This window comes from Solanum lycopersicum, chromosome 9 (genome assembly GCF_036512215.1).
Source record: "Solanum lycopersicum chromosome 9, SLM_r2.1".
Taxonomy (NCBI): Eukaryota; Viridiplantae; Streptophyta; class Magnoliopsida; order Solanales; family Solanaceae; genus Solanum; species Solanum lycopersicum.
Window position 1 is genome coordinate 64,564,581 of NC_090808.1, and position 144,179 is coordinate 64,708,759.

General features: G+C 30.2%; 20 protein-coding genes, 2 long non-coding RNA genes and 1 pseudogene across 28 annotated transcripts in view; 5 read left to right on the forward strand and 18 right to left on the reverse strand.

Moving 5' to 3' along the window:
- Nucleotides 1-3,262: 3,262 nt before the first annotated feature.
- On the reverse strand, nt 3,263-5,257 carry LOC101262558 (probable galacturonosyltransferase-like 7). Its single transcript, XM_010328262.4, has one exon. It carries the CDS (start codon nt 4,604-4,606, stop codon nt 3,503-3,505), a length of 1,104 nt encoding a protein of 367 aa, XP_010326564.1. The 5' UTR covers nt 4,607-5,257; the 3' UTR covers nt 3,263-3,502.
- A 13,884-nt stretch (nt 5,258-19,141) lies between these two features.
- On the reverse strand, nt 19,142-19,945 carry LOC101262251 (uncharacterized). The gene has a single exon (XM_010328261.4). It carries the CDS (start codon nt 19,720-19,722, stop codon nt 19,294-19,296), a length of 429 nt encoding a protein of 142 aa, XP_010326563.1. The 5' UTR covers nt 19,723-19,945; the 3' UTR covers nt 19,142-19,293.
- A 5,561-nt stretch (nt 19,946-25,506) lies between these two features.
- Nucleotides 25,507-25,911, forward strand: LOC104649365 (leucine-rich repeat extensin-like protein 3). Its single transcript, XM_010328352.2, has one exon. It carries the CDS (start codon nt 25,507-25,509, stop codon nt 25,909-25,911), a length of 405 nt encoding a protein of 134 aa, XP_010326654.2.
- Nucleotides 25,912-27,712: 1,801 nt separating this feature from the next.
- Nucleotides 27,713-30,285, reverse strand: LOC104649338 (uncharacterized). Its single transcript, XM_010328259.4, has 2 exons — nt 28,930-30,285; nt 27,713-28,009 (listed from the first exon to the last, which is right to left on the reverse strand). The coding sequence occupies exon 1, from the start codon at nt 29,477-29,479 to the stop codon at nt 29,009-29,011; it is 471 nt and encodes a 156-aa protein (XP_010326561.1). The 5' UTR covers nt 29,480-30,285; the 3' UTR covers nt 27,713-28,009; nt 28,930-29,008.
- Nucleotides 30,286-30,415: 130 nt separating this feature from the next.
- LOC101261956 (uncharacterized) lies at nt 30,416-38,381 on the reverse strand. The gene is made up of 2 exons (XM_004247336.5): nt 38,133-38,381; nt 30,416-31,082 (listed from the first exon to the last, which is right to left on the reverse strand). Exons 1-2 carry the CDS (start codon nt 38,268-38,270, stop codon nt 30,507-30,509), a joined length of 714 nt encoding a protein of 237 aa, XP_004247384.2. The 5' UTR covers nt 38,271-38,381; the 3' UTR covers nt 30,416-30,506.
- Nucleotides 38,382-39,764: 1,383 nt separating this feature from the next.
- On the reverse strand, nt 39,765-40,641 carry LOC101261657 (uncharacterized). The gene is made up of 3 exons (XR_011211725.1): nt 40,395-40,641; nt 40,217-40,306; nt 39,765-40,131 (listed from the first exon to the last, which is right to left on the reverse strand). It is a non-coding gene; the product is annotated as an uncharacterized lncRNA (long non-coding RNA).
- Nucleotides 40,642-42,120: 1,479 nt separating this feature from the next.
- On the reverse strand, nt 42,121-44,555 carry LOC101256518 (uncharacterized). Its single transcript, XM_004247483.4, has 3 exons — nt 44,049-44,555; nt 43,139-43,519; nt 42,121-42,643 (listed from the first exon to the last, which is right to left on the reverse strand). The coding sequence occupies exons 1-3, from the start codon at nt 44,452-44,454 to the stop codon at nt 42,276-42,278; spliced, it is 1,155 nt and encodes a 384-aa protein (XP_004247531.2). The 5' UTR covers nt 44,455-44,555; the 3' UTR covers nt 42,121-42,275.
- Nucleotides 44,556-47,899: 3,344 nt separating this feature from the next.
- On the reverse strand, nt 47,900-53,573 carry LOC101261361 (protein FAR1-RELATED SEQUENCE 11-like). 3 transcript variants are annotated; one of them, XM_010328258.4, is made up of 5 exons: nt 53,359-53,506; nt 51,025-52,076; nt 49,549-49,992; nt 48,551-49,450; nt 47,900-48,390 (listed from the first exon to the last, which is right to left on the reverse strand). In XM_010328258.4, the coding sequence occupies exons 2-4, from the start codon at nt 51,991-51,993 to the stop codon at nt 48,590-48,592; spliced, it is 2,274 nt and encodes a 757-aa protein (XP_010326560.2). In that variant the 5' UTR covers nt 51,994-52,076; nt 53,359-53,506; the 3' UTR covers nt 47,900-48,390; nt 48,551-48,589. The 3 variants fall into 3 exon arrangements, with proteins under 3 accessions (XP_010326560.2, XP_069144833.1, XP_004247382.2); XM_069288732.1 differs by having other exon boundaries at nt 51,025-52,155; nt 53,359-53,473; XM_004247334.5 differs by having other exon boundaries at nt 47,900-49,450; nt 53,359-53,573.
- Nucleotides 53,574-56,863: 3,290 nt separating this feature from the next.
- Nucleotides 56,864-57,883, forward strand: LOC101261064 (uncharacterized). The gene is made up of 2 exons (XM_004247333.5): nt 56,864-57,198; nt 57,503-57,883. The coding sequence occupies exons 1-2, from the start codon at nt 57,115-57,117 to the stop codon at nt 57,740-57,742; spliced, it is 324 nt and encodes a 107-aa protein (XP_004247381.3). The 5' UTR covers nt 56,864-57,114; the 3' UTR covers nt 57,743-57,883.
- Nucleotides 57,884-58,193: 310 nt separating this feature from the next.
- LOC101260761 (uncharacterized) lies at nt 58,194-59,343 on the reverse strand. The gene is made up of 2 exons (XM_004247332.5): nt 59,042-59,343; nt 58,194-58,958 (listed from the first exon to the last, which is right to left on the reverse strand). Exons 1-2 carry the CDS (start codon nt 59,216-59,218, stop codon nt 58,572-58,574), a joined length of 564 nt encoding a protein of 187 aa, XP_004247380.1. The 5' UTR covers nt 59,219-59,343; the 3' UTR covers nt 58,194-58,571.
- Nucleotides 59,344-60,392: 1,049 nt separating this feature from the next.
- On the reverse strand, nt 60,393-63,585 carry LOC138338645 (hydrolase 3-like; annotated as a pseudogene).
- A 660-nt stretch (nt 63,586-64,245) lies between these two features.
- On the reverse strand, nt 64,246-65,022 carry LOC138338150 (uncharacterized). The gene is made up of 2 exons (XR_011211514.1): nt 64,760-65,022; nt 64,246-64,464 (listed from the first exon to the last, which is right to left on the reverse strand). It is a non-coding gene; the product is annotated as an uncharacterized lncRNA (long non-coding RNA).
- A 1,178-nt stretch (nt 65,023-66,200) lies between these two features.
- LOC101260268 (2-hydroxyisoflavanone dehydratase) lies at nt 66,201-67,473 on the reverse strand. Its single transcript, XM_004247330.5, has one exon. The coding sequence runs from the start codon at nt 67,267-67,269 to the stop codon at nt 66,319-66,321; it is 951 nt and encodes a 316-aa protein (XP_004247378.2). The 5' UTR covers nt 67,270-67,473; the 3' UTR covers nt 66,201-66,318.
- Nucleotides 67,474-68,483: 1,010 nt separating this feature from the next.
- On the reverse strand, nt 68,484-69,979 carry LOC101259977 (2-hydroxyisoflavanone dehydratase-like). Its single transcript, XM_004247329.5, has one exon. It carries the CDS (start codon nt 69,639-69,641, stop codon nt 68,652-68,654), a length of 990 nt encoding a protein of 329 aa, XP_004247377.2. The 5' UTR covers nt 69,642-69,979; the 3' UTR covers nt 68,484-68,651.
- Nucleotides 69,980-73,754: 3,775 nt separating this feature from the next.
- LOC101256216 (2-hydroxyisoflavanone dehydratase-like) lies at nt 73,755-74,735 on the reverse strand. Its single transcript, XM_004247482.4, has one exon. The coding sequence runs from the start codon at nt 74,733-74,735 to the stop codon at nt 73,755-73,757; it is 981 nt and encodes a 326-aa protein (XP_004247530.2).
- A 2,127-nt stretch (nt 74,736-76,862) lies between these two features.
- LOC101255920 (2-hydroxyisoflavanone dehydratase-like) lies at nt 76,863-78,308 on the reverse strand. The gene has a single exon (XM_004247481.5). The coding sequence runs from the start codon at nt 78,041-78,043 to the stop codon at nt 77,057-77,059; it is 987 nt and encodes a 328-aa protein (XP_004247529.3). The 5' UTR covers nt 78,044-78,308; the 3' UTR covers nt 76,863-77,056.
- A 5,731-nt stretch (nt 78,309-84,039) lies between these two features.
- On the reverse strand, nt 84,040-85,246 carry ASH3 (acylsugar acylhydrolase 3). The gene is given in 1 exon segment (NM_001329405.1): nt 84,040-85,246. A coding segment is annotated over 1 exon segment (984 nt). The 5' UTR covers nt 85,184-85,246; the 3' UTR covers nt 84,040-84,199.
- A 5,734-nt stretch (nt 85,247-90,980) lies between these two features.
- Nucleotides 90,981-93,343, reverse strand: LOC101259366 (serine/threonine-protein kinase PCRK1-like). The gene is made up of 5 exons (XM_004247327.5): nt 93,157-93,343; nt 92,416-92,768; nt 92,073-92,333; nt 91,871-91,993; nt 90,981-91,727 (listed from the first exon to the last, which is right to left on the reverse strand). Exons 1-5 carry the CDS (start codon nt 93,326-93,328, stop codon nt 91,200-91,202), a joined length of 1,437 nt encoding a protein of 478 aa, XP_004247375.2. The 5' UTR covers nt 93,329-93,343; the 3' UTR covers nt 90,981-91,199.
- A 3,162-nt stretch (nt 93,344-96,505) lies between these two features.
- Nucleotides 96,506-101,363, forward strand: LOC101259075 (probable LRR receptor-like serine/threonine-protein kinase At1g67720). Its single transcript, XM_004247326.5, has 9 exons — nt 96,506-96,911; nt 97,005-97,551; nt 98,099-98,553; nt 98,691-98,826; nt 98,994-99,065; nt 99,145-99,213; nt 99,370-99,441; nt 100,745-100,816; nt 100,913-101,363. Exons 1-9 carry the CDS (start codon nt 96,842-96,844, stop codon nt 100,953-100,955), a joined length of 1,536 nt encoding a protein of 511 aa, XP_004247374.1. The 5' UTR covers nt 96,506-96,841; the 3' UTR covers nt 100,956-101,363.
- A 441-nt stretch (nt 101,364-101,804) lies between these two features.
- On the reverse strand, nt 101,805-102,527 carry LOC101255626 (uncharacterized). The gene has a single exon (XM_004247480.5). It carries the CDS (start codon nt 102,525-102,527, stop codon nt 101,805-101,807), a length of 723 nt encoding a protein of 240 aa, XP_004247528.4.
- Nucleotides 102,528-115,685: 13,158 nt separating this feature from the next.
- LOC101258780 (probable membrane-associated kinase regulator 1) lies at nt 115,686-117,356 on the reverse strand. The gene has a single exon (XM_004247325.5). The coding sequence runs from the start codon at nt 117,018-117,020 to the stop codon at nt 116,019-116,021; it is 1,002 nt and encodes a 333-aa protein (XP_004247373.2). The 5' UTR covers nt 117,021-117,356; the 3' UTR covers nt 115,686-116,018.
- Nucleotides 117,357-128,090: 10,734 nt separating this feature from the next.
- On the forward strand, nt 128,091-135,082 carry LOC101258485 (putative cyclin-T1-1). Of its 2 annotated transcripts, XR_003248082.2 has the most exons (8): nt 128,091-128,498; nt 129,334-129,961; nt 130,152-130,233; nt 130,346-130,480; nt 130,596-130,771; nt 131,076-133,618; nt 133,894-134,039; nt 134,763-135,082. XR_003248082.2 is itself a non-coding variant. In XM_004247324.5 (7 exons), exons 2-7 carry the CDS (start codon nt 129,339-129,341, stop codon nt 134,792-134,794), a joined length of 1,194 nt encoding a protein of 397 aa, XP_004247372.1. In that variant the 5' UTR covers nt 128,218-128,498; nt 129,334-129,338; the 3' UTR covers nt 134,795-135,082. The 2 variants fall into 2 exon arrangements, 1 of the variants encoding a protein (XP_004247372.1); XM_004247324.5 differs by lacking the exon at nt 131,076-133,618 and having other exon boundaries at nt 128,218-128,498.
- Nucleotides 135,083-137,807: 2,725 nt separating this feature from the next.
- Nucleotides 137,808-144,179, forward strand: part of LOC101255334 (long chain acyl-CoA synthetase 6, peroxisomal) — a 7,189-nt gene continuing 817 nt past the window's right edge. The window contains exons 1-20 of one of the 4 annotated variants that reach the window (XM_026032965.2): nt 137,808-138,143; nt 138,277-138,346; nt 138,410-138,487; nt 138,588-138,659; nt 138,744-138,825; nt 138,969-139,074; nt 139,157-139,233; nt 139,655-139,699; nt 139,799-139,885; nt 140,139-140,228; nt 140,316-140,395; nt 140,537-140,630; nt 141,080-141,168; nt 141,265-141,353; nt 142,415-142,544; nt 142,656-142,774; nt 142,855-142,978; nt 143,078-143,164; nt 143,383-143,483; nt 143,559-143,644. In XM_026032965.2, coding sequence (XP_025888750.2) covers nt 138,020-138,143; nt 138,277-138,346; nt 138,410-138,487; nt 138,588-138,659; nt 138,744-138,825; nt 138,969-139,074; nt 139,157-139,233; nt 139,655-139,699; nt 139,799-139,885; nt 140,139-140,228; nt 140,316-140,395; nt 140,537-140,630; nt 141,080-141,168; nt 141,265-141,353; nt 142,415-142,544; nt 142,656-142,774; nt 142,855-142,978; nt 143,078-143,164; nt 143,383-143,483; nt 143,559-143,644 — 1,830 coding nt within the window. In that variant the 5' untranslated portion in view covers nt 137,808-138,019. The remainder of the gene's footprint in view (nt 138,144-138,276; nt 138,347-138,409; nt 138,488-138,587; nt 138,660-138,743; nt 138,826-138,968; nt 139,075-139,156; nt 139,234-139,654; nt 139,700-139,798; nt 139,886-140,138; nt 140,229-140,315; nt 140,396-140,536; nt 140,631-141,079; nt 141,169-141,264; nt 141,354-142,414; nt 142,545-142,655; nt 142,775-142,854; nt 142,979-143,077; nt 143,165-143,382; nt 143,484-143,558; nt 143,645-144,179) is intronic. The other 3 variants (XM_026032966.2, XM_069288988.1, XM_069288989.1) reach the window with 3 other exon arrangements.

Genomic DNA, 144,179 nt, shown 5'->3' on the forward strand with positions numbered 1-144,179 from the left:
ACACGATTACTTTACTAATTCAATTGTAGGCCTTTTTCTTTAAATAAAATAAAATTAGAAGTTGAAAAAGAAACCTTCAAAATAATGAGGTAAATTTAGACAAGGACATCTGAGCTACGTCGAACCAACAAATTTCAACTATACAGTAAAATAATAGAGCCGCAAAGAAGTCAGAAGTTCTTTACATTTATATTTCATAAAATAAAAATAATCTTCAGTGCTCATTATTGAAAGCAATATACTAAAACAACTAGCAATGATTCGACTCCTCATTACACTAACAATTATTAAAGATAGGTATTTAGGATCGTTTCGTAGAATATATAAAGTTAATATCTAATATAATGTATCAGTAATATAAATATTAGTTATATATATATTAGTAGAGGTGCGTTTTGATTTTCAATAATGAGGTTCAAAATTAATAAGATATACACATGAAGTAGCCGAATGAGGTTTGATATTACTATATATACATACAAAATTATTTTAATCATGTATAAATAATACTATAATTTTTCATCGAAGTTCGTACAAGGTAGATCCACCCCTGTGTATTTGTTATACATAGATTATTTCTTATGTATTGTTTGATTTAGTGTATTAAAAATAGTATGCATTCTATATATTAATACATATTTATGGAAAAAAAGATGTAAAAGTACTTTGAGAAGGTAATTAGGTCTTTAACCATATTAATACATGTATTAAATTATTTATGTTAATAATATTTAGAAATTCATGTTATCACTCCTCAATATACAATAAAGTATCATATTAATTATACATAGCATGAAAAAAACGCATCAAACAAGAAATTACTAAGACATACATATAATTAATTCATTTATTATGTTTTTAATATACTTTATCAAACGACTCTTTAATTTAAACACGCCAACAAAGTTGGCCACGTGTGATGCCAGGGGAAAAGGTGTGGGTCCCATGCATTGGACACTTCACACGCAACAATGTTAGATGCCACATCAATGTCACAGCTCATATCCTTTTTTCCTTTTATCTCTCAAATATTTTTGACAAATAAACCGCTGGTTGTATCATATATGCTAAATATAGTTATAACTATTGCTTAATATTTATCAGAAACATATGGTCAACAGCTCAGACATACGTATAAAACAAAAATCCAAATTTAAAGAAATTCCAATCATGTTTCTATAAATCATAAAACTTTGCAAATTTTTCAATTGATAATCATGTCTATAACTAAAAAAATATAAAGTGAGATATGTCAAGTGATTAACTTATTTACGCAATAAATACACAAAGATTCACTAAAAGCTTATTAAAATCTTTTGAGTTGTAAGTAAGTGCTTAGTAGCAATATTTTATCATGTATTTAAATATTCAATTAAAACAAGTTATAAACGAAATTTAAAAACAAATTTAAGAAGTGTTCAAGGCATTTCGCTTTTATTTTAGGATTTCTTCCGTTATTGTTTAAAGTTATGAAAAGTGAGTTGAGAATTACAATATTTCATGTGAAAATTTCAATCGAGACCAAAATATTAAGTAATTTCTTCTTATATATTCAAATTTTAATAGACAAAATTACCTGATACAAGGTAAAAAGTTATACCATAACATTAATCAAAATGTGTGCGAAGTTAATGCAAACTATATTTCAAACATATCACAGAAAACTCATTTAGCCCATCCGTCAAAAGTTTAGATGGTCTATATCATTGTCATGCCATTATTCGTAAATAATTTCAATCTTGCAAAAATCATTTTTTATGTGTGGTTAAATATGAAGATGGAGGAAATAAAAGGGGGTTTCAATGAAAAGAAATCCACCAAACAAAGTAAACATGAGGGGGGGTTCTCCTTGGATTCTAGGACTGCAAAGATATCTGGCAAAGGGTTTGGATTTATATGTGAATGACAACCCTTTTTTACACTACTTTACTACTATTTTCATAGTCCTCACCCTATTTTGATGTGAAATGACAACCTGGCAATGAAAACAAATACATCATTTTCTATTACATTTAATTGAATCACTTTCTCCACTACTGTCCATCCAACAACTCACTAATATTATGCACATTTTTAGTCCTTATTTTATTTATTCATCTCATATAATATAATGTATTGTATAGATATTCTTTCTTCTTCTTAAGAAGAAGAATCAAATTCCACCAAAGTGGACCTTATAACTCGCTGGCCAGCAACACTAATTATTTCCCATCCCCATGTGCCACAATCTTTCAACCATATTGCTATTTCCACTATCTTTTACAATAATCCAAAAAGTTGAGTCCCTCCCCCCCTTGTCCTTTTATTTTTATCTTAGCTTATCGTCCGAGCAATTTTCTCTTGATCAGTTTTTCGTACCTTGATTAAGTCCATAAGGGGAGACATCGTAAATATATGTTCTTTTATATTTATGATTGTAGTGTCTGACTAGCTTTTACACACCTCAGTTTCATTAATGGCACACCTCAAGTATATGTTCTTTTTTGTTATTGCGATTGTAGTGTCTGAACAACTTTCGCACACCTTGATTGAACCTGATAACTATATCCATCAAGAGTAGAACATACGAAAAGTTAATCTAACAAATGCAAAGAAATCACTATATTTTGTCTTGGTTAGGATTGAACTATGATGTCCTCCCTCCTTTGTTCAATCTTGGTTCATTGAATATCTAATCTATCTTAGATCACACTTTTGGGTGATACTGCTTTCCTTTTTCCCTTCATATATTATTACTTCAAAACCCCATTTCTCCTAATACAAAAACTCATGTTATGTTGGTCTTTTGCTAATAAAAAAACAAGAATTATTGATCCCTACTACATTCACAATCTTTAAGTAAGCACATGTCCATGTTCCAAGTAAAGTAGTACTAATACATAGCCCCCAAATAAAATAGAACAACGATTCATTAACAAACACTTAAATACAATTTATTAATGTGAAAGCTACAACCTACAACCTAACATTCATTTAATCTCACACTTTTCAAAGGGGTTCACATAAGTACACAATTATTTATTATTAGCATATACTTCAAAAGAAAGCATTTTCTAGATAAGAGCTACTACTATACACTAGCATTATCAATCACTTAATTAATTACAAGATAACACTGTATAGTATAGTATTCCTCTCATTTTTAATTATTTATAGGCTACTCATTAAGTGTCGGTTACAATTTATCTCAATCGTAAAAATGTTGTGTCGGAGATATGAACGAGTGAAATAAAAATGAGTACGGCTTGATTACAACTAATAATTATCTGTAATTCTTTTTTTTATTTCAAGCTGCACGAATAATAGAATAGAATACAAATGTCTCTGGTGATGCATTAATGTTCATATGTTAAAATAAAAATGAAGAAACAAAATTTGAACGAAATAAATTGAGAAGAAAAAAAAAATTTAGAGAAGTTAAAAATCCCCAATAATAAAATGAACAGAAAAAAAGAAAAAAAAGAAGTTACTGAGAGGAATTTACCGGCGAGAAATGAGAAATTCACGACGAGAATCCGTACAAATCGTAAGGTGCCCAAAGGGAATCGAGCGGACACGGCTCTTTTGAGTCAAGCCGAAGCCACGGCTTGCCGGAGCCGCTCCAGTGGAGGAGGCTTACCGGACCGGAATGTAAATCACGGCAACTTCCCTTTACATTATCACCGCCTAAACCGTGCTGGTTCCATCTGTGCTCAATGGGTGCCACGTGTCCGGCGAAGACCAAGAGGTACGGCGGTAATGAACCCAGTTCATAGATCCGATTGGTTTTCTGGATATCCATCCATTTTTCTATCCGCTTAGTGTACCCGACCCGTCTCCATTTCTTCAGATCTATAACCATAACGCCTGTGTTGAAGTAACAAGGTTTCCGGCTGGAAAACGTGCCGGAAAATCTCGGTTCTGACCAGAACGACGTCGTGAAGTATTTTGTGAAATTGGCATGACAATACTCCGGAGCTCCAATGGTTTTTGAACCCAAACTTGTACTCCATAGCTTAGAGATGTCGTCAACCACGACAAGATCCGAATCCAAGTAGATAACTCTATTAACACAGGGCTCCAGAAGATCAGCCAAGTAATTTCTGGCGTAGTTCAAGGGCTGTTCAAGCGCTTGCCTAACGGAAGTGGAGATAATATTTCGAACTCGTTCAGGATCGAAGTAATATACCTTGAATTTCAATTGAGGGAAGGTGGATCGAACTAGGGTTTCGAGATTGGTTTGGGATACCAGAAAATGGAAGAATACACTCTCAGGACATCTTGAATGGTGTAAAATTGAATGTACAGCGGCTATTGAACCACGCAGATACTCAACATCAAGAGTAATCGCAACATGAACAAGCGAAGGATCGCAAACCCCAGTTTTCCCCAATTTTCTTCTTTCATTAGAAGTGCATTCACCGGCATTTCGGAATACAGGGGCTTTACGAAATGAGAAACGATTAAGGCGTACATTCGGGGTAATTTGACTGGGAAATCGGAGGTAGGATTCAAGGTGAGACGATCTTATAGCTTCAGCAGGTGGAAATGATTGTAAAGATGGTGAAAGAACAATCACCACCATTGCCGCAGCGAAAATACCTGAAAACTTAGTAACCCAGAACATTTTTACAGCATAAAATCCCTTTTTCCTCTTCTTCTTCGTTGATATGAAATTATAACGACGTACCCTCCGCCCAGAAATTGAAGAAAAGAGAAATGCTAGGGTTCTTCTAAAATCCGCCACACCTTAAAATCTATGAAGATGGACTTTTCCCTTTTGGGGTTCTTTTCTTGTTTTCTCTAATGGTATGCCGTGAAAACGAAGCAACCTTGGATTGGTGGAACAGTAGAGAGCGAAGAATCCATGGCGACGTGCGTTGCAGTACTCTTTTCTCTTTCTCTCTCTCTAAATCTTTGGGAGAGAAAGTCACACAGTTGTAGTAGAGAGAGAGAGAGAAAGAAAAGGAAGAAATTTAGGTTTTATGAAGCCTTTTTCCCCAACTATTTTGGGCTAAAACATATTTAAGAAAGAAGAGGATTTGATTTTAAGTTTTCTCTATTTAGTCATTACATATTGTATTTATCTAAAAATTCAAAATTTTGTAGTGATTATATCTAATCATGTTACTTAAACAATCATTAACTATAAAATGAGTAAGTAATTTTTATAATTTGAAGGAGATTGTTGGTTATCTCGTGAAACGGAATGTGTAAGATTCTTCACATTTCCAAAATGTAAATTTAAGATATTTAGGTCTAATTTTTAATAGACAAAATGAAATAATAATTCAACGTGCTATTCGTAAGATTGAAATCAAACGATTGTTAGCTTTCATTTTATTCTAATGTGTTAATATAATATGTGATATCACCATCGATCTTATCATTTCTTGAATTATAGACCTAAGATACTTGAGACAATTCATATCTTTACTTGTTTGTCAATCCTCACTTTCTATGATGCGATTTTGAATTTTCATTATGTACACTCTATTTACTATTTAGATCTGCTTAGTCTAAAATTTGTCACCATATATCAAGTGTTAATTTTATCACGTGTATTTTAAATTAATTGTACATCATTTTTAAATAACATATACCAAAGTATGTTCTTAAAAATATATCGTGTCAATTTATCCATTGTTAAGATAAATATAAACATTGGAAAGTGGATCCCTAATGCAATCCCATTCCATCTTGAAATCGATGCATAAATAAATTGACTTAACTTTCTATTATAAAAGAAAAATGGTTGTTACAACTTTTCCAAAATTTACTATAAGACTTTTAGATGTGCGAGACTAATAAAATTATTCAAAAAGTTTTTCATAGAAAGTTATATGTAAATCATTTTGCGCATATTACTTACAAGTTATCTGCTTGATTGTAAGTTTTTTGAAGAAGTTATAGAATTACTTAAATGAAATAACAATACAAAATGCATTTATAATAGAACAAGATTAAATTATCCACAATAAATTTACAAGAAAATTTAGCAAATCAGCCAAAAGAAAAATAATTGTTTTTTCTCATCATCAACATGAAGAAGCAATCGTGTGATCGTTGAGGGAACAAGTCATAACACTTTCTTATTTGATATTTTTCTCTAACAATAGCTCTATTTCATGATCTTATAATGATGAATTTAGCAATTGATAGATAAGTATATTACGTCTTAAAAATCAATGCGTGAAAAATTATAGAAATCAAAAGGGTATTCATCTGAACATAGTTTTAGATCATGAGGTAAATTAGTAATTCTTGATTTATTATAATCAGATTGATTTGTAATTAAAATTTAACAAAATTTTGAACTTTTTAAGTTCTATTTTTCTTTCAAATGTACACCCTCCCCCGGTAATTTATGAAAATTATCTTTAACTTTTCATTGTTTTCTTTTAGAATAAAAAAATATTTATGATGGTAAGGAATTACAATTTTTTTAATATACATATAATTTTACAAAGATTCATTAGTTCAATAAATCAATATTAGTAATGATTAGTTGTTCTTTGATAAAATCTACTCATATAGTATACAAACAATATACTTGCATCAAACGAGAGTCTTTTTTTTTATAGCAAAAATAGATATTATAGGTCTTTTTCTTTTATCGATCAAGTTTATAATTTCAAATAATTGAAATTTCAAACTACTTTTTTTTTTAGATTTCAAATCATATGATTTGAAGAAAAAGTTTGAATTGTGCGTAAATTTTATAAGCAAACACTAATTTAAAGGCAAATTCAAATTCAGGTTCTCAAATTCTAGATCAAAAACCATTAGAGTTGCAGAGAGGTAAATAACAATCTCTGTGTGTGAGAGTAGGGAAGAAAGTTCATCCCACGCGAGGTGGATCTAGGTACACCCTAGGGGCAGTGGCGGAGCCACTATATATCTAGGGGTTCATCCGAACCACCCTCGATAAAAAATTACTCTATTTGATATAATTATTTATAAAAAATTATTTTGAACACATTTTTTAACTAAATATATACTAGTGAACTTTTTCTCTAAAAATTTTTTTAGTATCGAACGTAAAATGTATTTTCATTTAGAAATTTCCCTATATAGCATCATATTATTTTATTTATTATCTTTCATCTTTAAAAAAATTCTACGTGCGTCATTAATCTCGCCATACCCTACTTCACCTTTTAAATTCTGATAAGTTCTAGGGTTACTTATTCGATGTAAACGTAAATTATATAAATACATTAATTGTTGTTGAATGGCATTAGTAGAGCACCATAACTTAATTTTCACGTAAGATATGTTAAAAAGGACGTTACTTACCATAAGTGTTACTCCTTTTTATCTAATCCACTTTACAATATTATAAAATGTAAGTGGACTTGGAGTGATCCAATAAAAATATTATAAAATGTAATTGGGCGTGTGTTCCGTAAGGAAAAAAATATCTTGATGAAAAATATATTTTTTGTAAGTTATTTTTCAGGAAAATTAAATAAACACAACATATAATTTTTTTTAAAAAAAAACAATATTTATTCATAATGTAAAAATTCTTATACCAAAATAATTAGTAGTGACATGAATAAAAAATAAAAGAAGAATGATATAGTGAATTGCTTTTTTTTTTAAATGTTTTTTGGTTTTTCACCCATCACTCCATGTCCGGAGCTCATATTGAAATTTCGATTAAATTTGAATCACCCACTATAAAGCTTATTCAGAAGTGATGCTCCCAATAATATTTTTTCCGTACCTAGTACTCGAATCCGAGAATTTAACAGCGCCCTGCGACTCCAAAATAATTAGTAGTGACATGAATAAAAAATAAAAGAAGAATGATATATTGAATTGCCATTTTCTTAATGTTTTTTGGGTTTTCACTCACCACTCGATGTCTGGAGCTCACTTTAAAGCTTCGATTAAATTTGAATTACGCACTACAGGGCTTATTCAAGAGTGGCACTCCCAATAATGTTTTCTTCATACTAGTACTCGAACTCGAGAATTTAACAGCGCCCTGCAAGCTCAATTCAAGAGTGACGATCTCAAAAGTTTCATTCTATATTCATGATTCGTACTCAAAACTTTTAATTAAAGGTGAAATATTTTAATTAGTGCACCACAACCCACGTTGATTTGAATCGCCATTATTAGCAATGTAAGTGAGAGCATTGAATCTGCTGTTGAATTTCAGAGTAGAGCATGAGAAATGACATGTCCCCTTCTTACCCGTACTTAGCCGTTGGCATAATTGGTATTAGTAGTTTCAGCTACCACTCTTCTACTATAAAATATAAACACCTTTGACTATTTCCAATATTTAATAAAAAACACAATTAATTACTCCCAATAAGGATTACTTGATTCTATCTATCTATTTTATTTTATGTGTCATGCCATCAACTTACAAAAAGAATATTATTTTACTTTGAAGTATTCGGAAATAGTTTCTCTATATCGAGTGATTTTTAATATATTTTCGCTTTCAATATTATTTTTAGTTCATCCTGATTCTACCAATATGACGACATAAACAACTCTATTAAAAAATGCACGTTTTAAATTCATTATATTTTTTAAGAATTTATCACCTATATTATTAAGGGAAAATGGCATGATATGTCTCTTAACTTTGTGATTTACAGTTGATATATTTTTTGTTAAGAAAGTGGTTCATATATACCTCTATTGGTGTAGAAATAACTCACATATATCTTTTTCTCTAATGAAAGTGAAAAAATTAATTTTAATTTAATTTTTTAATAATATTTTTAATTAAAATATAATCCCATGTGAATATACTTAATCTTCCTCAAAGATATATTTTTTTGACTTTTTTTGTTTTAATGACTAATTTAGATTTACTATTTTGATGGTTAAATTTATTTATGTTTCACTAATATTCTTGTAAAATTTATAATAGATGACCTAATTCTTTTTCTAGATACGAAAATTTATTTACAATATAGCCAAAAATAGGTCTAAATTATAATATAGCAAAAAAAAATTGTTTTAAATTTTTTACTTACATTAAGGAATAAAAGAAAAATAAAATGAGAATAAGAAACTCAAATAATGATAATCAACTTAGTTAAAAAAATAATTTATGTATGAAAAAAGATTAAAATATACCTTGAACTTTGCTAGAAGGATTATATATACGCCTAAATGATTTTTATAAAAAAACTAAAAGTTAAATATATAAATTTTAGACTAACTTTGTCACTCTCATTAAATAAAGTGTATATGCGAGCTCATTTTATAACGGTAAAGACATATATATAAACCGTTTATATTACGTTAAGGACATATATAAGTCACTTTCATAACGAGGAACATATCAGAATATTTTATCAAAAAAAAATTTGCTAATCAAGCAAAGAGGAGAAGACAAGAAATGATGTATTATATAGCCGTTGAGTGGTCATTGTCTTTGGTGTCGTAGTACTTTATATATTTTGTGTATATTAGTGGACATAATTAAGTATATGACCAGATGGAAGAAGAAGAATACATGATTATGAAACAAAGCTTAATTAATTAAATAAATTACTATAAAAGTGTCATTAGGGGTCTTTTTCATGCTTCAATTAGAGAACCTATTAGCCACTCTATTTTGTCGGACCTTTTCTACACTTTACATGTGTAATTTAGTAAATCTATTAAAGTTTTATATTTTTATTTAAAAAAGGGCAACATTCACGTATAACAAATAAAAAATTTATATTTGTATGTTATAGCAAAGTTTGCATAACTGCGCTCCATAGCAAACATATAAACCGTATAATTCGCTATACATATACAGTTGAAGCAAATTGTATAAAACGAAGTGTATAAAATAAGAGAGAGAAAGACACTCGCACAGAGAACTGTATAAAAATGAAGTGTATAAAACGAATTGTATTATTATAAGTGTACAGAACGATTATATACAATTTGAATTTGTATAAAATGAGAAAGAGAGAAAGGCAAAAGAGACTTGACAAGGAATATACAATTGAATCGAATTTGTATAAAATGAGAAAGAGAGAAAGGCAAAAGATACTTGACAAGGAATATACAATTGAATCGAATTGTATAAAACGAGAAAGAGAGAAATTAGATACAATTTGAAAATTGTATAAAACGAAAAAGAGAGAAAGACAAAAGAAATTGGGCAGGGGGTATTTTTATTGTATAATTATAAGTGTATAGGACGAAAATATATATACTTGCATGTGTACATTCAATTTTCTCGCGCTTTATACAAACAGAAACGCAACTTATACATTTCGCTTCTGTTTGTATAAGTGAGAAAGACGAGGGTGGAGAGCGATATTTGGGAGAGTGGCGAGCGAGATCTGGAAGAGGTGAGAGAGGGGAACAAAAATATATGTATTTATACAATTAGAAACAATTTTTATACACTTGTGTTTGTATAAAAAACGAGAAAGCGAGCGAGAGATTGGAGGAAAGTGGCGAGCGAGATATTTGGAAGAGAGACGCATGACAATTTTTTGCAAACGTTTGCTATGGAGCACAATTAAATCAAACCCTAGCTATTCCATTTATTTTTTATTATTTATTTGCTATTATATACAATTTTCCCTTTAAAAAATTACTAAATATAAATAAATAGTTAATTTTTAACGGAGATTTGATTCTAAATTTATAAATTTTAAGTCTTTAAACTAATAAAAGTTTATCCTATCCTAATCCCTAGTATGTCGAACGTTTGTTGCTTAGGTCCATAGGGATTTCTATCATTAGTACGTGTCGTATTAACAATATTCACTAACAAAATCAGTAATTATAATAAAAAAATTTAGAAAAATACAAGAATGATATATTTAAGATTTACTTACAATCGTACGCAATGTTTTAGCCACTTTTACTGGTACACAATCACACACTAACTCAAAAATAAAATATTACATGTTTTTATTATCTTTTTTACTCAATTTAAAAATATTCTATTAAACCCCTCCAAAAAGCTTAGCTATAACACTAAGGGCCCGTTTGGATGGGCTTAATAAAAGCAGCTTTAAAAAAGTACTTTTAAAAGTGCTGAAACTTATTTTTAAAATAAGCAGTTATGTGTTTGGATAAAAGTGCTGAAGTTGTTATGTCAAACGTGAAAAGGGATAAATGGAAGAAAGAAATGTTAGGGTTATATAGGTAATTTGGAGATTGTATAAAAATATTAAGCACAAAAAGATAAAAATGTGGTCAACTTAAAACAGCTTATAAACTAAAAATAAAAAAGCACCCCTACCCCAGCTTTTAACTTTTGGCTTAAAATAAGTTTTTTTTAACTTAAAATAAGCTGTTTTGAGTATTGCCAAACAGCTAAATAAGTCAAAAATCAGATTTTAAGTCAGTTTGACCAGCGTTTAAGCTGAGCCAAACAGGCTCTAAATCATTTCCATATCGATTTTCGTGTGATATTTTTTGTGCAACTAATTATGTTATTTTAAAATAATATCATTTACTTGCTCTATTTAGTTAATGTAATTTGAAATATTTCATATGTATTTATAGAACATATAGAACTTCTATTTCAAATGATCGAAGACATAAAAGAATTGTTTGGCCTCGAAATTTGCTTTAAAAATTTCTAAGTCCGTGTTTGAAATTTCAAACATAAAGTTTTAATTTCTTTTCCGAAGTAAAATATATATGTCCACGTATAATTTTTCAAATTTCAAAAATCACAACTTTAAAAATTCAAATTGTTAAAATTTAGTTCAACTTCATATATCTACGGTTAAACGAGAGATAAATAATAAGTCTCTATTGTCCATCTTGTATTCCTAAGATACTGAGAATAAAAATTTACACAACATAGTTTAAGAATATTTTCATAACTAGAAATTAAAACTAGTAGAGAAACTAGAATCAGAAACAGATTAGAAAAAATATAGGAAATATTTTTTTTAAAGAAGAACTGTTGTCAAACTGTATTTAAAGAATCTTATTGATTTCAACAAACTTTGCAGATAAACAAAGTTTAATGAACTAGTGAAGAATAGAAGAACAGAAATGAATTCACAAATCTAAAATTTGTAACACATACTAGAATTTGGAAAAACATAAAGAAGATCAAGCCCACTGAATGAACAGTGTACCCTTAAGGAAATTATTCCCCTCTAGTATCCGAGGTTTGATTTGGAATATGTCCTCCCAGGATAGTATGATCTCAATAACCAGTGTATTGATACCCTAAACGGTGGTGTCAGTGAGCTACTCAACGGCAGCAATATACACTTAGAATACTAGATTTAGTAGTACTAGAAGAAGTCCAGAATCTATATTCTATATATATTTAAAATGAGAGAAAATCCTTCAATTTATAGAACAAAGGTTGGTGCGAAAAGGTTCTTATTGTGTCTTACTGGAAATGTCACAAATCTTTGGAAAAGTCACAATCTTTCAGAAAGGTTTTCACCTTTCATATAAGTCTCAACTTTTCATAAAAGTCGCCAGGAGCGAAACTACATTTCGCTAAGGGAGTTCATGCGAACCTCGTTCGGCGAAAAATTATATTATTTTTATATGATTAAAATAAGTTTATATATATATATATATATATATATATATATATATATATATATATAATAGATGTCGAAACCCCTTATTGAAAATTCTGGCTCCGCCTCTGAAAGTCGCAACATTTCATAAAAGTCGCAACTCTTCATAAAAGTAGCAACTCTTCATTTTTCATTCACACCTTTTAAAATCCAACAACTTCTTTGTGATAGTCTTTTACAAAATTAATTTGAGATTTCCTTTTAGACAAATGTAGTCTTCATCATTAATCAACCTAGTAAATGTGACTATCAAGGATCATGGTAGAGCGGTAAGTACTCATTCGTTTTTAACCAGATATCTTGAGTTTAAATTCTTTTGAATACATAATCATCATTATTAAGAAACATTACATCCTGATATAGAATCTTTCGATGTGAATTTATATGTGCGAAAAAACGAATCGTAATAAATGTGAAAAACAATTTTTTAAAGCATAAATGGCCAAATATTGTGGATGGAGGATGGGAGGAGGGAGACTTGTGAAAAGACCAATTTTGTAGGTAAAATTTAAATAGTAGAGAACCAATAATTGGTTGCCATTTTCTTTACAAACGTTGGAAATACACTATCTTTTTGTAAAGATCTTGTTGGTAGATTTTTTTTTTCAGTTGATTTATAAACATTAATGAAAACGACTTTTAAACAAAAGTTTTATTTATTTTTTATTTTTTGATTTTTCATTCAGTATTTGGAGCTCATGTTGATTTTCAACTAAATCCGAATTACGAATTGTAAAGTTCATTCGAAGTGACGTTTTCAAAATAATTTTTCAATATCCAGAACTCGAATTTAATATCCATTACTCACGTCAATATTTATTTATTATTAGAATAATTTTGCATTTATATCCAATGCTTTACGTTGGTGAAATGACCCCAATTTGGAAATTATTCTTTTCATTTGGCAAAAATATGATAACGACTTGATTTTTGCTAAACTTGAGGGTTAGTGTTTGGAACTCATAAAAGAAAATTTTGTATTGCAATTTAGTTATTTTATGGAAATATATTGGACATTATATTTGTAATTATATTACTCTTTATAATTGTGAATAAAATTAAATCTACCTTGGTTAGAATGTAACAAACATTGTATACTTCACATATTTTTGTTACATGTTGGGACGGCAGCCGATTGCTACCCAAATTTGAGTGGCCATTAGCGATAGTTTGATAATATATCAAACGTAACTATAGTTTACTTTAAAGAAAATCTCGGAATATAGTATATTGATTAATTTTATGTCAATTCGTGATGGTCAAATCGAATAAATATAGAGTGAATTAATACTCTGATATAAAGCAAATTAAAATAGCTTATAGGCGAGCAAGAACAAAGCAAAATAGGTAAAATTCAAACTTAAGCTATTTTGGAAGTTCACATATTTTACATAGCAAATATATGTCTTATGTTATAATTTTATGTGCCACTTCTAAATAACAAGAAAAGATAAAGAAATGAGGTTGAAAGATGTCAAACAGATGAGTGAATTTTGACAAAAATTTTACTTATATATTTTAAAAATTAAAGTTGTTAGTTACATTAAATTTTTATGGGATAATTTTTTTAGATATTGTTTTTTAATTTGTACTCATTTTTCTACACACTTTGATTGAATATACGATATTAAAGATAGATTTTCCATAAAATCTATAGTTTAAATAATAATAACTAGCTAGAATTAACCATTTGAAATTTTAAAAATTATATGTATGAAGTTATTCGTAGACTTATAAATTCTTACGCATTATAAATATAATTTATCATGATTCTAAAAAAAAATGTAAATTACCTAACTTATATGGCAAAATATAATCAAAACCTTACATTACAAATACTTAGCCCAAAATACAATTTGATGTACAAAATATTATACATCCAACATACAACAATATACAAAACTCTCATATTTTATTTTTACAAAAAAAAAAAAAAAAAAAAAAAGTTTTAACCCTTGATATACAATATTATCCAGTTAATAAATAATATTATACAAAATTAAACAAACATTTGTTCATTCATATACAATATTATTCTAAAAATGAACTCGTAATTTTCACTTGAATTCAAATACCAGATTCCCTTGAAAACACCTCAAAACTTACATCAAACACCCAAAAATTCAAATTTAAACTCCTCAATGCCTAATCAATCAAAACTCTCTCAAAACAAAGCTTCTTTATTTTTTTGCGAAAAATTAAATTTTGAAGTGTTCGATACAGTAATGATCGTCTATGAAGTTACCGTACAAATTGGAAACTTCTAAAAGTCTAAAAGTTTTTAGAAATTCAGATATATTTAACTCTTAAATTCTCCACCGACTTAGAAAACGAATAAGCATCGACGAATTTTAGATGAAATTTGGAAGTACACCATTGATATTGTTGTTGGTTGTTGAGTAGATAAATATGTTATGGTCACTTGACTACAGTACAACCTAAAATGTGAATTTGTGGTATAAATTGTTATGTAGTGCAATGCTATGTGGGTTGGGGTAGCATTGATCAGTGCTACTCTTTGATAATATCAAATCACAGGATACCAATTTCATTAGTAAAAAATAAAATAATTGCTGTCTTTGAGTTGCTAGGATAATAAATAAAAAAATAAATTTCAATTTATATAGAAATTGTGTCAAATTAAATAAGAAAATAAAACCTTGATCAACTTTAATAGGATTATGCACAATGCTAGTTAGTTTTTCCATTTCCTTAAACTAAATAAAGGACAAATATTTATAATATTTATCAGTTTTTTCTATAGTTTAAAATAATTGCATATCGTTTTCATGCCAAATTTCAAATCAGATACATGTATTTCTGCTATCAGATAAATTAAAAGGGAGAGAGGCAAGAGAAGTGAGCGAGGTCTACTAATACATACAAATAACACTAGATATATGTATCTGAGCTTCCAGATAAGAGAGTTAGATACATGTGAATTTGCTTGGATACAATGTATCTAGAATAAATTATACCTAGTTTTGACCCCATGATATCCGAGATACATGTATTTTGACGTATTTAAACACGCCAAATGCATATATCCAAAGTTAGAATTATGATAAGACTCGTAATATTATAATTCACAAACTAACATAAATTTAAGTAATTAACTTGTAACTACTTGGTTTTTTGTAATTACCCTAAACTAAAACTTATACTAATATTTTAGGCTTTGTATACTTTTACTACTTTTTACTTTAGTAGGAAGTCAGCCCACAACCAATATAAAGGTATTAAGGAAGGAACAGAAGAAATGAAAAAAGTGCACAATAGCCTAATTTAAGGCCCATTATAGAATCGGATTCTGGTGACCAATAAAGTGGTATCTAATCTTCCAAATAACTTGAGAAAACTTCTTTAGATTCTATTTTGAAACTTTTTTTCTTTTTTTAAAAATATTTTTTTCTTTTTAGAAGTTACCTACTTTTAATTAGATAATTTCAATAAATTACTGTAATTCAGGCTCATAGAAAGATAAAAACAAGAGAACAAATTAGAATATAGAGTCGTCAATATGGATTAAGTCCGTTGGGCTGGTCTGGTCTAATATATAATTTAACTAGATCAGACTAAATTATTTTGAGTTTATTCAAGAAAAATGTCTTTTAGCTCGATCCAGATTAGCATGTTGATTTATAGGACTTGAGCAATATGAGTTGGGCCGGTCTATACTCAAAGTTTATTCAAAAGTTATATTAAAATTTAGAATCGTCAAATGTGACTTAGCATTATGAATGTGTTCTCACCAAGTATAAAAGTTGTGTCTATTATGAAAATATTCAAACACTTGTTTCTACTCGAAATTGGTTCCATGGTATATACACACACATTATTGTGAAAATTGAAAAATAATTATATTATTATTTCTATTTAGATAGTTATATTTTTATTTGATGTCAAACTTAATAAGTATTACACTCCCTGTCCCAATTTATGTGACTTATTTTCCTTTTTAGTCAGTTTCAAAATGAATTATACATTTCTATATTAAGTAATAATTTATCTATAAAATATATATTTTACCCTTAATGAAATGATTTACGACCACACAAAATTCTATCATTTATTTTGGATTGCAGGTTCTAAAAGTCTTCTTTTCTTTTTTAAATTTCGTGCCGAATCAAACTACCTCACATAAAATGAGAAGGATGGAGTATAAAGATTATTTATTTGTGATTTTTTCGTTAGCAAGTAGTATCCTAACGCCATGTAATATTATCTTGTCAATATTTATGTTAACATTTTAAAATAATAATTGAATCTAAAAAAATTAATTAAAAAAATAATTTTTTTAAAAATAGGCTGACTCGCCACGGTCTGTAGCTCACATACAGATGGATTAGGTTAGTTGTTTTCTGGCCCACAAAGAAATGAGACAATCCAACTCGATCCATCAAATTTCAAAGCTTGTATAAGCTATTTCGTATGGAATGAGTTAGCCATATTAATAGCTCTAATACAAATACTGAAAAGATTTTGCTTTGACTATATATCTTAATTATAAACTTGTTATAGCATATAAATAGATGTGATACAAGATATATATACCAGAAGAAATAAGAATATGTCATCTCTTTCTATATATAATTGTTGAAAAATAATATATAAATATTTTTTTTCCATAACAAAATATATATTTATAAACTTAAAAATAAATACTATAAATCACGGATTATACTATTAAAAAATAATTGGCCTTTGGAAAAAGAAAAGAAGTTCAACTCTTGTTGGTTTTGAGATGAATGAAATGTTGCTTTCAGTATTTGCCTATTTTTACCAGATTTTTGTTAGGTTACGAAGCACCGTGAACATTATGGTGACACGTCACCATACAATAACACAAAAATATAGAATAAATGAGCTCACAAATAATACAAACTCTAGATAAATTTAGATATATCGCTCAATGTTAAAGTATAGTTCAAAAGTACTTGTGTTTTATGCTCTTTTTGTTTCTTCTAATTATTCTTTTGTCAATTTTAAATTTTAACTCTTGTATTTAAATTACTTGATTTTAAAAATATTACATACTCGATACAATCTTATCAGTTATCATATAAGATTTTGAAAGGATAAAATATATATAAATTTTATTTCGAGATAGCGAGGTTAAGATAAAACTTACTTTGATAAAGCAATAATTATTATTTTTTTAACTAATAGTATCAAGTTCATAATCATGCCCTCATCTCACCAACCATCATTATGAACTACCAAATTGTCAACTTAGAGAATGATGTATTTTGTATGTATTATTGCTTCCCATCATTCTCAAATGGAATTTTAGAAAGCATGTTACTTCGTCTTTTTAATTTACACAATTTTATTTTCTCCACTAACATAGAATTTTATTATTTGATGTCATCACTATTGTTATTGATAAGGATGGTAGTCAAATTAATTGATTCACTTATATAATGCTTTAATGCCATTAATTCTTCCACCAATTAGTAATCAATAGCTTTACCTAAAGTAGCGGCGTATCATGAATTATTCCCTACATTTTGCCAATTTTTTTATGGTACTCTTCTCATCTTCCGATTTCAATTAGTGTCGTGTTTTTTCTTATACGTCTTTTAATAAATAAAATTAAAAAAAATTAATCTTTTTATCATTTAAATAATTTTTTCTTTCATATTATTTTTGTTGAGAGTTATAAAAAGAGAAAATGTACAAAGTACTCCTTAGGCCTCAACCTATGCTCGATATTCAGAGATACACTTATACTATACTAAGATCTTATTATATCCGAACTTCTTTTATAAGTAATTTTTTATTTTTTTCGATCTACGTGACACTAGCTTGAAAAAAATCAATTAATATTGAGCTTATAAGATAGAGTCACGTAAATCGAGTAAGAATGAAAAATTACTAATAAAATAAGTTCAAGGGAGTAATAGGACTTTAACATAATAAAAATGTATTTCTGAAATTTCAAACATAAATTATGGGAGATTTTAAACATAGATTAAGGAGTACTTGTGCATTATCTCTAATAAAATATTAACAACAAACTTTTTTTACATACACATCATTTTTATCATTCTTGATTATTTGTGAAACTATACTTGATATGTCATTATTGTTATTATTATTATTATAAGACTCACTTATTACTAAATTATGATGTTCATACACTTGAAGATAATAACTTACTAAGAATAAATTGAGAAAGAAATAATCAGTAGCGTAGTATACGGTGGTTAAAGTGTCCAATCGAATATTTCTTATCAAAATAAAATATTATATTCTAATAAAATAATATACAAAATGATTATACAACATATTTTATATTTTAGACACTTTACCTCGACAAATTATTGCAATCTAAAAACTAATAATCCAATAATTTTATACAATACGTTCACCCAATAGCCCTAATTAATATATTACTTAAGAAATATTTAATTAAAATAATTTTTATTTATAATATTTTTGAAAGTTCTAATGGGCTATTGTCGTTTTAATGGGAGTAAGAAGAATAGTATGAGAAAACTTCCATTTTACTGAAACAAATACGTAATACGAAATAGAGGGATACATAAACAGCATGTTTATGATGGTAGGTGGTAGATCTTATCGTAAAATTAATCGAGATACGTATGAGCTAATCGAAGAGGTGACAAAATCATTTGGAGCAACATAGCGTTACAATTTACAACAAATTTTTTTCCGGTCTGCAAGATTCACCATCATTTTTTTTGTAAAATTAAGTAACAGAATCTCAAAAAGAAGAAGATGAATACTCATGATTCGTTGATTAATTACCGTTTACATTAATCTCAGGTCCAATTTTAGCAGCAGCACGAGTACCTAATTTTCCCTGAGCAATTATCATAGACTTATAGATCTCCACCAGCATTTTCTCATCGTACTCCTTAACTCGCCGCATCCCAAATCCGTCGATTCCGCCGCCGTACTCGCCGCCGAATCCTCGAGTATTCGCAACCCTCAGCATCGCGTTCACATAAGCATCACGCAGTCCAATAAGAAGCTTCTTCAGCGAAAATCGTTTGAAATTGATTTTCAGCTTCAATTTGGGGGTTAACTTTATCTTCCAGAACTTTCGTTTTCGGGTCGAACCTTCTGTTGATAAGTCGACCCGGTTGTTTCGATTCAACTTCTGATAACCTCTTCTTCTCCAGTAACCCTTTAATCCTCTGTAAACCCGGGTTGATACTCCCTCCATTTCTTTGTCTGCTTGAGAAAAAGGATCGGATCGGATCAAATGGTAATATACATTAAAGAAGAATGATAGAGAGAGAAATATAGGTTGGAATTTGGAGGATGAAGTGCAATTAGCTTTGAATGTGAGTATAAAGAAATAATGGAAATTGGTGAGAGAGAAGATAAGAGTAATTAATATCTGTCGCAACTTTACCTGTATTTCACTCGGGATATTAATACCTTCTGACTCATGGTTGACGCAAAACTACTCCTTTTTATGTACCTATCGACCGTGGCGACGTGATAAATATTTTTCGTTTTTAATAACAGTTTTTAAATTTTATTTCTTTTGCTAAAAAATTACTTTTACTAGGTAAGAATTGTGTTTGTATTTGTACAAAGCGAAAGAAAATTATACATATATATATTTGTGTTTCCTTCTCTATCGTGTCAAGATCTCGCTCGCTACTCTGACTCACCTCTCCAACTTTATACAAACACAAATGTATACATTGCATTTGTGTTTGTATAAAGCGAGACAAAATTGTATATACAAATACATATATTTTCATCTTATATATTTATAATTAAACAAATACGGATATTCTCCTATCCAGTTTTCTTTTGTCTCTCTTTTCTCGTTTTATACGAAGTGCATATTATATAATTGATTCTTTTGTATATACCGAACAGATTATACAACTGCTTCTTTTGTAAACATAGTATATTATTGATTTTTTGATTAAGCATTTTCTTTACATCATTATTTTTTATTTGTATTATTTCTCTACATACTTTTAATTTTTTTTAAAAAAATATATCATGAATATCAGAATAATTATTATGTATTAAAAAAAGTTAAAGGTTAAGATAATATTTTTTTAAATTCTAATCATCTAGCGATCTTAATATTTTACATTAAATACAAAATTAAAAATATTTTTGTATGCTTCAATTGGTTCAAATCTATTTTGAAGTAAAATAGAGTAGTTTGAACTACTCTACATATACATAAAGTAATCAATTCTAAGCTAGCGTTTGACCATAGATTTCCAAATATTCTTAGCAAATATTATTTGGGTGAAAATTTGGCTGAAATTTCACTATGTGTTTGACCATATTATTTGGGCAATATGTTTCACTTTTTAAGAAAAATATTATTTGTACCGATAAGTTTTAAAAAACTATAAAAACTAACAATAAATTTATAGTACAAGTCAATTGGATCTTCGTTATAACAAATAATAAGTAGTGTCCATGACACTAGAGTCGTGAAATAGAAAAAGCACATTTTATCACCTTGAGTCGATTGTTCATCATTTTCGTCAATCACCATATCATCACTTTCATATTCAATGTCTATTTCGTCAAGTGTTCACATAAAAAAAATATGTAATACAACAAACTATTATAAAGGGTTTTTTTTTGTAAAAATATAAAAATTTGATTTTAAATTTCAACTTTCAAAAGATCTCAAATAATGAGGATTTAGCCCAAATACTAACAAAAACTACTAGTATTTGGGATATTTGCCATTCAAATTTATATTCATCTCATGTGCAATATCCTTAGTAAAAATCATTGCACTCGTAATGCATATTTATTTTTAAAAAAACAAATTAACATATACAAGTAATTGTTTTTTAAAAATGAAAACCCCAAAAATATGAGGTCCCAAGCGATGACTTTAGTGGTCTAGAAATTACGACGACCCTCGAATACAGAGCGGGAAAACAAAAACATAAACTCCTTAAATGATGCTAAGGGAAGAAATTAGAGTTTTTATGTCTTAATTTATGTGATGTCTTTTAAATTTTAAAATTTAAATAACTTATTTTGTTCTAATATTTGTATATGTTTTAAGAAATATTTTTTTAAAAAATTTATGAATTAAAATATTTAAAAATTATATAAATTAATTTTTTTTATATTAATATGATAAAAATATACTCTCAAATTAGCCTATCTTAGCTTTAGTAAAACCAATAATGACAAATAATTTAAGAGGGGGTGATTACTACTAAATAACTGAAAGGGAAGGAGGAGTAGAAAAACTTAACTTTATTAGCTGCTATAATGTATGGTCCCCATCTTCTTAATTAATAAACTATATACCAATAATTCCAAATTTTAAGTGATAATAATTGAGTAGGCACTGTAGATTGATTTGGAAATGGATGATGTAATGTTAAACTAACTTTATACTAAAATTAGTAGCATTGGTATGACTATATATATAACGACGCATGTAATATTATCTGTTATTTATATATTTATAACATTATCCCTTTCGTGTAGAAGGAAAATGACATTAATTGTAACTTTAAATTTATTGGGGGAAATCATAAATAGTTAAGAGTCGTATTAGGAAAAAACTTCCCTCTTATTCATGTTTATGTAAAATAAATACTTTCTCTTAGTTTATTATTTTGTTTTATATACATATTAAAAATTTTTATAAGAAAGAAATATAATTTTATTAATTTACCTCTTGAAATACTAGTTGAAAAATTTATAAATAAATGTGAACATTTTAAAAAAGGAATTAATTGCAAGAGTTATATAAAGAAAATTTAATTAATGTTTTCTTGATTTAGTAAGGTGAACAACTAATACGGGACATACTAACAAATTATATTAGTATGATGATTAAACTATATATTATGAGATAGGGTAGTAGATAATTTGATACTCATTTGTACATAAAATTCTATATTTAATTGTGTTTAACAAACTATATTAGTATGATGATCAACCATATATATTATGAGATGGGGGAGTAGATAATTTGATACGTATTTGTACATAAAATTCTATCTCTTGTGTTTGATTAGTACTAGCTTTGTTAGTTAAAATTTTAAAATTTGTATATTCTAAAAATATTTTTTATCAAAAGTATTTCACTCTCTGTCTAGGTGGATATCTTCTAAAAATAGTTATTATATATTACATGATCAATTACTAAATCAGAATAGAATTAATTAAGTTTTTCCATTTAACCCTTTAGAATTAATAGCCTTTGAAACATGAACAATTCTCAAAACTAGCTATTGTTATATTCCATGTATATTTTTGTAAACTTATTTTTATGTGCATTGATAGGAATAAAAGACTAAATAGTAAAGCTAATTAATATATTAATAGTTTCTTAATTATTGATTTACGTAAAATAAAAAGTATCCATAGTATAATATTTGACATAGACGTTTTAAGTTTGAAATTCCTTGCCAGTAAAAGTAAGGAGTTAGCCTTTTCAGTCGAGTTCGTCGCATCAAACTTGACTAGAGTGAGTTACCTCTATATGTGATTTGCAAGCTATTGACATCCTCACGTCATTTACTATTATTTAATCATTATAATCTGATTTATCTTGGTGTGTAAGTTGAATGCTAATAAATATTTTTCACAAAGCAAATTTCTTTATGATATATTTAATTTGATTCGGTTATTGCTAGAATTAATAGATCTAATCTCTTTTTTAATGTCAAATTATAGTGTAACGTGTATCTTTCCTTGTTTCAGATTAATAAGCATTATGAATTTTACATTGATTTATCAATTATATGAGGTTCATGAATTTGGGCCATCAACCTTGCATATACATGTAGTGGCTCGTTAACAATTAATGGCCCAATTGAATTTGATTGACAAATGAACAATTTCTATATTTCATCATATTTCTTCTATTATTATATGCAAATTAAGAAAAAATTGAAAAATATTCATGTGAAGAAGTACAAGTGCAAATATGGAAGATTTTTTTTTTTTTTTTGAAAATTTCGTGAAAAGCCTATAATTACTATCCTTTTAATACGTATTGTGTAAATTATTTATGTGTAATAATTTTTAAATCACATGAATATTAACTGCAATAGGCAAATCTGTAGAAAGGATCATGTTATAGAATACTTTTGTTATACTATATCAGCAACCCTTTCGAGTTAAATAAAGAATTGAAGATTCATATTTCATTTCGTAAACAAGTTAAAATTTTTAATTTGTGACTTTTTACTTATAAGTCATAAGTTATAAGCCTATTCATACCGACAATCAAAAGTAATTGTAGAAGTTACTCTTAACTTTCACAAATTTCCTATATTGTTTATTCGCTTGCTTCATGATCCAATTAAGTACAATATATGTAGTTTGTTCGATATACTTTATCAATCATCAAAACTCATTAATTCGTGCAAATTAATTCGAGTACATCCTTTTATATATATATATATATTGGTACACCTCTCCATACATTTGTCATTTGGATCCACACATCTACTCTGCCCTTTATTTTGTGCATGTTCCCTGCCGACAATATACCATGAAATCCTTTCAATTCTCACTTGTACTAATATTCTTTTCTTTTGAGTTCTTGGAAGTTTCTCCCACCCATACTCCCAAACTATATAGGCAAATTAGTACACCCCGTTTATTTTTATTTGTTCATTCTATTATTTTAATATGTATAATAATATTCATTCAGTTTATAAAATTAATAAATAACTTATTATTCTATTTTTTTTAATTTTTGCTATCAAATATTATATTCATTCTTCAATATTTAGATGACTTATAATTAACGAGAGTTATATAATAAAAAATATTTTTTTATTTTTATTAATTGTTGAATTTGTCAAATTAAAAATGTTGAGAGAATCCCAATGGGTCAACTTTCATGCCAACCTGTATAGTATAAAGCATCTTTTGAGATAATAAAATCGATCCTATAAAGGGATTCCCAAACATTTTCATTACTACAATTTTGCAATTACAACTTTTTATTTCACAAATCTTAACATAAAATTAGTTCTTTTTTGTCATGATAAACACGAATGCTGAAAGGGCTCCAAATAGGGTAACCACTAAACCTGATACAATATGAAAAGTTTCGATTCGATAGTTTTTATTTATAAGAATATTATATCAAATTAATTTGTTATAGTCAGTATACTATCCGTGAACCAATGAAAAATTAGTGTTATAAAATATAATTGTATCTATTCCTCCACCTAATCACTTCACTGGAAAATCGCATGATAAAAATAACTTTTTACCGAAATATTAAAAAACTTCGTAGTTTTTTCATTGTGAAAACACAATATTTGAAACTAGGACGGTGATTTACAAAATTGAGTGCCCCTCAAGAGCGCCGTGCCTGCTGGAAATTCCACAAAAATTATATATATATATATATATACACACACCTTAATTCACTACTAATTATATGTTAAAAATTGCAAATTCCCTCCGCCCTAATTTATATAATGTATGTAAATCATATTTTTAATCTAAAATAAGTTATATAAGTTAATGTGTTTATAAATGTTCTTAATAGATTTACATATTATGTCTGTCATTCAGCCATGAGCTCGTCGCATAGATTTGTCTAAAGCGATTTACATCTTATGTATAGTTTGTAAGCTATTACATATTAAGCGATAAAGTACTCATTCGAAAAATAGAAATTCAAAATTTATTTACTCCGCGTCTATAAATGACTTATCACATAAAACTTATCTAATATAATTTACATGTTGTTCGATGCAATTATTTTTCATATAAATTTTGTAGGTAGCGTATAAGATGCAACACTAGAAATAGTGCGGTCTTCAATAACATGCACTAGTCCATCAACCCCACACATGCACCCATTCTCTTCATATATATCCCCTACCTTTTCCATCAACTTATTGTATTTGTTACATTTCAACTACAACTTCTCAAAATGTTTGCTCCAAATTCTCAATTCCAATTTTTTCTTCTTCTTGTTTTCTCATTTTCACTAAACAATGTCCAAATTACTCAAGCCATGTCAACAATCACAGCAATTTCCAAAGACCAAATTGCTTGTGAAATGTGCACCACTTGTGAAAACCCTTGTCAACCAATTTTCCCTCCACCACCACCACCACCATCACCGTTACCTCCGCTTTTATGCCCTCCTCCACCATCACCACCACCACCACCACCACCACCGTCACCGCCTCCTCTACCACCGGTCAATTATTGTCCACCGCCACCTCCACCACCGGCACGACGTTCATGCCCGGAAGATTGCTCTCTACAACCTCGTTCACCACCTTATTCCATATATCCTTATTTTTCACCACCTTCAACTTACCCTAATAAATCCACTCGATACAAAAATCAACCTATCGTTACTTATCTTATTATTGCCATAGCATGTCTTTTTAAAACTTTTGGGCTAATGTAGTGTCATATCGTTAGTTTTAGGTCAAGTCTGCATAATTTTTCTTAAAATGTCTTGTTGTATTCCCATGATTATTTCTAATTGATTTTTAACATCAGACTTTGTTCGTACACTCAACATAAGTGAAAAAGAATCATAGTGATATGTATGACATTTAATGTTTGTTTACTTATAAATAATTATATGTAAGTTTCATGTTTAGACAATGTGAAGAGATCTAGCAAGAAGAAATTGAAGGGCAAGAAGTGGTGCATATAAAAAATGGTGTACCAAAATTGCCAAAAAACAAAGAATTAATGTGGATTCGAAGGACATCTCATATGCTTCTACAAGGGAAAGTAGGAATAGCCTTCTTTTGCACTTTAGGTAGTGGAATTCAATAAAGTGGCTCTAGTGTAATACAAGGGTCACATGCTTAGTTTTTATATCATTTATAATATTTTACTTAAAATTTACTTATTGTTGGATACTAATGTACTCATCTATTCTATAATGAAACATAAAATTGGTTTTATTTTCTTTTAAGTTCTTTTGGTTTCTTGTGATATATTTTTTATAGTTCGACTAATTCAGATTCGAGCAAAATCTCTCACTTTAAATATAGTACTTGTCATTGCATGCATTTTAACTTTTTGGATTGATCATTGATAATAAATATAATGTTCATGTTTCGAAAGCTTCAATATTATTTATCATCACATTGGTTGCCAATCACACAAGAAGAAAAAAGTGGGAATATTATAATTCCAATAGTTTCTTCCACATTAAAATCAAATGATTATACAGATTATAGGGGTAATATTTTTGGTGTGATCTCGGAAAGTTGGAATAAAGACCATTTTTTAAAGGGTGACAAAAAAGCATCGTAGAATAATAGTAAAGTGACTAATATGCAATAAACATTTTAGATTTTCATCCTGATTTATTTTTATTTTGAATCTCGATTAATTTAAATTTGCATTGTATAAGATTTATTAAAAGGAGAGACTTTTCCTACTTAATTCTTTCCATTCTTAGGGCTCGTTTTATAGGCACCCCATTAAAAATACATAAATCATACTCATTTCATCACAATCTTTGATGGTAGTAGATTTTCCTTGTTTTTCTATGTTCTTTTAAACATCTTTTTAATATGAATTTGGTGAACTTTTATGAATGAATTATTTCTTATACCACAATATAATAGACTTGATTGGAAGTTACTAAATGTAGAATAAAATGTTCGAATGGATTGTTGACTTTGGTAATAAGACTTATTCAATATATTGAGTTAATTGTGAACGTCCTGATTAATTCAAATTCACGTCTAAAATAAAACCGCGAGAAGGGAATTCATTGAAGGTAAGTAACAAAGAAAAAATATTAATGGTTTTTAATTTAAAAAAAGTAGGAGTATATTTTTTGAACAAAATAGAAAGAAAAACGATAGAAATCATATTCGAGTTGCCCCTTTATTCTTATTCCCATTTCATGGCAGTCAGTCTGAGAATGCTGATAAAAAGAAGGTGAAAAAGCTAACATTTTAGTGCTCTTTGATTAACACAGTTCAACTGACTTTAGTTATGCTGCTGTATTTAATATAGAAAATTTCGATATAATAGACATAATAAGGATCTACGATTAAAATTTCAATAATTATAACTATAATTTTATTCTACTATGGATGTCGTGATTTATATATTTTGTTTGTTTGTTTCGCTTGATATACAAATATGACAAGTATATAAAAATTTTGTTAAAATCTATTTGTATAGTTCGCTTGTCAATATATAAATAGAGCAATTTATTATGAATAGGATAAACATACACAAAATTCTGAATTTATACAATCAGAAATCAAATTATACAAATTTTAAATTTATACAAATCAAGCGAACAACGAATTGAAAAAACCGAAACCGTAAATTACAATTTTCAAGTTGTAGCTATAATACCTAATACAGGGCAAATATTTGCTATTTCGCAGAATTTTCCCGATTTAATAAGTAGTTTGGGAATTAATTAAATATTACTACAATACAGTGAAGAATAACACCATCCAAACAAGGTGTTAGGGGATTAGCTAATTGGACCATATCAATTTTGGGCCTGCCTTACCAGTCTTACTCAACACTTCCACACCTCAACCCAACAAAAATGTTAAATTTTGATAGATTCCAAGACATAATACACTTAGTTTTAAGGATTTCAAACGATATTTCAAAAAGGAAAATACTACCTTATTAGACCATATATCTATATTTTCAAACTTAGCTCAATGATCGAAAGTGAAGTATTTACCATCTAAGTAACTTTCTGTTATTAAGCTTGAGTTTCTTATACACCGCCTATGAGTTTTCACGATTTAACTTCCTTAGTGATTCGAACTCACAATTAAAAAGTGTATGCATATTGAGTTATATATATATATATATATATATACACACACGCATACACTACAACAAAAATAATCATTAGCGACAATTAATTTTCAATTATCGCTAAATATGTATTTTTAGCGGCAATTGTCACGCTTCGTATATGTTCCTAAAGACTTTAGCGACGTTGACTCTAATCACACTTAACTAGTATCAATAAAGACTTTAGCACTCTATATTAATGTCAATATTTAAATCCGCTAAAAGTCATTTTTGTTGTAGTGATACTTAGACCAAACATGACATATTCATTAGAGAAATTGTTTTGTACACAATTTTTAATGCTATCTTGACGTACATTGTAGGATAATCAAGAATATTAAAAGAGAACAGAAAACTTAATATGTATACAACAAGAAAAAACCGTGTACTACCAACAATAATACATGTAATAAGTAAGACGTACGTACTATATAGTATTATTCTACATACCAAATCTGCAAAAGTAGAATAGGGTGTCCTCAAATCAAACATCCTGAAAATTTTCCATTTTTTAGTCGACTACTAGCTTCTCAACTTTGTAAATCCATTATTGATGGATGTAACAGATACCTTGTGAAATTAGCCGTAACGTACGTAACAGATTAATTGAATTGTACCTAACCTTGTCCAAACACCACAATTATTAATGCTTCTGAACCTGATATACATATTCTGATTGGTTCATATGGATAAATTTGTGGTTACAAAAACAATAAAATGGGCAGGACAAGAATGAGACAAGTGATGTAAGGGTTGTTCTTGAACTGAACAGATTTGGAGTCGATTGTATAAGGTGAAGGAGGGTTGTGAAAATAGAAAGGGAAATACGGTAAAATGGGGTTTGGAGGTGGTGGGATAGGGTATACAGAAGGGTCAGTCGGAGGATTGTAGTAATCACCATCACCAATGCCACCATCTCCGCCATTGTAAGGCGGTGATGGAGGCTGCGGGGAGTAACCCCCCGGAAAATAATGTGGTGGTGGAAAATTATAGTTAGATGATGGTGGTGGCAGTGACGGCGGAGAGAAGATAGGCTGACATGGGTTGTCACAGGAAGAACACATTGTGCAGGATATTCGGTCTGCCGTTGTCGACGTGGCGTGAGTTGATTGGACATTGCGAAGCAAAATAAGGGTACTGAAGACTAGAAATTGAAAATGCAGGGGAGCCATTTGTATGAAAACAGAGGAGATATGAAACAGGGGAAAATCAGGTTATGCACAAAAAGAAGAGTTGTTTATGGTTAGTATACACAATAGAAGAGGACAATAATAGTAAGAGGCTAAGAAAAGGGGTAAGATAGATAATGGGTGTGTATTGATGACCGCACCATTCCTAGAGTTTTATCTTCAAAGCCAGACCAGGTTAACCCTTTTCGTCGAAAAATTATGTTATATATAATAATCAAATTTTAATTTTATAAATATAAATACATAAATTAACATTTTATAAAATAAGCAGAAGGATTAGTCTAACCGTACTTAGAAGCACTATATGAGATGGTGTGTCCCAGCCTCTTAAAACAAATTAAAAGCTTAATCTATTGGCTAGACACTCACAAACTCTATATGAGGTGGTTTGTTCAAACCTGCTAAGCCTATTTATAAAATTTTTACTATATGTGAAATTGTGTGTTCAAGCTTACTACCCTATTTATAAATCTTTTAGTATTATTGACACCCTTCCCCGACACCCCCTTAATGAAAATGAAAATCATCCCCTGACAACCTTTAATGAAAATTGTCCCCTACCCAAACCTAAAGAAAGCAAAACTTTTAGCACAAATCTAAATTTAATCAAACTAAAATGAAAATACTGAATATCAAATGATCGAAAAGAACAATATATCCTTAACATACTCGAGTCTCTAACATCTCAAAAAAGAAAAACGCTCATGTGTTCAAGCTTTGCTAGCCTATTTATAATTTTTTTTCACACTATTAACATCCTTAATGAAAATCCTCCCCGACACCCCCTTAATGAAAATGAAGATCATCCCCTGAAGCCTTTTAATAAAAATCGTCCCCTACCCAAAACTAAAGAATCGCGAGACTTTTTAGCACAAATCTAAATTTAATCAAATTAAAATGAAAATACGAAATACCAAATGATCGGAAAAAAACAATATATCCTTAACACCCTTGAGTCTTTGACATTTCAAAAAAGAAAACAAGACGAAATCATCATATAAAGCATAAATCACCAGTTTTCACCACGAAGCTTTCTAAGAATCCTACCTTGAGGTGAATCTGGATCACCTCTCATAGCATTCATTTTCCATATCTCCATAGCTCTCAAAAGAGCTTCTTCAGCCGTATCCAATTGTTCCGGCCTCCACACCATCATCCCGCCCCAAGGGGCGGGATACAGAGGAATGCCATCATCCGGAGGCGCATCAGTCGCTTTCGTGATTGGCTTTCTCGTATCAGCCATCTCCATTTCCGCTAATGGAGATGGCTTATGATGACTAAAATACTCTCTGTCATCTTCAAATTGATCTCCCCTGCTTTTCGATTCGTCAGGCCACGGGGAACCATCCAATCCAGCACAGCTAGCATTTTCTAATGAAGTTTTTTCGGTAGCATTACTAGATATCTGGCGTTTTTGTTGAGTTAAAGGGTCTATAGGTTGATTCACGCCTGTGCTTTCGATCTTTTGAGATGACCCGATTGGAGATTTGGGTGGCACAAATGCATCCTTGGCTTTACCAGACTTAATATTGGGTTGTTTCTTTTCATTTTCTGAAAATTTAACGGATTCCTCCAAGTCATCTCCCTGTAAATACAATATGGTAACTCCATTATTCACACACGCGACATTGTAAAATATAATCCGCGACATTGTAAAATATAATCTGAATCTAACTCTCGCATATACTTCAAATTTATTGTTTATTTAAATAATCGTTTTCTTATATGCCATAACTGCTTGAATAAATTCAAAAGATATTCAGATTTTAAAATTTGAATTGTGGCAGGCCGAGAAATTCGGAACGGACAATTCGGCTGGCGGTTTCAGGTAAACATTACGTTGTTATACGTTTCTTCTTCATTCAGAATTTGAAGTGATAAATTGCTCTTTGGCTGTGAGAGCCATAACTCCATTATTTTTCTGAGTTCATTTCATCTTCTATATGATTGTTGTTTTTACGTGTGTTTAGATGTAGAGAAAAGTGTTTCTGTTTATCTATTTTTTTTTTATCGTTGATTTCTCAATTTTCTTATTGGAGCAGTGAAAATTTCAAGCGAATTGATCACCGGAATCCACCTAGTGAGCATTGCGGAGACTCGGAAGATATGGAGTCATCATCCACGACAACTAAAAAATCATCTTCGTCTGCCAGGAAAAAGACGTCTGCGTCGAAGGTTCTGTTGTATTTTAAAAAAAGGTGCGAATGGAAAATGAAGAGTTGCGACTTTTATGAAATGTTGCGACTTTGATGAAAAGTTGTGACTTTTATGAAAAGTTGCAATTTTTATGAAAAGTTGTGACTTTTATGGAAAGTTGTGACTTTTATGAAAGGTGACGACCATTCTGAAAGATTGTGACTTTTCCAAAGGTTTGTGACCTTTCCGGTAAGGCACAATAAGAACCTTTTCTTACCACCCTTTGTCTTCTATAAATTGAGAAATTTCCTCGCATTTTAATATAGAATTCATTGACTTCTTCTTCAACTACTAAATCTAGTATTCTAAGTGTACTTTACTGCCGTTGTGTGGTTCGCTGACACCGGAGTTTTTGGTATCTATACTCTGGTGATTGAGATCATTTTACCCTGGGAGGTCATATTCCAAATCAAACCTCGGATACTAGAGGGGAATAATTTCCTTAAGGGGACACTGTGAATTCAGTGGACTTGATCTTTTTCCTATTAAATTTTTTTCAGATTCTGGTACGTGTTTTACAAAATTTAGATTTGTAAATTAATTTCAGTTCTTCTATTCTTTTGTTCTTCACTGGTTCATTAAACTTGATAACTTCGTGTTTCTGCAAAGTTTGTTGGAATCAGTAAGATTCTTTAGACACATATTAAACAACAATTCTTCTTTAAGAAAAATATTTCGTATATTTTTTTTAAAAAAATATGTTTCTGATTCTAGTTTCGCTACTAGTTTTAATTTTCTAGATGTGAAAATGTTCTTAAACTTTGTTTTCTTACAAAGATATTCAAAGTTTTGTTCTAAGTTTGTCTGGAATACAAGATGAACAACAGTCTTAAGGAAATTATTATACTGTTAGTATTTTTTGTATTCTACTGATTCAGAGAATTTGATCATGGAAGTAGAAGATAAATGCATTACTTCTCCATAATTCGTTGCTTTGTTTAGCAAGTCGAAGTGAGAATGTAAACAGAAAATTTTTATTGTATTCTGTTTAAAGATTACCAGGTAACCTTCTTATTAAATTATCAAAGGAGGAAATAGTTTCTAAGAGTTATCATCTTCGTTTTTTTTATTATGTGTATCTTTGGAAAAAGATCTGCAAACCATATGTTGTGGAATGAATTTTACTTCGCAAATATTGTTGCTTTTAAAATTCTTTAGTTTGCAAAAATGCGAGATGCATATTTTTGTTTGATAAAATAGTATGTCAAAAAGTTATAGTTGGAAGACTATTTGATAAGAAAAACATTTCTATGTGATAAAGAATATGTGTTATTCTGTTTGGAGGAGAAAAAAAAACTTTTGTAGTTTTGTACTCCGTAAGAAATGTTAGTGTGTGATTTTTGTAGACTAATAACTTTTGTGGTTTTATACTCTGGATAAATTGGACTATGCAAGTGGTTTGAAGAATATGAAAACTTCACATAATAAGTCAATGTTGTACTTTTGAGTTTCTATAAACTTCAATGTATTATAGAAATAAATTGTATAATTTTTTTCCTTATTGTTAGTATTTAAAATACTAAGTGGTATGTCTATTTATGATAGAGGAAAAATACCAGTGAATTAGAATTTGTGATTTTATATTTCTATGGAATGAACTTTGACATTGTGTAAACATTGTCAAAAAGAATTGCAGCACTATAATTCTTTCGTAGAATAATGTTTCCAACATTAAAATATGTGGAAAAATTATTTTCAAATACTTGAAAAATATTTTGGAGATCACATTTGAAACGTGGGGGTTATTTGATTATGATTAGACTTGGTGTCTAATTTAACTTTGGAGCAAAATATATGAAATTTAATGATACTTTTGTATTATGTTATACCCACAAAATTCTTGGAGTATATTTGGTATTGTGGTTGTTGAGTTTCTCTATTACTAGTATATAGTGTGACTAGTATGAAACATCCAAATTATATATATACTTGTTCAAAATAATTGTGTTCTTTTATGAGAAAAAAAAAACTTAAAATATTGTGATTTTTCATGAAAAGATATGTCTATTATAATAAAAATATTTGCATAGACATGAATATTGGTGAATAGTCATTTGTTATGTTTTTGTAAATAACATTTGGACTATATTGTCTTTATTGAACCCGATGAAACTTTGTTCATGGATAGTTCTATAACAATCATATTGAAAGTTATGGAAATTTCCTTCTAAAAAGGACATTTGACAATCTAAACAATATTTGTATCACACAAAATTGTAAGAAATATGAACAAAATATTAGTGAGGAAAAAGCTACCTCGCGAAGAGATTTTCAAACTCAATATTTTTATTTGTTCTTACTTGCTTGAGTCAATGTTTGTGACATGAATACTTGGGTCATGTCAATTACAAAATCTTGTAACGAAAACTGATCAACTTAGAAGTTTTGCCTAACTTTTAGTGCAATAAATAAAAATGTCAGGGTTTTGTGAAATCTAAGTATGTTGAGCATTCTTATAAATCCATTGAAAGGAATTCTAATCTCTTAGAATTGATTTACACTGACATTTATGATATGAAGTTAACACCATCTCATGGTGGGAAAAAGTATTTGTTACTTTTATTGAGAATTGCATTAGAAATGACTATGTCTATTTGCTAAATGGTAAGGATGAAGCAATAGAAATGTCTAGATAATATAATATCGAAGTTGAAAATCAGTGTGAAAAAATATATAAGAAGTGATTAGAATAGAGAGTATAAATATCATTGTGCAGAAATATGTTTGTAAAATGAAAAAATCAAACGTTGAAAGAAATGATGGATGCATTATTTATAAGTTTGGGTTTACACAAAACTTGTGTGGAGGAACTATCCTTACTGCAAAAGGGATCAACAAAAAGTTTTGTCCTTTTAGAAAGAAAGCGATTTTGTTTGATCAGAATACAATCTTTTCCATATGAAAAATGGAAAGAAAGGAAATCCAACTTGAAATATTTCAAAGTGTGGAGATATCTAGTCAAAGTCCAAGATCCTATTCCTAAAAGAATTAAAATAGGACCTATGACTGTGAACTGTAAAATTAGACTTGAGTAGTCTAGAGAAGGGTCTAAAAGGTCTAGGAAATGAAAAGGATAATTTACTTAATAAAGTGATTCAGAGGCTTAGTAAAATGTTAAAGGACGTTTACTTTCTTCGAATATGATTTTGTAATATTTTATGTGTCTTCTGTAGACTCATCCTTTGGAAAGATGGTGTCAATAAACAATATTGAAAGTTAATTGATCTTCTTCAAGAAAATAAATCTTTGGGTTCAAAATGAATCTTTAGAAGGAAAAATAACAGTTGATGGAACTGTTGAAAAATATAAAGCAAGATTTTGTGTCAAAGGCTTTAGAAGAAAAAAAATAAGATTTTGATCTTATCGATATATATATACTCGTTAGTAATCAGAATTACATCCATTCGGATGCAAAAATTATTACTGTGGTATATGACCTCCAAATTCATCAAATGAATGTTAAAAGAACTTTCTTAAATGTAGAATTGGAGGAAGAAATTTACATGAAACAACCCAAGAATTTTGTGGTACCTTGTAAATAAAAGAAAGTATGTGAACTTGTTAAGTCACATTATGGAAGCACCAAAACAATGACATAATTCAATCAAACCATGTTGGCAAATGGATTGAAGTATGATGGAAGTGATAAATGTGTTCACATTAAAATCATAAGGTCACTGTTTGTTTGTATATTGGTGATATGTTGATCATCAATAGAGACACCAATGACATAAATACTACTAAACGTATGCTACTTAACTAGTTCAAATATTTGAATATCAATATTGTCAAGTGTCCAATAAATGTGAACTTTGCATTTCAAAAGAGTGAAAACAAAAGTGACTCACAATTGGATTGTACAAGATTTTTGGGAAGCATGATGTATATCATATAGTGTGTGCGACCAGATATAGCATTTGCTATTTTAAACTGAGTCCATTCAGAAGTGATCTCAAATAAATTTATAAGATGACAATAAATAGAGTTTTGGAGTATTTAAAATAATACTTAAAACTATGTCTTGCATTTTAACAATATCCAACAATATTGAAAGATATAGTGATGCAAATTGTATCATCGAAAGAATGAAGTAAAATTCACGAGTGGATATGTATTTACTATTGTTAGAGGAGCAGTCTCTTAAAAATATTTTAAAAGAGACATGTATCGCTAGCTCTACACTGATCTTTGAGCTAGGTGCTCTAAATAAGGCCGGTGAATAAGTTAAAGGACTCCGGAATTTCTTGATAGATATTCTATTTTGGCCCAAATCATTGGCATTAGTATGCATACACTTTCACAGTCAAGATGCAATAGGTAGGGCATGGAGCATGACGTATAACAGAAAGTCTCGTCATATACGACATAGACATGATACTGTTAGAAAACTACTCTCTAGTGGAATTATCAGAATTGACTATGTAAAGTCAAAGGATAATGTGTCGGATCCACTTACAAAAAGGCCTAACTAGAGAGAAAGTTAAAAGATCATCTAAGGGAATGAATTTACGACTTAGGACAAGTCATCATGGCGGTAACTCTATCTAGCAGACTGGAGATCCCAAGAGCTAGATTCAAGGAGAAAAACAAAGTTGTGAATGACGATTCGGCATTGTCAATAAACTCAATTCATTCTCATGATGAAGACAATGCTCAGGGACAAGGATACAACATTAAGGCTTGTTAATGAGTTAATAAAGCTTAATGGTTTTTAATGATTTTCTAAGTTTGGCAGAGTTGACCAAATAGTGTATCTACGCGATAACACGATTAGAAATCACCTATTTGAGTGTGAAATGTAAGCCGCTTCAAAGAAGATGATTGTCAAAAGCCCATCTCTCTATACACTCATGAAACCAGGAGGTCCATGGCTAAAACGAACACAACCGTAAGAACCATAAATGGTAAAGGATTAATTGTGTGACATATGGTTGTCTAGGTATACACCAAAGTTCGACGGTTCAAAGATATCGCATCTACCAATTGACCGAGTATATCCGACATATGTTCACTACGAAAAGTCCAAGGGAAAACCTACTTATCCAGATGCAATTAATTCTTGCTTGTAAAGTACACATACTTGTCCGTTTCTTTGTCTTCAAGTCATTCCCCATTCATGCGGGGGATTGTTGTATTTTAAAAAAAGGTGTGAATGGAAAATGAAGAGTTGCGACTTTTATGAAGAGTTGCGACTTTTATGAAGAGTTGCGACTTTTATGAAATGTTGCGACTTTGATGAAAAGTTGTCTTTTATGAAAAGTTGCAATTTTTATGAAAAGTTATGACTTTTATGGAAAGTTGTGACTTTTATGAAAGGTGACGACCATTCTGAAAGATTGTGACTTTTCCAAAGGTTTGTGACCTTTTCGGTAAGGCACAATAAGAACCTTTTCGTACCACCCTTTGTCTTCTATAAATTGAGGGATTTCCTCTCATTTTAATATAGAATTCATTGACTTCTTCTTCAACTACTAAATCTAGTATTCTAAGTGTACTTTACTGCCATTGTGTTGTGTAGTTTGCTGACACCGGAGTTTTTGATATCTATACTCTGGTGATTGAGATCATTTTACCTTGGGAGCTCATATTCCAAATCAAACCTCGGATACTAGAGGGGAATAATTTCCTTAAGGGGACACTGTGAATTCAGTGGACTTGATCTTTTTCCTATTAAATTTTTTTCAGATTCTGGTACATGTTTTACAAAATTTAGATTTGTAAATTAATTTCAGTTCTTCTATTCTTTTGTTCTTCACTGATTCATTAAACTTGGTAACTTCGTGTTTCTGCAAAGTTTGTTAGAATCAGTAAGATTCTTTAGACACATATTAAACAACAATTCTTTTTTAAGAAAAATATTTCGTATATTTTTTTTAAAAAAATATGTTTCTGATTCTAGTTTCGCTACTAGTTTTAATTTTCTAGATATGAAAATGTTCTTAAACTTTGTTTTGATATTCAAAGTTTGTCTGGAATACAAGATGAACAACAGGTTCCACCAGAAGCGGAGATGGAAGAATTCTTTTCAGCAGCGGAAAAGCGCGAACAAAAAAGATTCGCAGAAAAGCAAGTGCTAAAATCTTGCCTGCGCAGGATAAGTAAACATACACTGCACAGGCTCATTTTAGTGTGACCCAAAAAAAGGAAATATGCTAGTAATGATTTCCTTGTAATGGTGGTTGCAGGTACAATTACGATATCGTGAAGGACGCCCCGTTTGAAGAATAAATGAATGAAGAAAAATAGAGATTTGCTGAAGGGGCGGACTCTGATCCTCTTAAATTCTTTCCATTTCTAGTTAAAAATAGTGCCAATGATCATTTTAAGTGGATTGATTTATGCCTTAGGCAAACTGAATCGTAATTATTTAATAACTTTAACCTATATTAATTGCCAGATTCAACAAATATATTAGATAGACCAAAAAAAAATTACTTACTTCAAGAGGTCCAGAATGGATGGCAGGATCAGCTGTTCGACCTCCAGTAGAAGAGGAAAATGATTTGTATTTTTGAGATTGTGCCAATAACAGTCGATGAAGTTTTGTAGATGAAGAAATTGCCAATCTTGTTTGCATTTTTGAGCTTTCTTTTTATAATATACTTACGCAAACGTTACAAATTTGGTTAATAATTGCATTACAAATTTGGTGAGGTTATTATATAAAAGCAACACTAGAAGAACTTGTCACTTGTGGGCATTTAGATAACGTGTCAATTTATGTATACGTGGCTAGAGTTTTCTAGTGACTCCTCCACCCTTCTCTTTCGTGTCAAATTCTACACTTTTTCTCATCCAGAATTGCCTAGAAACGATTTTTATTTTTTATTTTTGGGTCAAATAGTTGTAGTTACAATATTATGATTTTACTACTTTTATTAATTAAGGATTTGTCAAGGTACTCCCTTCGATAAAATTTAATAGTATCAATGTTTAATCGTAAATTTTTAAATATTTTTTGTAATTACAAGTTGTGTTTGGCAAAAATATAGTATTTGGAAAAAGAATAAGATTTATGTCCGTAGATTTTAAATTTTTTTATAAAGCTAATTAAATTTATATTACAAGTCAATTGGATTTTCGTTACAACAAATAACTAGTAATGTTTATAACGTTGGAGTAATGTGGTAGTTTAGAATGAGTGCAACAAACATTATTTTATGATTTTATTATCATGAGCCGATTGTTCATCGTTTTCATCAACAATCATATTATCACTTTCATATTCATTAAATATTTCATTACTATTTTGGTGTTCACGTAAAAATTATGTAATACAACGCAAACAACTATTATATGGAATGTTTTTACAAAAGACAAAAGTATGATATAAAATTACAATTTTTGAAAGATCCCAAATAATGAAATTTAGTTCAATATCTAAAAAAACTAGTACTTAAAAATTTAAAATATTTATCAAATAACAAATTATATAGAAGAACACTATTTATAAAAAAGAAATTCAAATATTATTTAAAGAATCATGACCAAACGGCTCTTAATAGTAATATTTTCGACTCTTTATCATTAAACTTTTTTATTTCATTCGAGTTAAATTATAACAGATTATTATTATTATTATATTGCTACATTATTAAGCTTCTCAACACAATTTCAATGACCATAAGCTATAGACGATCATAATCACCAATTACTATCGATCATTAGTTTAAGATTCTCTATAAATTATCATCTTTGAACTTTTTAAGTGCAATTCATAAAAAACTAGTTAAACAATCAATCCCAATATTAGAAAGGAGTAAAAGTAAAATTCTTCACACTTTTCCACCATCCAAAAAGCCATGCAACTTTTTTTCTTCATTATTTCTTCATCTCTTCTCTTAATTTATTAATTATTAATTATTATATTTATCCCTTTAGTTTTGCCTATACCCCCAAACAAAATATGCTGACAATGACAATAAATGTGATGATAGTAACGAAAATTAATGTTTCTTGGCACCCTCTTACGGCTGCCAACTCACAATTGACACCGACCAAAAATTATATGCTCCATATATTTTTTTTTAAAAATAAATTAATTTAATTTAAAATGAATTTTTCCCTCGAGTCGAGAAATTAATGGAGTCTGCATAGATCCTCCTCAAAATTCAAAACATTACTACATTAGCAATTACAACTCAAATTGAAAAAAGAAAAAACTCTTGGATCAAAATGGGTCAATTAATTAGTAAAAAAGTTACAATGAGTTTCTGCAGCAATTAGAAATCAAAGGGTTAACATAGTAATTTTCCAACAGATCCACAAGAAAGAGCCATCAATAATATCGCCGCTTGTTCTTCTTCTCTTAATTTTCCTCCAAATCCCATCAATTTACCAATTTCTATACTCTTTTTCTCTATTCTCCTCTTCTTCTCAACACCCAAAATCTGTCTCCTCTTCTTATTATACTTTATCCCACATGCGTTACACAATGACTAAAACACAATAAATAAAAATAAATTAAATTTATGTCCCCCGTTCATCGAAATAATAATCGATTGATCTAAGTTTATTTTTTACCTTGGGACCTGATGGACCACTTCTCCAAAGAGGCGTTGTTGTGGTATGACAATAACTACATGATTTCATTGCTTCTGCTTCTTTTGATCTCTATATATCAAAAAAAAAAAAAAGATTGAGATCAGTGTAAATTAGAAAGTAGAAATAAATAAAAGTAAGGCTTTCATTAGCGATTCACCTTTACTTCCTTCAGATCCATCACTATAAATGTTAATTAAAATCACAGAGTTTGTTTGGTAGTAACTTTTAAACGTGCTAAATTGCAAGGCGGGAGAAAGAGTTTTAGTGTTGATGTGGCTAAAAGAGATGCACAATTTGAACTAGGAATAATAATAGGGTGAAATGAATAGAGAAAATAAGGGGATAGGGAAGCTAAAACGGCGATATAGAGTGTGTTTGATAAGATGGAAAGTATTTTTTACATTAACTCATTGTTTTAATTTTTTTTTTTCAAAAATTAAGAAAAATATTTTTTAAAACTCTCCTCTAATTTTAAATTAAATTTTTCTTAGAAAAATAATATTTTTTTTAAAAAAAAATTTAACTTTAATTTTTTTTTTTACCTGATCCCTTACCTCCACCCATCCATCACTGGCCAGCCCCCCACTCCACCTCAACCCCCCCTTCTCAAAAAATAATTTTATTTTATAAAATACTATAAAATTCAAATTTTTATTTTTTCACTCCTACCCCTTTCCTCCTGCCCCACCACACCAACCTTAATAAAAATTGGTTTTAAAAAATATTTTCTATTTCATAAATTATTTTCTATTCTAGTAAAAATAAAAGACCTCTCTCAAAAACATTTTTCATCAACCAAACATGAGAAGATAAGTGTAAATCTACTTCTTTTTTCAGAAAAAACATTTTTCATGGAAAAATATTTTCTTCGTACCAAACACACCCATGAATATTTTGTGGACACGATATCATACTTAAATTTAGATTACTGATTTGTAGAAAATTACATTAATACCCTTGTGATTCAAATAGTTTTCAGATGAGTCAGAATAATCTCCAGCCGTTGATATTCTTATGATATGATTTTTAAGGGTTGTGATGGGATTCCAACAAAAAGCAAAACCATGGGCGTGTATTACTATAAGTTCGAAAGTTTCTGGGTGTCGCTATCGAATGGAAAGTGGCAGGGCTAAAAGTGTAAGATTTTTTTGGGTAAACGACATTTATTGAGTTGAAGTGAATTTTTATTTAGTTTTTAATTTAATTATATTTGTTTTTGTTAAAGCCCGATCTGATCTCATTAACTTTTAGGATTTGCATGTAGCTTTTCTTTAAATTGAGAGAAAATTCAATGACGCCCATTGTTTTAAATAAAGAACAGTGAAAAATGCATTTTTGAGCTTTGAATTTTCATATTAGAGTCTTATGTTCGGAATCTCTTGATAATATAAGTAAGAGATTTGTCTTTTGGGTCGAGCTTGTCGCATCGAATTTGCCTAATGTTGGTTACCTCTATTCTATGTGAATTGTAATTTATTGCATAGGAACTAAGGTTTTACCTTGTGCGCAATCAAGAAATAGCGACTACAAGTTTCCCTTGTCATTAAAAAAAAAAAAGCACCAACTAATTAGCGCGAGTTGAATCGTTCTCTTATATAGATTGGAGAAGCCAAAAAAAAAATCAAATTTGTAGGAGTAATTTAATTAACACCGAAATTTGTAAAAAAAAGATTAAAGGGAAAACGGATAAATTTGATGTGAATACTTAATTGGGATGTTCATTTTTATAAAGAGGAAGAAAAGAAATTCAATTAATAAGCTCAAAAGTCGAAAGTTTCAAAATAATTATCTCAATTAATGTATAATTGATCTTAGATTTCGATATTTTTAATTCTAAATTCTTAAATAAGAAAATCAATCTGAATTGTCGAAATATCCGCCCCTAATAACAACAATAGACAATATTATCAAAGCAAACTTATTACATACCCTTGCTCATAACTAAACAGATACAATCAAACCATGCATAGCTATTGAAAACATATATAGTTATTAGGACATGATAATTAAGAGAAAATGCAAATATTTGGCTTATTCTTCACCATTTTAAGTTGCCTTTATGTTTTTGGGCCAAAACATTGAAAATATGGGCCAGAAAGGCAAAAACAGTGGCTATAAAGCACATAAGACATGACAATGCAAATAATGCCCAATCCTTGAATGTTTTCTTGACAAGTTGGGCTCTGTCTGAGCTAAGTAATGATCTGTAAACAGCTTCAGTAACAGAATATGCTGAGATTGGATCATATTCATCTGCTAATAATCCATATTCTGTTACACAAACTATATCATATATTCCATTAGTCTCTGAGGCACCAAGATGTTTGCATATTTTCAATCGACAATCGATTCGATCCTCAGTTGATAACTTGTCTCCATGAGTTGAAATCAATATGGGGTTCCCATCTGCAATACGAATAACAAAATGAATATCTGAGTTTTAACTTCTATATACTGATGCTTTATTTTAAAAAATACTTTTGTTTTATTACTATAACAAGTGTTAATAGAGATCTAAGAATTCAAGAGCATAACAAGTTATTTTTATCTGACATTTAGGGTCATTTGGTTAGGAATAAGTTATTTCAGGATTAATTATCCCACCATGTATATGAGATCACTTATCACATCACTACGATATAAATGGACTATAACTCACCCCTTTCATTCCATTAAAAAAAATTATTTATTGAGGATTGAGCAATATTAAAATGACTACTTATTTAATGTCAAGAGCATAGTTGAAATCAAATACTAGTTCTAAACTTTGATCTTAAATTTATGGGGACGTGACATCTTTTAAGCTGAAGCGACAGTTAAAATAGAACAGATAGGATACCTGACTAAATGAGTGAAGATGTGTAATAGAGTAACGAGAGAAAATTAATAATTAAAACTCACTAGATTTGTTGAGTGAAGATGAGCAATAAAGTTGCTTCAATGCATCCAATGGCTTAAAATCATCAAGTTTGAGAGACTTGTATATTTCATAAGCATTAACCACCACCATAACACAATTGACACTTCTCTTTATGAACATTGAGGAAGAAGCATCCTCCAATTCATTATTTAACATTGGTAAAAGTAGATGATCCTCTTGTCTGGAACACAGCTTCTTATGGTGTACTCCATCAGGAGCCATCCATTCTTTCAATTCTAGAAGAGCTTCATCAACTCTATCATAATCGAAACCCCTCGTATCGTAGATGCAGAATCCACTTCGTGTTGATCTTAGCACATTGTGTTCCTCCATCGTTAATGTCGTGTAACCACAATCATTTCCTATGATTTTTTTTACAAGAATTAAAGTTTTAAAAAGAAAAAATATTGATATGTACAAAATTTGTGGTATTTTATGGCTATAAAAACACGTCCTTGACAGTTAGACAATGCATAAAGTACAAAATATACAACATTAAATAACTTTTAAATAAGAGAAATATGTCGAGTATCGTATACAACGAAACAAATAAAGCAATATAGGATTCTTATAAGCGATTCGAGTTAGTTTTGGACTAACGTTTCTCTTTTATATCATCTCGAATGTTCCTTATAAGTTACTCTCTTCGTTCTCTTTTACCTGTTCAGTATATTAGAAATAAAATTTTTAATTTAGTCGTATACTTTAGCAAATTTAGAGAGAATTGACAAAAGGGAGTTGTTCAGAAGATAAGCACCCTCACTTTCAAATTTAAGCCTCAAAATTCGAGTTATCAAAAGAGTAAAGCGTAAACAAGAAACGTACATAAGTGACGTGAAAATAAACATTTGATAATCACTGGACAAGTAAAAAAAATAAAGGAGAAGTAACCTGAGGAAGTTTGAGCAAAAGGGATGAGACCAGATTGACCAAGAACACTATACATAAGGTTGACAAGTGAACTTTTGCCAGCATTATGAAAACCAACCAACAATATAGTATTCACAGGTGGAATATCCAAATCCTCTTTGTTAATTCCACCAATTGGCACCCAAAAATCACCTACTTTATAAGACATTAGCTTTTGTCTAAGCTCATCAAAACTCTCAATTGACATCAAATATAGCCTCTCCATTTCTCTAAGCACTTTTAGTATTGGTGTCAATTTTGATAAATTTTGTATTTTTTCAAAGTTGAATTTTATACACTCATCAAATTTTGATGCTAATCTCCACCAATAATTCATTGCTCTACTTTCTTCATCTTGTTTGTTAAGATCAAAACTTTCATCCCTCATTGTATAGCACTAGTTTTTTTCTCGTGTGAGGCTACAGGAGCTAATTTGCATTGCTATTTAAAGTAGGTCTTGTCACTACTGGCTTGGTACAACTTACAAGCATGGCTGAGCCAGAAATTACGTATCTTTTCCGATCATAACTTGATATTTTTATCAAGAAATTCTAAATATTAAATTCAGAATTTAGTTATTAGTACTTAGCTTGCATTTGAACAGGCGATGTATAATCATGATTTCAAATATCGAATTCTCTAAAAAAAACATGAATTGGTATTTCAAAATTTTAACATATAAAGCTTGATTCATAAGTTTGTATTTTATAATTTTTAGAAAGATAGTATCTTTTACAAAAGAGATTATTCTCATACCATGTGAAAAGATTATACTAAATAATAATTTGTTAGTAGTAACTATTTTTTAAGAGGAAGGATGACGCTTTAGGATATTTAGATATCTTGCTTATGAACTATGATTTGATCATTTAGTGAGATTGTATAAAAATTCAGTAAGTATTGATAGTTTTACGACCTATAGGGTTTTTATGTTTATTACGAAATTTAAATTTCTTGTTCAAAAATAATTTTAACTTTAAATTAATCTAATTTCAAATCATGATTTTATATCGCATGTTCAAACATGTCTTGATGTCACTATCCTAAATTTTAATCGATAGAGTTCAAATTTTGATTCTCTCTCTGGATATAGGAGCCTATTTCCTCTATCTCAATTTATGTGACATCATTTGACTGACATAATTTAAGGAAAAAAAAGACATTTAAAATTCATGATCAAAATTTTTTTAGACATTTATTTAACTATAAATTATTTTAGTAAGAGTAAAATAGAACTTAGATTCAATCTATCTTTGTGATCATAAAAAGGTGATATTCTTATTTGGACGAACTTAAAAAAAAATTGTAACGGGAACAAGAAATTGAACCACCAATGACGCAGTGTTTGTTTTGCGCCACAACGGTCAACGGCTACTCATTTTATCGTTTCATTTTGCTCACTAGGAAGTTTCTAAGAACCTTCAAGCCATGAATAGTACACTGGGAAACTTTTGAACATGTTTTGTATCGTCTGCAATAATATATTCAATGTATTTTACATAAAGTGAGGATCTAAGGTTATTTTTGATAGACTATCGGCTCGAAACAAAAAAAAAACTAGAAAAAGACCTGATAAAAATACAAAAGATAATTAATAGTAACAAGAAAACATGTAGTCGATGAGCAATATAATGAAAAAGTATATAGTTACTAACTAAAGTTAAAGCAGCGGCGATATCAATGTAGGAATTTGATGGTCCTAAATTTTCTTTTCATTCCTTATCATTAAGCTGTCAATTAATTTATTAGGTGTTCATAAATTATTTCTTAATTTTCTACTACAGATATTAAGTCTACAGAAAAGCTATTTGGTTCATCCGAATCCACGAACTCACACCTAACTTTGCTCCAAAATTAAGTGGCAATCGTTTACTTTCAAACCTATATTATCCCTACATTGATTTGGTATAGCTACAATTAAAGTGACACAGCTACAATTAAAGTGACACTTGTACACTTGTATATGAAAAAAATTGTGGATATACAATTTTTTTTTCTTCATTCACAATATCCTTAACTATTTTGTTCAGTATGCTGTATATGTATCGACAAATCCACTGTCCATTCAAGCTGCATGCGTATTTTCTCAAAAAATTTAGTTCGATATGCACCGATAACGTGAAAAAATATTCACTATCATATCCATGGAATAACGAAAGCTCATTAGAACGTGAGTGCATACGACTTAAATCCTTTCTCAAATGGTTGCTTTTAAATAAAAAAAAAAAGAAAGAAAAACATATTAATACTATAATTAAAACCATTGATTAGCATACCAAATTAAAATTGAAAAATTGCAAACACTTTAAATGTCTTTATAAATTATAATACATGACATTTTTAAAAATTTACGGAACATAGCTACATACTAAATTTTGTAGTAAATACATAATATACACGTGTATGGTGATACATTTCTTTCCATGTTTTTATAATACACGTTGATATAAATGTCTTTATAAATTATACTACATGACATTTTTAAAAATTTACGGAACGTAGCTACATACTAAATTTTTGTAGTAAATAGATCACATACACGTGTATGGTGATACGTTTCTTTCCATGTTTTTATAATACACGTTGATACTCAACTAATACTAGCCACCTAAATACAAACTCTTATTTGATAGCCTTTGCCCCTGACCGATACCAGCTTGATACAACTACTAGTTACGATTCGTAAATATGAAAACTGTAGCTATGTTTCATAACTATATTCTAAACTATAACTATTTACGAAGAAAAAAAAAACTTTTAGGCTTGAGCTACTAACAGTGGGGCCAAAATGTGGGAATATGGTGAGGATGAAAGTTGTAGAAAGCACTAGATAAGGTGAAAAAGAAGGGTAAAGTAGTTAAAAAAAAGAACAAATGCTCTGGTTCCATTACCATCTTATAAAGAAATATACTAATTTTTAGGATGGTAGATAAGGAATTGTTTTAGTGTCAAGCACAAGCATCCTCTCCATTAAGACAAAAATGAGATTCTTGTAACCTAAAAAGGGCTATCCCACTAATACTTTGTTGTCAGGGCAAGTTACACATTTACTTGGACGGTCAAAAATAATTATATTCGCTTAAACTATTATTTTGATGGATGGATATACAATTTTAAAGCAGTAAATAAAACGAAACGAGATATAGCTTCAATGGCAAATTCATAACCCATGAACTTCAAATCCCGACTCAGTCTCTCTACCTATGCTTCTAGTGATAAAATGAAGATACAGTAAAACTATGATGATGAAGGCAGCAAATTATTAAAGGAAGCACTATGATGAAGGCATTTTTATAAGTGTAATATATTATTCCTTATTACTTAAGAGACATTAATAAATGCATGCAATAGGATTAGCGTAAGATGTAACCTTTCGGCTATATGAAACTTTGCTTCAAAACTCTTCCAACTTTACCTTTTTAATACCACCATCAACGACCCAATTTAACCGTCCCCATTCATATATGTCTTTTGTCCTCAACCCCTAACTCTTTATAAACATTTATTCCCATTATAAAAAAGTTCATCCACTTCTTGATTTCCTTCATACCACCATCCTACTCCTCCGCCTTTGGTGGTTTCTAATATAATGGCGGCTGAGAAAGCAACTTATGGAGCCTCTGAAACCTACAACACCAGCGGTTACCACGAGGTGTGTGATGATGGTGAGACAAGGCAACAAGACCACAGCAAAGCTTCCAGGGCTGAGTACCGGCTTTTAGGCAAAGCGTTGGCACATAGAGCTGTGTTTGGTTCAGGCAGCAGACGAGGAAGAGCCAGAAAAGTCAGGAACATGAATGATCTTAAGGCATTGCCCAGCAGGCTAAGCAAAGTTTCTTTAGCTGATGAAGATCAAAATTACTAGAATGTTTCATTTCATCATGTTATGGCATCACAAGTGCCAGTCTAAACAGTAGTATCACATCCTATAGGTAGGCTTGTAAATGTTGTTTGAACCGAATACATGTATTAAATCGTAATATATACTACATAAGCTTAGAATAGATATCCAACTAGTGGAATGTAGACCTGCGTTTTTGTACATTAGTCAACTTGTACCATCGAAAATTTATCGAAACAAACACAAAATGCCATTATCACAGGATGAAGGGGAGAAAGAAAAGAGAAGAATCACATGTATCTAGCAGCAATTGGATTTTAACTAAATATCAATATTATATCATCTAACCTCGCTCTGTTTTCCCCTTGAGGCATGCGAATCATAGTGCTATATCATAAATGCTTCTTTTTCCTCTTCTTTTAGGAGTTGAGATTGTTAGAACAGAAATAAGAACGCTCCTTCTTTGATCCCTGAAAGGAGGACCTTCATTTGTTACAAAAAAAGAATGTAGGTCAGAAAGTGGTATTCCAGCATATTAAGAGTCGATTGTTTGGGTCGCGAAAGTTTAAAGGTATAAAGCATTTGCATTAAGAGAGGAGAAACTGTCGGTTATGAACAGAAGGAATGGTATATATTTCCCTACTTCATTCAAAGCGCCTAGCTCCATTTCACAACATTCCTGCTATAAAAAGCCAAGTCTATCTCCATTCAAATCTTCACCTTCCATCATTGGACAATCATTTGCATCATGGCCATACTGTCCACAACATGGAATGGAGAAACGTCTCCTCTTTCCATAAAAATCCAGTCCATCTCTGGATCCTCTCTCTTTTAACTTTGCCAAATTTATACACTCGTGAGGGCTGCAAGTGAAGCTTTGACCAATGCCTTCAGAATCCTCAACCTCTGCAAGAATCAGCGAGTCTGATGGGCTCTCATATGCAATAGCATTACCCGAATTGGATGCTGTAGGTAACCCCTTAATGCGAGATAAAACTGTAGAAACTTCATCACAAACAACATTGAGGCGTTCTTCGGTTTCAACTGATTCATTAATCAGTGTTGAAATCATGGACTGCAATAACTGAACTTTTCCCAAATGATCACTTGGTAGGGATAAGAGTGTGGGCTTAGCCACAGAGGATGTAAACTCACGCCAGCGCATGGGCAGATATCGGTCTGGAATGTGAAAACAATTATTTGTTGATAGAACACGAAGCACATGCCTGCAGAGAATACCAGTAAACTCAAAGTTATGGCAGCTACAGCTAATGAACTCATCATGCGGAACCCAGAGTACTTTGTAACCCCTTCCCATTTCCTTATGGTGTCTCACGACGAAATAACTTTCATCTACCATCAGTGATGCATATTGTGGTGCAAAAACAAGCTCCTCTTGTAGTTTTGAGAAGGCAAATGGTGTAAGAACATTAGCAGCATGAGATTCTATTGGTGAACCTGTTTTCAAGGGAACCTTTTTAACAATTCTCTGTACTTTATGTTTTGCTCCTGCTTGATCTTTAGCATCTACAACACGAACAACCTGCAGAATGTTAAGTTATCAGAAAAAGAATTGCAGAAGAATCAAATGAGTAATAATTAAACTTTTGAAGAAACAAAAGTTAAGTGAGAATCTCACACCTGCTCCACAAAATTACCAAGTATAGATTGAGCACTCAAAAACCTCTGTATAAAAGTATTTATAGTCTCCGACTGAAATGTACTCGTCATTCCAGCAAAAAAGAAAGATCTCAAAAAGGGCAGTGCCCAGTATGAACGTAAAGCATATAAACTGGCAATGTGTTTATTTCCATCCAGCTGGTAGGTTTCGATCATCTCATTCCATCCCACTTCGTATTCCTCAATCGAATGTAAATTGTAGAGGCGATGGAACTCAGCCTTCCAATTATCATATTGGGATCCAAGAAGTGTCGAAAACCATTCTGAAAACCTCGAAGTTATATTCCAAATGCAAAATGCATGTTTTACTCTTGGCATTTCAGTGGCAATGGCTTCTTTGAGCCACAAGTTTTGATCAGTCAACATGGTTGCTGGAGTCTTGCCATTCATGAAGCCCAAGAATGTCTAGCACAAATTTAAGAGAAACAAAGCAAAACAAAGGGATTCGTATTAGCATGGAGCCACAGGAATTGCAAGCTATGGATAGAAAGGCGCATCTCAAAGATATCTGCAATTGTTACAGCTAAGCTTGTAGCTTATTCATACCAGAATGGAACTGAGATGGCTTGCTAGACCTTATGCCCGTAACAAACATATGTACAAACAAAAGATGATAAGGAGAGGGGATAATTGGTAAAAAGATATAAGTAGTGAGTTTTGTATCATAAAACAGAAAAGAGGAAAATCAAAGAAAGATTACAAAGCCAAGGTGAAGAATCGTCATTGGGATAAGGCGAGTCAAGCAAATTATAAAGCTCAAGCCAACAAATGAATAATAATTTATCAAGCAAGAGATTTTCCAACTAGCTGCAGCATGCAACATCTTCTTCTTCTTTTTTTAATAAAGAAAATGATATATTCTTCTTTTAAGCTTGAAACATGTCGTAATATATCAGCTGCACAAAGCCTGTGCAACAACTAATTTATCCCTGCAAAATACTCATACTTTTTATGATTTGGGTACAGCCGAACGAACCCTCTTCTTCCTAACATTTCTAATGCCTCAGAAGTATTTGCCAACTTATATATGACCTTTTGTACTTCAACAATCAAACAACATATCTCAAATTTGGAATCTGATCTGATGTTAATACTTGCACACTAATTACAAAATTTAGTTCAATTATTTCCTCCATCACCAATTTATACAGTTATCTTAAATAGCTCCATAACATCTGAACTGATGAATAATCCTTTTTTCCTTCTTAACATATGAAGTAATAAGTAAGAGCAAGGAGAAAAACACATATTTTTTGCACTAGTTTCATCAGTATTTTCTGGGAACTCTCTCAGACTGCTATTGTTAGGCACCTGATAGGCATTTCAAGCACTTGAAGCATTTTGGGTCTGGAAAATTAAGCGGATTTAAAGAAAATTCAACACTTAATAAATGCAATTAGTATAACGGTACAGAAACAAGATTGCACAGCTTCATACCTTCAATGCCCAGGAGAACGACCGCATATTTTCATCCCGAAGAAGTATACAACCAAAGAAACAATGACTCCCATGGTTATCCACTCCAATCCATATCCCAAGAAGCATATCATAGGCATCCAAGCGGTGAGTAGTGTCAAATACTATGGCATCACCAAAATCCTCGTATAACCTCATTGATGAAGCATAAGACCAGGCAATATGCTCCAACCTGTTATTACAATCTATCTTGTAGTCGTATTTGAATTTCAGGTCTTTGTCTTTCATCTCCTTGCACATTTTGAGAAGGTCAATAGGGTCATTATCCTGGTCCACATTTCTAAAAGATTGTAGGAAGTGTCTGACATCGACCTCTGTGAAGGGTAAACAACCCAACTTAACTCCCTTCTCTAGCTCCATCAACCTCAGCATTTGCCGAACTGACATCCCAGCTTTCACAAACATGCAAATGCGACTCTTGTCATCAGGAGACATGGTGCAGTAGGCAGGAATAAGCTGCATCTCAGTTGACTTTAAAAGTTCATGGTTATGAACATTGCTGAAACCTGTAATCCGCCATTCAGGGACATTATGATCTGCTCTTTTAACAATTCTCATGAATGCCTGGCACCCACAACGTGATGATTTTCGATTCCTTTGCAGCTTGCCATCGTCTGAAGGCTTTAGTTGTGGATAGCCACCACGATGGCATGTAAAATCCCTTCTTGTAATGCCCCTACCAACTCCATCCTTCCCCCGAGTACGATGACGTCTAATTGAGAAGCCGCATTGCTTACCAAAGCTACAGTAAAATTCATATGCAGCGTCCTGTGATACAAACCTCTGACCAATGAAAGGAATAAGGTTCACAGACGTTTGTCGTTGTAAGATTGTATCCTCAGGCATTTCCTCAACAGTGCCAGTGTCATCCTGAGATGAATCTGTCCCATTTTCAAATGTTTCTTTTGCTATGTTTGTTATTTCGGGCATTTCCCAATTCTAGAAAAGTCGGATTATGGATATGATAATACCATCTTCACAAGCTATATATGCAGCCAGTAATGCAGAGCGAGCTGTATAAAACATCCAATGTTGCAGAGAGGAGAGGAAGACACAAAGAAAAGATATGGATCAGAAGGCAAAAGCACAAAACTGAAAACAAAAGAAGAAAAGAGTCTAGTGTCATGAAGGTTCTGAACCACTTAGATTATCATTGAAGTGCTAAAAATTAAGGCATGATCATCATGATTATTATCATGCAGCCTGTAAAAGGATATCTATTGTTGCAGGCTGAAAGCAGGCTTCAATTTATCAAATACTATGTGAAGAGCAACTATACCCTGTGTTACATGGATCCTTCATTTTCCTTGATATACCCAAATCTAAATGTACTTCACGAGGATTTTTCATAATACAATAAAAATAGTCATAAAGAAACTAAACATATCAATATGCTTATCCCTAATCAAATCTGAACATAGATAATACTCGGGGGAACTTGTAAACACTCCTTGTAGTAAACTCTTGATAGCATCTCTTGTAGTAAACATGTTAAAGAAGTTCTTTGTCATAACTACTACCCGTTCTATTTGAGACATGTATGACACCTGGTTCTTTGCATATGTTTGTTACTCCCTCGGTGACACTTTCTTTTCTAGCAAGTCTAAAGAAAATGACACATTTGTATATTTAGTAGTAACAAATTAACTTCAAAATGCTCATTTAACACTTGAGATAATTATAGCCTCACAAATATCTATGACTTATTTTAGACGACAAATTTTAAAATTCTTTCTTTCTTTCTTAAACTTCAAGCCACGTCAAATAACATCACATTAATTGGGACAGAGTGAGTATGTCTTACTAATCATTTGTTAATCATCAAAACATCTTCTTGTTAGCTTCGCACATAGCTCTCTCGTAGGCCCTTAAGGAGACAAAACAATTTGAAGAAGAACTGCCAAAATTTATCAATTCTACTAATTGTACTTTTTAGTAAATTAGTTCCTAAAGTAAAATAGAACATGAATACCATGAATGCTTTTACACTGGCGCAGTAAGCCATTTCAAGTCGCTCTATTAATAAACCAATATTTCAAATTCCAGAGAAGCATAGTACAATAAATTAGATATCAGATAAAGAAATTTTCACAAATAATCAACACACCACATAAAATGAGCCCGAATAGAGCAGAACAGTTACAGGAAATTAATATATCTCATTCCGTAGTTTGTGATTGTGGCATAGAACAATAGCTAGCACAGCCGGCCTGGCACATAAATCAGCTAACAAATTAAGCTTCAAATATCCACAAACTCTATCTACACAAGCTAAGAATAGAATAACAAGAATACCTTGGGTTGGAGAAGTCGCCGGAGAAGTCGAACACGAACGCCGGTGGAAACCACGGCGGAGCGGCACAGAACTGGCACAGATGGAGTTGCCGGGAATCGACTGAACAACTGTGAGATTTGAGTAAAGCCAGGTTTACCCCCGTAGTCCAGTTTAATATGTTAGGGCAAAAACGTAAATATTTATCCAAAAGGAATATTTTACTAGTAAAAATTATACAAAGGTATTTTAGGAAAAAGATTTAAATATCTTTTGGTATCTAAAGTTGGCACGAACTTAGCAAATAAGTGTTAAAATAACACATCGAGATCAGACATGAGGTGTCATCCGTAGGTTTAGCCTTCCTGCAATAGAGAAGAAGCATGAAAAATTAAGATGATTTTTTGAAGGTAATCGAGGTTGACACTAAATAGTCGTGAGATTAAATTATAGTACCACTTGATTTGTTGTTTGACTGGCAAGTTAAGGCTAACTTATTTTGGGATTACTAGCTAGCATCGGAATAAGTTATCCCTCCCCTTGGACGGTACAGTAATTTTGGGATAGCTCATCCCGGGACAAAGGTATCCTTTTAAACCTTTTTTATACATCATTTTTCACATTCATAAAATGGTATTTTTGTAAACAAATTATTTGTTCTTAAATTTTATGTGATGTATATTATTTTGAAAATAACAAACCAGACACTCAATAAAAAATAATTTCAGCACAACTTAACTCATCATAACTTGTATTCAAGCCAAACGATTCCTAGCTACTTGATTATCTAAGAATAGTGTAAGAGGTTGTTTAATAGAGTGTATTAATATAATGCAAAATAAAGTGTATTTGTAATGCTTGCAATAGCAATCATGTATTAGTTATGCTTACATTAATTATAAATAGATTATATTTATGCATTGTTTGATTTAATGCATTAAAAATAAAATGCATTGCATTAAGAAAATTATTTACAAAGATACACTTCACTATTAGAGTGGAATATATATATATATATATATATATATATATATAATTTTTAATTGAGTTAACGCATGCATCAAAAGCATTGCATTGTTAATGCTTAGAAATCCATGGTATTAGTCATACACACCTTAATGCACAATATAGTTTATAAATAGGTTGAAAAAGAGTACCAAACAAGGTACTAGTAATACACAAAGCTAATACATGCATTATTTTTTTAATACACTCTACCAAATGAATTTGTTTTAAAAAATTAGATATTTGGGATTAATTATAAGAATATTTACATTTTTATTAAATAGATAGAAGATAAGGTTATCTAGATTGTTGTTGTATATATAGCTAAAAAAGTATTTAGAATCATTCTTACACAAGTATAGTAATTTTGTAACCAACCAAAAACAAACCTAAATCAAAGAGTTTTCTTAAATAACAAAGTTCTCTTATTCAAAAATACACATCTTCTTTCTAATTCTCTTTTCAGTTGAATCTTTCGATCTTAATTAACGATCTTGGGTTAGTAGAAGGTCTCTCAATTATATTTTTTCTTCTGCTATTCTCTATAAGACATTAGGATTTGAATTGTGATGGATTTATTTTTTTTATAAATGACAAAAATGTCTCTCGTATTCATGAGTTTCAATTAACCATTAGAAATATATTTGAAAATGAATGCAACGACACAAGACTTATATGTGTGTGTGAGAAAGAATTTTTAATTTGAGGTGAATTATAACAAAGAACGCGCACTCGAATACTCTTAAGGTATGAATAGTTTTTAGACTTTTAATTTGAGGTGAATTATAACAAAGAACACGGACTCGAATACTCTTAAGGTTTGAATAGTTTTTTCTGGAAGGATTAAGGATAAAATCTCTCAAAATGGCAAGAGTAAATATCATTTGAATACTTTGTTATGTAGAATTATAAAGTATCAAACAATTAAATTAAATCATATTTATATTAATAAATTATTTATCGATCATTTATTGAATGATAAATAGTTAGGAATGAGACAGACTCTCATTAAAAGAGGTGAGAGCTCGATGACTTTCAAACTTGGCTTATATGGCGTAATCTAAGATAAACTTAACCCCGGTTATCCTTAAAAGTTCATTCTTCTACCTACTTGACATCAATGGTCTTTTATGATGAAAAATATCTTTTTTTAACGAAATTAAAAGATGACAGATGTATGTCGAATTTGAATTGACTAGATACTATTATTTCACATGACGCAACTCATGAATAGTACCAATTACTCACTCAAAATTTAATTGTTTGATAATCATTGAGATTAAATTTTTGAGATTTCACCTATATTAAAGGTTGAAATAATTGTGTTAACTAGATGTAAAATCAATTGGAATTAGTGGCTGCGATATTTTTATATTAATTATTTAATTGACATTTAATATTCAATATTTATATTAGAATCTAATAACTTTAAAAGTAGAACCTATTTATATTACACTACCACAATTTTCTTTTATGGAAGTATCAACTAGCTAAAATGTCTTGGGAAGTATGATTGGTGTTGGAGACCGGTGTTTTGTGGGCATGAGTGTCTTTGACCAAAATTAGTGGATTGACAAATCTTTTACGCTATCAATATATATCTGAATTAATCGGGCTATTTTTTTTATTTCATATTAATTGAATTTTATATGTTAAAATAATTGAATATTAATTAATTATTAATTTTAATATTAAATAATAAAGGATAAAATTAAAAATTTTAAAATAATCTTAAAAATTAAATATAAATTAATTTAAAAAATAAAAAATATATCAAAAATTAAATTAATATATAAAATGAAAGAAGTATATAGTAATATTTTGAGGTTAATTTTTATCAATGAAGATAAATTTAAATCATTTTTTTTATAGATGGAAGGAAAACAGAATTTAGATTATTTTCAATAGGCTAATGGCATTTTTATACTCAATTTAAAACCAAAATAAAATAAAATCGTTTCAAATCTAAATAATTTCTTTGTCATGTAGTTTTGACATAATGTTTGAAAAAATAAATAAATAAAAATTAATTTTATGGTTCTAAATTATAGTTATATCAAATATACTAACATAACTTTTAATTACGTGGTCTTAGACAAGTCACGTGTAAACTCAAATTAAAATCTTGCCAAAAAGGAGTATTTTTATTAAATTAAACGAAGTAGTTATTTTAGAACTTTACAACTATGTTCAATGAATATTCTAACTAATGTGCATGAAATTCTTATAGTCATATTTATTAATTTTATTAATTAAAAGTATTAATCATCACTTTGGATACCCTTTTGGTGTAACTAGAATAATTGTGGACTTCTCTCATCATGGCCAACCAAAATTAATTATGATTACTTTTAAGGTGACAAGATCGATACCATCGAGGTTTGCACGACATAATAATAAATCCCTAGCATTATTATTTTTCTAAATTAATTTTAACACCATAGTACCAAATAGTCATAAAAATACCCTATTTAAATAATGCTGCAAATAAATAAATAAAATTAAAGTGTCATCGAGTACTGGGTTACCACCATTACAGAATCTAATCTGAAAAAAATAAATTAGCCCAATTACAGCTAAAGTACTGTTCCGTGTTACAGGTGTCTCACTTTTTTTTTTTTTGAAAAAAATAAATTGTTTGTAATAGTTTATTTAGAAAGCCTATTACAATATTACCATTTCACATTCCCAAATGTATTCTTGAATTTTTCTATATCCTCTTGGCAAGTTTACATTTTGCACTTTCATATAATATATATAGTCTACGATTACATATGGAAGAGTTCCGGCCGAGTTTCCGATGTTCCGATGACCGGAGATTGGAGATCATTAGCGGAAAGGGGTTCAACATCAACCAGGTAATTATTAGTAACGCGAATGTTCAACTGAACCTAATATTTTTTTTTAATTATCCAAAGATAAATATATGTATATGCAAATAAAAGGAATAATTATTTTTAAACCTATAATTTTGATGAAGTTCAAATAACACCCCTTAAATTAGGAAGCTAGGAACGCAAGCGGTTTATTTGAGTATCTACATGGTAAAAATAAGCTTATCTAAATGTTTGGTCCATTAAATATAATAAATGTTGTTTTTTCATGTTTTTATACTTTAAATTTTCTTAATGAAAATTCTGGCTGTTCACCTATACGGTATAGGTAAATCGGGCTCGGTCACCGGATCTGGCTGGGGTAACGAGCAAGGGAACGTGGCCGAGTCAGGTGGCAGCAGCGCCATCGTCGAATAAGCCATGGGGATTCAATGATCCAGAGATGAAGAGACGAAAGAGAATAGCTAAGTACAAAGTTTACACTATTGAAGGAAAGGTCAAAACTTCAATTAGAAATGGACTAAGATGGTTCAAAAATAAATGCTCTGAAATCATCCATGGATATTGATTCATTATCATTTCCGACTCTACTAACATAAGATGTTTTAAGCACTCCAACTTTATTAATACGAGATATTTTATGCATCGAATGTTTCGTCGTCTCTTCATTCGTTTGAGGAGGGTGGAAACATAGAGATGATTGGTCTAATTTCATATAGTACTTAGGGGATGGCTTTTTTTTTTTTTTTTTTTTGCAAATTGAAAATCTAATTTGTTTGCATGTTATTTAAAAATTGAGATTATTTTTTCCTTAGAAGTTTTAAGTCATTATTCCTCTAGTTAATGGTTTGCCAAATTTTATTGTTATGATTTTTTGATTATCAAATCTATGAAATTGATTTATCATTTTTCAAGATATATGGTAACTTTGATAGTAGATTTATAAAATTGAAGACCCAACTTGGGCCAAAATTTGGCAACGAATATGAGCAAAATAAGAGAGCAACAACAATTGTATCTTAAACAAAAAATTCTCTTAGATTTCGATACATATCCTTTAATTACGATGTAATCCATCGTAATTTCCTCAGCAATTTAGAACAAACATAATGAAAGAACATAAATAATTTGGATTTTCTTTCACTAGTTTCTTGATATTGAGAGAGAGAAAAATTCTGCTCCTTTTGGAACGAATTAACCGTAGATATCTAAGAGACATTAAAGCAAAAAAGGCAGTGATATTTCTACGTTAATTGTGAAATATTATACCTTTTGCTAAAAAAAAGAAGTAGTAAAATTAAATTTAAAGCATTACTACTACAAAATGAAGGAAATTGATTTGATGGTTACGATTACGCTCTGTTGATGCCTTGTATGTGTTTGATTAATTGCCTGAATCATTTTTGAAGTCTCATTTGTTCGTAAAATTGAGCAATGAAATTCTCTGCCTTTGCATCAATCATGTCATCTCCTCCAATGGCATCAAATACCTGATCAGGATCTTCTTGCTCTTCCTCTTCATCGTCGTCGTAGAGATCTTGTAGATTATTTGCTGAAGCATATTGACTCATGGTGCTAATGGAGGACGTTGACGGCGTTGGAGAGTACATTGAGGAAAATTGTTCACTGAATTCTACAGGCAGTGATGTAGTTTTTGCCGGTGGTGGTGGTTGAGTGTCACGAGGACTCGGTGGTGATTGGTTGTCTTGGAGATGTAAAGGCCTCATGGACCCTACCAGTTTTTTCCAATTTTCTCCCTTTGAATCAACAGGGGGCGCGGGTTCCTGTTGTAGTATGTATTCGAAATTTAAAATCAGTGAATTACGACTATATATGTGTCTACAATAATGAAATTTTCAAAGCATACCGGAGTAAATTTCTGTTGTTTTAGATCAAGGGAACGACGACGAAACTTGAGTGATGCAGCTCTGAGAAAGCCAAAAGCACCCTGTTTTTTCTTATGTTTGACAATAATGTCATCCATCGGAGTTCTTTTGTTGTTGTCAATGTTGTTGGTCGAGTTCATGACTATCTCTTCCGTCATCCTTTCCACCAAAACTATGGCTTCGCTCTGTTTGTCAACGAACAATGGTGGACGTAGTAATTAATTTGCCCTCCCTGCAATGCAGGTCGAGTTGTTTATAGAGACGTTGCGAAGAAATGAACCTTCTTTTGTTGTATATATATAGATGCTATAAAAAAGGGAAGGTAGAATTTGTAATGTTTGGTGTTTGATACTTTGTTAGAATAATTAGTTACGGTATAACTATATAACCAACCACCTCAGAATATTTGTGTGGTTTACAACTTAGCTAGGAATAAGTTGGAAAACAAAACTACTAAAATGTCTATTATAACCATAAGAAAAAAGATTATTATTGACTCATGTTTTGAAACAAAGTTATTTGCTTCGTTCCAAAGTATATAGTTTAAATTTATCATGTGCACCTTACCAAGACATTGAGTAGCAAACCCAATAGCAAGATCCACATAATTCAAATTCAAACGATCAATAAATCTATTCACAAACTTGTAATTGGAATTACAAAGTAATTTAAAAACTGAAAGGGAATTTAAGAACACACTAAGAAGAAAGGGATGAGAAGTTGAACTCAAAGAAATGGGATGAGAGAACTAGACATTTTCCTCAACAAAAGAAATTTTTGGATCATTGTTACGCATTGTATTGTATTGTATCGTTTCTATAGCTACAATATTTGTTTTGATTGTTACTTAAAATGTATTGTATTGTATTGTTAAATTTCGTTGTTACATAAATTAAACCCCTATTTATGGAACAACCAATTTGGTGTGTTCGCGTTGTTACTTAATTTCTTTTTTCAATTATATCTTTACATAATATTTCAAAATACAATTTTACTTTTTACTTTATTTATTTAAATCTAGTCAAACCTCCTACCCTAAAATAATTAAGGATATTTTAGTAAATTTATAAATTACATTACAGTACGATACAATCAAACCAAACAATTAAAATCTTATTAAACAACAATAAATAATACAGTCCAACCAAACATTGTCTCTACCAAACAATACAGTACAATAAAATAGAATAGAATACATTATGAAACAATAGGTAACAACGAACCAAACAAAGTGTAAATCACATATCACTACCTTTTTTTATGGAACCGTTTCATGTCCACTACTCAACCCAAATCTCAAATTAACCTGGCCTTATTGCTCATTCTCGGCCCAGTAATTTTTGGTAGCCCAATAACAACTTGTATGAATTAGTATCTATATTAGGCTGGACTTGGTTCATAACACATTGCGTTTAGCTTTGTGACATTACTAAAACTCAAGATCACTTATGTTGGATGAAAGAAGCAAAACGATTTATGACATCTTTAGCTTTCTCAAACTCAGGATTTTTTACAAAGAAGCAATGTTCTTCACCTTCAACTTCAAGAAACTCCAATTCACCATTCCATCCACTTTTCTTCACACCATCAACAAATGGAATCATAATTTCTCGAGGAACCAATACATCTTTCTCAGCTATAACCATAAACAACCGCGAGCAGCCTAGGCTCGATAGAGTTGGAACCTGTTCAGCAAGTGGATTAATCATTGGACTATCAATTGGCGAGTATTTATACTCCTTTTGACATATGGTGATCCAAATATGGTAAGCTGGATTATTCTCCATATCAAGACGATCATCTTGCATCAAAAAGTGGGGACACGCAAGAATACAACCCATGATTTTAACCTCTCCGTTTAAACTTTCTTTGCCAGCTCTCATAGCCATGTGGTAGGCTATGTTACCTGTTACAAAAATTACATAAGCGAGAGTTGCTCAAATAATAAGCAACTTTCACATTTAACCCTAAGGTTTAAAGTTCGAATCATCTAGGGATGAAAAAAGGTGAAAGGAATTCGAGTCACAAGAAAAGTGGGAGCTTCTAGAATGAAGTTAAAAAAAAGCACAAAAGGTATGAACTTATAAAGGTTAAAAAAATTACCTTAACTTCTTTTTTTTATGTATATTTATATAGATTTGGAACCTTTTTGTACAAAAGATTAGAGGTTACTTAGCCGTTCACAAGGGATTTAATATTCACCCTGAGGTTTCAAGTTTGAATCTCAAATTCTTTTTTTTAAATATATATATATTAAAAATGAAGACAATTTACTATAATGTCATTTGAATACAATAATCTTAAGATGTTATAATTAATCAAAAGTTAATTTTTGGGTTTTTCATTGGATATTCGGTATCAACACTGGAGCCCGAATAAATTCAGATTCATGTTGGAAAGTCACACATTGTCCGCTTCCTTAACAAAGGCATGTTCGTATTCAAGGAAGTTCGAACTCGAGATCTCAGGGTTAAGGCGACTCTATATCCAAGGAGATTCAAACTCGAAATCTCTTAATTAGGGATGAAAGAATACTTACCCTCCATTACAATCCTTATTGGTAATTAATCAAAAGTTACTAAATACAATAAATAACATTATTTCTATAACAAACTAAAAAATAAGACTGATAAATTAAAACAAAATATGTAGCATTACCTCCGGCGCTTTCTCCACCAATGAACACCCTGTTAAAATCAGCATAGCTAGTTAACCATGATTCTTTATAACTAGCATTACTAGATCCGTCATCATTTTCACTGTGATGACTGGCCACCCATTAAAGCCCAGTCCAACATCTTCGTACAATATTGACAAATCATTCTCTGGGGCTAATCTATACTCTAGTGAGACACAAATCACATTAGATTTAAACACCAAGTGATTCAGAAAATAATGTATGTCATTGAAAAAAGCAGATCCAATTACAAGTCCGCCACCGTCATAAAATACTAATACAGGAATTTTTACGTTACAAAAGACATTAGTATTTTTTGGAAGGTAGAGTCTAGCAGAAACGTGAGATGAGATGGTAATATCTTTCGAGGATATCCCGTAGCTGGTTCTTCCAACTATGGAGATCGACGAGTACCTCGTTGTCCTCTGAAGCCATGGCGGAAGAAAGAAAGATATTTTTTTTTGGTGAATCTTTTGTTTCCAATTTATCCTTTTTCGACCTACATGGCACTATCTTGTGAGCCCAACGATGGTTGAATTAATTTTTTTCAAACTAGTGTCACGTAGGCTAAAAAGCGTAGAAAATTACTTATAAAATAAGTTCAGGGGTAATAGGACTTAGTATAGTATAAATGTGTCTCTAAAATTTCGGTCATATATTGAGGGGTACTTGTGCATTTTCCTGAAATAAAATAGAAATTCCACTCAAGTATAGAGTTTTTTTTTTTGTGTGTGTGAAATTATACTATTTGCTTGCTTATTAATTGTAAATAATATGTTAAGCAATTAATAATTTATGTATTGTTATAATCTCTACATAACTAATACCACATAACTAAATTCTGCATAAATAAATCATGCATAACTAATATTAACTAATAACCAAATGGCTCCTAACTATATTATCATTTTTAAAATTTCATCACAAATTATTTATTCTTATAAAACTGAGCCATTTTTAAAAAAAAAAATATATTCAAATAGTTATATATTATTTGCAAAATCAATGGATTAACACAAGTTCAACTTAAAAAAAAGTGTTTTTTTTGTAATAGTATGTGGTAGTTCTTATATGAGATCTGATCTATGACATTATATAACTATTTATTTTGAGATATTATTTTATTTAGTGCACTTTGATTGTATTTCTCATGTAAATTAGCCTAGTAAGTTTTAGAAACTGAGGAACATAAACCATATTTAGAAAAACATAATATATAAATATATCTTTTAACTTGACTTCGTTTGATATCTATGGCATTCAACTTAGGGCATGCACAAATAAGCACTTCAAATTTTCTAAAGTTGAAGTAGATACACGCATACTGTAGGGAATAACAGACGTAGGAGCGACATAAAATGTCGCATATGACGTGAATTATATTGTCATGTAGGACGTCAAGTAGCACACAAGTGTCAACTTGTTCAATTTTATACTAGATTATATCTTTATTTGTAAACATCTAAAATTAAAGGACATAAATGATAGATATACCAAATTAAATGACATATTTATGTATTATGCCTTTAGAAAAATTATATTTATATTCTAAATATTTTTTGCACAAACTTTAACGATTTCAACTATAAATTATTTAAATAAAATAAATAGTTTTTTCACGACCAAACCATACTTAAAAGGGAAATGATTAAAAGCCCTTAAATTTGAACTTTGATATAAGAAATCTCATTAAAAATTATACATTCAAAAATAAAAATAAAAATTTAAAAAATATATCAACTTGAATATACAGGCTTTTGAAGCTATAATAGATCAATAAATGATGTCCATATAACTTTGAAATGATTTCTTTTTCTCCTTCAAATGTATTGGTACATGTGTGGCCATTATAATCCACAATTATTGACTTAGTGGTGAATTCATTGGGAATTACATAATTTTTTGTTGTTTCTTTTTAGAAAATTAAATATTTTATTACACTAGGTACAATTAAACTAAACTTGAAATTATTTTTGGTTGATAAAAATATTCTTAATTGTCCTCCTCTTCATGCTTCTATATAATAGAAATTTGTCCTTGGTCGTCCTTAACTTGACTCTTCTTTATAATAGAAAATATATATATTGTACAAAAAAGTTTAAAGTTATGACATGCTACTCTTGTCATTTATTTTTAAAATTGATTTCATTTTTACTTGTTATTTTTATCATATTAAGAAAAGATAATTATATTTTTTTTTCACATTTTATTCTTAGCGTTAAAAACTATTCTTCAACATTATTCAAGACATAATACTCCCAAATTTTATCAATAGTTATCTACTATTGACTTGACACACCCTTTAAGTAACAATAAGTTCAGGGGATTAATAGGATCTTAGTATAGTATAAGTGTGCCTCTGAGATTTCAGACATAGGTTGAGGGGATACTTGTGCATTATCCCTAAAATAAATATATTATATTTTGATTATTTAGAATTGAGAATGAATACGAAATTAAATATAAATACAAATTATTGGTATACAAAGAGATATTGTGAATACAAAATAAGCAAAATAAGATAAAAGCTTTGTTTTACACATCGTAATTAGGATGAATACATAATTAATTATATTTTAATTATTAAGAATTGAGAATGAATGAACAATTAAAAACTTCTATATGGCAATTGATTCATCAAGTTTCAATGATTCAAGAAGAGTCTTTTTGAATCATCCAAAAAGCGGCGACGAAAATCTGAAACTCGACAGGGAAATTGCCCGATTCCTAAATCAAAATCACAAAAAATTATTTAAAAGACAATAACATTGAAATACATAAATATTTGATGATTATATAACCAAATTGACGTTCTACCAAATCTAAAATATTAAAACTAAATCACAAGAAAATCAAAAAAAAAATATTTAAAAGACTTAAAAATCTGAAACACAAATATTTGATGATTATCTAACCAAATTCACATAAAATTAAAAAAATGGAAAATCCGTATATATAGAACCCGTAATCGATGTTTTTAAGAACAAAATCAACGTAAATATCACTAAATAATCGATATTACCTTTAACAATTGAGATATTTCTTGAGTTAAGTTAATATTTGTTAAAGAAATTAGGAAAACTATTCATAATTTGTATTTCTTGATATGCCAAGAAATTTGAAGAAAGAGAAAATATAAAATGATGGGGGAAAAGAAACGTGAACGATGCGGAAAAAGAAGATTAATGAATAGTTTTTTTTTTCTTTTTTCCTCTTTTTTATCTGATATTGGTTTAGAATTTGATTCAATGATGGACTGTTTTGGGGTAAAAAAAGGTAAAATAAATAATACAAAATATTGACGTTTTAAATAAACTTTTAAAGTATTGTTATTTTGACTAATTATTAGAGCCGTCAAAATGGTCTTAACCAATGGAACTAGCCCACCCAACCCGCTATTGGGGTACTGTTGGGATAGGATATTTCAAGTTCCTTTAACACTAGGGCTTATAAGCCTGACCCATATAAGCTCTTGACCGTTGAGGCTTGATCGAAGTGGGGCCGGGGTCACTCATGAGCCAAAACTTTTTATTTAATAAATAACTTACAATAATATCATTAAAACATAATCTAATTACTTAAATACTAAATATGTTTTAATATTATGAATTTTATCAGATTTTAGTACGTTCATGTACACGTATCACGAAATATATGAACTCAAGGTTATGTTCTAGATACACTTTATCCAAGTAGATTCGAACGTATCTAGGATGCAAGACAAATATCGTATTCTTGACTCCCTCTAATCTTGTTTGTCATTCTCTTATCTTGCTCACGTATCTAGTATGCGAGATAAATGTTAATTTCACTAGACTTTTTGTTAGTGTTATTAAAAAAACACTATTGTTTGTCATGAATATCTTCTCATTTTTTTGATGTCATAGAATTATAAGTTTGAAAAGAAAAAAAAAAAGAAAGGACTAGCTCGCCCTAATCCTCGACCCTGCTAAGGTCGAGTTGGGTTGAACATTTTCAGGCTCTCCTAAATGAAGGGCCAGTCTGCCCTAGCCCTTTCAAATTCCTTGACCCCCGAGGCTTAAAGCTGGATTGGTTTTCTTTTACAGCTCTATTAATTATGCTTAGTATTTTAACTAGATTGCGAATTTCCCAAAAAAGAAATTATCTCTTGATTTCTTAAATTGAACACCTATTATTGAACAATTATTGTTAATATATTGGATAACTATTATTAAATTAAAAAATATTAAACATCAATTAGTAAAAAAAATAATGTAATAAAATACTTATATAAATAATTATTTTCTTGATGAAAATATAAGTCAAACAATAAAAAGAATAAAAATAAACTGCAATAGAAAAAATAGCAAAGGACTAAAGTTGATTTCAACCCTTACTTTCCAAATTTAGATAATATACTATAGTTACTTAAAAAGGATACCTCACTTTCCAAACTTAGATAATATACTGTAGTTACTTAAAAAGGATACGTATCTATAATATTCATCGAAATGATAATTTATTCCGAATATAACACAAGATAGTTACGTAACTATGATAAATAAACTTGGATAGCATAATCTTCTTAACATTTCCCAAAATGTTCATAGCCAAGAACACTCACACACAACACTTTTTGATAAAATTAGCCATTCCCTTCATCAGATTTTTGGCTTTTTCAGTTTCAGTATCAAAAATCTGAAAGCAGTGATCTTCATCTTCAACATCAATCAATTCAATTTCGCCTTTCCATTCACTATTCTTCACTGCTTCAACATACTTAATCCCAATATTTCTCAGTTCATCTTTCTCTGCAACACAAACTATAATCTTTGAACAACCTAATGTTGATAAACTTTGAGATTTTTCAACAAAGGGGTTAATGTTTGGATCATCAACTCCCTTTTCAGCTGATGGGTTTACAAACCCCCAAATCTTACTGGGTAAACTGTCTTCTTTAAAATCATGTGACGTTAAAAAGAATGGAAAACAGAGTAATGAACCCAGGATTTTGATTCCACCATTTAGGGTTTCAGATCCAGATCTGAGAGTGATATTATGAGCTATGTTACCTCCGGCACTATCGCCTCCGATTAGTACCTTCTCGAAATCGCCATGGTTAACTAACCAAGGTTCCTTTTCGAACCCGGGTTTTGATTCAACATGGGATCCGACCCATTGAAGAGCTGCCCATGAATCTTCGTACGCTACCGGAAGTGGGTGTTCCGGGGCAAGACGGTATTCAACTGAAACGGCGATGACATTTGATTCGGCGACTATGCGGTTAAGGTAACGGTGGTCGAGGAAAGAGAAGGCGGATTCGAGACAGAATGCTCCGCCGTGATAGTAGACTAAGATTGGGAGTTTTTGATCGTTTGTGAGTTTTGGGAGGTAAATTCTAGCTTTGATCTGCGGCGAAATGTCGATATCTTTTGAGGAGACGCCGGTGTCAGGGTCCTCCGGCGACGCTGAAACAATCGGTGAACCGAACAACCGCTCAACTCGGCCGTTTTTGTAAACACGGATGAGATGAGGAAAATCGACTACCACCTCGTTATCGCCGGAATTCATGGTGTATTAGTGATAAAATAATTTTTGAGGTGCAAATTCAGCTACGACAAAGACTCTTGTCTCAACTGTTGTCATTTTATAATAATAAATAACCGACTCTATACTACAATGGAAACACGATATAATAATTTTTTATTAATAAGATAATATTTTTTAATTCTCCGTCTCACGTTTATTGATTATCTTATTAATAATGATAATCTAATAAAATTAACTTATTATTTATGATTACGCGGCTAAGTACGCTACGCAGCTGGCCGGCGTCTAATATTCTCGTCCTAATTCCCAAAAGAGGCCGTCAGTATTGACTGGTAAAAATAGAAAGGGAATAAAGAAAATAAAGTGAAATTAGTGATATAAATTATATTTATTTAAAATTAAAATTATGTTTACATAATATAATTTAAAATTTTTAAATTATAATTTTATTTGAAACGTGAGACCTCCCGAGTACAGTAAAAAAGAAGAAGAAATAAGCAAAAGATAATAATTTATGGAAGTACGCCTTTTCAATTAAGATTATTTGCCAAAAGTAGCATCATTTCTACAATTTCCTTGTTTGATTAGATTACCTCACTTTCTAAATTCTAATCCAAAATCCAATATAAAAGCTTCAAATTTTCATTTTTCAATATGTGATAATTAAACTCAAAACCTTTACTAATCAACTAATACTAATATTTTGCTCGTAAAAATACATGATATTTCTAAAAAAAAATTCCTAGTTAAAAAAATTACAGAAATTTCTACTCTATTTTTTTAATACAGCACTTTTACACAATGTATAAAAATGCGATATTTCAAAAAAGTTGTATTTATTGAGCGATATATCAAGACCTTAAGCTTTAAGATAAGTGTGTCTTGTATCAATAAATGTAATATATCGGGATATTGAGTGATATATTTAAAATTGAGACATGAAGTATCGAGACGTTAAGGTAATTTATTCGGAATCCTTAAATTTTATGAGATTTTTACAATTTGAAAAAAAAAATAAGAATATAGTGTAATTAGCTCTTACTATTTTGAAATTTGTGTAAAATATACCAACAAAAAATTAATTCATTGTTTCCTTTTCAAATCGATATCAAATTTTGTAGTGTATATACCAAAACAAGATCTAAATGGGTACTTATCCAAATGTTTGCCAAATATTTATCGATTATAAGTCGCAGAAGTAAGTAATTTTATAAAAAATTTCAACATGCTCTGAATTATCTTAGTGAAAATGAGATTTATTTTGCAATAAACATTCATCAGTAACAACTAATATAAAAAAGAAAATTAAAGCAAACAACAAAAAAGTTACAAACCCAACTCATGAGCGAAGCAAATTTTGTTTGTCACAACTCACAAGCCCTTTAGGTGTAAATTGTACTTTACTAGCGATTGATGAAAGCATCATAACACTTCATCATACGTTTAGCTTTTTCAGATTCAGATTTATATATCTGAAAAGAATGTCCTTCATCAATCTCAACAAACTGCAAATCTCCATCCCACCCGCTCTTCTTCACTTCTTCAACAAATCGACCCCCAATTTCTATAGGAATAACATAATCTTTTTTTCCCATACACAACAAAAGTCTCGAACAACCTAACCCTGATAACGATGGAGCCTTTTCACAAAGCGGGTTAATCAATGGACTATCAATTGGGGATAATAACCCGAACTCCAATGTCGGACAAATATTAACCCAAATCTTATAAGCCAAACCTTCTTCATCAATATCGACATCTCCAATTAAAAAATATGGATACGCACAAATCGATCCTATAATTTTCACCTCATTATTATTATTCAACGTTTCTTTGCCGGCCCTCATAGTCATATGATACACTATATTGCCACCAGCACTATCACCAACTAAAAATACTTTACTAAAATCACAAAAATTCGTTAACCATGAATCATTATTATTATTATTATTACTATTCGAATTTTCATCGGCATGTGATGCAATCCATTGAAGTGCGGTCCAACAATCTTCGTAAATAATCGGCACATCGACTTCAGGGGCTAAACGGTAATTTACCGAAACAGCAACGACGTTTAATTCGGAAGCTAAAGAGTTAACATAACGGTGAGTCCATGTAAAAAAAGCAGATTCAATGCAAAGTCCGCCGCCGTGGTAATATACTAAGACGGGGAGTTTTTGGCCGGCGGTGGTGTTTTCCGGGAGGTAGAGTCTGGCAGAGACGTGAGGTGAGATGGTGATGTCTTTGGAAAAAGCGCCGGCGGATGGATTTTCCGGCGACGGTGGAACGTAGAAGGAGCCGTGTACGTCATAGAAACGCTCAACGCGGCCGCTTTTGTATAACCGGAAGTAATCGTTGACTTCTTTGACTATTACATTGTCATCAGAAGCCATTGTAGTAGAGAAACTTTGTTTGGGAGAATTATTGGGCGTGAGAGTAATTCATTGATGAATGCTTGGTTTGGTATTTTATTGCTTTAAATTTTAGAAAGAAAAATAATATTTTATTGAATTATTAATTATTTTGACTTATAATACTTTATATAGTTTATAAATATATTAATTTTATTTTAACTAAATTAAAAATTTTAGTTTAAATTTTTAATTAAATTTAATTATTTAATTTTCAAAATATAAAAAATGTAACAAAAATTGAGAGTGAGAAAATATGTTAGATACAACTAATAATTGGAGTTTAATTATGGGTACAAAACTAGAAATAGAAAAATGACAAAAAAGTTAAGCTAAATTAGTATGGTGACTAATTGTTTGGTAGCAAAACGAGCATTTTGAAATTTCTGAAATATAGAATGATAGATGAAATTATTTCATAAAGACAAATATATAACGTCAGGCATGACTATTATGAATGGTGAATTATCAATCTTGCGAGGATAATGTCCTCATCAATATCTAACAATCTCAACCACTTTGTTATATTCAATATTTATCATTGTTATATTCAATATCTATCATATTATATTTATTTTTAAATATCAATGAGTAATAGTGTATCGTGAAAATAATGTGTATATTCAAAATATGTTTATATAATTACTTTTCTTTATATGTGCCTACGAGTGAGCTCCATCGATAATCAAATGATAGAATTCTTTATTAGTTTATGTAACAGAAAACTTCGATATAAATTACATTGCGTAGAACTAATTACCAAAGAATAATTTTTTTTTTTAAATAATGCTATATATCCTTTTTGTCATAGTTAATTTTTAACAATAAAGAGAAAACAACATGACCCAACTATAAATAATTAGAGCTTAGCTTTTATGGGGTACAAAGAATCAAAATGATTAAAAAATTGACGCATGATTGCTGATCATTTGTTTGATGGCAAAATATTTTAAATATAGGAGTAGTATCCTTTTTATATTTTGAATCAGGATCATGTGATCCAGTTATGTATTATTTTATACAATCAATTCAATAATTGAATTATTAAAGATATTTGTCAAATAAAGTTAGATAGCTGATTTGTCATTTTGTTGTCCATTCTCACTAGTTTATTGATCAAATAAATGATTCAAAATAGTATATCAATAAAGCCAAATATTTCACTAATATAAGAGTCAAATGTTTTAACGTGTAATGTGACACAAAATTTAAATATTATAAGACAATCAAAGTTAAACAGAGAAAAGAATTAGTAAATATTCACAGTTAAGAAAAGCCTATACTAGGATTTATATCATTAAGACGTTCAACTCGATTGTCTTTGTAAATTCGAAATATTAGATAAACATCAGCCACCAAATCATGTGATGAAGCCATATATAGAATTTGAAGAAATGGAGTATTACAAGGTAATTAACAAGTTAATTTTGGAATCATAGTGCATGTTTATATAATGGAAGTTGGTTGTTCTGTTTTTATTTGTCTTAAAGTGGTGATTAAAGAACCGGTTGAGCCAATAATCAAGATTCGTTTAAGCATGGCTTAAACACGGTCCACACTAATGATTATAAATAAGATGAAGCAACTATATTTTATTTATAAATAATGTGAGTATAATTTTTTTCATTCCCTCTGTTTGATCTCTTTTTTAATGTTTTTATGAATTTATGAAATTTTTAAGACGTTTCTTAAGAAAATATAATACTTTATAATTTCTATATAAGTATTAGCTAAGATTTAAGATGGAATATAATAGTCTCGAAGAATTTTAACTGGAATAGAAAATATCCGATAGAGTACTTCTACATTTTTAGTGATCATGAATAATTATTCAACTAATAATTATTATTTGATAAAGTTATTCTAGTCTTCGATAAAAATTAGAACTAAGAAAAAGAGTGACTTGACTGAGCATCCGAAAGGCCAATAATACTAGCTAAAAAAAGCTAATTTTTAGAAGCCATGATGCATACCCTAATACAAGTTTATGTTTGTTAGCTACTGGCTATGAAAGGTTATTATATTATTCATCTTTTAAGCCATTTGAGCAAGTTGCTATTCCAACATTCTTTATTCATTTCAGCTGAAGGAGAGTAGCCAGAATAATATCACAAAAATGAAATAACCATAAGTGTGAAAATGAAGATGTATAATATAATTGAATTTCTACACATATACATGCTCTTAATTAGTATATGTCATATATGTAAGTAGAGAAATATTTTTGTAAAAATTACTTAATTGATTACTTTTTAATGAATAATTACTAATTTTAGTGATACGTTAAATTTATTAATGAAAAATAAAGTGAATTATGCTTATGATATAAATGTATTGTAAGAAATTGACACAATACATTATAAGTATATTAAAATGTTTGATAAATATATTATTTATTAATAAAACCGCTATTCTATTAATTTTATTTTTTTATGTCCACATGTTTGCTTTAAAAGAAAGTAAGATCACCTCCAAAGTTTGAAAGCCAGCTGAAACTTGGATCACTGACTAATCTAATAATCTATCAAATATTAAAGAAGATAACTTGCGGGTAAGATACTGTATGTAAGACTGTCAGGCTCCGACTGAGGCTTTGAAGAAAGAGCTAGAGCTTCTCAAGAGTGAATCTTCGAGAGCAAAGACCGGAGAATAATAATAGTTAATTTGTCTCAATTAAGCTTAACTTTTATGTGTTTTATAAACGATTTTTTATAATAAGTGTTAAAGTTGTATCATAAAATATATTACAAGTGTCTAAGTATAATAAATATAAAATATTAAATATTTTTTTAATATAATATATTTACGTAATAAGTTCCTATTATTTTATGGTGATTTGGCCTTGAATTATTTAATGGTCAAAGTTAGTGAACTCTCTTTACTTTCTACTGGTGAGTTGTCTTTTCTTTCAAAAGTCTTTTAAATTTTATTTTTTTAAAAGAAGTTTGACGTTACTCATAACGTAACTATCATCATCATTATTTAAAAGTGAAAGATTTTTCTAATATTTTTTTAGTTTAAAAATGAATAATTCAATTTAACTTGAAACAGAATTTAATAAAAGAATAAAAAAAATTTAATTCTATAATTCTAAATTAAAATTATATCAATATATATTTTAATTTTATGATTTTTAAATATATTACATGAAATATTAAAATTAAAATATTACAAAAAAAATTATTCCTTTTAAATAGACTATAAAAAAATTAATTTTTATTTTATTTTTTAAACGAAGGACGTAATATTTTCCTTAACAGTTTTTAAGAATTATTTGTTCAAATCTCTCGTGTGTGTTTGTTCCACCAAAACTGTTAGCAACTTTGACCAAAATGATTCATTTAATATAGCCATGTGCACACGGTTCATTCTATCCACCATCACCATCACCATAACTATCATCATATCATATTTTTTTAACGAATCATTAAATAATATTTTTTCTAAAAACGTTACCATTTCACCACGTGTCTCTGCTAGACTCCTATCTTTAGGAGAACATTTTCCATGTCCAAAAACTCCTAGTAGTTGATTTATGAAGATTGTTGGTCTTCACTTCAATGGGTCGCTTCACATGGAGATGAAAATTATGATTAACCAATTTTAGTTAAGTGTTTTTAGTTGGGGACAGACTGGTGGAAATTTAGTGTAGCATATGACACTGAGGGCCGATAAAGAAGCCTTGAATAATGATTATGAAAATTAATGGATCGATTTTTGCTTTGTTTCCAAATATAGAAATTGATAAAGAGGTTTTGGCTAAGAAGATTTGGGGCTATATTTTGTACGTATGGTAATCGTAGAACTTTTGAATGGAATTCATGAACTCTCGTATTAATCAAAATTGTTATGGAGAATCCAATCAAAATCGCATATATCTTAGCAAAAATAAAATATAAAAAATGAGGAATTAAATATTTCAACACATGTTCATCTTCGGTCGATGGCTATCAAACCTTATAGACTCGATCTCATATAAACAAAGTTCATTTTCGTGGGGAGAGAGATCATAAGGTAGAAAGTACATTTTATAAATAAAGCCAAACAATTGCTCTCAATAAACAACACAAAGTTGTGTTAATTTCTTTGTCAACACTAGCGATGAATGAAATCAGCACAACACTTCATCATACGTTTAGCCTCGTCTGATTCAGGTTTATACATCTGAAAGGCATGTCCGTCATCAACCTCAAGATACACCACTTCTCCGTCCCATCCGCTCTCCTTCACACCTTCAACAAATCGAACCCCAATCTCCAAAGGAACTATATCATCTTTTTTTCCCATACACACCAAAATCCTCGAACAACCTAACCTCGATAGAGACGGAGCCTTTTTAGAAAGCGGGTTAATTAATGGACTATCAATTGGGGATAATACCCCACACTCTAGTGGACAAATGTATCCCCATATCTTATTAGCCAAACCCTCTTCATCGATTTCAACATTTGGGAACAAGAAATAAGGATACGCGAAAATTGATCCAGTAATTTTTATATCATTATTCAAATCTTCTTTGCCGGCCCTCATAGTCATGTGGTACACTAAATTGCCACCAGCACTGTCCCCAACTACAAACACTTTACTAAAATCACAAAAATTCGTTAACCACGAATCATTATTATTATCAATACTAGACAAATTTTCATCAGCATGTGAAGCGATCCATTGAAGTGCAGTCAAACAATCTTCGTAAATTGTTGGCACATCAACTTCTGGGGCTAATCGGTACTCTACAGAAACAACAACGACGTGTAATTCAGAAGCTAAAGAGTTAACGTATGCATGCATCCTGTTGAAGAAGGCGGATTCTATGACAAGTCCGCCCCCGTGGTAATATACTAACACGGGGATTTTTCGGGAATTAGGAATGTTCTCCGGGAGGTAGAGTCTAGCAGAGACGTGGGGGGAGATAGTGACATCTTTGGAGAATACGCCGCTTGATGGGATTTGTGGCGATGGTGGTACATAGAAGGAGCCGTGCACCTCGTAGAAACGCTCAACATGGCCACTTTTGTAGAGTCGATAGTAATCTTTCACTTCATTGACCACTTGGTTATTATCATCGGAAGTCATGGTAGAGAGAAATTTTGTAAAATATGAGAATGGTGTTGTGGTGTATGTGGTTATTCTCAATATATATATTGAAGATCCAATATAGATCCAGTCTTACTGTCATTATCCAATTTTAAATTTGTTAAAGATAATATAAAATAAATAAATTAATATTTATATTTTCTGATCTCTAACAGCTGGAAGAGGATATGGCTACACATTAATTTGACATAATACATATATTAGATTTTAAATTTAGTACGGAGCCTCGGTAGCGATTTTGCTTTTTCCGGTGAAGTAAATCGCTGTTGATGCAGTGATTTTGCCGTTTTGGTTAATATAAAATTTTATATACTTGATATTTTGTACCCTTTAGGCTCCGTACTCCACTTTAACTATCCAACTTTTAAATAAATACACACATGAATTCTACATGGCAAAATACACATAGGATACTACATAGGACAAAAAATGACACGTAAAATAACATGTAGGACATGTGTGTCTTTTTGTTCAACTTTATACAAGTTTAAATGTCTGCTTTTGCATACCCAAAGTTGAAGGACATAAATATAATTTGAAACCAAGTTAAAGAACATATTTATGTATTATGCCTTAATTTTCAATGCTTTCTAATTTCTGTCGAACTTGCCTTCTTTTTTTCTTCTCTTCTTTTTTTTTTTTGGAAAAAATAAGAGGGACCAAGATGGAGGTTATTTATTTTTGAATTTTTTTGTGTAAAGCCCTTTTTATATTTTTTAAACATGGGCCGAGCTCATTCAAATATCCTTCATTATAATGTTATAAGAAACTTTCACATATATTCATTAAAAAATAATATAATTACTCTCTATAGTTATAGTTTGATAATTACAATTTATAGCTACATGTTACAGGAGAAGAGAGGTGAACGAAATCAGAAGAGGGAAGAGAGAGGCAAGCAAAGATTACAGAAAGTGGGAGAAAGGTGAATTATATATATATATATAGGTTAGATAATTATATATTATACATATACATTTGTATATATAGCAAACGAAATTGGAAGAGAGAATTTGAGATCGGCAAGCAAGATTGTGATAGGGAGGAATGTATATAACATTTCTAACATCTTCGACACAATAGAAAGTAGCAGCTTAGGTTTTGCATAGATCTCCTCGCAAGTTGCTGATCATCCATTCTTTTCAAATCTGTCTGTTATAATAGTTGATTTCACCACTGAACAATACAAAAAAGAATTAAAACATTAATGTTCCTTCAGGTTCAGGAGAGTCCTATATTTATTTTATTGTTTTCACCCCTGTAGCCTATATTTATATAATATAGATATCAAAATTTGAAAAGGATAAGGGAAAGGAAAACGTGTCGAAAATAAACTTGGATGTTTTCTAATTCTAATAGTATTTGGTTTACGCATGGAGATTTTCTAATTCTATGTTTAAAGTAGGTGTTTGACTATTTTTTATTTGTGAAAATTAAAAATGATGATAATTTTTATTTTTGAAGTAGAAAATAATACTTTTAATTTTTATTCTAGGTACTTGGGTCCAGAGCACAGTTGCTTCCATACCAAATATGGGACCAAGTTCTTTGGTGGTCAAGCGTTGTTCCATCATAGATAAGATGTCATTGGTTGGCTTGAGATTGATTGGGAGTTCTATTATATTTTAGGGAGGTGCTGCTTCATCTATATATTGAAGGTCTAAGGTATAATAATTTTAGAATAAAAGATATAACTATTGTATCTCGCGTTTGGTTGGAAGTATTAGGCCGTTCGAGGATTATATATTTCACCATTTATGTCATAGTGATGAAATAAGTAAAACAATATGCATGGTGAAATAACTTATCTCAAAAAAATTAATCTCAGAATAACATGTTCCCGACCAAACGATCTCTTATTACCAAAATCAGATTAAAAAAAACAACACGCTTGATCAAATTTTGTGATTTCTCAATTGGAGGATCTAGCTATAGCTGAAAGAAATTTCACCTTCAACTTCAATGAAATCCAAATCCCCATTCAAATCACTTTTCTTGAGATTCAAAATCTATCTGAATTTTCAAACTACTTTGTGAATTTTTTGTTTTTTGTTAAGAAGATTCAAGATCTATCTATCTCTGTATATATAAAAAGAAAATTGATTATTTTATAGGTACTGTCTAATTTTTATTAAATATTATGTAAATAACTTGATTAAATTATATTAAATAATATGCTTATTTTTATGATACTCTATTTTGCGTACCATCTCATCATGATAAACAAAAATAAAGATAAAAGAGAACTAATCAAAGCAACAAAGTTGGATGTTGCTATAGTAGTGTACCCTATTAATTAATTAATGCTGGATGAAAGCAGCAAATCGCTTAATCAAATCTTGAGATTTTTCAATTTCAGGACTAGCTAATTGAAAGCAATGACCTTCACCTTCAACTTCAATCAACTCTAAATCCCCTTTCCAACCACTTCTCTTTACACCTTCAACGAATCGAACCCCAATTTCTTTTGGAATATATTCATCTTTCTCCATGAAACACAACAACATCTTAGAACAACCCAACTGGGACAAACTAGGAGCATTCTCAGCAAGTGGATTGATCAATGGACTATGTAGCCCAGCTTCTGATGGTGAGCTAATAATAAGCCAATTCTTGTACGATGCATGTTCTTCAATATTCTCAATTGGAACCAAAAAGTAAGGACAAACAAAAATCGAACTATTAATAGTTACCTTTTCATTAATACCACCTTCTCTTCCTGCTCTCATTGCCATATGATAAACTATATTCCCACCAGCACTGTCTCCAATGATACTCAATCTACTAAAATCTCCGTAATTTTTTATCCACGGGTCTTCGTTATCACTGGTGAATTTTTTTTCATTAGCATGTGATGCGACCCATTGAAGTGCAGTCCAAGAATCTTCGTAAATTGTGGTAACATCATGTTCAGGGGCTAATCGATACTCAACTGAAATCGCGATTGCGTTGGCTTTAGAAACCAAGACATTGAGATAATTATGGTACGTTTTAAAAAAAGCAGATCCAAGAACTAGTGCACCACCATGGTAATACACTATAATAGGATGTTTTTGGGTGGAATTTGTTGTGTTTTTAGGAAGGTAAAGTCTAGCAGAAACGTGTGGTGAAATTATAACATCTTTAGAGGAGATATTATTTTTTGGATCGTCAAGTAATGGGGAAACGTACGTTAATAAGATACTTTTTTGATATATATAACGTTCAACTTGACCGTCCTTATAGATTCTATAGAAACCATGCATTTCAGCCACAATCTCATTGTTGTTATCATTGGAATTGGCCATGGAATATATAATCGTTTTTGTAAGAAAGTTTTTTTTTTTTTTTTGGTTATAGAAATTTGGAAGATAATGGGATTTATATACTTACGTGCATCAAGAATATTAAGAGGATGTATTATCATGAAAAAGGACTACTTTGAATAGTCTAGCCGTTTGAACTCTCAACACAACTTCTAGAAATTATACGTGAAAAGAAAATTCAAAGAAAAGATAATTGCTCGTGAATTTGAAATTGATTGGTACGTAAAAGTTCGCCCTTTAAATATATACTCATTCGTTCGAAATTATTTGTCATGTAGCACTAATCAAAGTCAATTTGAATAATTTTTAAGATAAATTAAATCACATTGATTCGATATTTTAAACAAAAAAAATTAGATATTCTAAAACTATATGAAAATTACTATAAAATATAATTTTTTGCATATTAATATGATGAAAAAATGCATCTTAAAATGTTAATTAAATTTTTTATAGTTTGACTCTAAAATTAGAAACCATGATAAATAATAACGAACTTAGAGACATTTGTTTTCCCATCAAAGCATTTAAATATATTTATTGCCAAAGCACTCTTGAAAAACATGACTTTTCAAAAGAAGTTTAAATTATACTCTTGTCCGTTCATTTTCAATTATCATATTCTGTTTTCTAAAATTAATTTAATTAATTATTAAAGTCAAAACTAAATTCTATTAATTAGATATTTCAAATAAAAAATATTAAATATTTAAAAATAACACAAAAATAATTATAAATTGTAATATTTTACATATTAATATGATAAAAAAATATATTATAAAAAATTCTTATAATTTAATTTTAAAAAGGAAACCATAACAATTATAAGTGGACGAATGGAGTATAGATTATTTAAGGAATTTTTCCAATTTCAAAGTAAAATGGGTAAAAAAAGAAAAAAAATAATCATACTTTTTTTGTTTCTCAAAAATTAGATAAATTCTTATTTTCAAGAAAATTTAAACTATTATAGAGATACTTTTAATTATATTTGGGGAAAATGCACAAGTACCTCCTCAACCTATGCCCGAAATCCCAGAGACACACTTATACTATACTAAGGTCCTATTATCCCCCTGAACTTATTTTATAAGTAATTTTCTACCCCTTTTTAGCCTACGTGACACTAGTTTTAAAAAATGTCAACTATCGTGGGTCCACAAGATAGTGCCACGTAGGCTAAAAAGGAGTAAAAAATTGTTAATAAAATAAGTTTAGGGTGATAATAGGACCTTAGTGTAGTATAAATGTGTCTCTGAGATTTCGGACATAGGTTGAGGGAATACTTGGACATTATCCCTTATGTTTGCGATATAGAAAGGACAGTATTGTGTAGTGTATAATGTCTATACTGCTCATCTCATCACGTGCATGTGATAATATACGGTCAAAATATTGATTAGTCATTTCTCATTAGTAGTCATAAAAACCAAAATATAGTTTACTTGTTGGCTTACAAAGGCAAATTTGCCTTCCATGTTTGATAATCATAGCCATCACGTAGTCGAACCAGAGGCGGACCCAGGTGGCCGCATCTAATAACTTTCAGAAAAAAAATCATAAATATATATATTAAAAAACTGAAAAAAATTAATATATAAATGGAGGAAATCAAAATTGTCCATGAATAATGCAAAATAGATTACTTATATTCTTCGTTGCATTTTGGGATAAAAAATATCCCTATTGTTATTCTGAGAGATCATAAACACCCTCAAGAGTTAACACCTCAATTTTTTTTGATGTGGCAAGCCACGTGGGACTAATCCTTCTGTCTAAGCATTGCCAACTAGGATTCACTGCAATAGAACTACACTTTTAGCAGCAACAACAATCACCACAAAAGCCCAGAAAAACGTCACTAAACCTTTTTAACATGAAATTTTAGTTGTGTTTTTTTTCATTGTTTAAAAAATTCAAAAAAATAATATCAATTAAGTAGGAGTTCGAAGACATTGTATGTTTTATTTTTATGTCATATGTAAATGTATAAAATGTACAATAATGATAGTAGAAAATTTGAATCAAGAACTAAATTTGATTATTTTTCGTAATAATATTTGATGTTTTTTTTTATTGATATTGCAGGTTATTTGTTTTAGAAAATTGCAATCGACAATTAACTATCATACATTTTTGGTTGAAAAAATAGGTTTTACTAGTGAATGATTGTTGGAGCCTTAATCGCCATTAAAAATCACTCATAACTTTTAGTGGCAATATGTTGGGATTTTGTGGCGACTTTATCGCCACTAATAGTCAAGTTCTTTTGTAGTGAATTTTAGTTGGCATCACTTAAGTGCAGGAATTAGTCCCATGTGGTTGCCACGTCACTAATAAATTAGGATGTTAACTCTTGAGGGATATTTATGATCTCCTGGAATAACAACAAAGATACTTTTTATCTCAAAGAGACAATTTGATCCTTTTCCGAAATATAAATAAAAGAGTGCCTTCATGGAGAGCATGAAAGGCAATTAGAAGGCTGGTATAAGTGAGTGCGACCACTCATGTGACTGTGGTTTGATTCCGGGTAAAACGTTTTATTATTTTTATCTAACTCATCATAATGATGCACCCCTGGTATTTTGAAAAATATTTTTATGCTTAATGAAATAATTTTATAATCACATAAATAATAAAATAATATTTTAGATTACAAATTTTGAATATTTTTTGAATATGTAAATAATTGAATAAATTATATTAAATATTATGCTACTTTTACTATAGGTCTTTTATGTTATCTAATTTATTATTGTCGAAGATTCACTAATTTTCGCTAGCTTGTACCCTAGTCAAATCAAAATTATGTTATGTAGAAACAAAAATATTATGGAAACAATGAAATCAAATGTAATATAAAATTAATAATATTTTTGCATTGATTTTACTCGTAGTTTTGGACTTTAAATTAAAACAAACTAAAATGGAAAAAAATATCGATAAAGAGAACTATCGAAAGCGTAAGATATATAATGTAGCATTATTAATTCTAATCACTTAAGTTGGATGAAAGCAGCAAATCGCTTAATCAAATATTGAGATTTTTCACTTTCTAGATTAGCTAATTGAAAGCAATGACCTTCACCTTCAACTTCAATCAACTCCAAATCCCCTTTCCAACCACTTTTCTTTACACCTTCGACGAATCGAACCCCAATTTCTTTTGGAATATATTCATCTTTAAAACACAACAACATCCTGGAACAACCCAACTGGGACAAACTAGGAGCATTCTCAGCAAGTGGATTAATCAATGGACTATGTAGCCCAGCTTCTGATGGTGGACAATATTTAAGAAATTATAAATAAGATGACAATCGTTTTTGTTTCAGTACTCCTTAAGAAGCTTCTTGGGAATCATACAATAATACAAACAAATATGAACATTTTTTAAACAGTATAAATTGTAAAGGGTAATATAATTTTTTTTATAATTAATATTTTTTTGATTTAATAAAATTAACTAATAAGAAATAATTATTTTTTATAAGATGATCAGCTAATACGGGACGAAAGAAATAAAATGGGAAAAAAAGTTATATATTCCGGGGACTTGGGTACTAACCATGTTATATTTGGTCTAAGATAAGATCTTAAACAATTTCAATTATTTTCTAGATGTTAGACTGACCACTAGGAGGAAATTAAAGGGTGAACATTCATTAAAAAAAAAAAGTTAAATCATCAAATCAATTGTGAAGTCATATATGCAACAATCTATCAGAAAATTTTACTCCTATTTAAATAAAGTAAAAATAACTTTTAACACATATATAAAATAAAATGTTAAATCTTCTTAATTAGCATAAAATAAATACGTATTTAAATTTCAAATTTGAATAGCTATTTGAATCCTCAACAACCTTCTAGAAATCATACATCAAAATTCAAAAGAAAAGTTTGAAGAAAAGAAAAGGCTGTTTAGCTTTATACGTAGAGTTTTAAGTTTTATATAACTAGTATTTTTACTAGTTTTTCCCCCCCAAAATACAATCATTATTTTAAGTTTTACTGCTAATCTAATTTCAAAAATGATTATTAGTGAAAATTAATTTTTAATTGTAGTAAAATATGTATTTTTATTTATTATTACTATTCTTTGTATATATTCCTACAACCTTTAAAGACATTGATTATATCCTTACAAGGAAATTGTGAATTACATGATAATTTTTCTTGAAATTATTATGAAAATTTGGAGGAAAATAAATTTTATGCAAATTTTAGTATTAATTCTCAGGAAAATCCCCATATAATTTATAATTTTCTTATAAATAATGACATTTAAATAATATTAATAAAAATTTAATACTCTTTATTAATATTAATATTTATTGCCGCTAAGGATGCTGCTAGGTGGATGAGGTAATACATAGTCAAGTTAGTAGTCAAATGAGGGAACTAGATAAATAAATAAAGACCAACATATTGATCTTCTTGGCTTGGCAGAGCAACAAATTCACTATCTATATTCTATAATTATCTTTTACTTCTAGGCTTACAAAGTTGGTGACAAAAGGCATGCATTTGTCTCCCATGTGTGATAATCAAAGCCTTTAGTAGAATAATAAGTCAATTCTTTTTCTTTTTATTAATCAGTTTACAAATAACTTAATTCATCACTAAAATAAAATGAAAAACAAAGTAAGTTTTTTTAACTAATGTGGTTATAACATAAACCAACAAAAGAAAGGTCAATACACCTAGAGAGAACCTAATCTCATAACCACCTACACTACATGGAAAAGGTACAAATGATCATACAAATCAAATAACTACAATTTTATTTCTAGATTATTATGTTTTAACATATCTACTTTCTTTATTATATCTTTCTTTATCCTTGTTAAAATATCTCAATTTGCACATTTTGATATTTGAAAGTAGTCTAATTCAGTAGTTTTTTCAGGTATGGTATACAATTGCTCTCAAGTTTCTGTAACAATCTCTTTCTAGAAATGCTTCCGATAACTTTTTTTATTTTCTCTAGCATAATTTTCATTTCACGTGCTTAAAATTACATGTCTGACCAATTATTTGATAAATTAGGTCTTAATTATTTAATTCAAAAACAATCTGAAAAAAATAAAAAATGCAGGGGTGTTTATGTAGTCTTCATGTCACATAAGCCTAATAGTATAAAGAAACTTTACAAAGTTTTAGAATTTTTTTTTCTTTTGAGTTTTGGAATGGCGTTATGGTAAATTTATATATTTATATGATTATTATCATAGGATATTTAAACAGGGAGAAAGCAACAATTGAAACACTATATTTGGATCCAACTTATTTCAGTTGTGGCCATATGGAGTATTATAGATTTAGGAGAATATTTAAAGAACATTCTAAATTTTGATCATTTTATTTAGATCATTTTGAAACTATCAATAATTTTAGAGCGAAGTACAAAAGACAATTCTAATTCTTGAATTATTGATGATCTTAAATATATTTTATTTGACTAATATAGAACTAATTAGATACAATATTCATCTTACAGTATTAGTGAAACACATTCTTAAATCATCATCAAGTTTGAAGGTGTTTTTAATTTACGAGAGTTCAATACTAGTTGCTATGTCATTTGGCAGGGGTCTATTTAAATTTGTCAATAAAAAACTGTTTTTAAGATTATCTATAATTCATGAACATGAAACTTAATTTATACTAAATTTAAAAGTGTTTCGATACTTAACTCAAAGACAAAATTGGTAATTTATATAATATTATGAATTAACATTGTGCTTGGGCTTGGGCTAGCACAGATTTTTATCTCAACTAGCACATTTTAAAGTTTTTCTTTATCTTTTTGGCAAAATAAGATATTAATTGCAACATGAAGAATAACTTTTGTTACTCTATTTGATAGTTTTAGAATATATATTATTAAGTTTAATATATTCTTATTCCATATGTTATTTCTGCATTAAAACAATATATACATTTTACATAATATATGAAATCAACATAATATAAAATAATATTATTCCTGCATTGCATTTATTACTCCACTTTTTGATGATAAGGCAATCAAAAATAATATTCCATGATAACAAAAATCAAGATAAGAGAATTATTGAAGCAACAAGGATGATATTTCTTTTTAATAATATTTAATGTAAACATTTAAAATTATTCAAGTTGGATAAAAGAAGCAAAACGCTTGATCAAATCTTGAGATTTCTCTGTATTAGGATTATTTAGTTGAGAGCAATGACCTTCATCTTCAACTACAATGAACTCCAAATCCCCTTTCCAACCACTTTTTTTTACGCCTTCGACGAATCGAACCCCAATTTCTTTTGGAATATATTCATCTTTCTCCGCGAAACACAACAACATCCTAGAACAACCCAACTGAGACAAACTAGGAGCATTTTCAGCAAGTGGATTAATTAGTGGACTATGTAGCCCAAATTCGGATGGTGAACTAATAACAATCCAATTTTTGTACGATACATTTTGTTCGATGTTTTCAATTGGAACCAAAAAGTAAGGACAAACAAAAATCGAACCATTAATAGATACCTTTTCATTAATACCGCCTTCTCTTCCTGCTCTCATTGCCATATGATAAACTATATTCCCACCAGCACTGTCTCCAATGATACTCAATCTACTAAAATCTCCGTAATTTTTTATCCACGGGTCTTCGTTATCACTAGTGAATTTTTTTTCATTAGCATGTGATGCGACCCATTGAAGTGCGGTCCAACAATCATCATAAATTGTGGTCACATCATGTTCAGGGGCTAATCGATACTCAACTGAAATCGCGATTGCGTTGGATTCAGAAACCAAGACATTGAGATAATTATGGTACGTGTTAAAAAAAGCAGATCCAAGAACTAGTGCACCACCATGGTAATACACTATAATGGGAAGTTTTTGGGTGGAATATGTTGTGTTTTTTGGAAGGTAAAGTCTAGCAGAAACGTGTGGTGAAATTGTAACGTCTTTAGATGAGACATTATTTTGTGGATCGTCAAGTGACGGGGGTACGTATGTTACGCCACATTTGTCATAGAACCGTTCGACTCGACCATTTTTATAGACTCTATACCAACAATCGATTTGTGTGAAATCCTCATTGTTGTTGTCATTGGAAGTAGCCATGGAAAAAAAAATTACTCTAGAGAGAAATTGAAGATAAGGTATGTATGGTATGGAAGTTGATTTGAGTGTAGAAATTTGGAAGAAGGTCTGGATTTTATATAATAGGATTTGGTTGTCTTGTTTCTACCCAATTATTAAGTGTTGGAGCATGACTAAGCAAGCTTCTAGAAAATAACACATAATTTCGGCGGTTGTTTGGTATTATTTCATAATACATTATATGAAGTTGTATCGTTTTAATGTATAGAATATTTAGATAGATTTATCACGTAATGTCATATATATAATTTGAATAATAAATCTATAAGAAGTTCTAGTGTATGGATATAGATATTATGAAATTACAGGGTAAATGATAAAATAGAATTTATTAAATAATAATTAGAAACAAAATAAGGAAAATATTAAGATAACAACACGATCTCACTTAATCAGTCGTTATATAAAATAAATTTTTTTTATCATTACCTAATGATTGATTTTAATGATACACTATTGAAGTAACAATCAAAACGAATATTGTATTTAGACTAGCAATATGATGCAATACAAGAGGTAATATTAACCATGCAAACATGGTGTAAGGCTGAATTTGTATTTTAACCTAATGAATACGAGGTTTAAAAAGAAATATTTTTAAAATTTATAATAATTTTTTACAAGACGCATATATTTGGTTGTACATCATCTATAAAGTAAAATAACAAATCTAAAATAAATTTATTTTTTTCGAAATAGATTCAAATATCATTTTTTAAAAATAAATCAAAAAAAATTATCCAATAAATTTATATATTGTAATTATATTAAAGAGTGGGTCTTTTTAAAAGCTAGTTAATTAGGCAACTAACTCGTCACTTTCGGCAAGGTACATTGATTAGATATATAACATAGCTTGTAATAACATATCTGTATTAGCTCTCTATATTTTTAAAGAAATTAATAATAAAAGTGTAATTTAATTACATTATCCTTCAAATATAATACATATAATATCTTAAAAAATATAACAGAGAAATAACTATAATTAATAATGAAAATAATTAGAAATTAAATATAAAATTATCTACTGACTTTATCAAATTAATAAATATTATTAGATATCCTAAAATAGTTAGCGGACAGAAACAACTATTCTGATATTTCAAAAACCTTCTGGAGATTATGTTTGAAAATAATTATTTTAATATTTTAAGAAAATATTATTTTAATTTTTAGGAAATATTATTTTAATATTTCGAACAATATTTTTTTATACTAGTTTGCATTTACATTTCAGCTGACAGTGAAAAATTAAATTGCCTTAAATGTTCATTATGACAATTCGGCCGTTGGCCTAACTTGTTTTAATTGTCATTTATTTTTTTCATTTATTGGTATTAAAATATATAGTATATAATAATGGATAATTTTCACATATAGCAAATATAAAATAATATGTAATAAGATTTATTTCAGTTTGATAATAGATGAAATATTTGAATATTCATAATAAATGATTATTATGTCTAAATAGACTATAAAAGTTATATGAAATTCTTAAAGGATTTAAAAAGTCTTAAAGCAATTTTATTGAGTATTCAATGACTTTGAGATTACTTAACACAAAGAAAGGATTTTTTCACCTTATGAAAATGATTTAAAATGTCATGTATTAGTGCAAATAATGCACTTACAGATTGATGGTTATGCAAATGCTAGAAGATGTGTGACTTTCTTTGAGAAGAAAAAACGAGCTTCAATAAAATTGATCAATCTCTCATCAGGCAGAAATAATTTGATTATGTAAATGCAAAATGTTTATTTGATCTACATAAAGCTCGATTGCCAATGAGCTATTTGCTTACATATGGAGGCACAACAAAATCTCAACATTCAACAAACATTAGTAATCACTTCTTCAAATCATATTGATCTATGAAGTAAATCATGGGCGTGTTAGATTGGAATCATGATCTATCACATTCAGAAAATATGCGATTTTTCTTTGATAAAGGATATTCTAATCGTCATATACGAAAATAATATATAGCTTAATTGAATGGAGGATACAACCAAAGGAGATCAGATAAAACATATTTCACCAAAAAAAAAAAATTCACACATAATCTTCAACAAAATGGTGAGATAGACGTTCAAAGGCTTGTTCAAGTGATAATCTTGTAAACTTATTCACTAAGGATTACCAACATCAATATTTGAGAAGTTGTGATATAAGATTGGAATGTGTTGACACCCAATTTTGACCTAACATTTTAAAAATTCTTGATTTTGGAGCTTTATTTATTTAATAGCAAATTTTGGTCCGATGATTTTAAAATTCATACATTTAGAGTCAAATACAAAAAAAATAAAAAAAAATAATTACCTTTCCCACATTGTCACTTAAACAATTTTCAATTTTACAATAGTCCCACATTGGTAGTTTACCCTTTTTGAGGATTTTTGGGTTTCTATATAAACCACTTCATTCAATATTTTAGAGAAGGATTTGGAGGGGAAAATTAAATAATACTCATAAAATTTTGAGAATTCTTAGTTCCCAGTGTTTTTGTGGTTTTTCGAGTTGAGGAGGTGGAGTCGTCTCTTTCAAACTCGGAGTTTCGGTTCGCTGTCCAGAACCAGGTAAAAATATTTTTAGCCTTGTTTTATTTAATTTCCAATTTCCAGCTCTTTTATGTTTTCTGTTTATTATATGTAGCTTGTTTTGTTTTTTAGTTTAATGTAGTTCTAAAAGTCAATTAATATTTGTGTTTATTGTAGTTTTAATATTAGCATTATTTTACGATTTGATGTTTATTTATTTATTATTACTATTATTTTGAAATTGTTAGTCAACTATTTGCTATCTTAACTTTTCAGGGTTTTGTTATTATTTTATTTTAATGTTATTTTTAATTTTTATATATTACGTTATTGTTGTTTCCATTTCTAATTATGTTATTTTAGTTTGGTTGTTGTTTTCCATATTCTCTTGGGATAAGTTTGTTATGTTTTGTTGATGTTTAGTTTATATATTTTATATGTTGAAAAGGGCCGATGAAAAATCTATCCGTCGGTTTAGAGGCCTACGGAAATCTAATTCAAGTTTATATATATTTTTAGTTGTTGAAATTGGCCGATGAAGAAATTACCGTCGATTTCCAAGGCCTCCCATGTCAATAAGACGGATTTTTATTCTTAAATTATTATTTGAGTTATTCATTTTTAGTTATATTTATTTGGCCTTAACTCTTTTATCAAGTGTCTTTACAGGTATCCGGAGGTGCTTCTCCTTGAAATTATTCGAAAAAGTTCGAATTATATTTCATTCATTATTTTGTGAATATTGACGTTAGGTAAACTTTAGGCCGATAATTATTGCTTTATTGTGTATATTGTGTTTTTATTATATGTGTTTATTATATTTTTCCTCAATTTGAAAAAAAAAATTAATTCAGTCGGAAACCACATTTGTGGATTCTGAAGGGTGCCTAACCCCTTCCCTTCGGAATAACTTGAACCCCTTACCTAGGATCAAATTGGTTTCGTAGATTAATAATTGGTTTCCTAGTTTCCCTAAAATTAGGTGGCGACTCTTTTTAAAACTCGTTTATTTTTACAACTTTATTAAAATTGAAACAATTAATTTATTTTCGAGTTGCCGCGACGTTTCGCCCTATTTCGAAAGAGTAGGGATGTAAACAGAATGCATCGTCTCCGAGATATCAAGTAAACTTTTTATCAGGGGGAGAAAAATATGTGTTGTACTCTTTTCCTTAACCATGATTTATCCCAAATAGGTTTTCCTGGTAAGGTTTTTAACGAGGCAACATTCAAGCGTATTAAAAGATATGTCTACTCTTTTTCCTTTACTAGAATTTTTTCCCACATGGTTTTTTCCTAGTAAGGTTTATAACGAGGCAACATTCAAGCGTATTAAAAGATATGTCTATTCTTTTTACTTTACTAGAATTTTTTCCCACATGATTTTTTCCTAGTAAGATTTTAACAAGGCATATTATTTATAGACATTCAAGGGTGAATGTTATAAAATATTATAATGTGGATGTCCACTACACTAAAAAGTTACTCACACATTATCTCCACTATTCCTCATTATGAAGATGACCATAACCTCCATAACATTTACCTTCATAACCATTACTCATGTAACATTTTATTCTCATAATCTCCCCATTATATTATTGTCAATGTCATATTTATGACTAACCTTTTGTATGTCTCCATGTTAAATTATAAATAGAGACATAATAATTCATATTATATAAACTTGAAAATTTGATAAATACTTAAAAGAAAGATTGTGATCTTATATTGTTCATTTTGTCTTATATTATTGTCTTCATCTTTATATTATTCTCTTTGTTTTTTAATTTTACATCAATATGTCAATTAATGTGCATTTTTTATTTTTTTATTATAATCTTGTTTCTAAGAAATTTTTAATGGTTTAAATTAATTTTAGAGTGAGTCACATCCCTTATGAAAGTCAGTAAATGACATTTATTATCGAATATAGTTTGCAATATTATTGTTTTGCTTTTTTCCCCAAACTTCTTTACTCCCTCCGTTTTATTCTACCTAGATTATGATTTTTATCTTTTTTTCTTGTTTTAAAATTGGTGATGTTTTACCTAGTAGATTGATTAAAAAAAAACACTTCATTTTGTTAAGAATGGTCAGTTTCTTAAAACGTGTCTAAATTAAAATTTTCATTTATTTTAGACTGAAATAAAAAAGAGAGAGTGCTATAGAATATTCAAAAGAATCCCAATTTGTAGCTTTTATTTAATTGAAGACTTTAAAAGATCTTTGAGCTCATTTTTTTCCCATTTAATTTGGCCACTTCTAATCTAGCATTTGGTGTTTGAAAATGGAGCATAACTCCCAATCTAAATTCCTAAAATAAAGTTGGGTACACAAGGTAATACAATTTTTCAGCTATGATTTCAATTTCTGTTTTTTTTTTTTTTTTTTTTTTTACCTTTTTGAACTTTTTAAGTTTTACATTCTTGTAAATGGAACTGGAACTGTAGAAAAAATTGTGACAATCAACTAGCCCTCATTTAAGCTTAGATTTTGAATTTGAAACTTGAAATTGTGATTTTTGGAAGTTGAAGTTGTGTTAAGAGTCCATTTTAAACTTCAAATGAGCATCAATACGAATAAAAGTAGAAATCTTTGTAGATTAGTTGATTGGTTATCTGAACTTTAACTTAACTTTATTAGCAAAGGACTCTTAATTCTCCAACTTATAATCCCCTTCCCCTATACCCATTTTTTTTCAAAAAAAGGGGACATCCATATTACTTTTGTGTGTCTGCCCACAAAGATAGGGTAAACTTTTTTTTTCAAAAAAAGGGGACATCCATATTACTTTTGTGTGTCTGCCCACAAAGATAGGGTAAAGTTTACGTAACCATACTCGCTCTTAACCTCACTTGTGGAACTATACTGGATGTTTCAATTGAACACCGTCTATTTTTCTCTTTACCAAACATATGCGGATTCAATCACAATCTTATAGTATGTTGTTGTTTGTGTCTATACCTATTCCGAAACTTGGTTTTTCTTTTTCTTTTTTAGCTTTTTGCCTTCAACAAAACTAAGAGTAATATTAATGCATTTTGACTATTGGAAGAAAAAGGTTGTTCGGACTATACATCGATCTATATTATCCTCACAGAATAGAATAGACACAACTGTGCCAATAGCCCTCTCGGCCACGGTTTCTTTGCTGGGAAGGCAGTCTCAGAAAGCTGGAATTATAATGGTTAGTAAATGCTAGAAAAGCTTATGAAGATCATGGTCAATACTGATATCAGCTATGTTGTTCGGACTCTCCAAAAATGCAGTTGCACCCATGTCGAATCCTCTAAAGATGCATTACTTTTGAACATGCATTCAAGTGACATTTTTGAAGAGTCCGAGTAACATATATTACAATTCAAGTGATTCTTTTGCACAAGAAAACCAAAAGTAGCTAGAGTAACTTTAGTTTCATTTCTGCTGCTCAATTTGAACTGACAAGCTTAGGCTTCCACAATTTCCAAACCAGCAACTTGTTTTCTCTTGATGTGTGTTCTACCAGCCTTCTACTTGCAGTGAGACACCTTACCATAAACATGTCATCGTCGACATTTGGTGTTGAACTTTCGTCTATAGGTGTTTGTGGAATTTTTGCTTCAGTTGCCTTCACAACCTGATTTACCATCTCCAAAACCTCACTCATTTTTGGACGATTCCTCGGATGTTTAACTAAACACCTATTAGCTATGGCAGCTAACTTCTGAGCAGATTTAATGGAATACTTTCCATCTAATCGAGGATCCAATATTTGTTCAAACTTCTTCAGGTCGGAAAGATGGGGTCTTACCCATTCGAGAAGTTTCTGTTCGTTTTTGGGTTTATTTCTGTCCAACGGACGCCTGCCTGTGATGAGTTCATATAGAAACACCCCATAGCTCCATACATCACTCTTGGACGTTAGGCGTCCAGTTTGTATATATTCTGGAGCAGCATATCCAACAGTTCCCACCACCTAATGAAAATCAAAGGCATATGATTTAGATAAAGTATAAATGTTGTACAAAATAGGAAATTTCACCTAGCTAGAGTTAAGTTAAGTAGGGGTGCTATACTATTTTGACTAGATTGTTAATTGAATGGAGATATTGAGCATACCGCTGTTGAGACATGGCTTAATCCGTCGGAAGGTCCTAATCTGGCCAAGCCAAAATCAGACAACTTTGCATTCCATTTCTCATCCAAGAGAATGTTAGAGGATTTGAAATCTCTAAAGATAATCTGCACAAGAATATATTTTATCAAACACGAAAGTGCAAAAGTATGATAATGAGAAAAAGTGTTTTAAGAGAACCACCACCTGAAACTCCATTCCCTCGTGAAGGTAAGCCAATCCTCGAGCAGCATCACGAGCGATATTTAGCCTTGTTTCCCATGGCAAAGGTGACATAAAACGACTTATTAGATGATCTTGTACACTTCTGTTGGGCAAAAACTCATATACAAGTAAACGTTGTATTCCTCTTTCATCATCCTCTGCACAATAGCCTATTAATTTGACAAGATTTTGATGCTCCACCACACCTAGGACGTTCACTTCCGTCACCCATTCCTTATGCCCCTATATCACAAACTCAAATACTTATAATTTTTGTTTCACATTCTACCATAAATATAAAAATTCAATCTTAAATGAAACTAGCCTGCAAGCCTCTTTGGCTGAGTTGCTTAACAGCAATATTTGTGTCCTTTAAAACACCCTTATATACACCTCCAAATCCTCCTTCTCCTAGCATGAGGGATCGACTAAAGTTCTTTGTCGCGCTCTTCAACTCTTCAACTGTGAAGACCTTAAGGTGACAAGCCTTTTTATTAGACAAGCACGAAAACGAGACCCTTGAAGAGGACTCCGTGCTAATGTCCGTTGATACATTTTGTGAGCTGTATTCAGATCCTTTGAGGTCAGAATCTGTGAAAACAGAGGCAGATGACTGGCCTGATGTTGACTTTCTAGTCTTGTTATGATCATCATTAGAGAACTGAAAACACTTCATCCCTGCACATATAACCAAATCATATACGCAATTCTTGGCTAATTTTTTTAAACACCTTTTTCACTATCCATGTGTTTGTTGATTATGAGCTTCACAGACACTACTAGTTAAATGTGGTATTTTTTCCCTCGACTAAATCTACATCAATTCCTAACAAAGGCAAGTGCATATACAAGGACCATCATACAATACAATAGTGATATTGGTTATATCCATGGGTGAGTGGCAAATTCTTGAAATTCTAATGGCAAAAACAGGGAAATTCATCTGTTATTTTTCACACACAACGATAATTTATTCAATCTAAAGTGTTATGTGCATTGAGGAAAAAAATATATGTTTTTATCAAGAAATTAAAAAAAAAATTGATATAGAAGAAGTATATTTTACCTTTAGGGGAGAAATGAATGGAGAATGATTGGAGTAAGATTGAGAAAGAGTTGATGATTGATAAAAAAAGAAAAAGAGAGGAAATCAAGTAAGCAACGAGCATAGCATGATCTAAGGAAGTCAATGCTTGGCAGCTGGAATTCAGTTCACCAACTTTAATTAAAAGGGACATTTCCAAAAACAAATAAAATCACTGACAAAAATAAAAATTTATTTATTATAGTTTCAAGTTGAATGACATGGCCTAAAAAATCAACCATCAATTACAAAAAATGTTTAATTACGAAGATTTTAATGGACTTCTGCACGCAAAAATAATGAGATGATATAAGATCACACACAAATATGTATTATAATTTGTTTCCAAGTAACATAATTTAAAATCCTTTAATCAATACTACTTAAAATTTATAAATATTTATCATGTACTTAATTTATGCTTAATATCATATCATTTAATTATATATTATTTTAAAATATTAATTTATGAACAAATATTAAACTCACTGAGTTTTTATAATTAGTTTTTGTGGAAAAGAGGGTTTGAGTCATCAGATGAATCACTTTATTTAGGTGATAGAGCTAGCTAGGACAATGACACGTTTGGATACAAATAATTAATGCTGGTTTGGACGGTTATTTTTTAAAAGTAGTATTTTATTCTTTAATATCAATTCTAATATATATTATTAATTTTATCACACTTATTTTTTTTAAAAGTACATGAATTAAGCCAAAATAAAGGTGAAACTAATTAATTTATATATTTAAAGTCAGTATTTTTTAAATATAAAAAATATTAAGAAATAAATCAAAGTAAATAAAATAAAGTAATAAATATATATCACAATAATTCATAAAAAAATATTTCACAAAAGAAAAGAAAGTAAAGTAATAACAAAATAAGTTAATAGTAATAATAATAACTAAAGATGTTTCTAGAGATATTTAATTTTCTTGTTATTGATTTTTGTTAGCGTGAAATTATTTTTTTATCCTTAATCATTATTCATCATATATATATATAAAGATGTTTGTAGAATAATTTACTATCTTTCTTAAGAATTATCATCATCATAAAATTACATTTTTATCCTTCGTCGTCCTATCACTTTGTTCTTCTATTTAAGAGAAATAATAAAAATTTCTAGAATAATTTGCCATTATTTTCTCTCTCCAAGATTATTTTATTTGTCATTGAAATAATGTAGTGTCATTTCAATAACAATTTAAGTATAGAACAACATCAAATCCAAGGTTAAATCAGACAAATTAGAACACTCCATAGAAGTTTACCAACTTGAGAAACAAGAAATACTCCACAGATGCAATTCATTAACTCCATAGAGTATTGGGATTAATAAGATTGAGAAAATGATATTTTCCATATGTAGATGGGATTTTTGGAGGATATATTTGAGCCAAATTTGGCACTTAGGCCCCTTTGGTTAATCTATCAGATTTGACAAAAGACAATTTGTATATCCATTTGCTTTCTCTTTGGCTTACATGTAAAATTTGATTTGCCATAAGAGGGAATTGGCATGCCTAATGCACAACCCCTTTCCTCTTCAGATTCAAGTTATAAGACAACTGTATATGCCAGTATCCTTTTTTCAAATTTTATGAGACTCTATTAGATACGTTCAATTCGAGTTGATACACTACAAATTGTGTTCAACTCAAATAAGGATCATTGTAGTCTACTCAACCCTAAACCCTAGTTTATGCCTATATAGAAGTACTAAATTCCCTTAGGAGCATCTCAAAAATCCCATAAAGAGATCAAGATCTCGAATATTCTACAAATTGATGGATTATTCATATAGAGAAGTCAAATCTAAATCATTCTAGTTCGAGAAATACGCCACTAACTCAAATCATAGATAAATTCTAGGAGAATAGAATCAAGGGATTAACAGAACTGTACTCACAATTTATACTCGAATTCAGTTTGAAGAAAATTCATTCATTGTATGCTAAATTCATTCATTGTATGCTCCATACTCCATCGATGACTTTTTCATGTTTGTTCTGAATGTTAGAGAAAAATACCGATGATTCTGGAACGTGATATGTCAGTGTAAATTTACAAAATTATCTTGATCGTCATTGCTCTTTACTCTTCCATATAATAAAAAAATGTAAATTTACGTAACATATATTTAAATTAATTTGCATTATATCATATAAAATGTGTGTTTCAACCTATATAATTTACACAAATTTAAGGTATGTGTTTGTGCACAATTAAAATTAAAAAAAAAATTATTAATTGAGAAATTAAAAGTACATTCAGATATTATGCTAAATTTTTATATTTTGAAAACCTCGACTTGTTATACGAGAAAATATAATAATTTAAAAAGGACACACAAAATTATGATTTATTTGCTCGTCGTGCTTCCAATTAACTCGAATCCGTTTAAGGTTAGCTTCAAATCTTTTTGAGATATTATGAGTTATGTTTTTGCTTATTCATAATTTGGTAAAAAAAAAAATTAATAGACGTTTTTTTTTGGTTTGTTCATAATATATGTTAAAAAGATTTAACCACTAATTACATCAACTTGTTTAAACACAAGGAACTTCTTGATGTTTATTTTATTTAGATTTTTGATTGTTTTAGAATTTAAGTGCTTATCTATATACAGTAGGTACGTAGTATTATATCTTCCAAGTTCCCATCTTGTTACACACGAACCATATCACCTACGGAAAAAGTCAAAACAATATTCTTATTTATCATTTTATTCGTTTCAATTTAATTGTCTAGTTTTATATAAGTTTTAAAGAATAATAAAACATGTTAAATTTGTGAACTTGAACTAAAGATATGTAAAATATAACTAATGTCCTTTAATCTTATTTTAAATATGGAAAGTTAGAATTAAAACGTCACAGACAAAAAAAAAGGATGCATTTTTATAAAATTGACTAAGTGTTTCTTTGGATAAATCCTAACTTGTGGTTTTTGGCTTATAAGTCATAAGTCATAAGTCAAAAGTCAATCCAAACAGATTCTAAAAGTAAAGTAAGACAAATAAATTAAAATACGGAAACTTCATTAAGGTATCTAAGCATAAAAGATCTTGAGGGTAAATTTTGAAAAATTTATCTTTCAAATATTTATTTAACCATGAAATTTGAGTTAACTTTTAAATTTCTTAGATGAGATAAGATACAAATACCTCTTTAATATGAGCGAAATATAGAAATACACTTTAACTGAATTAAAATCATATTATTCCTTTAAAAAAAATTAATTTGATACACATTTTAGCTTATATTGAGATATTTGAATGTTATTTAGCCAAAAAGCAAATGTACAAAATTACATATAAATAATATATTTGGTGGGCATTTTTCTCTCTCTTTCAATTTAGTAATTAAGTACTAATTTTGTAAGGAAAAAAAAATTAGCTACTCCACAAATGGCAGCAAAGTGAAGCAGGCTGACCTGGTTCATTCCCGCGTCCCTTCTCCCAAAAAACAATGGCATTAATCCAACTTTGATTCTTTCCTCTTCAACAACTTCACCTCTCATTCTCCAAATTTTCTATTCTTTTCTTCCTTTAACTCACCCAAACGACTCATTCAACTCCACTCCACCTAATATCAACCTTTTTTTCCCTTCTCAAAATCATCACATGACTCTCTGTTTCTTCAATCATCACCATTAACCATGTCTTTCTTCTGTTTCTCCTTCCTTCTTTCCCTTTTTATCTTCCCTTCTGCTTCACAATCCTTAAGAGGTAAACCCCTTTTCCCCATTTCATTAACCCCTTTTCAAAAATTTCATCTTTTTTATTTTTCAAGATTTCAACTTTTCTTGTTTTTTTTTCCAGGTGTTTTGATTGATTGTGGTGCTGTGGTTGATTCTGTAGTTAATGAGCAAAATTGGGTTTCGGATTATGGTTATGTATCAGCAGGAAAACCCAAGAATCTTACAGTTGATGTTCTTGATTATACACTTTCAACTGTTCGTACATTTCCATTGAAGAACAACGTTTTCAAGAAATTCTGTTATGAGGTTCCTGTTTATCGTGGAGGGAAGTATTTGGTCAGGACGACGTATTTCTATGGTGGGGTTAATGGGAATTTGAATCCTCCTGTGTTTGATCAGATTGTTGATGGGACTTTTTGGAGTCCAGTGAATACAACTGAGGATTATTGGAAGGGGATGTCTTCATATTATGAAGGGATTTTCAAGGCTGTAGGGAAGACTATGAGTGTGTGTTTGGCTGCTAATAGTTTAACGGATTCTGACCCTTTTATATCTGCTTTGGAGCTTGTTTTGGTGTCGGATTCGTTGTATAATTCTACAGATTTTAATATTTATGGATTGACTTTGATTACAAGGAGCAGTTTTGGGAACAATGGATCAATTATCAAGTAAGTTGGTTCACCTATCTGGGCCTAAAGTTGTTAGCTTTGACTAAAAAAGATTGCTTTTTTATTTGATTAAGTTGATATTTTTAAGTTCTGATTATGATTCCTGAATTTCGCGATGCAATTCAAATACATTTATAGTTTATGTAGAACTGAATCCTAATTCAGGTGTTGAAATGGTTAGCAATTTATGTATTTCAATCCCTATTGATCATCGACTTGCGACTGAACTTTAAGATATTAGAAGTTCTTTCAACTTTCAATATAGAATCTGCTGTAAGTGGTTTGATTAGTCTGAATAACTCTTTTGATCACAATGTGATATCAAAACTTTGAGGCTAGGTTCTTTCTAGTGCTCATTTGGAATAGGTTATGAACTGCAGCAGAATCTATTCTATTCGCATTTCTCCTAAATATACTCGAATCTATTTGGTTATTAGTTTCATAGAGGTTGTTAGAGGAATTAGTAGCTGATTATATCATCCATATTTAAACAAACGTGTTTCTTTTGGTTATGTTTATCATAACTTCAAGCATTTTAACTTGTCAGATATCCTGATGATGAATTTGATCGTTACTGGGAGCCCTATGGACAACATTCTCCTGCAGAAAGTTTCAGTCATGTTTCTGTTTCTGGTATCTGGAATCACCCTCCGGCAAAAGTATTTCGGACACGGTTAACAGTACCTAAGCCCGAAGCTATGGAGTTATTATGGCCTCCAGCACCTCTCCCAAACGCAACGTATTACATAGCTCTTTACTTTGCTGATGATCAAAATTCATTCTCAGGAAGAGCTTTCAACATAAGCATAAATGATATAGTGTTTTATCCCAACCTTAATGTTGCTCCGGCTGGCATGGTTGTGTTTGCAAGTCAGTGGCCTCTGTCTGGTATTACAAAGATAACTCTAACTCCGGTGATTGGATCAAGTGTTGGTCCGTTGATTAATGCAGGAGAGGTTTTTGAAGTGTTGCCCCTTGGAGGAAAAACTCATACTCGGGACGGTAATCTGCTTTTCTTGCTTCGAATATAGATCTAGCACTTGGATAAGTATGAGCTATCTTTCTAGGATTGCTTTTTACCTCATTTTCTGTAGATTAATTACCTCTGCTACATCAATGTGATATTTTTCTTACTGCAGTGATAGCTCTGGAAAAATTGAAGGAGAGTTTCAAGAATCCTCCCCCAGATTGGCATGGTGATCCATGTTTACCCCCTCAATACCAATGGACTGGAGTTACTTGTGCTGGAGGATCACGAATTCGTGTTACTTCTTTGTGAGTTAGATGTCTCTTACTCCATAAACCTCAAAACTCTCCCACGCCAGCCGCCTCATGAATAAGAAAAATGGGAAAAATGAATACCTTACCTTACCCCAACCTAAATTATGATTGTCCATGTGATTCTACCTGTTAACTTGTGTTCCTTTCTCTTTTCTCTGCAGAAACCTAACAAGCATGGGTCTTTCTGGATCAATTTCACCTAGCATTGCCAGATTGACAGCATTGAATCACATGTAAGTGAATATTTGCTTCTTAGTGCTCATATATTGATGGAAGCAAATAGATTTATTAGATGTCTCTTACTTATCACAGATGGCTTGCGGATAATAATTTGACGGGATCTATCCCAGATTTGAGCTCACTGAGTATCCTGGAGACTCTGTAAGTAAAATCTTTGGTTTCTTTTGTTCTTCTTCTAAATTGCTGTTGCAATAATGCACTTTCTAATTATAGCCCAAACTTTTGTGAAGAAGACGGAAAAAAAAAACTTGTGTAATTAAGTGTGTCTATTCCTAATACTCTCGTCTTTTATTTCAGACACTTGGAAGACAATCAGCTTAGTGGAGAAATTCCACATTCTCTTGGAAACATTATGAGCCTTAATGAAATGTAAGTTCGTCTTTCCATAACTAAACAAAATGAGTATTGATGGATAATGGATTTTGGCCCCTCTGTCTGCATAGATTTCAGTTAGAAATCTGCAACACTTCTATTTTGCTCAATTTTAGTTTCCGTATGATGCTATATTATAAGTACTGTTTTTCTCAAATATAGTTTCCCTATGATGATAGTATAAATACAATTTTTTTCTCAAGTATAGTAGCCCTACGATGCTAGTATAAGTACAGTTCTATATCCACCTCAATGGATTTTCTAGATCTTCTCTCTGTCGGGGAGTGGGTGGTGGTGATACACAGCATCATTAGGCACATGCTAAGCAAATGAATTAGGATTGCTGGATCAATAAACTGGTGGATGTGGCTATGCAGCACGGAATTAACTAAGTACCTCAAGTAGTGTCTCTTAAGTAGTTTTCTCTTGGTATAGAGATCATTTTCAAAAAGGTTGAAGCAGGTTCTAGGAAAGTTTGTGACAGATACTTAAATTGATGGATAGTAGAGCAGCCATTGATCTCCTTCATGTGAGAATCCAACTGTCAAATCAAGGTTTTTATCACTCACAAGTGAGATGAGCTTTTCACCTGCACATACTGTAATTTTATAGATTGATTGCTCAAGTTGGAAAAGGAATTAAAGATAGCTCAAAGGAATATCAAGTAAAAAGGTACTGCTTGAAAATACGTCTATGCGCCGAGGAAGGACCACAATCCAAACTCATGATACATGATAGACGTACTTATTGAACTTTGTATCCATCTGTCACCTAGTTCTAATATTTAGACTACTGTAAAATTTATGAGTACATGAGAAATATGATCACAGAGTTTAACTGATGATAGTTCTAGTTTCTGGATGGCAGTAGTGAGGCTGTTTGGTTGAATTAAGTTCTCAAACAAAGAAAGCAATGAACTAGCTTACCACAGCTGCACATAGCTCAAGTTATTCTTGTTCACTTCTGCAACAGGATCTCTTTTGGGCAAAATCACCATTAGAGCCCGCGAGATAATACTCATTTAATAGAGCTTCTTCTACAAAGCACTCATTTGATCAGAGCTTATAGAAGCTATTATATAAAAAGCTAATGTTCTAAAGTCATTACCTTGAACATCCTTGACTGCTTCAAACATAACTTTGCTCAGAGAACTTCGTTTCACAAGCACTCGTTATGTTTTTCTTTTCTAAAAGACCATAATAGAGATATATTCATGATATCAAATGCGATCGAGGAACTTTCTTGTATATGCTCATAGGCTGAGGTAAAGTTAAATGACACATTATTATTTTTGTTGCAGCTTCTTGCAGAACAATAATTTATCTGGCCAGATACCAAGCAGTCTTCTGGGAAAACCAACGTTGAATCTCAGGTAATGAATCACTCATTAGCAATAACCTTTTCGTTGCTTTTGCCTTTTGCTTTTTGTTCAAATATTAATCAAATTGCTCTATTGCTTTATTTGTAGGACCACTCCTGGGAATCCATTGTTATCACAGCCCCCTAAATAAGGAGATTGTCCTTGCTCCTTTGGACATTGAGAAGTACAAAATATTCAGTTTTCGACATTAGATTTCAGTACCTCCAGTTCCTTTTTCTCAATATTTTTGAATTTTTGGTGAAAAAGAAGAATCTTCAAAGCTTATTATTTTGGAACTCCGGAATACACTCACCAAGACTAACTATTCAAAATGGTTTGCCAGCACATTGTCTGCCCAAATAGTTTAGTAAAATGGAATTTTGCTGTAATTTTTTTGTGTGTCCATAGCTGTATGTACAGTCATTCAAGTTCTCAGTTGTTCTTCTGTATTTTTTCTCTCTGTAACTCGTGTTTTTTATTCATATATACTCAAAACTCAATTGTATAAACATGTTTATTATTGAAGTTATGCAAGAGCTTTTGTGTTGATTGTCGTAAAGATATGATACCTGCACCTAACACAATCCAAACACTAGCTTTTGGGGTGAAGATTGTCCAAAAGTCCATATAAGGTAATCAAACACCAGCTCATTCTCCGATTAATGTGGGACTATAATCCACACTAACACCCTCCTTCACCCATGGCCCAAACTGGAGCGTGGATTGATAGCTTAAACAAATATGCATCTGGCTCTGATACCGATATGACAAAAGCTAGAAAAATGTTAGATTACAATAACTCTTGAAACTAGATAGAATTAGCTTCACATGATACATTACAAGAAATGAACACATCAACATTGTAAGGTAAAATTGATCATCAGATCCTACGACGAATACATGTAATCTAAACTCATAAAAAGAAGAAAGAAAAACCAAATCAAATAGCAAGAACATCTCTCTACACAATAATGACCAACAATGACAAAGTTTCATTTTTTCATCTCTCTATTGCTCTTCCTTTTTTCTTAAGTGAAAACAGAGGTGGCAGAGCAGAGTTTTTCCCCTGTGAACAAATTGGCACATGAATCACAGGTCTAACTCTTAAAGTTTCTGATTTACACCTCTCTAATCCTTTCTTAATCCTCTTCACATGTTTCTCTTTCATTGATTGCCCTTTACCTTTTTCTTTATCAGCAAATGAACTCGAAGATGAAGAGGAAGAGGAAGAGGAAGAAGTCGAAGAAGAAGGCGATAATGAAGAAGCTCTTTTTTGCTTCAATCTTAGCAACTCTTTCCATAAAACAGTGCATTTTGGTGGTCTAGGTGAAGGATCTTCATCAATAAACCAATTTATTGGTCTAGTAGTGGTTTCTTCCTTACTCTTTATCACTATGGTGTTGTTCAATATTTCGTCGTCAGCTTTTAAACTAATTTTGTTGAGCTTCTCAGCATAACGCATTTGCCAATAAGGACGTAACTTACCCTCGAAGAACAGTTCATCTGCTGTGATCATGTTTTCATTGGTCAACTTACTCGAGAGGAACTCGAATTCAGCTGCACTACGCGTTGATCTGTCTTGTTGATCTTTTCGCTCTTTCTCTTCTTGTGCATTTGGTGTAATGGATATGAAGTTTCTCTCATCAAGAAATTCTGAAGAGAAGGAAATTCGGGGACTAGACGTTGGCTCTTCGGATATAAGAGTACCTTCTAGGGAAACCATTTTACTAAAAGGGAGAAAAAGAGAGTACTTGAGGGAAATGTAGGAGTTTGTTGTGTGTTTTATAAGGGGAGGAAGTTTTAAAAGTAATGACAATTGGAGTCGGGGCATCAAAACGGACACTTTTTGGACCCTCTCTAAAAACACACCAAAACGCTCATTTATGAGTGATGGATGTGATTGGTGTGTGTTGTTTTATTTGGTAAAACTAACTCTTAATAGTAAATGTTTATGGAGAGTGAGAATATTTAAACCAAGTTGTCTGGAGAAGCAGAAACAAATGAAGTAAATTTATGTATTAGAATATGGGAACACCACATGGACACCCTTTGGAGCTAAGGACAAAAGTTTTTTTTTCTACTATGGCATCTTTGATGTCTTTTGATGGATTCAAATAATCAAGTATAGCATAGGACAAGAAAGTACTTTGATAGTTCTCACTTCTGTTTTTTTAACTCCCTAGGAGAAGAGAAGTTTCTACTTCTCTTGTTTGTTGTTTAGTTTTCAAGTAGATGCACAACTAAGGTGGTGCGAGTAGTTGATTATCGCGGAGTATGAGGAAAGATAGATGTAGGTCAAAGAAGTATCTGGAAAGGTAAATAGATAACACATGACCTTAAATAGAAGTATATGGAGGCCGAGGATTAGGGTAGACGATTAGTAGGTAGTCGACTTCAGTTTTTTTAACTCCCTAGGAGAAGAGAAGTTTTTACTTCTCCTGTTTGTTGTTTAATTTTCAAGTAGATGCACTATTAAGGTGGTGCGAGTAGTTGATTATTGTGGGATATGAAGAGAGATAGATGTAGGTCAAAGAAGTATCTGGAAAGGTGATTAGATAGGAGTATATGGAGGTCGAGGATTAGGGTAGACGATTAGTAGGTTGGTCGAGCGTTGTCTAGTTTTCCTTATCAGAATTATTACTATAACTCACTCACACATTATCTTGTTCTTTCATTTTATTATTACGTGTTATTTCTTTTGCTTCAATTATCGTATTATGTGTTGTTACTTTGGTTCATTTCTCCATTATGTTCAACATAACTGCTTTATCGTTGTATCTACCCATTCACACTTGATTTCATTATGTTTTACTTAAGCTGAGGATATCTTTACCTTCACAAGGTAAGAATAAAACTGTGTACTCACCGCCTTCTCTAAACTTCGAGATTTCACTTAAATGTTATTGGAGTATTATTTTGGGATGAAATCTAGGCTACACTAGTAGTCAGCATAAACTGTAATAACAAAGAAAAAGCTGCAAAAAAAAAAAAAAAGATACATAGAACCAGGGGATATTTAAGGAAGGTGGTTGAGTCAAGTCATAATGTCACTACTATTCATGATTTGTGTTAACAACATAATGAACCTAGTTAAATTATAACATGTTTATAGAAGTCAATGTAGTGATTAATTTTTGCAAAATAGTTTGTGAATTAGGATGTCATTTTCTCAGATGTCATAATGCCCATGATTCAATAACCTAAGACTAGTTTAGTTATAATGACAAAGCTATTTCATTATTAGTGACATTATGAGAAATAATATGGCCCTCATCTACTTTTGGCATAGGTATAACTGCACTTAATTTTTAACTTTGACCATATAAGTATACATGTAAATTTGACAAAGACCTTATAGTTTGAATTTACAATTTTAGTCCCTTATATATCGATAAAATTGCGATTTCCATCCTTATTATATCTGACTAAACAAATATAACCTTCAATTAATTGAGATGTGTATCTTTGATTCATTTGCTGGCGAATCTTCATAAATTGTAAAAAATGTATATCATTCCATCATTTGACTAATCTTGTATTAGGTTAAGTTTGTACATTAGTTCATATTAAAGGGTACTATAGTCATATATTTCACCAACTCTTTATTATAGATTCACCTATATTTTTGTAGCATTAAAACATTATACTAAAATAAACTGAAAAATCAGGAGTATCAATTAGTCAAAGGGAGAGGTTGCTTTATGAGTTTGACTCTTCATATAACCTAAGAGAGTTCATAATAATAACATGGGAGGACTTCTAGGCATGTGGTCACATGAGTCTAGCCATGTGAAACTATGCAATTCCCAATTAAATCAAAGTTAATGATCTTCCTATTTGACAAAATTACCCTTTGAAGAAGTTTGTTTTTGGCTGGTCACTTCGTAATTTTCCTAACATGGCAAAGGGTACTTTAGTACTTTCACAAGGTTTACAATGTGGTACTTATCATGTCCTGGTCTTGGAAAAGCTTGCATTAAGATTTGGAACTTTGTAATGACCCTTATCCATTTCTATGTTTGGCGTTTGATTTTTGTATTGAAGTCTGATTAAAAAAATCGTATTTAGTAGATTTGGATTTAAAACGTTTTATTCAAAATAAAAGAAATACTTACAACCATATCACAATTCTGATCGAGAATGACTCTTTATCTAATCAATGACAGCTATGAAGACAGGGTGAATCCTTTTCATTATTACATGCATACATAGGTGTAATGACAAATTTTACTAATATTATTTTTCTTAAAGACAGAGTACCTTTGCATGCACAATCAATGGCTCTGTTTAATTGTGATTAAGAAAATATTAATGAAGTTAATTAACTAAGGCTCTAAGATAAATTAATATAAAAATTGATCATCTTGGAAGGTGGAAAAATATGATTAATTTTCTTCTTTTATCATTTTTATGTTATCTTTAGTCAATTTGCACATGTAGGTTACTTATTATCTAATTAAGTAGATGAAATAAAAAGGATCCTGAGGAAATTTTGATAATTATGAAATGATCTGTTTTTTCAAGTTTTGATTTTTGAAACCGGTGAGGAAATATATATAATTTTATTGATCTTTTGTATTTTGACAAATTGTTAATTTATATAATCAATTACAATATTTTTTTATTTTTGCTCGTATGAGTTACTAGTCTTAAAAATATATATATATTTGATTAACATAAAAAAATTAAATGAGTAATTCATATTTATTGGTCAAATTAATTAATCGAAATAAATTAATTCATATTCAATGATTGAAAAATCGACTTTAATAAGTATGAAATAGTAAACTTATTTAATTTGTTATACACGTTAAATTAAAAATAGTGATATATAAATAAAAACGGAGAAAGTTTTGACTGGTGTGCTTTGCTGTGATTGAGGAACTGGAACTAATTAAAGAAAAATTGTAACAGGCAGGACAATTAAAATAAGTAGTTAAGAATTTAAAGGCTTTGTACATTTGATTTGAATCAGTGAATTTAGTGAGTCAATGTACTTTATACTATTTTTTATCTAATTTTGTTTGGTATTGTCTCCTTATAATTTGCACTTTGTTAGTAATGTATAACATGTCTTAAATGGTAAGTACTAATGATCGAGTCTAATTCAACTAAACGTACCAAGATGAGTCAAATTTATTAAAGTACGTACTTAATGTCATCTTGAAATATTGAATCGAACTCATGAATTCGATCTATATTAGAGGTGGACATAGTATGGTATATATCGAATTATCATATTAAATTGAAAAGTTTAATATCGTAATTTTTCTATTATGATATTTAATATGGTATATAATAAATATGTATTTTAGTTTTTTTGATATTCGATATGGTATTTGATATTTAGATATGATATACCAAAATATCGGATGCCATACCAAAATATATAATTACATAACAACATATATATACATATTACTCTCTCTGTCCCTAATTATTTGTCCGTTTTTCTTTTTTTGTTGTCCCTAATTACTTGTTCATCTTGACAAATCAACAAATGACAAAAAAAAATTTACCTATAATACTCTCAACTAATTGATTTGAAAAAGTTACATCTTTTTGAAAAGCTTAAATTTTTAATTCACCTATTTCATAATTAATAAGGGCAACATAGTAAAATCACTGCGTTAATTATTGTTTTCTCAATGGATGTGTTGATTCAAAAGCGGACGAATAATTAGGGACTGAGGCTGTATTAATATAAGCTAAATGTTTAGAAGGTGAAACTTTGACTATTCTATTTGATTAAAATGTATTTGAAATTTAAGCGATTAATAAAATGAGTTATTTATAAATAACACATCTGAAACCTTTTTTTAATATCTAAGTCATAATACTCTTTTATACGAGTATATATTAATCAAAATTGAACAAACTTTGATTACCGATTTATCATACCGTAGAATATCGAATCGAATTTTAAAATGCCCGAACATACCAAATTAAATTTCTATGGCAATAAATGGCATAGCATTTTAAAAACTAAATATCAAAATTCCAGTATAGAAATCTTCAAATACCATATCGTATCATATCATGCCCACTCCTCTATAGATTCGTATTCATTAATATTTACACGCCTCTAACATAATATATTGAAAATATTTTAAATTTGTTTTTCCTGTCGCCTATTAAACTCCAATTTTCGAATAAATTTTTTCCAACACTTATTGGATCATCATTTTTCTTAATGTTAAATTTTTGGGTTAAAAATATCATATTTTTTTTAAAAAAAATAAAAGTTATGAGATGTTAGTTAATAGATGAGACTCATTTGCCCCAACTATAATAACCCAATATATCCGAGTCGATGAAAAAATAATTCGAAATCATACGGAGTTCTTTCTTTTAACGATTTTATCGAATATTTATTTTTTCATTTGAAATTGATAAAGCAGAGAGTAATGGTGAAATTTGTTAATTACAAGGGTTTGCTATTAAATTAGCATTCGTTTTTTTGACAAATTTATCGAATTTGGGTAACCAAAATAAGCAACTCTCATAAGGATCATTTTGAATATTTTTTAAATTAAACCTGCGATGTTTCACGATGATATTATACTTTAATTTACGAGTTATTTTAGTTTTAAGTTCCAAAAGTTAAACGGGCATAAATAGTTTTATGCATTCTATTATGGAATTCTTGTTCATAAAACACAATTTCTTATTTAAAAAATAGCTTAGTACAATATGAAACATTATGAGTTCACGTTGGCCCTATGGGTCATATTTAATTTTTTTTAAAAAAAGTATGAGTTCATGCAAATTAATAATATTAATCAGGTGTATCCTTCGAAATTTAACATGAACTAATAAAATAAAAAGGGAATTAGAAATTTATATAACTTGGTTCACCCAAATAATCTATACTACATTATATTCACATGCTTTAGCCGCTAGCGGAATAAATTGTTTCATTCCAAAGATCTTTAAATTCTATAATACTAAGTTAACGGCTAGTTTATATTAGCCAAGTTTGATTATTTTCAGTTTATAAGTCAAATTAATAAATAATAAATATATATCGATTAAATAAGGAACACTTTCATTAAAGCTATTCACTAATTCTTATTTTTTGGAAAAAACAAACTTGTTACACCTCAAGAAAGTATGATTTTGACGATCTACACCGGGTACGATCTCTCGAGTCTCTCTTTAAATTATTTTGGATTTTAAATATTGATATAAAAATAACAAATAATAATAATATAAATTTATGAATAATAAACCGCTCAAGTATTTGTGATCTCACTCACAACATTCTTTGAAATTAAATGGTGCTTTTTAGTGAGGTAATTTATAACGAGGTCCAAAGTTTGTGTGTTTTATCCAAGAACGAAATGAATAAATTATTCAAACTATATAATATATGACAATTTCTGACAACATAATATTATTCAGCAACGATATCTTTTTTGGTCATTGTACTCAGCTCCATCAAATCTTTAATATTTATAATTTTTCACCTGCCTAGTTATAAACATTTGTAGTTCACTTGTCGGTGTATAACATGTATAAAACACATATATAATCAGTGTATATAACTATATATATGATGTATAGATACCAATATATGATGATTAACTAGCAAAAACTTTATAACCAAAAAAAAAGGATATGAGGGTTGACTTTTATCGAGAATTTTGTTAGACTATTATGTAGCGTAAAGATCCTTATTAAGGTTAACTCCTTCCACCTTATTAACTCTTCTATTTTTATTAATATTAATATGTTTAGTTTGGAGACCCTATGAAGATATGAGATCTTAATAATTCACTCAAAATTAGAATTTGGGATCTTGGAGATGAGGGTCTTGAGCTTAAAATTATAATAAATTGTTTAGGTTCATTTAATCTCTTTTACGTGAAAGAAAGGGGGAGGGAATTACATGTCTAAGAAATAAATAATGGAAAGAAAATTTGCTCTATGCTTTACTTTTTTGGGAGGCGTATCCTAGTATTCTCCGTTTTCATTTGGTTTTACGAGTTATATGTTTTCTCTTCGTTAGATTTTGAAATTAAAACTTGAGAGATTGATTTTTTAAAATAAAGGTACAACATATTACTTCTTTTTAAAAAAAAAAAAAATTGTGAGTGGAAGTGAAGTTTCTTCCAAAAATTGATTTGAACTAGTTCTTCGGAACTTGAAAATATTACAAAGATATATTTCCAAAAAGAAAAAAATCATGATCAAACAAATCTTTTTAAAAATTGTTACTCCCTCTACCCCAATTTATCTGAGACTTTTTACTTTTTGAGAGTCAAATAGTTTAAGTTTGACATAAAATTTGCGGATAGAATCTTTAATTTTTATATATTTGTAAACTACATAAAAAGTATTATAAGTCATAAGAATCGATTATTTAAATATTTAAAAGATATATGAAAATTTTAAGATCAAAGATAAGCTAGTCTGAATCTTGAATCTAAAAAGTGTCTCATAAACTGAGATAGAAAGAGTAGTATGTTTTGAATTAAAAATTGCCAATTTATTTAGGACTTGTACCTACATGTTAATTGCCCATGCTTTCACTTGGGCCGCATAGCCCAACTCCAAGCTTGGCCCAATTATAATGGGCTTGGTTACCAATCTGTTGATTATGGGTCATCATGAGAATGTAAAATTGTTCATTAAAGTATAATAGTAGTATGTATTGTACGTCATCAGTGTATATGTTTGTACCTGCTTTGTAGTCTGACTAAAGTTAGAATCACGTATTGCAAGGTTCATTTTGTGAGCAGTGCTTCTAATAAAAAAAAATTAATTCCAAGACTTCATAAGGGCCTATGACCTAGATGTGGCAAATATGACTGATTCAGATGATATCATTGGATCAAGTAAAATGCTTAAGAGTTTTATATTGGATCCATGACCAATTAGATATTGTTAAAAATATCTAGGGATTAGAAAGCATAGTTATGCAATTTATGTCGAAACTCTGGCTATCAGTTATCTCTCATCCCATTTCTCTGTCCTAGTATCTCATCCCCTTCTGCGACCTTCTTCTATCGTAATCTCTAAGTAGTGGGTGAGTTACTACTTTGTTGTGCGATACTCTATATACAATAATACTATATATCAATGTTTGTGTTGGAAATCAGATTAGTTTCACTACTCATCGTCTCCTAGGATTCCTCGGGGAGGGGGAGGGTGCTATTATACGATCTATAAATTTGATTAAATTCAGTAACTTCAGTCGAAATTCTATTTTTATCCTAAGAACTCTATACACAAATTATTAATTAAAACTGAATAAGTTATATAAGCTAAAATTTTAAAGGGCAACTTTCACATATAGCAAATAAAGAATTCATATTCGTATGCTATAGCAAAGTCTGCATAATTGCGCTCCATAGCAAACATAAAACTGTATAATTCGCTATACATATACAATTGTATAATTCCCTGGCCTAAATTGTATAATTCGCTGGCCTAAATTGTATAATTCGCTGGCCTGTTTCGCTGCAATTGTATAATTTGCTTTGCATACAGTTGAATCAAATTAAAATGTATGTATATTGCATAATTATAAGTGTATAGCAAGAAGATATATGATTTTCTCTCGCTTTATACAAAAACAAAAACACAATATATACACTTCTGTTGTATAAAGCTAGAGAAGATTGTATTTCACTGCAATTGTATAATTCACAATTGTATAATTCGTTGGCCTTTTTCTCTACAATATTTGAAGTAAAATGTTTGTAAATTGTATAATTAAGTGTATAACACGAAGATATATATTTTTGCATGTGTATATACAATTTTCTCTCGCTTTATACAAAACAGAAACAGAATTATACACTTCTGTGTATAAAGCGAGAGAGGCGAGCGAGAATGGAGAGTAGCGAGCGAGATTTTTGGGAGAGAGACGCTGGCAAATTTTACCTAATGTTTGCTATGGAGCACAATTAAATCAAACCCTAGCTATTCCATTTATTTTAAGTTATTAGTTTGCTATTATATAGAATTTTCCCAATTTTAAATCCATAAACATTAAGTCCGGATTTCACCTCTAAAACCTACTCCACTTTGCACCATATTGACAAAAATGACCCTAAGTCTAATAATTTGATGGCTTAAATAATATTCCCTCACCTCTATATGGTCTATATTTTATACGTTTTGTCTAACCTTGGAAGTACAATGAACTTTTCAACGTACCTACGATGAGACATGCATCATATTATATATTACATATATAACTCCTACGCGTTACACCACTATTTAAATTAAAATCTTTGTTGTATATACCTACTATATAGGAATCTAGCTACCATAACGAAAGATAAAATAGAAAATCAGATGCTTTATTTTAAATATTAATTCGTCCCTCAAAATGAGATGATGAAATTGACTTTTACGAAGGAATCAATTTTTAATAAGCTGCTATATAGCAACGAACAAAAAGTGTTATCTGATTTAATAATTTCAAATAGTAATTAATTGTAATATTAACTTTTAAATTTATAGATTTTTTAAAACGTAATTACACTTTGTAAATAAAAATCTATTAAATTTGATTAAATCGTAACCAGACTTCTAACTCTGCTCCAATATAATGAAGTTGGAGATTAGTCATTTTCTGTGCATGAAAGCTGGGATTAACTTAATTTGGCTCCATTGAAGATTCATTAAATTATGGGATTTGCCCCTAATGTATCCCTGTTAAATTATGTTGAGATTTGTTTGTTCTAGTAGAAGCTAGTACATGTATCACCATAATAACGATCAATGAAAAAGTATTATTGATCTTTTTGACGATCCACAGATATTTTATATTTAGTTATTGATTTAATAATATATTTATTTTATTTTCTTGATTCAAGAATACTTCTCAAACGAACATGATAAACCTTTTCTATAAAGGTGATGTTATACAAAAGAAAATCTACGTTATTAGTTTGAGGGTCATTCTTAAGCTAAAAACATAATTTTGAGATATATTTTTGTAATAATAGATGGATAAAGGATATGTGTGAATCATTTTTCACATGTTAAAGATATCTTTTCTCTTTTCCATAGTAGGAAACATGCATATTCTAACACGTCATTCTAGATTATTATATCTCGCACATCAGATTATCGTATTATGTGTAAAATGTACATTAAATTAGTATATCATGTATATAATGTAATGTATCTTACTTAACTATTAATATATTTCGTACATCAGATTAATGTATCAGCGTTTATATTATTGTCTCAATATGTGAGATTTATGTAATTATAAATTTTTAAAGAATAAATTTAATTTTATTATTATTATTATTGTTGTTGTTATTATTTCAACTGAGTGAGATGATTGCTGGAAGGTGGCAGTGATGAAAGGCGCTTTACGTGCACTAAATATGCGTGTGAAAATGGCAAACTTATAGGACCGACCACCTACGTTCAATGGCCGATTCGCGATTATAAGTTTATGATTTTTTATAAAAATAGATAAAAATGATAATTAAATATATAATTACTAAATATAAATAGTAAATTTATACAAAAATTATTAAATTCTCGTAAATCATTATGTTGTACTATATATAGGTCTGCCTCTACCCACAGACATCATATATACTTACAAAAGGCAACGTAAAAAGGCTTATCATGTGAGCTGTCTGCTTTGTTACCCACACATGTGGATCTTCCTTTTAATTTACAATTTGTGCTTTCATATGGAGAAGTTGTGGCATGCATCTATTTCTCACGATGTCTTTGGTCTACTCCACAAATGTTTTAACATCGCGTTTCGTAAATTTAAAATTTATATATCATTATAATAAGAAATAAAATAAAACGTGATGAATAAAAACGAAGGAGAATAAATATATATATATATACACTTTAATTGTCATACTATAAGCTAAAATGTAAAAATGTTATAGCTAACGGGACTTAAATCTCTCTACATGAAGTCTGTGCCACCTCCCAACGTAACTCCTATTAATTTCTTCCTTTAATGCAAGCTACCCAATCATACTACATGCGGGAAAAATTATTTATTGTTACGCAGATTTAAAATAAGTTATAAATATTTATGTTTAAATTATCTAACCGCATCTAACTTAAATCTAGAAATTACAAACGTATGTAACTTAAAACCTTTTCTAGATGATACATACTTTTGAGTATACAAAAAACTTTTCCCAGACCACATCTTGTCAAACCTTTCTTAAAATGATTATCATCTCGCTTATACATTACTAAAAACATACACAAATTGTATAATTATATAAAAAAAGGTTTAAAAAATATAATTAGATAAATCTTTTAGTGAATTATTAGCTTAAGATTATCGATAAATTTCATATTTTCGTGCGGTATATTACTACCACTTTTATGTGTTAAAAGTTTGAAGTGGAAGTAGTGGATGTTATCGAACCAAAGTCTAATCCATGTCACACAAATTTAGACACAATTCCAAATTGTATTATTTTTAATTTTCTTATCCAAAACAAGGTACCCTACTTTGGAATAGTCATTTAATTTGATAGCATCATGTGATGCTGCCTGGTTGAAGGGCCAATATAATACAGAGCTGGTACGGTGGACCAACTTTAATTTACAGTACCAATATAACGTACATAACATAACATAAAATCTATTTATCATCATATTCAAAATCTACTTTGTAAACCAGAAATTAAATAAGTATATATATATATATATGATATATCGATGGCCTCATAATTGATACTACTAGTATTATTTGTACAATTATCTAACGTCCCACAAAACTATTTTGTAACCCTACTAATAAGCCTATTGCCTCCTAGGTAGGACCTTCAACTTCTAATCAAAATAAATTGAACCACTTCCAACTATTATGTCAATCTTTTTCATGGTGTATTTAGTACGATAGGAAATTATATTTTTTAAGTGTTTACTAAAAAAAACTATTCTCATAAATATTTATCTGTTAATTTAGCAAAATCTCGTGAAGTTAGAATGAGATGAGGAGTGAAGTAATTCAGGGGTGAAATGGTCAAGGAGCGGAGGTTAGGCGATTGGATGGGTATGGGAGGAGTCTTGCTACTTATATCGAACCAAACCAATTATATCGAATTTTAAAATCTAAGTTAAATCAAATTAAGAAAAATTGAGGTATTCAATTTCGATTTTTTTAAAGTCCAAGAATAGGACTGCTTGGTGTGGAAATACACAATTAGTCCCAAATTTAACAACAAAGATTATGTCAAGAAAATTCATGTGTGACATGTTTTTTAAAAATCAAATTTTATTAGAAGTAAACACTTTATAGTAAAACATATGAATCTACCATTTGGACTTGATAAGTACATGCGTAAAATTCCGTACTAAATATTTGAAGAAATTCCATATATTGTCATGACACGATCGTGTGACTCTAAAGTCAAAATTATGATGAGAAAAAAAGACACCATTTATTTAAAGGTGACAATGCTAGTTTTGTCGGTGTTGACTATGAAATTAATTAGACATTTGAGAAAATTATAAATATCAAATTCAAGACGATAATAGGAACATAAATTAAGTTAGATTACAAGAGAATTATGTTGAGATTAATCAAATTCTACATATTCTTAATAAAAATTAGTTAGGTTTCAATAGTGAGAACGTGAAGATTCTCCAACATAAAGTATTTTTTTTCAATAGTTATTAATCGAACTAATAAATTTTGAATATAATTGAACTAATAAATTTTGAAAACAAAATTAGTCTTTTAGGAAATATTTTTTACTAATACCAATTATTGGTATAATATTTTATATTATCAAGGAATTTTTATATATTATAAACCATAATCTATCAATATTACAAATTTTACTTTTTTGAGGAGAGTTATTGTCTAATGATGCAATATTATAAAACGCATAATACATAAATATGTCTTTTAACTTGACTTTAAATCACATTTATGCCCTTCAATTTTGCATGTACACAAATAGACACTTAAATTTGTATAAAGTTGAATAAATAGACACTCATGTCCTACATGTCATTTTTTGTCCTACGTGGTGTCATGCATGTATTGTGTCATGTAGGACTCATGTGTTTATTTATTTAAAAGTTGAATTGGTAAAGTGCATGTTTGTTTATTATGAAAGTTGGAGGTCAAAATTAAAATCTGAAACCATGTTTTGAGATCCAGTATATGTATTATGCCTTATAAAAATGTATGAACAACATCGACCTATTATTTAAAATATCTTCTTCTTTTTTTGTGAAATTTAGATGGAAAATAGAAAATTATAAAATAAAAACTTAAATTCTAAGCAACAAAATAAAAATTCAATCATTTAAATTATAATTTTTTTTTTTTATAATCAACGTACGTATAGTAAATTATCATCAGAAAAAAAAAAAAACATTGAAGAAGATAGGAAATATGAGTAATTTAATTCTAAGGTTCCGTAGTTTGAATGAATTTGAAATTCAAACTAAAGAAATTTCAAAGTTGCTTCCTATAATAAATGTCACACCGGCCTTATGTCCAACTAGCTATAATTTTAAAACTTTATTCAATCTTTCCATGGGGCACATGGAATTAGAATCTTATATACTTACAAAACTCATTAATGACTGTACGACCCTCTTATAATTAATTTCATCTTAAAAATTACTTTGTTACAACATATCGCGTTTATTTTACTTGGTCTTAATTACTTTATTTATATAAAAATATATCATTAAAAAATATAGTAATTGATTTTTACTATATCAAATTTAAATCTAGAAAAAAGTACTCAATACCATTTATTAAAAAAATAATTTCATCTGCTATACACGATATTCTTTGACACAGTACTAGTACTTAGATTACACATACAATAGAGTCGTAGAAGACAAATTACGGAGTACAAATTCCAAGAAGCTCCAAACTTCGATGGAACAAAACAGAAGAGAAAAAAACAAATGAGTGATCCATTAATAACATCACATGCAACTCATTAAAATTACTTAGATCAAGACACAACGGCTAGGTTAAAACTATATAATAGAAAAAAAATAAGGAAAAAAAAACAACAAAAGGTTAAATTCCTCATCTTCCATCAGTCAAATAACCCACTAAATAAAAACAAAAAAAAAATAACCTTTAGATCCCCAATAGCTGATTAATTAAATTAAACTAGAAATTCAACACAAATACTCCTTTATCCTTTTCTTTCTTCCTTATTTACCCTTGCAAGAAAAAAAACCCCAACATTAATTAAATATTCGTTAAATTTCATTATTATTAGTTAACGTTGTGATTTTGAAGCATGGAATTTTTGCAATGTGCAATTGCACCTTGAATTGCATTTTGTAGCTCCTCCATAGTAGACGAATCTGATGAATTGCCACCTGTCATTATTTTATTGGTCGTCGTCGTTGGCGTATTGTACCCACTTCTACTAAGTATCCCTGAATGGCTGGGCGATGATCTCATCGACGAAGGACAGCTCGACACGTAGCTTCTTCTCCTTGGATACCTCAAATTCCCAGAAAATGAATGTGAAATCGTTGCATTTTGAGTATTTTCTTTGATCATCGAACAGATATTCTCTCTACTTTTGCATGTCGTTGAAACAATTATTTTCTCCGAAGGCTTTTGTGATAATTTTTCGTACAATGGTTTGACTTTCTTCAAATACTTACGTATAACTTCTCTAGCTGACGTACTCATACGTCTAACCGACGATGTCTGAGCAGGCAAAGTTCCTGAGATCGCTTCGGAATCATTTCGGTTACTCTTATTAGATTCCTTGCGGAACACGGAAGAGAATCTCGCTAGCGAAAAATTCAAGTACTTATTAGTAGTACCGCACGCCTTTTTTACCGACCCGGTATTAAGGCGCTTGAACTCGTCCTCCTCCGCGACAGAACTAGGACGTGATGAATCACACCCGTCAGGGAGGAGGACGAGGTCACCAGCACTCGAGTACGAGTACTGGGAATCGCTGGAGCTACCACTGCTTCCCGTGGAATCACGGGAAGCAGTGGTTGTGGTATCAGAGGAGGAAGAGGTCGAGGATGAGGCTAGAAGGAGGGTACGAACCATAGACAAACGAGGGGATTGGTGGAGTGGTAAGAGTTGTCCTTTGTAGAAAAGTTCGTCAGCGGGACATATGTTAGGGGAGATTTTTCGACTACGTGGAGAAAGGGGAATGGTGAATTCGAAATCGGAAGAAGAAGATGAATGCGTTGGTGAAGAAGGAAGAGTATAAGATTTAGGTTTTCTATCGATTTTTCTTCCCATTTTTTTTCTTTTTTTTTGGATGTAATTAAGGAAACTACATTATGGATATTACAAAGGGCTATGGAGAGAAGTGGAAGAAAAATGGCTTCTTATATGGAGCACATGTTGAGACTTTTAATTTGGTGGAGGAAAGTGTAATTAAAAAGGTTTTTAAGTTTTTGTTTTCCTAAGAAATGGAGTGTTGGTACTTTATAAATAAAAAATAATTGATGGAACAATAATTATAGAACTAATTAAAGATTCAACTTTGGGTTAATGTTTTAGCAACTTATCACTTATGTACTCCTCCATCTACAATAATGAATTTTTTTGGGGGTGTGACTCACCCTTTTAGAAAATTACTTCCGGCGTTGGTTTTTAATTATCATATTTAAATTTGTGATGGGTATAATTATTTTATCACATTAATCCAATTAATTGATGTTTATTTAGGAGAATTTGGTTTTGAAAATTAATTTTAAATAATAAATAATAAATAAAATATGATAAAAAATAACTATTTTCTTTGTCTCAATTTATGTAATATCTTTTGTTTTTTTAGAGTCAAATTGTTTATGTTTGACCGATGATTTACGTATGAAATCTTTAAATTTTTTAAAATGAAATTTATATATTTATAAACTAAGTAAAAAGTATTTTAAGTCAAAATAATTGACGATTAAAAATATTTAAAAGATATATAAAAAATTTATAATTAAAAACTTATTTAGATATTAAAATTTAAAAAATGCAGCGTAAATTAGATTTAAGGGATATTTTTCTTTTTATATGTTTAAAAAAAATCTATTTTGAAATAATGGCAGTAAAAGAATATAGAGGGCAGAGTAGTTAATGACGGTCAATATTATTCTTTTATTTTCTTCCAAACTTTTCTTAAAATTAGAGATAGTTGAATAGTATTGAAGAGATCAATGCATTTAAATTTACTTGTTTTTATTTATTTTTTTTGAATTTGGAACTTCTCAAAAATATAATATTTTTTGAAATTCAATTACTTTATAATTAATAGGGATAAAGTTAAATTCATTATGTCGATTATTGATTTCTTTATAAGTGTGTCAATTCAAAAGTGGACAAACAATTAAGGACATAGGGAGTAATAGTTATTTAATAATATTTATCCAATTTATGAAGTTAATGGATAATTTTAAAATTTAGTTTCTAATTTAACTTTATCGTTTGTTAAAGTTATCCTTGTCCTCCTATTTTATTTTTCAAAGCATTGTGTTTATTACTCCATTTGTCTAACGATAGTTATTCACTAACAGTATTTGTTCGCTATTGATTTGGCACATCCCTCAAGAAACAATAACAAAATAGGGGTAACAATATTATATTATAGTGTAACTTTATTAAATTTTTAATGTTATGAAAAATGAGTTAGATGATAAATAATATTTGACAACAAGAGTTAAATAGACATAAAATGTAATTATCTTTTAATTTTTTAAATTGGACAAGTATTTTGAACAACTATTATTGATATAGTAGACAGTTATTATTGTAGGAATTATGTTCAAAGAATAATATAGTAAAATTACATTTTTATTTATAATTTCTTAAGAAGTGTGTAAAGTTAATAGTGAAAATATATTATCGAACGAATGAATATTACTTTGTATTGATTTCTCATTTAGAAAATATTGTTGACTATCCAAGTGAAGGGAATACTTTGTTGAATTAATAATAATAATATTTCAAGAAAGAAAAGTTGTATAAATTTTTCAATTTTCGAAATTGGGTAATATTTCATAAATAACAAAGTTAATTTCTATTAAATTTTATTTTTGAGTTGAATACTTAATTTCTATCGGATAAGTGTATACGCAATCTTATATTCATAAACGTAGTTTCCAAATTTTGCAAGTAATTTAGGTATATATAATTTTCATCAGTATTCTCTTTTTCTTTTTCATTGAAAAAATGAAAGGAATTGAACACATTTAATTCCAAAAAGAGATTAGAATTAACATTTGATTTGACTCGATGCTAAACGAACCGACAAATCGGACTTAAACCATTAAAAAAATGACATGATACAACTGTTAAGTTGGATTTAACTTAATCATAATTAAGAAGATAATAACCATACACCTGTACACACAACTGTTAATTTGGCTTTTAACTTAATTACCATTTAGAAGACGACAAAATCCAACTTATCTCATCCTATACAGGGACAATCCAACTTTTCTTTATAACCATTTATTATTTCGACTCCTCTCGTCTAACTAATTCAGATTTACCTCATATGAGGTGCTCTTCATATAAAGTTTTTTCATTTACAATGTTTAAATCAAAAAATTTTAATTAAAAAAAATTACATTCATTGTTCTTGATCTTTAGTGGTGAACAAGACAACGATAAATTTTTTTTTTTTTACATATATATATAACTATATGGTATGCTAGGAACATGCTTTAATTTTTCGATTAATTCAAATTTTATTCATACAGATAAAGTTAATCGTTATATTTTTTATAAGATTTTTTTATTTCTAGCTAAGATTTAAATATGATATCTCTAACTAAAAATAAAAAAATCTTATTTATTTCATTGCACCCCTTGATGGCGATCATACAATAATACTAATTCTAGATATTTTTCCAAAAGGTGGTAGGTTAAATTAAATCCATAAAAAAATGAGATGGGGTTGGGAGGATTCATAAATGTGGTGAGAATTAGGGTATACAAAAAATGAAAGAGGGGATGGTGGGGGAATTGATTTGAATTTTTCTGAAGAAAAATCACATGGGAGATACACATATAATATTGAGAAGTCCTTCTCACTTCTCAGCTATAATATATAAGTGCATCTGTCTTATAGTCCATACATGTGCATGGCGGATTTCAGGGATGACGATGTTTATTCGAAGTAAAAATTATATTTTACATATATAAGATATAATGTATTTATAGCGAAAGATTTTGAATATATGAAATTAAGATTTGATATTGACTAGTGATTTTGAGATTCGAAATTATCTTCGGGGTTCAAATTCAAAATTCACAACTAGGGCTTTTGTTGCATTTACTCAAAGGTGTCACGTGACTTGGACGTTAAAAGGGGAGGGCCTAAATAAATTACTCTGTTGGATTTATGTCTTAGCATAAGTGAGTACATGGGGGGACCATCCCTAAAGGATTAATTTATCTTCAAAATTTTAGACTATGATAGATCAATATATTTTAACGCGTCACGACTAAAAAAATTCATTATTTCTATTTAAGTGATATTTTTTAATTTTAATCAATTTCAAAAGAATATTTGTCTTTTATAACTAGCGAAAAAATTTACTCACAAGAAAATAACTTATTACCGCATAAATCCTTAAAAGAATTTATTATTTTATTTCCATAGTTTGAATCTAATCAATTATATCATATATAAATTGAGAGGATAAAAATGCTATATCTCCTTAATTCACTTGTTATAGACGGATATACTTGTATATATTCTAATTAGCTTTATTTTTTTTTGTGTGAGCCAGAGAGGTACATATAATATTAATTACCATGTACATAATTGAACTACTTACTTTATAGGTGTAAAGAGAAAATAACAACCATAATTTTATGTGTTTTGTAGTGCATGCTACAATATAATTTATATTGCACGACGACAATCTGGTAGCGATCAAGATATATATGTGACAATTATTTCTTCATTAGTTTAATTTCACGTGATTACAAAAGAATTTAGTTAAAATGATTTTATTAAATCTACAACAAAAATATCTTTAAGATTATCCTATCTAGCTATATACTATATACAATAAAATTTTCTACAATAATTTTGCATAGTTTTCTATTTAATATATGTAATTAGAGGCGGAGTTAGGTGGGGTTATTAATTTGGACGATTTTTCGTAAATCCTAGATTTATATTAGAAAATTAAATAAATATATAATTATCAACATGTGAACCCTCAAACAAAATTGATTTAGAATCCGCAAATTCCTAATATTGGCTCCACCTCTGAATTGGTAACACATGCATCTTCTCCTCCTCCTTCGTTCTCTTTTTTCGGGAGAATAGATGAGGGGATTACAAGGTGAGGAACTGAACTGTCATTGACGAAGTAAAAGTTACAATAATCAAATCAATTAACTGAGCTATATAATAAGATTTACCCGCGCATATGCTAACTTTGATTATCATACATAAAGTGCAATGAATTGATTTTTCAGATATTCGCGCAATTAACAATTATTATCTCATGAGAAAATCACTTTTTTTTTAAAAAAAAAAAATAACTTTCTTCAATAAAGAAAAGTGATTATAAAAAACCTTATTACTATATTTAGTAATTAATTAGTGACAGTAGGATTATGATGTGATCAAGTTAAGCAATATATGCATGCATAATAAAGGCAAAGCTTGTAGCCTGTGGCAATCAAGTGTAACACTTTGTGACATAATTTTATATAATTTAAGTATATGCATTGCATAAAATCTAATTAATGATTATTATCAATCTTCAATGGGATTTGGACCTGCTAAATACAGCTAACTTTAGCTTAAAATCAATTACAATTTGATGGTAAAAAATCCATAAACCAACTATGTTTTAGCTGTTTATAGTTCAGCTGCATCATAGCTGCCACTGAGCTTTGGTTAATATCACATGCATGAAAGTTTAAATGGAGAATTGAAGAATTAATATTTAGCATGCTAAAAAAGTACTACAACAATATTATTTTTAATTATATGGGAATTTTAAACTTATGTTCCCCTCTGCAAACATTATGAATATCAAGTTTAACTTCATTTATTACATGTAACAGTTGATGGTTGGCAATGAACATATCTATATTTTGTACTCCCTCAATATTAATTTTATTTGTCTTATTCTGACTTGACTCTTTAAGTTTATTTTTGTATCTTAGTCTTAATATGTGCGTAACGATACTAGAAAATATTTTATTTTTATTTGTATGTCATCTGAAATAAGTGTAAACAAATTATTGTATTATCTGCTTTAAAAAAAATATTGATTGGATGATCAGATTTTTTCACAAAAGCTACTTGCAAGCCATTATGAAAATGTTCATATCTATTATAAATAACATTAATAACTAAGATACATATATACAGTAGCATATGTAGAATTTTTTTAAATTTTTTTTTTTTTTAAATAATATTTTTTTCGAGGAAGGGGGGTCGCTCGACACCCTAATTAAGAAAATGTTTTTTTTTTTTAACAAAAAAATTATGTTATTGGTTGTTCTCTAGTTGTTTTATTAAGTTCATTTTCTTTTTTTCTGATCATTTGCTGACTTAGATTTAGATTATTGGTATCCTATGTAGACCAGTTCGGAATTAAGCATATAAAGACGAAAAAAAGTTGCTGAAAACTAATTAATAATTTAATCTCATAATTAATCACTAATTTTGTGATTAAGAAAGTGGTACTATAAATCTAGTCTTGATTGAAGGAGAAAACTCAACAGTGTCACATGCTTAATGAAGCAATCTCATTAATAAAATGATTAATTGCAACTTCCAAAACACTGTTTAATTATATGCATTGATACATGTTACCATTTGCTTCTTACGCTAAAAATTATTTTTTTTATTTACCCTTAGCATTAAATAATTATAGTCAAACTTCAATCAAGCATAAATAATCAAAATAATTTAGTAAAACAAACCTCAAATTCATGCTACATGCTCCACTACAATTTTTGAGCATATATACTCCCTTCGTCTATCCTTATTTAGCTATATTTAACTTAACATTATCCTTGAAAAATAATAATAAATTTAATATATCATCGCTATTAAATATAGGTCATTTAAATGTGAAAAAATGAAAATAGAATAAAATAATAAAATAAAGTAACTACTTTTAATATCGAACAAATAAGGACGGGAAAGTCAAAGCATATGCTCTAATAGCAAACATTAATTATTTTTTTCTGCCTATCACTATGAGTAGTCATTCGTAATCACGAAGAGTTGTTGTAAACTTGAAGTACCAATTAGAGGGAGAAATGTTAATCTCAATCAATTACCTTAAATACATCGAAATTAATAAATAATTAATGAGTATTGGTTTCGTGGTACGGAGAAGCCAAGAAGGTTTAATTAGAGTAGTGTACAAGTTTTTTGAAATTAAAGTTTACTTGGCTCCAAATTTCATGCTCTTAATTATGCTTATTTGGGACCACTAACGGGATCGTTCGGTATAAAGATTATTAATGCAGGGATTAATAATGTTAGATTAGTAATGCAGGGATTAGTAATGTTAGATTAGTAATGCAGAGATTATTTTTACTAAGTGTTTGGTTCATTGTTTCCCACATGTGTTTGGATTAAAACTTTATAAAAAACTTCTTTCCAATTATACCTTTGAATTATTATGCAATTGGGTTAAGGTAAATAATTGTCGTACAATATTTTTTAATGGCCTTCTAACTAGCTATGAAAAGTACAATTTTATTGTCAAGTTTGCTTTTTTTTTTTTACTTAAATTATTTGAGGATAAATAATTGTCATTTTTAGTAAATTGAACCCTTATAAATGTCAATTTTCAATTTAAAAAAAGATAAACTATAAACTTTTAAAATTGAAAAGACGATAAACAATAGTAAAATTAAATAAATCATCTACATTTTCGCATAATATTGCAAGTTGTAACTTTAATATGTATACAATTTTATAAATTGTTCAAAATACAAAATATTAGAAAACCGCACAAACATTTATTATTTTGTTTATTTTCTTGATTTTATGTTTTACGGTTGTGCTAGTAAATTTATTTAAATAAATAAGCTTACAAATTATTTAGAGAAAGTTATTTGTTACAAATTATTCTCTCTAAATACTCCCTCCGTCCGGTATTGTTTGTCATGGTTTCTATTTTTAGAGTCAAACTAAAAAAAACTTTGACTAACATTTTAAGATGCATTTTTTCATCATATTAATATGCAAAAAATTGTAATTTGTAGTACTTTTCATATAGTTTTAGAATATCTAATTTTTTATTTAAAATATCGAATTAATGTGATCTAATTTACCTTTAAAAATTAGTCAAATTGACTATCGATAAGCGCAACATGACAAACATTTCCCGACGGAGGGAGTAATTTGTAAGCTAATTTATTCAAATAAATTGGCACAATCATAAAAAACATAAAATCAAGAAAATAAACAAAATAATTAAAATGTTTTGAGGGATATTTTTGTCTTTAGTGACTTATCCCATGACATTATATCCCATGTATTGCTAATACCTCCAAATAGAAGGTATTAGTAATACATCATATAATACCATGTAAGAGGTATAACTAATCAATGGATTAGTTATACATAGACCCAATTTCCAACCAAACATAGTACTAAATAATACCATCTATAATACATGGACTATTTGTTTTAATGCGGCTTACCAAACGACCCCTAAGAGTAATACTCCATCCGTTCACTTAAGATATTATAAAGAGATGAATAATTTGGATAAATTTCAGGAATCACATAATTTTAATATGAAATTACAATTTATTCCTTTTTAATTTGTAATTATATTAATCTCTTGAAGAATAACACAAATCTGATACATTAATATGTAGTTCAGATACATTACAAAATATTTTCGATATATTAATTATAACATAAATTGGATATATAATATGTACCTCCGCTACATTAAAATCTAGGTAGGATATATTATAAAATAAACCAGATATATAATATGTAGCTCTGATACATTAAATAATGGATCGGATACATTAAAGAAATAAATTTTTTTAGAGGTTTTTAGAAATATAAGGATATTAAGTAAGGAAACATAAGACGTCTATTTCAACAAGTTATTCTAATTTTATTATGGGTAATGCTAAATGGTCATAAGATTTGACTAGAAATTTAAAAAAAACTATAATATTTATTTTATTTTAAAATAAAATGACCCCTTTTCCTTTTTTTTTTATATAGTTAAAATGTATTAAAATTAAAAGGGTAAAAATGTTCAAAAATAACATAGATAAAATATCATTCTAACAAAATTCTAGCTAAATTTTTGGCCAATAGGATTTTCCCTTTTATATGTTACCCTTTGAATATAGTAATACATATAATGTTTTGAAAATATAGTAGATATATGACTATAATTAATTATAAGAGTAAATTAGGAATTTAGTATAAGATTATCGATTAATTATATAAAGTTGATAGGTATTGTTCGATATCCCAAAATAGTATAGGAACAACTATTGTTGAACGGGGGTATCTCTTAAAATAAATAATAAATGTTAATGGTATAATGTGGAAAAAAATATGATTTTTTGTCAAAAAATGACTAGTAAAAATGAGGATCTATTTTAAAAACTAATCACAAATAAAAATAAACGAAAGAAGTAATAACCATTCCACACTAATTGCCAACTTATGTATAGCACTGTTCCCTCCTTCAATTCAATTAAATTTCTCAACTAAATGTCTCTTTTTGTCTCCAATTTATTCACTTAGCTTCTTCCTATATCAACTTCACCACAAAGCTTTAATGCAGTTTTAAACCCCCCCCCCCCCCCCCTATATACCATTAATCTTAATACACAATCAGCCTCTTAAACTTATCAAAAATATTTTATTTTGACATTCGAATTAACGCATTTTTTATTAATTAAATATTTCATCAAACAAACACTTTTGATAATGTTCCTACTAGATTAATGATATAAACAACATCATATCATTCAATTATAGGCACCAATCTTAGGTAGTGTATACTCTACTCCTTTCATGCTTGAGCTCCATTTTTGATAAACTAGTTGGACGAATAGTATATATTGGCAACTTCCCCTTAGCTTTTGCCTTTCAGCCCATGTTTGTTTGGTCTCATCCTTGTCATACAAGTACCCAACTAGGCCCAATCAATAATTATCCAAACTAATGGGCCAAAACTTGTATCAGTGTAATGTTATTGGGCTTTTTCATTTTTGTCCCTTTGGCCACTTAATCACCATAATAGCTCAAATACACATTTTTTTGTTATTTTGTAAACAAGATCACTCATATATATTGGACTTTAATTATCCTTAAAGAATGTAAATGTAAATTAGATTATAGAACATAAGTCCATAATATATTCATATCTTTATTAGTTAATTGTAATCTTATTGACATTATTACAATTATCTATACACAAACAATATAGAAAATCTCATAAAAGGACTTGTATTTAACCAAATTGTCATTTCAATGTAAAAAAAAAGGTTGAGTGAAGACCAATTAGATTAGGTATATATCTAAGGATTAGGAGAGAATTAGAGTAGGATGACTAGAGAATATTAAACAAGAAATTAGATTATAAAAAATGAAAAATCTTATTTATATTATAGCACACACATTCATACTCAACTAACATAAGGAAAGAATCCAACTATGAGTGTTACAGAGAATTTATTAAAAAAAAAAATAAAAAAAGTTTGAAAGAATCATATGTTTGCTAAAAACAGTAGGAATAAATTTTGTTGATATTATCATAGTTATTTATTTTGTATCCAAATAAGAGTGTTAAAATCTTATAATTTGTTTTAGTTTCTTTTTAATTTATTCATAATTTTATCATTCGAATGAAGAATAAAGAAAAGACAAGTCTTCTCATTAGGTTAGGTATACCTTTACTTTAAAGATTAAAATATAATTAAATTATCAAAGTAGGAGTGCTAAAGAAGATTTTACCTAAACTATATTATAATTTTTTCCCCTAGAATGTCAAATTTTTATAGAATTTTAAAAAATAATCATTATAAATTAAAAGATAACTTATACTTGCTTATTTTAATTTGTTTGTCTTATTTTTATTTTTATTCATTTTAGAAATAAAGGTTTTTTTTCCTTTTTGACAACTTTTAAATTGCAATTTTTCACATTATATGCTTAAGACCACATATTAATGAATATTTTGATTCATTATACCTATCTTTAATTTAAGACTTTTAGATTAAAAAATATTCAATATTTATTTAAATTTAGTATTAAGATTTAATCAAATAAACAGATTAATAAAAAAAAAATTCTCACTCTATCCCTATTTAGTTGTCTACTTTAGAAGTGACACACATATTAAGACACCAATAATTATCATAGGTTAGTTATAATTTTACTCTTAACTTAAAAGATTATGCAACTCCTCATGAATAATAGACTTATTTTCTGGTTCCAAAAAGCATGCATTATAACTTAGTAGTACTAAAAAGTTTCTAGAATTAAATGATAACATATTAGGAAAAAAATTATTGCCTTTTGTGATTTGTTAAAATGGACAAGTAAATAAGGACAAATATAAAAGGAAACAAATAAATATGAACAGAGAGAATAGCAAGTATGTTGACTAACACTTTGTTTGGATCATTGTTACCCATTGTTTCATAATGTATTGTATTGTACTGAATTGTATGATAGATACAATGTTTGGTTAGATTGTATTGTTTGTTGTTGCTTAGTAACATTTTAATTGTTTTGGTTTAATTGTATCGTATTGTATTGTAATTTATAAAATTACTTAACTATTCTTAATTATTCTAGGGTAGGAGGTTTGACTAGATTTAAATAATTAAGGTAAATGGTAAAATAGTATTTTGAAATATTATGTAAAGATTTAATTGAAAAAGAAATTAAGGAACAATGAGAATACACCAAATCGATTGTTCTATAAAATAAGAGTTTCCATTGTTACGTAACAAAGAAAATTAACAATACAATACAATACATTTTAAGTAACAATCAAAACAAACACTATAGATATAGTAACAATACAATACAATATAATGGATAACAATGATCCAAACATAGTGTAATAGCTAGACTCGACTAATATAATCTAACAAGTTACCAACAGATGATTTAGATTCGTCACTTTTAATTGGATATATTTTATTTATTAAATTTATGAAAATGGATAAACATCTTATTGAAAGCATTATTTTCGATTCTCGAAAAAAAAAAGCATTATTTTCAGAAAATAGGTAACACAATACACAAATTTATATCAAATCTCGAGTGAGAAATAAATAAACAAAGTTAACAAAGAAATATCGTAAAGGTCATCAAGATATATACATTGATTATCAAAAGATATGGTGCGGAATTGCGGGGATATGATTGTTTCATCCTTAATTTAAAGTTTTAAATTTTTGCGCTAGATATTTAAAAATCTTCTATAAAAAATAATTTTCACTAATAATTTTTATTATATTATATAATACGAATTTGAATTAATTGGATAGCTATGTGGACTGAAAAAGTGATTACATAAATAACCGTTTCCTTCGCAAATTCCAAATAAGTTACCCAATTATTCTCTCTTCTCTCTCATTCTCTTTGTTTTCCATCTTCACCAATTCACCAAACCCTAATCTCAAGCAATCACCTGTAACTATTTTCCATCACCTCATTATTAATTGTGAAATTCGCCGATTCTTCCGATCCAAAACGGAGTCTTTCGATCTCTTTTTTCTTGCGATATTAAGGTAATTACCCTTTTTTTCCACTTAGATCTTTATCTACTTTAGTTTATCGTTTGATTGATAATCATACCTTTAAATTTTTGATTCTTGAGGATCTATGTGATATGTAGCTTTGACGAGGCTTTTTTTCTTGCAAGATTGGTACTTTCTTTGATAGTTTTGGTATTTCTAATATATGTTTATGAGTTAATTCAAATTTTCGTTTTGGATGATGATAATATCCTTAAGTTTATGAATTTGAGTAATTTTTGCGGTTGGGTGAGTTTTTTGGGAAAAAATGGAACTTGAATTTTTTTGGGATTTTTTCGGAGTATTCAGGATTACTTGTTTGGGTCGATTGGTGGGTTTTGTTTATTTCTTTATTTTTTGTGAATTATAAACTAAATTTGATGTGGAGTGAGGTGTTTTTTCCTGCTAATGAAATTCTGATGATTGATTGTTGTTTCATGAGATTATAGAAAAAAAAATCATTGTTGTCTGTTTCATGGTATTTATGAAAATTAATTTGAGCTTACTCGTATTGTAGTTCTATGTGAGTCTAGTTTTATTTAGGATACAAAAGGTTCAGCTATCATGTTTGAGGGCTGATGAACTTGGCTTTGTGTTAGTTAATGGATTGTAGATGGAAATGGCTCTGTGGTAAGGACTTAATTTTTTTGCTCTATTTGAGTTTGTTTGAAAAAACTGTAATTTTAGTAAGAAAGTTTGTCTCTCTATGCTTGAAGAGATTAAGACTATATGTTAGTATGCTGAGAATAACAGATTGAATATCTGTTTCTTTCTTTGGAGAAATTGATGCAATTTAGTTTGTACTGATATTTGTTTTTGAACTTAACAGGAACCATGGCTCTCGCCCAGACCTACTTTTCACAGGGTGGCCCTTTTCGTGGAGACTCCAGGTCTTTTTATGGCAGGAACCAGAGTAGAGGAATGGTCCATTCCTCCGCTTACAACAATTATAACACTGTTGATACCCATTTTTTCAACTCTAATAGTTCCCATGACGTGGGTAGAAATTTTAGCGAGTATAGCTACGGTTATGATAATCTCATAAAGCCTGAGGCTGAACCTTCTTCGAAGAGGAGGAGGTGCTCAACTTCTGGTTGGGAAAGCAGTGGCAGGTACTCTCAAGCACCCTATGCATGTAATGATGTTCCTTCAAAGCGACAAAGCACATGCTATAACGTGCCTTTAAGGAATTCCAGAGCTTATGATGATGCCTATCCAGTCCGTAACAATAATTCTGCCACTACTTCTAAACCTCGTTCTGATGCAAGCGCACCCACATGTTCGAAGCGTGACCGCTCATGGCTTGAAGATACTGAAACTGATAATATCTTTATGTCCAAAGAGGAAATTGAGAAATGCTCTCCATCCAGGAAAGATGGTATTGATGCAATGCATGAAGCACATCTTCGATACTCATATTGTGCTTTCCTTCAGAACCTTGGAATTCGCTTGGACCTGTAAGTTTCCGTTTGGGGCTTAAATTCATTGTATCTTACACAAGTTTGAAAACTTTACTTCAAACAGGCTCTTAAGCTTTTGGGGTACTTGTCTTCTCCTAGTTTTATCAGGAGGATTGCTAGCATAAGTTACTTGTTCCTATGAATTTATTTTCCGATGGAACTAATTTTTGTTTGTACCTTCTTGCAGGCCACAGACCACTATAGGAACTGCCATGGTTCTGTGTCACCGCTTCTTTGTGAGGCGATCACATGCATGTCATGACAGATTTGTAAGTGCATTGTTTTATGCGCTAAAATCTGCTATATTTTTTATCTTCTGAACTTTCCGCTTCATTATGTTAAATGCTTGGCTAATTGTTAGTATTTTTTCTATGTATGCAGTTGATTGCTACTGCTGCTCTCTTTCTTGCGGCAAAGTCAGAAGAGACTGCACGGCCTCTCAACAATGTTCTGAAGGCCTCATGTGAAATTTTTCACAAGCAGGATCTTGCAGTTCTTTCATATTTTCTACCCGTGGTTAGGATTTATGCTTTGTCTTTGTGCATTATTGATCATCCAAATATTCTTCGTATGGCAAGATTGTGAAGCTCTTAGCATACTTCTTATCCATTTAAATGATGTTTTTCTGCAGGACTGGTTTGAGCAGTACCGTGAACGCATTACTGAGGCTGAACAGATGATATTGACCACTCTAAATTTTGAACTGACTGTCCAACATCCATATGAATCTCTTACGTCCACCCTTGAAAAATTAGGGCTCTCTGAAACGGTGTTGGTGAATCTGGCACTACATCTTGTCAGTGAAGGGTAAGTTTGTTAACCTCTATATGATTGATAATTTGCCTCTGGAATCGAAGTTGATTTCTGTTGGAGCGTTGCATTTTATTTTGGTATTATAGCTTCTTTTCCAGAGGTCGTAGATTCGCAACCAAAATGATCTAAAGTGATTCAATATTTCGTGGTATCTGGATGACAAGTTCTTATCCAACTTATTACTCATTTTAGGTCTACAACTGCTTGTAACTCGTGTAAATATGGTTTTTCTCTCCCTTGACTGCTCTAGCTACTCTGGCCGGTGATATTGATCTTTTGGATTGCCATATAATTGCAGGGTCTATAGAAGGATTAGCTTGCTCTCCTGTATGATATTTGCTGGCGGTTGATATGCTGTACATCAAATGTTTTGTTTTACAGTCTGAAGTTAAAACTAGCCACTTCTTGTGGATGCTTTTCCATGCCGACATCTTAGTAGTATGGCCATTGACCTAGAAGAATGTCAAAGATGCTCCAGAAGTCTGCTATATGATACTTTATGTTTTTCATGTTCAAATGATGTGGAGTCCTCATGCACTTACTTTCTTCATGTAGCCTATTCCACAGGTTGTCCGCGTAGGATGCTAGTGATTTGGACCGGGAACTCTTTAAGGGTTGGTGGTGTTTTTTCGACACCCCAATGGTGGGTATGGGTAGTCCAGGTTCTGAACTGGTCAATACAGGTTTTAGAAGTACTCTTCTTGTTGGAACAAAGAAACTATTCCTTAAGCATGGTATAAAAAAGAGTAACATCTTGAAGGTATAGTAACCTTTGTGGCAGAGCAGGACTGAACAGACTACTGTTTTCCCAAATTATGGTGCCTCTGTTTTTAGTAGTTTTGGTACCATTTCTTCTTTACTCCTCGACAGCATGTAATTACCCGACCCCTATTAATGAAGTGTGCCATGATCTGGGGCTTGCTGTTTTGGTTCCCAGACTCTATTAGCTGCTCCCAATCCTTCCTTTTTGAATAGAAGAAGAAGAAATTACCAGAAGTTTTTCCTACTTCTCTTCTTGATTATGTTGATCTTTTTTCCTTCAGCTACTAGTCCCATGCTGAATCCAGCTTTTCGAGTTCTTCTGGTAGGATAATATTCATTGTCCAACTGACAGATGTATTAACATTTAGACCTGCATCTGAGTAGGCGCTGCTCTATTCCCTTACAATTAGGGTGAATTGAATAATGAGGCTTGATTTCTATCTTTTCCCTGGTTCTGTTCTTCTTGATCTCTGAAAAGACATTAGACTATGCATTATTTTCCATTTGGACACGTGACTAACTCCGATGGACAAGCTTGGTTTGTGTCGACGGAGCACATGTTGGAGGACCTAATCTCCCTCCTCTTCCATGCCTTGCTGCTGTATGCTAGCGCCAGATATTGGTAGTCTGTCTCTATGTGCTAGGTTACTGCACTTAAGTGGCAATGATTCGTACCTGGGAGTCAATTAGTGGTGTTAAATGCTAGTATTTTAGCTCTTCTGGTTGCTTGATGGAACTCTAAATTGGAAGTCCTCCTATAAAAAAGTACACATACACCGGCTCGGATCCCCTCTACAGCATTTTAATTCTCAAAAAAAAAGTATACTTGTACTGGCAAAGATGGTTGACAAAATTGCCGAGGTCAAGTAGTATTATTGAAAGGAAGTGTTACTGCAGTTTTACTCAACTACTTGGTAACTTAAAATCAATGTCCCAAGTTTTATTTTATTATATATACCCGCAACACACAACAAAAGAAGTCACTATATTACTTATATAAGGTAATTGATATTTATATATATATTATATTACTTTTTTTTTCTTGGTTTCAAGTTTGTTGTTCAGAGCAGAGACATTCTCTTAAGGTTCTTATGGCAAGGCCTTGTAATGCATAGAGAAAATTGCCGTGGTGAGGTGGAGCTCTAATGTGTAAAATTTACTCATTAAATATTTTGCACCTTTTTACTATCTAATATATGTACCTACCAAATTTTTTTTAATTAAGTGTGAGCACCATAGTGGCTAGAAAGCATTTTTTATGCTTATCAATCTTTGCGGGTGAAGATTCTTACAAATCTATATACACTCCCTCCCTATATGTAATACTACACACACACATATACTTCATAAAAAAAACCTACATAGGTATAAGGTGCACAACACACACATATATACACTCCCTTATATACACTCCCTCCCTATATGTAATACTACACACACATATACTTCATAAAAAAAAACTACATAGGTATAAGGTGCACAACACGTGTTATAGTGTTATTCCCAATGAGGAGCCCTCACTCCTCGCGCTGTCTTATCCTTTTGGTTTGGTTAGTGGATTGGGTAGCATATTTTCCAAAGATTGTAGGATGCCGCGTAGCCAGAGAAGTTCACTTGGGAAAAATGTTCTACTTATTGGTAAATATCGTAGTTGTACTGGACATGTTAGTGTCTTCCTAACATCGAGCAGTGGTTAGCCTTAATTGTCGGTTCTGTTTGGGCAAGGAATGGTGGAGTCCCATTTCTGGGCAATTTTGTTAGTTTGTGCATGGTGGATATGGTAGGAAATTATTTATATGTACTACAGTATGAGTGAAACTAGAAGTGAGGGCCAGAGCTGGCAAGTCCACAAGTTCCATTGTTGTTTATTTGTGGATCATAGTGAAAAAGGAACGCAACAGTTGTTGCTTCTTCTGTCTTTCTATTTTGGTATATGAGGTGCATATATTTTGGGGTAATGCTGCTGCAGCGGAGCTGGGACTATGTGTTGGTGCTCTCTATATGGTACAACATGTTTGTTATATATTTCATTCTCTCTCAACACTGTGCAGAAGAACTCGGTTGCTGCTTTCGTAGTTGGTAAGAGAAAGTTGTCTCGGCTTGCTCTTTTGGCTTTTCCACATGACTCAAAACAATTATTAATGGATCTGTAAATTTATTAGACTTGTATTCTTGTAACTGTGTATTGGCCAATGTGCCTTTTGAGAAGTTTTGGATCCCATGCTGTTCTTGAAATATGGCTATCAAATGATATGGTGTTGCTGCAGATGTTTCCTATCCATTTAGTTTTCAGGGAAGTGACTTTTGTGAAGCATTAATATCTCCTCCTATTCTTAGTCGATTTCCTTTTGCAGGCTCCGAAGTTCACTCTGGCTGCAGTTCAAGCCTTATCAGATTGCTGCTGGGGCTGCATATCTTGCATCAAAATTTCTGAACATGGATTTTGCTTCGCATCATTCTGTCTGGAAAGAGTTTCAAACATCACCAAATGTACTAAGAGGTATACATTTATACATCACAGGACATAATGTAGTTGCTAGTTTTTATTGGCTGCATGTATTTTTATTTATTGAGATCTAGTTTCCTTTTCTGAATCATAGTACCACAAATCCTTTTGGATTGTAGTCTCTCCAGTTTTGACTTCAATTAGGGGGGTTTAATATTCATTGGAAGATAGATTTGAGCTAAGATTTAGATCATGATAATGGTTGGTTTGGGAGTACACCAGACTGATCCATTTAGGTTATTAGGTTATGAACTAATGCATAACATAAAGACAAGTGTCTTGATTGTGTTAACATTTTTGACTCAATGCTTGAAGTCAAATTTTTTGGCATGTTAAATTGCACATTCTACCACTGTTTTCTACATGTATTTCTGTTCCCCTTCTGCTGTTTTAACCCCACTATGAAGGAGCACCATGTTTTGTCCACTTTCGCTATGCTATATAGTTACTGCGAAAATCTGGGTTTTACCTTCAACTGAAACTGACTATCATGCCCAACACAGGATGGAATTGGACCGTTCTAGTTTCATCTAGTTTTTGTGGCTCTTCAAATGGAGAGCTAGACTTGACTTGAAATAAACAGAAACTGATTCTGAATGTCTATCATGAATATTTTGATTGGCTACAATATCAGCCCCAAGGTTCTGTTTATATACAAGGAATTTGCGTTGTATGTGTTGAATCTCCCTTAAAAATGCTATATGTTTTTTATTGCAGATGTTGCACAACAGTTGATGGAGCTCTTTTAGGAGATGACGAGAGACAGCAGTAACATCAGACTCAAAAATGACTATATCAACGTTTTTTCAGTCTTGGCTTGGTAGATGTATTTGTAGATTCTACCATCATGCATAGGATTAATTTGGGGATCAATTCCGTATATAGGTTGGTGGTGGAATTTTTTAGTTTGAAATTATCTGCGGAGGAGTGCCTGTTCATCTAATTGATCATATAGTTAAAGAAATTCATGCTCTGTGTAAATTGTTTCTTCTTCAACTGTTAAAGTGTCCCTTAATTATTGAATCTGATTTTTGGAACATCAGCCTTTAATGGTATTCTTGTTTTAGAATTACGAGCACAATCTCGTGTAATTACCATGTTAGTTTCGAGTTTTTGGTCAACTTGAAGCCTGTTGGCATTTTACGAAAGAGAATGCAGTTATTCTTGGTTGTGAATATCTCAACTTCCATACGTAGTGAAGTATTCTTTCATGGAGAAACAAGCGTTTGCGACTGCTGAATTAATAATTTGCACAAGACAGATATGTTGTACTGTACTATATTCTGTTATTTGTAGTTAAAACGTTCGAGTAGATTGTAAATGTGAATTATTAACACATTTAATTTTGGTTTGTCTGTATGTCAATGCAAGGGAAATTTTTACCTATAGCAATTTAAAAATAATGAATTACCCTCCATAGTTATAATTACAATTTGTAGCTACGAGACTAGGAGAGAGGCAAGAGAGGGGGGAAAAGAGTGGAAGGTGAATTGTATATGTATATTGGTTAGATAATTGTATATTATAAATATGTATTTGTACATATGACAAGAGAGATTGGGAGAGGGACGACATAGGCGAGCGAGACTGGGAGAGAGAGGAGAGATGCGAGCGAGATCGAGAGAGCGAGGAGAGAGGCGAACGAGATTAGAAAATTGTATATACATTTGTATAAATGGCAAGGGAGATTGGGAGAGGGAGGAGAGAGGCGAGCGAGATTGACAGAGGGAGGAGAGAGTCGAGCGAGAGAGGGCAGAGAGGGGGAGAGAGGTGAATTGTATATATATATAGGTTAAAAATTTGTAGAGTATACATATTTATTTGTATATCGTGACGAATTATACATATACAATATGCCTAATTATACAAATTCGAAATTAATCCACGTAATTAGTGTATAATGTTAGTCGCGAATGATAATTATAGCAAACTATAGCTATGGAGAGTAATTAAATAGTATAAGTTTGCTAAGCCGCGTATTTTCTCCTTAAAATGTATTAATAGTTTTATATATTGAATTATAAACAATCATTGAAAAAAGTATCAACAAATTAAGAAGGTGACACCTCTATGCCCTTTGGTCAGCTTGAGAGCAATAATCAGTCAATTTGTTTCCACTTCGCAATTTTTAAATATTTTTTCTGCTAATTCTAGTCTCATTTGACGTTGTATAGTTTTATAAAGATTTGATGAGTCTGAAATTAAAAGGGTAAAATAAAAATTATCAAAAATTTAAAAAGGCATATTAATTTTATAAAATAAGTTCTAAACTAAAATTATGTCTAATGCTTCGTTCAATATTTTTATTGTATGGGATATGCCCTTTTGAATTTAGATGGTGTTATTAATATTTATTTTTATCTTCCTTGCGCAAGGAAAATAAAACAACTAGAATGCATATAAATTATGTTTTGATTAGTTATATTGAAAAATTACCTATGATTTATGTACATTTTACCTCCACGCTACGTCTTTTCAGTTTTCACATTTATTTTCCAACCAAATTGGCGTAGCATTCAGCAAACCAGTTGAAGCAACCTTAATAATGCCATTGATTGTTGGTAGACCAAATTGACTATACACACTTTTACGTGGCTATATCATTAAATGTTCACTACTACTTTTGCTTTATTAATTTGGTTTTATGCCAAACCTATGAAAGTATCTATCTACTTTCCCTTTTTTTTTTTTTTTTTCATATTATTGATTATAGTAGATAAAGACTTTGTTTTTTTTTTTTTAATACCGTTTTCAATATTTATATTAAAATATGATTAGTCAATTATAATTGAAATTGCATTGAAAAAATTTATATTAGAGGTAAAATAATAGAAGGACTCGAATACGAGACCTCTTGATTAAGGATAAAGGAGTAATTGTCAGTTGCCACTCCATCTCAATCTTTGTTGGTAGATAAAGACATGTTATCATCAAATATTATAGTGGAGATTAATTAGAATTGGTTTTAATTAGAGTTCCGCTATGAAATTGTCTTAGTGAAAGGCTACATCCTAAAATGAAAATTTTCAATAAATTGAAATTAGTCAAATTTTTAAAATATGGAATATCGATAAGTAAATTCCAAGTTTATTATATTTTTCCCACCACCTATGACAACCCTATTCTGTTTTTTAATAGTATTTTCCTAGATTGCAATGAATATTCTTGTGATGATACATTTTTTACTTATTGACGTAGAATTTTCATTAAAAAGGTTTAAAATATAAGAAGTTCAATATATATATATATATATAGTACTCCGTCCGTTTAAAAAAATGATCGAATTTAACTTGAAACGGAGTTTAAAAAAATAAAAGGAACTTTTTAATCTTGTGATTCTAAATTAAAGTTATGCTTAATGTACCAAAAATGTCTTTAATCCTATGGCCTTAAACATATCACGTGGAAAGTTAAAATTAACATGTTGCTAAAAACGGAAAATGATCATTTTGGAACAGGCTAAAAGTAAAACTAAGTCATTTTTTTTAAACAGAGAACATAATTTTCTGTTGAAGAACGTTACTAGTCCCGCCCTACTTACCAAACACTAGAAAATTTTTAGAAAGACAATTTATGTTTCAAACCAAACACACCACCCTATACAACAAAAATATTGAAATTGAACACGAGTTAAAAGACCCTTGGAAGTATAGTTTTCCCACAGATATTTCATGAGCACAATATCAACACAAACAAGGCATGAAATCACGAAGAGTTTGGAACTTATTCTATCCTACTTATTTTTTTCCGCAAATAACTCCTTTTTAAGATTAAAATGAGCCAAAAAAATATGTACGAGAAGTCGATAACAAAGTCATCATACAAAATTAATTGTTACATAAAATAAAAAAATTAACGTAACATTATATTTAAACTAGCAACCCAAACAGTAACAAGCATTTGTAGTTGCATTCTTAACCAGCAAATTTTTGGTGGGAAAAACAATACAATCACCAGCGACGTCGTTTAAACTGATGGATTCTAAAGCTGAACGTCGTTTTCGAACTATTCAAAACCAACTCGCTTCCACCACCGCCGGCGATCAGGATCAACCGTCACTTCTCCGCCGTAGAAATGCCGCCGGCAAATTCTTCTCCGGTATTCTTGCCCACTGATAATGCAGCTACATATTCATTTCATTTTATACATATCCATGTTTGTTTCAGTTTATTAGTTGGTGATCAAACTAACTTGTTTTCGGTTTGTTTGCTAATTATTGAACTTTCACTAGAGCAAGGATTTAGTAATACGCTCCCCGAGGAACTGAAGACAGGAAAATGGAATGTGTACAGGTTAAAAAAGTTAGTTCAAACTCTTCTATGTATTCTAAAGCACAACTGAGGTTTAATTCTTCTTAAATGCAGATCTTCTCGCTCTCCGTTGAAGCTTGTTAGTAGATTTGCACATCATCCTGAAATTGGTACCTTACATGACAATTTCGTGTGAGCAGCGAAATCGACTCTGCATTTACCTATAACTTTCAAAGAAGATTCACCATAATTTGAATTGTTTTTTTTAATTCTGATTTGTTTGTCTGGTTAGGCGCTCGGTTAAGGCGTCTCCAGATTGCAAATACTTAGGATCACGAGTTCGAGAAGATGGAACTGTAGGACAGTATGTAATTAGCCATTGGAAGCCTGTAATTGAGTTTATGATTTATCTTCAAGGGATATTCATCCAATGTAAAATACTCTACAGGTACAAATGGATGACATACGGGGAGGCAGGTACTGCACGGTCAGCGATTGGTTCTGCACTAGTTTGTCATAAGATAACAAAGGTAACTTACTTTCTCAGCTTTTTAAATCATTTTGGAAGGATTTCAGTTCTCTTTCTTAATCTCCTTGTTCAGTTTTAGGAACAATTGAAGTTGATATTTTCTGTTTATGTACTGATTATTTTGTTTCCTTCGGTTCTTGGCAGGGATCTTGTGTTGGTTTGTATTTCATGAATCGACCAGAATGGCTGATAGTCGACCATGCCTGCTCTGCATATTCATATATTTCTGTTCCTTTATATGATTCTCTTGGTTGGTAATCAGACATTATTGGGATAAAAGTCATTTAAGATCTTACAACATTGCTAAAACTCCTAAGCCATAAAATTTGTAGGTCCAGAAGCTGTAAAATATATTGCAAACCACGCAGCAACTGAAGCTATATTTTGTGTGCCAGAAACAATAAATCATGTGAGTTTACTTTCAAGTTCTATTGAGATGACATGGGAGTGGAAGAAGAAAGCAGTTTCAATTATAGGCTTTAGAGAATATTGGAACACAATTTTTTTACTTGCTACAATTGTGGCATTTGGATTGAGAACCTGATGTTTCGGATCTACTTTCGACTGGCCATATTTTGTATATGCTCTTCCTGACCATTTAAAAGAACATAATATCCTGACTATTTAAAAGAGCCTAACTTCCCAACTTCATAGGTGGATTATATATTTTTAAAGAACTTTTGAAAACATTAACATTCTGGAATTTGGCTAGCATCACGTGGGGAAATAGAAAGAGATGTACTCGATAGATCACCTTTCTCTTCTCTACATTGCGTTCCTTGAAGTCACTGTTGAGGTTCTTATTTATGGCATTAGTCTTCAAATTGCAGTTGCTTCGCTTCTTATCGGAGATTCCTTCTCTGCATTTAATTGTGGTATGCAACACTGTCCCATTGTGGTGATCGAAATGGTGCTTAACTATGATGTTGGCGGGTGCAATTTATCTGTCCTCATCTGGCTTGGGTATGGTGTAGGTAGTTGGAGCTGTAGATGGGAGATTTCCATCACTTCCATCATCATATGGGGTGGAGATCATATCATATTCAAAACTACTTAGTCAGGTATGTATACTAAAAGTCGTATTTTCATGGTACGATCAGTTTTAGATTTTGTGCCAAGTTGGAATGAGAAGATGCAGGGATGTGAACTTAGTATTTGTGCTGCGTATGATCTTTCACATATCTCAGTTAATGACATGGGTGGAGTTATGAGAGATATATCCTTAAGTGTAATTTCATTAGCAGCACTACTATGTTTGTACTTCACTACTTGATTGTTAAGGTTTCATAGTATTAGTGAATGGTTCTCTTTCAGGGTCTCAGCAATCTTCAGCCCTTTTGCCCACCAAAACCTGAGGCTGTTGCTACAATATGCTATACGAGTGGTACTACTGGGACCCCAAAGGTACAGAAGATTATTATCTACTCAATTCTAAATGCTATTGCTTTTCAGAACTGAAGCAGATTGTGTTGCTTTTATCAAAACTGATAGGGTGCTGTTTTGACCCATGCAAACGTGATTGCAAACGTCGCTGGTGTGAGTATCGGCATCACACTGTACTCTTCAGATATGTGAGTACTAATTATTATAATACCAACCAAAAATCAGCATGAATCGCCTTTTTATTAAAAAAGTTCAGGAGTTAAATATCTCTTACATTCAGTTGAAGCTTTCTATAGATTTTTCTGAAACTTTTATCTGAATTTTAATAGTTACATCTCATATCTTCCGCTGGCACATATATATGAGAGGACTAACCAAGTGTTGCTGGTCTATTTTGGAGGAGCTTCTGGATTCTATCAGGGAGTATGAGACTTAACCTAGAATGCTTTCTGGATTTTCTTGTAGCAGTCCTTTCATGAACCATGTTTGTCAAGCCTATGGATTATTCTAGCTCGAATGCATCCAAAACTGTAAATTATTCTTGTTGCTTAATTTTTTCGACATGTATTTGTTCAAACAATGGCTTGCTTGAAATCATGAAATACAACTAATACAATCATAGGAACATATCAATGTGCAAGAGATTTAACTTTTAATCAACTTTAAGGGCAATGCCACAAACTTTAGTTGATGGAGGGAAAATGTTCACCTCCTAAGGTCAGGAGGTTTTGTTTGTTGCCAAATGACATTTAGGAGATATTATTAGGCTAAAAGATTTAGAAAATTTTCAGGATTAGTTGTCTACAATATTCTAAGCAATGTCTCTACATTTCTCTAAGGTAATACTGTGTTTAACTTTACTCTGCATTCAGGATAATCTGAAACTAGTGGATGATATAGCTGTATTAAGGCCAACTGTCTTTTGCAGCGTCCCTCGGTTATACAATAGATTATATGCCGGGTAATTGACTTGTGTTGATGCTGATTTGCTATTTGTATTTGTGCTAATTTTAGTTTTATGTGATCCCTCAATTAACTTAGATGCTTCTTTTTGCAGCATTATGAATACTGTGAAGACATTTGGCTCAATCAGAGAGACGATATTTAATTCTGCTTATAATGCGAAGAAGCAAGCAATTTTTAATGGTGAGGTATTCTTACCTCTATCAAGAAATAGATGGCTTCTCCTATGCATGTTGGACCTCTATTTATCTTGTTTGCGTCATCTAATGTTTCTTTAGTATTTATGATTGTTCCCATAGAGGTCTATTAGTATGGAGATGGGCACATTCGTAGTTATGGTTAATAGAGGTCCAAGATGCGTAGCATGTTGAAAATTATGATTACACAGTAGTGACAAGTCAGTGTAATTGTGTTAAACCACTTGTAGTTTGACATAGCCACAAATGCTTCAGCCCTCAATTATACTAGTGAGATAATTCGTTTTTAATTAAAATGCTGCTTGATAGGTTTTGTTTAGGTGCTGATGTGTTATTCTATACAAACTAGCCCCTTTAGTACTTAGTTGATTTTGTGAGCAAACGTATCAGTTCTTTGATATGGACACTTGGCGTCTCCTCAACTGTAAATTCATTTCTCTCTTTTCGGTAAGACGAGAAAGGGGAACACACAACAACAACTACACCCCAAACAAGTTGAGGTCGGCTATATGAATCCTCAATTTAAACTCATGTCATATCATCACCATATAAAACAAAAATGAAAAACGAGGGAACAAAAGGAAGGAACATAACAGAAAAGGGGGAAAGCATTAAACTCCTGAGGCTTTTTGTTTGGACAGGGAAGCCACTCAAGGAGATCAAATGGTGACATCTCCTTTGAAACATTGCTGTAAACTGAAGACTCTGATTCACTTATTGACTATTTTAAGAAAAAGGAAACTTATAAAGTGAAGTACTTTGATGGACAGGAAAGCTGTGATCTGTTCCTGTATTACTGCTCATTTGGTGGTATTAAGGTCTTTGTTTATGAGGTTAGGAATGGCGCATGGCTTATATTTTCCCTAACTAGCTCGCAAAATACAATTTGTGCCTTCTTGTTAGGGTGCTTTTTAGTAAGATAACAGCTTTGGTGCATTTCTAATAGTCTTGACCTTCCAAACAACTCTGTAGGATTGACCTATGAAGAGAACGGAGACACATCTCTTTTTGCTGTGATATATTGTAGATTAATATTTGCTTTTCCAGGAAAAAGTGCATCCCTAATCTGGGATAGATTGGTATTCAACAAAATAAAAGCAAGGCTAGGAGGAAGAGTTCGCTTGATGGTCTCAGGAGCTTCACTATTATCTCCTGATGTTATGGACTTTTTGCGGATGTGAGTCGAACAAACTTCATTAAGTTTCACCAATTATGATCAATTTATGAACATAACAGAGATCAGATACTTCGTTTTGTGTAAATTTAGTTAAGTAGTTTTATTGTTCAGATGCTTTGGTTGTCAAGTAATAGAAGGATATGGAATGACCGAAACCTCTTGCCTTATAAGTAACATGGATCAGAGTGATATCTTATCGGGTCATGTGGGCTCTCCTAATCCTGCATGTGGTTAGTACGACTCCAAGCAAGTTTTTTTTTTCAATTTGTCTTATGCCTGGACAAGGACTAATTATGTTTTCATGTTTTAGAAATAAAGCTTGTTGATGTCCCTGATATGAATTATTCATCTGAAGATCAGCCTAATCCCCGTGGAGAGATTTGTGTAAGAGGACCCATAGTGTTCCAAGGATACTACAAGGATGAAGTACAGACGTAAGGGCATTTCTTTAACTTACTCACCCCTTTGTAGTTTGCATATTAGCAGGGAACTGTCCAAGTTAAATTTTAAAATTATCCAATGACATTGTTCAGGAGAGAAGTGATTGACAAAGATGGATGGTTTCACACCGGAGATATTGGAGCGTGGCTACCTGGTGGCCGCTTAAAGATAATTGATAGGTGAGAGGGTAACTAATAGTACTTGCCTTTCATAGATGGATTATGAAGTAGTAGTAGTTTTTCTCCCTCTTTGTTGCAATCTAGTTTATGTTCCTTGAATATGGAGAGTTAAATAAGATTGCTTCCTTGTAGCTAGAATCCATTTTAATGAAGTTGCACGGTATACGAAGATCATTGGCTACTTGTAGAAAGTCTTATCTTTTGCTATTTGTTTGCAGGAAGAACATTTTCAAGTTAGCACAGGGAGAATATGTAGCTCCGGAAAAAATTGAGAATGTTTATGCAAATAGCAAGTATGTTGCACAGTGCTTTATACATGGTAAGATATGGTGTTGCAGTAACCTCACTACCCCATGTACGACGCCTTTTACTGTACTGTTGTATTCTTTGTCAGGTGACAGCCTGAATTCCTCTCTGGTAGCCATAGTCTGCGTGGACCTGGACATGTTGAAAACATGGGCTATAAATGAAGGCATCAAGGTGACACCCTGAATTCCTCTTACATCTTTAACCTGCTCTCATGAATAACTGCAAAGATTTTATGCTATTTGGTTATGTTGTATCAGTTGTCATAAAGGGAAAGAGATGATAAATATTATAAAAAGATTCATCATAACATAAGGTGGCTGAAAAATATAAGGGAACCAAAAAGATCATTTTCCTTGTGATCATAATTACATCCCTTTTATTTTGGCTCTAGTTTCTTTTCTTTCCGCAATCGTACATGACATTTGAAATGTAACAAATATGCTTTCACTTTTGTAGCATAGGCACTCAAGACGTAATCTGGAATATTAAAATTCAATGTATTATCTGGCTGATGCTTTCCTTATGAAATGTTCATATGGTCATAAAGAGTACCAAACTTCATTAATGAAAATTGTGATGTTTTCATTAGACTTATATAAAGCATTGTAGAGTAAGAAGTAGAGACATAGACTTTCTTTCAAATGTGAAGAGAATTATAAGTATTTGTTAGTATTGTACGTGATTATATTTATCTTGGAGAGAGCAG

Bases quoted from the DNA above. Each gene is read 5' to 3' on its own strand.
- LOC101262558 (XM_010328262.4), bottom strand. From the start codon at position 4,606: ATGTTCTGGGTTACTAAGTTTTCAGGTATTTTCGCTGCGGCAATGGTG.
- LOC101262251 (XM_010328261.4), bottom strand. From the start codon at position 19,722: ATGGAGGGAGTATCAACCCGGGTTTACAGAGGATTAAAGGGTTACTGG.
- LOC104649365 (XM_010328352.2), top strand. From the start codon at position 25,507: ATGTCAACAATCACAGCAATTTCCAAAGACCAAATTGCTTGTGAAATG.
- LOC104649338 (XM_010328259.4), bottom strand. From the start codon at position 29,479: ATGGCTCCCCTGCATTTTCAATTTCTAGTCTTCAGTACCCTTATTTTG.
- LOC101261956 (XM_004247336.5), bottom strand. From the start codon at position 38,270: ATGCAAACAAGATTGGCAATTTCTTCATCTACAAAACTTCATCGACTG. The intron at 31,083-38,132 runs GTAAGTAATTTT...TTGTATTTACAG, and splicing joins TCCATTCTGGACCTCTTGAA to GGAGATGACTTGGAGGAATC.
- LOC101256518 (XM_004247483.4), bottom strand. From the start codon at position 44,454: ATGAGGGATGAAAGTTTTGATCTTAACAAACAAGATGAAGAAAGTAGA. The intron at 43,520-44,048 runs GTTACTTCTCCT...AAAAAATCATAG, and splicing joins TTTTGCTCAAACTTCCTCAG to GAAATGATTGTGGTTACACG. The intron at 42,644-43,138 runs GTGAGTTTTAAT...TTCGTATTGCAG, and splicing joins ATCTTCACTCAACAAATCTA to ATGGGAACCCCATATTGATT.
- LOC101261361 (XM_004247334.5), bottom strand. From the start codon at position 51,993: ATGCCCGAAATAACAAACATAGCAAAAGAAACATTTGAAAATGGGACA. The intron at 49,993-51,024 runs GTATGAAGCTGT...AATTTGTGCTAG, and splicing joins CGTTCTCCTGGGCATTGAAG to ACATTCTTGGGCTTCATGAA. The intron at 49,451-49,548 runs GTGTGAGATTCT...AACATTCTGCAG, and splicing joins TTGGTAATTTTGTGGAGCAG to GTTGTTCGTGTTGTAGATGC.
- LOC101261064 (XM_004247333.5), top strand. From the start codon at position 57,115: ATGGAAGAGTTCCGGCCGAGTTTCCGATGTTCCGATGACCGGAGATTG. The intron at 57,199-57,502 runs GTAATTATTAGT...TATACGGTATAG, and splicing joins AGGGGTTCAACATCAACCAG to GTAAATCGGGCTCGGTCACC.
- LOC101260761 (XM_004247332.5), bottom strand. From the start codon at position 59,218: ATGACGGAAGAGATAGTCATGAACTCGACCAACAACATTGACAACAAC. The intron at 58,959-59,041 runs GTATGCTTTGAA...ATACTACAACAG, and splicing joins AACAACAGAAATTTACTCCG to GAACCCGCGCCCCCTGTTGA.
- LOC101260268 (XM_004247330.5), bottom strand. From the start codon at position 67,269: ATGAATTCCGGCGATAACGAGGTGGTAGTCGATTTTCCTCATCTCATC.
- LOC101259977 (XM_004247329.5), bottom strand. From the start codon at position 69,641: ATGGCTTCTGATGACAATGTAATAGTCAAAGAAGTCAACGATTACTTC.
- LOC101256216 (XM_004247482.4), bottom strand. From the start codon at position 74,735: ATGACTTCCGATGATAATAACCAAGTGGTCAATGAAGTGAAAGATTAC.
- LOC101255920 (XM_004247481.5), bottom strand. From the start codon at position 78,043: ATGGCCAATTCCAATGATAACAACAATGAGATTGTGGCTGAAATGCAT.
- LOC101259366 (XM_004247327.5), bottom strand. From the start codon at position 93,328: ATGTCCCTTTTAATTAAAGTTGGTGAACTGAATTCCAGCTGCCAAGCA. The intron at 92,334-92,415 runs GCTAGTTTCATT...TTTGTGATATAG, and splicing joins TCAGCCAAAGAGGCTTGCAG to GGGCATAAGGAATGGGTGAC. The intron at 91,728-91,870 runs GTATGCTCAATA...GATTTTCATTAG, and splicing joins TAAGCCATGTCTCAACAGCG to GTGGTGGGAACTGTTGGATA.
- LOC101259075 (XM_004247326.5), top strand. From the start codon at position 96,842: ATGTCTTTCTTCTGTTTCTCCTTCCTTCTTTCCCTTTTTATCTTCCCT. The intron at 97,552-98,098 runs GTAAGTTGGTTC...TTAACTTGTCAG, and splicing joins AACAATGGATCAATTATCAA to ATATCCTGATGATGAATTTG. The intron at 99,066-99,144 runs GTAAGTGAATAT...TACTTATCACAG, and splicing joins TTGACAGCATTGAATCACAT to ATGGCTTGCGGATAATAATT.
- LOC101255626 (XM_004247480.5), bottom strand. From the start codon at position 102,527: ATGGTTTCCCTAGAAGGTACTCTTATATCCGAAGAGCCAACGTCTAGT.
- LOC101258780 (XM_004247325.5), bottom strand. From the start codon at position 117,020: ATGGGAAGAAAAATCGATAGAAAACCTAAATCTTATACTCTTCCTTCT.
- LOC101258485 (XM_004247324.5), top strand. From the start codon at position 129,339: ATGGCTCTCGCCCAGACCTACTTTTCACAGGGTGGCCCTTTTCGTGGA. The intron at 129,962-130,151 runs GTAAGTTTCCGT...ACCTTCTTGCAG, and splicing joins CTTGGAATTCGCTTGGACCT to GCCACAGACCACTATAGGAA. The intron at 130,234-130,345 runs GTAAGTGCATTG...CTATGTATGCAG, and splicing joins ATGCATGTCATGACAGATTT to TTGATTGCTACTGCTGCTCT.